Below are 144,179 nucleotides of genomic sequence, written 5' to 3' on the forward strand. Positions count from 1 at the left end.
TTACAACGCATACCACTACATCGCATGTCATTACATCGCATGTCATTACATCGCATGTCATTACATCGCATGTCATTACAACGCATGTCATTACAACGCATGTCATTACAACGCATGTCATTACAACACATGTCATTACAACGCATACCTACACTATCCAACACTTACCCTACTGTTGCACCCCCTGGAGTTAGAATAGTAATTTTTACCCCTACATTATCCAACACTTATCCTACTGTTGCACCCCCCTGGAGTTAGAATAGTAATTTTTACCCCTACACTATCCAACACTTACCGTACTGTTGCACCCCCCTGGAGTTAGAATAGTAATTTTTACACCTACACTATCCAATACTTACCATACATGCTATGTAATGGTATGCGTTGTAATGGTATGCGTTGTAAATGTAGTATGCGTTGTAATGGTAGTATGCGTTGTAGTGGAATGCGTTGTAAAAGTAGTTTCAAAGAATTCGTTGTAATGGCATGCGTTGTAATGGAATGCGTTGTAATGGATGTTGCGGTGTAAAAAATGCGTTGTAAAGGTATGCGTTGTAAAAGTATGCATTGTAACAACATACATCCCTCTGTGTGTGGGACTCTGTGTGTTGGGGGGGGGCTCTGTGTGTGGGGGGGGGGCTCTGTGTGTGTGTGTGTGGCTCTGTGTGTGGGGGGGGGCTCTGTGTGTGTGTGTGTGGCTCTGTGTGTGTGTGGGGGGGCTGTGTGTGTGGGGGGGGCTGTGTGTGTGGGGGGGCTGTGTGTGGGGGGGCTGTGTGTGTGTGGGGCTGTGTGTGTGTGTGGAGCTGTGTGTGTATGTGGGGCTCTGTGTGTGGGGGCTGTGTGTGTGGGGGCTCTGTGTGTGTGGGGCTCTGTGTGTGTGTGTGGGGGGGCTCTGTGTGTGTGTGGGGGGGCTCTCTGTGTGTGTGGGGCTCTGTGTGTGTGGGGGGGGCTCTGTGTGTGTGGGTGCAAATGCAATAGGTCTCGGATATGCAAGCGATTAAGCTATTGGCAATATAAAAAAATAGAAATATCATGAGCAATGCCAATAGCTCTACCTTTAATAATGCAGAGACCATTGCATTGTAAATGCTTGTTTATTAATTGACTTAAACGTGAGTTTAATTATTGATGTGGAACGTGTGTTTGGAAAAAGAATACACAAATACAATTAAAAAGAAAATTTTGATGCCCCTAGTGCCTCTTATAGTTCTGGGCCACACAAAGAAAATACAAACTATCAATCCCACAAATAAAACCTTCATAGTGAATGTGAACCAAGGCGATTAAAAGGTGAGAAATAATAGCAGAGGGAAGACTTCTGAGCTGCGAGGGTGTGGGGGGGGGGGGGTATCAAACATGCCAGGGGCACATCAGGCAGCGAGAAGATTGTAAGCTTGGTATGTACAGTTCTTAGCAAAAAAATCATAAACAGAAAACTAACTTTACACTTGAAGAGTACAGTACCGAGAATGCATCTCTGCGCAAAGACTAAGCATATAGGCGGATAGCTGAGTGCACAGGAACGCATGGCTGGGGGGGTCGGATAGGGGCTAATAAAAGGCAGTCAAAAACATGGTAAACGAGACCAGGGAAGTGGGCGAAACCGGGGTAATAAGGGCTGACCTGTGAAGTGAGATCGCAGAGTGCATGCAGGGAGGTAGGAGCGCCTGTGTGCTAGTGTTGGAATGCAAAGAAATACACAAATTTCCAAAATAAGCAAGAATGGCATTCATCTGTAGCAAACTTAAGTGACTGGGCGTCGGATGGCACCAGTGTGGAAGTTAGTTGCTTTTCTGGGAACAGGAGCTCGAAGAGTGGCTCGAATACACAGCAGCAGGGAGAGAGAGGATCACAGCACTGGCAGCCTGGAAAGGCTGCAAGCAGGAGGCGCAAGAACACACACAGAGGCGAGGGACTCTCCCTCCCAACCGGGCTTCACAAGGACAGGCTCCCATCTGGTGTTAGAAACCGAGCGCAGCGGCGGTCCTGGGAGGCATGGCACAGGCTTGCAAAGCAAACACGGGGCGGAATAAACACAGACTGACAGGGCGCCGAGCTGCAGGGACAGGTGTGAAGCCAGCAGGCCGGCTGCCTGTCAGAGGTGAGGGCCTCTTGAGATGAGGAGGACTGGGGGGGAAATACCCCTCGTAAAGAAACAGAACAAGGGAACATTCTCTTTTAATTGCGAGGTGGAATGACAAAGGGCTCGCGTGCAACGCTCATCCTAGATGTCTCGGAGTGCGGGCTGTGGTGAGGAAAGGGAGTTGAAGCGAGCAAAACAGACCGGCAGAGCGAGGTGCGCGTGGGAGAACGAGAGGAAAGCCAGATGGCTCCTCTGCTCGTAAGCCCATGCGCGTAACCGCAAGCTCTAGGCTGGCCATGGTAGCATTTTCTGAGCCCACTTACTAAAGGTCTCGCCAGAGCAGTACCTGTGCTGGCTCAGGTGAGACCTAAAAAAACATAAGTTAAAAAAAGGTGTTTCACGTACGTTCATAAAAAGTCTGATCCCAAAGTTGTTTTAAAGATGCATTCATTGTGAGCCTCTGCCCTGGTCTAGTACCTGCAATGGCGAGGTGGTTTTGCAGATTTTACTTGCACATTAAATGCGGTCTAAAATAAAAAACTGTCTGAAACTCAGCTTTATTGAGGACTACATTTAATCATTGATATAAATCAGCATTTAAAACTTTCTCTAAAAAAATAGAATCCATCTCAGAAGTTCTACTGTTTACAAAGGAAGCTATGGGATGATACGTACCTGCCTAGACAGAAGAGCCACATGGAGAACTGGAAACCTTCCCATTGGCCCCGGGGGCCTAGAGCATCTGCGACTGTTGAAATAGTATTTTTTCACAAACTCAGTTAAGCTTGCACTTGATTAGGCCATGTATTATGTTAAAAAATATGTATTCTACATAAAGAAAAATCCTTTTCCCCTCCACAAAGAAAACATAGTAGAGAATAAAGCCCTTAATTTATCAAATGAGTCCATTGTTTCAATCTGAACCAGGATAAGACATTTTAAAACTGAAAGAAAAAAAAAGTGAGCGCGGTGAAGGAGAAATAATTGAGTCTCTTTTTTGAAAGCTAGCAACTGCACATCTAAGCTAGACTTCAATAAATAACATTTGGTAAGGAATATATGTTGAGATTTTTTTGCTGTGTGTGAACAAGACAACAAAAGGTCATAAGCGTGTATCCTGCAGTAGCTTGTAACACTTTCCAGGATGGCTACCAAGCAAGACAAGATTTTGCTACCAAGCAAGACAAGATTTTGATCTGCAGCTGTCTGTAGCTTCAAAAGAGGGAGAGTAGCCCCTTTAGTTCAAACAAAAGTATGGGCTCTGAAGGAATTAGGCTTACAGTCAACGAAACTGGGCGTGGGTCTCAAAAATGCGCAAATTGCTTGGCCTTCAGTAGCTCATGATGATTTTCACTGATTAGAAGTAGCTCACTACAGAAAAGGTTGAAGACCCCTGAACTAAAACGTCCCTGAAACAAGTGGGTTTTTTCAGTGACTTTTTAAGGTTTTTTTAAATGCTAATTTCTAATTATGCTTACATAGATAGGACATGTATAGAAGAAGGAAGAAAGGTGCAGCAAGATGAAAGAGAAGTGCAGAAAGAGGAAGAAAGGGGCAGGAAGAAGAGAAGTGTAGAAAGAAGCAAGAAGTGTAGAAAGAAGCAACAGAGGAGCAGAAAGAGGCCTACTTAGTCTCTATCTTCCCAAAGACTCATACTAAGCAGTTTAATCACTAATCCTTCTCCCAAGATGTCAAACCTCAGTTTTCTCCTGATGTTTTACTATTCGACTACTCTGAATGTTAGGCCTACCAAATGTATAACAGAAATCCTAATCATATCACTATTGCAAGTCTCACCAAGTTTGTGATGGTATGCATGAGTCTCTGCTTTTACCTAGTGACATTACATACAAATTAAACATACAAATACTTGGATACCTATGTTTCAAACAGCATACTCTATAAATTTGGTTACAAAAAGGTGTATGCTTGTTCTTTCCGCTCACAATACTGGGCACATGGTTATTCAATAGTATATTTGAGGGGCTCTATAACACCTACATACATAAGACATGTCTGCCTGTGCAACCGAATGACAGAGCAGATTTGAGATGATTTGACCACCTAGAGAAGCTACCCACTTTTTAAGCTACCATCTTCAGATGCATAACACATGTGAGAAATTAAATACATGTACAAGTAGACATATACCTCCATCACAAGAGCACAAATACCTTTAAACTTGACAGCGTGTACTTTCCATTTAAGTACAGAAAGAAGCAAGAACGGTGCAGAAAGATCCAGCAGGGGTGCAGAAAGATCCAACAGGGGTGCAGGAAGATCCAACAGGGGTGCAGGAAGATCCAACAGGGGTGCAGGAAGATCCAACAGGGGTGCAGAAAGATCCAACAGGGGTGCAGAAAGATCCAACAGGGGTGCAGAAAGATCCAACAGGGGTGCAGAAAGAAGCAAGAGAAATGCAGAAAGAAGCAAGAGAAATGCAGAAAGAGGCAAGAGGCACAGAAAGAAGAGTGGTTTGTGCACCATTTATACCAATTTAGCACCCACATTTAGCAATAACAGGTGACCATTCCAGGTTTGCAAAGGGTCTGCCACCACGCTGTAACACCTGTTGCTGCATTTTTGGTGCAGATTGAGCTAGAAACAAGGTTTTTTGTTGTTGTTCAAATCTGCAGATTATGAAGCAGAGGATATATTATGTGGTAAATGCAGAAAATGTATAATTATTCGAAAATCGGTGCTGCCGAACAGTCGCAGAAGTCCAGTGCCCCTGCTCATACCTCAGACTAGGTCCAGAAGAACAAGTTACTTACCTTCGGTAACGCTTTTTCTGGTAGATACAGTATCTGCCTGTGGATTCCTCACCTTTTGAAAATCACCTTGCGTCAGCAACATTCGGAAATTCTTTTCGTAGCTTTGCGCCGACGTGGACTTGGACGTCAGAGACACAGCATCGCACGCAACTCCGCTGACGTCACCTACGCCCATAATAGGCCCACGCCGGCGTGATGATATCAGTTCCGCCCTTTTTTCCGTGCCTTCGAGGCACACGGACGGACCAATGACAGTATATATATATACATAGCATACACAATACACGATAGTCAAGATAACACACAGTGTGAAGCAAATGTAAGAAAACATTTGAAATAACACATTTTCTGTGACCATAAAACAAATACAATACAGTTACTATGGTATAGAAGAGTGGACCACGGGGAGGCGGGTGGGTCAGTGAGGAATTCACAGGCAGATACTTTAACTACCAGAAAAAAGCATTACCGAAGGTAAGTAACTTGTTCTTCTGATAGATACATCTGCCAGTGGATTCCTCACCTTGTGAATAGAGTCCCACAGCAGTCCCCACTCCCGGTGGAGGGTGTCCACACTCCTATACCAGAAAATCCTGGAGGACAGAACGCGCAAAGTGGCCGTTTTGAAAAGTGGCAAGTGTGTTCTCCACAGAAATTAACATCAATTTTGCATGATTAATATCCATTCTTTCCAGATCGTGATACGGAGGACAGAGACATTTTAGTTGCAGTGAAGTTTCTTTATTTTTATTCATAGGACAAGGACAGCCGACACGTGTTTCGCCCCCTCTTGGCGATTTGCGCCGGGGCTTTCTCAAGGCTAATTTAACTTATTGACGTAAATGGTTGTAGTTTCCATATAGTTACAGTGTCCCAGTTGTGAAAATATAATTCTTCAAAGATAAAACAATTATTTTTTAGGCTGATGCCCCTGCTCCTAAAGTCCTTCCGGCATGGTGGTTCTTGGGTTGAATCCCAGCGGATACATCTGCCAGTGGATTCCTCACCTTGTGAATAGAGTCCCACAGCAGTCCCCACTCCCGGTGGAGGGTGTCCACACTCCTATACCAGAAAATCCTGGAGGACAGAACGCGCAAAGTGGCCGTCCCTCACCTCGGTATCCAAGCAGTAATGCTTTGCGAAAGTATGGAGGGAGGACCAAGTTGCGGCCCTACAAATATCCTCTACAGGAACACCTCTAGACAAAGCTGAGTTTGACGACTTAGCTCTTGTAGAATGAGCCCTTATACCCTCTGGTGGTTCCTTACCGGCCAAAGAGTAGCAGATCTTTATACAGAGGATGATCCATCTTGAAAGTTATTTTATGAACCGCTCTTCCTTTTTTGCAGCCAGCAAACCCAATGAAGAGCTGGTCATCCACTCGACAGTCTTTAGTTCTGTCCAGGTAAAAGCTCACCGCCCTCCTAGGGTCCAGACGGTGTAACCTCTCCTCCCCCTTGGAAGGGTGTGGTGGAGGATAAAAGGTAGGGAGGGTAATGGATTGTCCTAGGTGGAAAGGAGTCACCACCTTAGGGAGAAAAGCAGCCCTGGTCCTAAGAACCATTCGTTCAGCATGAATGGTCAAGAATAGGGAATTAAGAGCTTGAAGCTCACTTACCCTCCTTGCCGAGGTAATTGCAACCAGGAAGACTGTCTTAAAAGTCAAAAGCCTCATAGGACACTTGTGTAAGGGCTCAAAGGGAGCACCCATCAAGTATGTTAAGACCAGATTTAAGCCCCATTGAAGCACAATAAAGGGAGTAGGAGGGAATTTATTAGTGAGACCTTTCAAAAATCTTAATACAGGAGATTTGAAAAGAGACAGCTGGTCCGGCAAACATAGAAATGCGGACAAAGCCGAGAGATACCCCTTGCCTGTGGCAACAGCAAGCCCTTGCTGAGCCAAAGAGCAAACTGGAGAATATCAGATAAATGGGCTTTCACAGGGTCTAAAGATCTCTCCACACCAAGTGACAAATCTAGACCATCTATATGAATAGATAGACTTAGTGGAGTCACGTCTAGCTGAAAGAATAACATCCACCACATCGTGTGGGAGAGAAAAGGAATTCAGGTTGCCCCATTCAATCTCTAGGCATGAAGGTGTAATGTCTGGAGGTGGGGGTGTAGAACCTGTCCCTCCATCTGAGAGAGGAGGTCTGCCCTGAGAGGGAGACGGAGCAGCGGGTGAGAGGAGAGGTGGAGAACATCTGTGTACCACACCCTTCTTGGCCAATCCGGGGCGACCAATATGACTTGGGCCCGGTCTTGGCGAATCTTCCTCAGAACCCGAGGAATCAAAGGTATGGGGGAAACGCGTAAAAGAGTTGTCTTCCCCAACTCAACTGAAACGCGTCCCCCAAGGCTCCTTGCATCGGATACTGGAGACTGCAAAAAGACAGGCAGTGAGCATTCAAGAGTGGCGAACAGGTCCACCAGAGGAGTTCCCCACCTCTGAAAGAGGTCGTGAACTACCTCTGGATGGAGCCTCCACTCGTGGTCGGCCGAGAACTGCCGACAGAGTGTCTGCACGAACGTGCAGAACTCCGGCCAGATTTGCCATCAGACAAATCAGGACCAGAGACGCAGAGCCTCCCTGCTGAGACACAGACCCCACTCCTCCCTGCTTGTTAAAATACCACATCGCGGTCGTGTTGTCTGTCAGGACTTGGACTGAGCGACCACGAAGGGAAGGGAGGAAGGCCTTGAGCGCCAAACGTATCGCCCGCAATTCCAGAAGGTTAATATGAAGCAACCTTTCTTCTGGAGACCAAAGACCTTTGATCTCCAGGTCCCCCAGATGAGCACCCCACCCTAGAGTGGATGCATCCGTTATTACTGTAGCCACCGGAGGAGGCAGTTGAAAAGGCTTCCCCTGAGACAGGTTGCCTTCCACGCCCCACCAAGTCAGATCTGCTGCAGCTTCTCTGGAGATCCTCACTGACTCCCTGAGATCTCCGTTGTGCTGATACCACTGCCTGCGGAGGCACCACTGGAGTTCCCTTATGTGCCAGCGTGCATGGTTGACCAACAGAATGCATGAAGCCATCAGACCGAGCAGGCGAAGGACCTTCAAGACTGGAACGACCGCTCCATTGTAAAATAAAGGAATCATTTCCTGAATGTCGCGAATCCTTTGAGGAGGGAATGCACGACATACAGTTGTGTCCAGTACAGCACCTATGAACAGGATGCGCGGGGAGGGCACCAGGTGAGACTTGGGTACATTTATTGAAAAACCCAACCTGTACAACAACTGGGTTGTCTCTTGCAGATGTTGGAGCACTCTCTGACGACTCTGCTTTGATCAGCCAGTCGTCCAAATAGGGGAATACTGGAATCCCCCACCTTCTGAGATGTGCTGCCACCACGGCCATCACCTTGGTAAAGACTTGAGGCGCAGTAGTAATTCCAAAAGGAAGGCCTGCAAACTGATAGTGTTGCGACCCCACCGTAAAACGGAGATACTTTCTGTGCGACTTCAGGATTGGGATGTGAAAATACGCATCCTGCAAGTCGAGCGACACCATCCAGTCTTCTTCCAGCAGCGCTTCAAGAACCTGAGCAAGAGTGAGCATCTTGAATTTCTTTTGTTTCAGAAAGATTAAAGATCCTGAGATCCAGGATTGGACAAAGTCTGCCATCCTTCTTGGGCATCCCTGACCCCTTTCCTGCTCTGGGACCATCTCTATCGCACCCTTTCTTAATAGAGTCTGCACTTCCTCCTGTAGAAGCAACAGATGTTCCCCCGTGCAAAAACCTTGGCAAGGAGAGTAATTGGGAGGGAATTCCCGAAAGGGAAGGGCATACTCATTTTCTACGAGATTGAGAACCCAAAGATCTGATGTAACCGATTCCCAATCCCGTAGAAAGTGGGTAAGCCGACCCCCCACCGGACCCGCATGATCCTGAATGGAGGATCTAGGGCTGCTTTTCTGTGGCTGGGGGGTTGGAGGAGGTGGAGGAGGAAGAGGCCTGACGTCCACGAGGACTAGCTCTTTGCTTTCCCCTATAAGATCTGTACATGGGATTCTGCTGCTGCTGTGGTTGCTGCTGCTGCTGACCTTGTTGGTAATTCCGAAAGGAAGAGCGTCCAAAACCTCTGAATCTCCTGGCTGAAGAACCTCTGATCTGGAGACCTAAAGATTTAGCAGTTGCTCTACTGTCTTTAAATCTCTCCAAGGCCGCATCAGCCTTCTTGCCAAAGAGACCAGATCCATCAAACAGCAGATCCAGCAAAGCCGCCTGAACATCTGCCGAAAAGTCTGAAGATTTCAGCCAAGCCGATCTCCTAGTGGTAACAGCAGTGCCCATGATACATGCCATCGAGTCTGCAGTGTCCAGACCACTCTGTATCACTTGGCGTGCCGCAGCCTCTGCATCTGATAACACCTCCTCAAAATCCCTCCTGTTGACATCAGGAATCTTAGGAGCTAAAGTACGCATAGTATCCATAAGGGCATGCACATACCTCCCCATAAGGCAAGTGGCATTTGTTGACTTCAACACCATACTTACAGAGGAGAAGGTCTTTTTAGCCACCTGATCTTGTTTCTTTACCTCTTTATCACCGGGAACCTGAGGAAAGGCACTCACATTCTTCTTGGAACAGGCTGCTTGAATGACTAGACTCAGGTGATGGATGAGACGTCAGAAAAGCAGGGTCTTCAGGTGCAACCCTCTACCTTCGCTACACTCTTGGACACTGCAGGAGCTGACAGTGGTTTTTTGCCACACCTCCATAATAGGTTCCGTTAAGGCTTCATTAAACAGAAGAAATGGTTCCACCACAGAGCTAGGTGAATGAAAAACTTATGTAAGAAGTTTGGACTTAAACTCCACCGTTGGTAAAGTCAATTGCAGAAGTTCCGCCGCCTTCCTCATCACCACATGATAAGGCTGTGCGTCCTTTGAAGGTGCATCAGAGCCAGATGGCAACTCTCACTCTCGTGAGAAATCCAGGCTACCAGCGTCAGCCAGATCCTCAAAACAGTCCTCCTCCAGTTCACCTTCCTCCATATCAGGATGAGACTATATACCTTTGCTCTTCCAAAAGGCGTTATGCTTCCCTTCTGGACCTTTCCTTCACACACTTCGCAGTCGGATCCACCAACGGCTCCGACGGAGTCGGGATAGACGCCGGTATCGAATCCGATGGCCCAGTGGGATGCTCTTGAGGTCGATCTGGAGCGGGCAACGCCGCAACCTGCGTCGTCGACCTCGGCCGAGCCGGGTATTGCCATGGCGGCGTCGGAGCCGGCATGAATGGAGCAGGAGGATAGGAGTGAGGGACTCCTAAATTGAAGGCCAGAGGACCCATGGGACCCGAAGGTGCACCAGAGGGGTATCACGCCCTTGCAAAGACGTCATACGTAGTGTTTAAAAACGCTGATGGGTCCTGGCCTGGGGCTGGGAAGGGTGGCTGAAAACCCTCAGGCTAATCTTGGAGTGTTCGGAGTCAGCTCTTCGACAGGCGCAGAATCCACATCCACATGAACTTCCTCATCTTGGACCGGGGACGGCACCGGAGACGGATTCTAAGCTGGAGCCGGCGACTGAACCTGCGACTCCAAAGGCGAGGCCTCACCTTCATGATCCGAGACATCAAGCGTGACCACCTTGGAATGTACCTTTTTGGGTGACCTTGAGCCCAACTCCTTACTGGAATGACGTCGGGACTCATGCTTATGTCTCCTTCTCGACTTGGAAGCATGGTCTGAAGGGGACTTCGAAGTTGACTCCTCTCGAGACTTTGATCTTGATCTCGATCACGACCTCACCCTTCGAGAGCGAGACCTCCAAGATTTTCCCTTGCCAGCCTTCAGCTTCGCTACCAGGAGTTTGGTCTCCCTCTCTCAGGGCCTTCGGATTCATCTTACGACAAGATGAACATCCATCCACATCGTGATAAGAGCTCAAACACCAAGTGCAGTCCTCGTGCGGGTCAGTAATGGTCATCATTTTCCCGCATTCCCTGCAGGGCTTGAAGCCGGTCTTTGTCGACATCGTGAAGAAACAAGAAACAAAGAAGCAGAAAGCGAATAATAAGGTAACGAATATGCTACTTACCAGTATGCATCTGTTCTTGGCATGTAGGGCTGCTGACAGTCATATCTGTGCATAGATCGCCGCCTAGTGTTGGGTCCGGATGATTGCACATTGTTGTCCTGGAAGAGTCTTCGGAGTATCACGAGATGGGTGGCTCCTCCCCTGGACTACAGTGCGCATGGGCATCATCTCCATCCTCCGATTGTTTTTCGCCATTGTGGCAGAGATGGAGTGTAATACAGTGAGTGATGTCCATGCTACATAGTAATTCTGAATGCTACAGCTGCTACAGGCGCCGGGGAGGAGGGTGGGCGATATGAATGTCAGCAGCCCTACATGCCAAGAACAGATGCATACTGGTAAGTAGCATATTCGGTTCGAGGCATGTGGGCTGCTGAATTCATATCTGTGCATAGATTATATAGCAGTCCCTCCTGTTAGCAGCGGCTGCCCGTGCCAGCTGCAGCAGTCTGAAAAAGAGTTTTGAGAACAGCCTGTCCTACAGCTGCCTGCGGTCTTGAAAGCACATCTAAGCAGTAGTGTTTTGTAAATGTATGTGTAGTGGACCATGTGGCTGCTTTACATATCTCTTCTAAAGGAATATTCCCCAGGAAAGCCATGGATGCTCCTAACTTACGTGTGGAGTGTGCTCTTGGAGGAATGGTTAGTGTGCGTTTAGCCTTTGCGTAGCAAATCTGTATACACTTAACGATCCATCTGGCTATTCCTGCTTTGGAAATGGGTTGCCTTTGTGCGGTGGAGAAAAGGAAACAAACAGTTGCTGAAATCCTTTGTTCTGTCTATATAGTACATGAGAGCTCTTTTGACGTCTAATGTGTGTAGAGATCTCTGCGACGTTTTCTGGATTAGGATAGAAAACAGGCAGTTCTATGGTTTGGTTCATGTGGAACTGCGAAATCACCTTAGGAATGAATGTAGTGTTGGTGCGTAGTACAACTCTATTTGCGTGGACCTGTATGAATGGCTCTTGAATGGTTAGTGCCTGGAGTTCACTAACTCTTCTTAGTGAGGTAATGGCTACTAGGAAAGCAACTTTCCAGGTAAGAAATTGAATCTCACACGAGTGTAGAGGTTCAAAAGGTGGTCCCATCAGTCTGGTGAGGACCACATTCAGGTTCCATACAGGTGAAGGTGGGTGTCTGGGAGGGATCACTCTTGAGTCCCTCGAGAAAAGCTTTAATGGCAGGCTCACTGAATAGTGAGAGGTGCTGCCTGTTTTGAAGATAAGCTGCTATTGCGGATAAATGTATACGAATGGAACTGTACGCCAGATTACATCTGTATAAGTGCAACAAATAACAGATAATGTTTTGAATAGATGCATCCAGTGGGTTAATGTCATTATTGTTACAATATATGACAAACCTCTTCCATTTAGCCGCATAACATGCTCTGGTTGTGGGTCTTGCCTCCTTGATGATGTTCATACATTCTGGTGGCAAGTTGAGGTAGCCAAATTCTAAGACCTCAAGAGCCAGATCGCCAGGTTGAGCTGTTGCGGATCTGGGTGCTGAATTTCGCCATGGCTCTGCGTTAAAAGTCTGGGTGTGAGCCGCAGTCTTTGATGCGGTACCACGGAAAGTTCTACTAGCGTGGTGTACCATGGCTGGCGTGCCCACGTCGGAGCAAGTGTTGCTTCAGCTTGCGTGCCACCAGCGGTATTAGAGGCGCTGGGGGAAAAGCGTACGCAAACCTGCCTGACCAGTTCATCCATATCGCATTGCCCTGTGACTGCGGATGTGGGAACCTGGCAGCGAAGCTTTGGCATTTTGCGTTTTCCCTTGTGGCGAATAGGTCTATCTCTGGATGACCATACTGATGGAAGTACGGCTGGAGTAGTGATAGATGTATCTGCCACTCGTGCATCTGGTGTCTGTGTCTGCTGAGCAGATCCGCCATCTAGTTGTCTTTGCCCGGGAGGTGTTCCGCCATGAGTAAGATGTTACTCTGAATGGCCCACTTCCACATGCTCTGAGCCAGATGAGACAACTGTGGAGAGTGTGCTCCTCCCTGCTTCTGTATGTAGTACATGGCAGTCATGTTGTTCGTCCGGGTCAACACGACCTTCTTGCACAAGTGTACTTTGAAAGCCTTCATTGCCATGAAGATTGCCATCAATTCCAGAAGGTTGATGTGCATCTTTTGCTGTGCTGCCCATAGTCCCTGCACTGTGTAGTGGAGTACATGAGCTCCCCATCCCTGGAGAGAGGCGTCTGTCGTCAGTATGATCTGTGGCACAGGCTCCTGGAACGGTCGGCCCTTGCAAAGGTTTTGTGGGTTTCCACCAATGCAGAGAGTTGTATGCTCGACCGCTCACCAACACTAGGTCTTTCAGTTGTCCTTGAGCCCGATTCCACTGACGGGCTGAGCACTCTTGAAGCGGACGCATATGTAGCCTCGCGTGCGGGACTATGAAGATGCAGGAGGCCATCATGCCTATCAACTGCATGAACACTTTTGCTGGAAGCGAGTGTTGAGGTCTGAATTTTTGCTGAATCAGCAATTGCATGCTGTTTATCCTCACTGAATTTGGCTGAGCTTTGGCTGCCAGAGTATCTATTGTTGCGCCCACATACTGCCGTACGTGGCCGGGCTGAAGGTGGGACTTTGGATAATTCAGTGAGAATCCCAGATTGTGAAGAAGATGAATGGTGTGGGACATGTGGCTGGCACACTGTTGGGCCGTCTTTGCTTGAATAAGCCAGTCGTCCAGATAAGGGTAGACATGTATGTGCTGTCTCCTTAGGTGTGCTGCTACTGTCGCCAGGCACTTTGTGAACACCCTGGGTGCCGTTGTTACTCCGAAAGGGAGGACTTTGAACTGATAATGTTGATTTTGAATAGTGAACCGGAGATACTGTCTGTGTGATGGGTATATGGAAATACACATCTTTTAGATCCAGTGTTGCGAAGAAGTCTCACTGACTGAGTAATGGCAGAACCTGCTGTAAGGTGAGCATATGAAAATGCTCTGACAGAATTTATCTGTTTAAAGGCCTGAGAGACCCATCCTTTTTGGGTATTAAGAAATACAGAGAGTACACCCCTGAGCCTTGGTCTTCTACAGGCATGAGCTCTATGGCTCCTTTTTGCAGCATGCTGACGACCTCCTGCTGCAATAAGTGGAAGTGCTCTGCGGACATAGGACGGTGTCTTGGTGGTATGTTGGGTGGAGTGGATGTTAATTCCAGACAATACCTTTATTGGACAATGTCTCTCACCCACCTGTCTGTGGTGATGGATTTCCAGACCGGCAGGAACTGTTGTAGTCCCCCCCCCCCCCCCCCCCTTCCCCTCCTCCCCCTCCCGACAGGTGGTATATGGTCGGGTGGCAGTGACAGGGCATCACTGTTTGTTATTGGCAGAGGATCTGGAATTGTTGTTTCTACGATATTCACCCCTGTTTTTATTGTAGGTGGATTATGTACCTCCTTTATTGTAATGTCTGTTGTGTGGATTGGCCTCTTGAAGGTCCTCTAGTATTGGAGCAACGAAAGGAGCCACTCCGAAACTGCTGTGACTGCAGAGCCCCCATAGACTTTGCAGTCTGTGTTTATTTTAATTTTTTCAAGGGTTGTGTCAACCTCAGGTCCAAATAAGTAGTCCGGGTTAACTGGCTGATTGAGGATAGAAGTTTGTATTTCAGTTTTGAATCCCGAGATTCTTAACCAGGCATGTCTCCTTAACATGATGCTAGTATTAATGGCCCTGGCTGCAGTGTCAGCTGCGTCTAGCGCGCACTTGATGGAAGCATTGGTTATAAGCTTTCCTTCTTGGATTAGTAGTTCCGCACCCTCCTTTTACTGATCTGGTAGGTGTTGCAACACTGTCTCAAGGGTATCATAATGGGACCCGTCATATCTGGCTAAGAGTGCCTGAGTGTTGGCAATGCGCCAGATGTTAGCTGCCTGCGCTGCCACCCTTTTTCCTGAAGTTTCCAGTACTTTCGACTCCTTGTCGGGAGGGGGAGCATCACCTGTAGTCTGAGTTTCCTCGCTTACGTGCATTAGAAACAACTAATGAGTCCAATGGCAACTGTCCCCTTATATAAGTAGGGTCCACAGGTGCCGGTCTATATTTTTTTTCAATTCTTGGGTTTAATACCCTGGCCCTGGTGGTTTCCTTAAAAATGTCACCAGCATGCTTAAGGACCCCTTTGAGCATGTGAGCATGGGCAGGGTCTTGACTGTTCTTTCCGAAGTGGAAAAGGTGTCGACCAGAAAGTCTTCCTCCACAGTGTCAGCATGTAGTTGCACGTCATGGTTACTTGCCGCTCTTTCAATAAGGGCGTTAAAGGCATTAGTGTCCTCAGTAGGAGATGTTTTTACACTGTATACATGTGTGTCAGGGGCAGTCTGCGAATCCCTTGGGTCAGCTGGGTCTGCCCATGGTTGGTTTTGATCATCGGGATCAGTGTCCACATGATAAATGTCATCCTCATTTTCGTCATCCCCTGCATCCACATCTGAGTATGTGGGTGAAAAAGTCGGAGGTTCTTGTCCATAGGATTGGAGAGGTTCCACAAGAACTGGCTAGGATGTTGAATCCCTCTACCTTCTTTAAGGGAATCTTATATGACTCCATGGGTGTTTCTGGTATTATTTTCCTTTTAAATATGGACAGTCTACCAGTTTCCGAGTCGATGAACTGCCTCGACTCCTGTTCTTCAGGCTCCTCTGTAGCCTCCACTTCCATCGACACTTTTTTAATGGCTCAGATACCTTTTTTTGGTTCGAACATCTTCGGACGCACTGTTGGTGGCAACCCGAATTTGATTGGTGTCGATGCGGTCTGAACGTTTCCGACCAGCTTTGGTGTTGGGGCCTTCTTCGGCCCGACCGCTGTAGCCTTATCTTTGATGCGTTGGAGTGACTCCGACACCTCTTTGGCTATGAATGGGCTTGGCTGCGTCGATAGGGTCCTTGGAGCCTGGTTTGTCTTGTCAGCAGGCCTTGACAGAGGATCGACCCCTTCTTTTGGTTCGAGCCTTTTTTGTGTGTCGACTCCCTTCGATGTCGGCTTAGTCGGTTCGACAGCCTTGACTTTGGTCTTCGGTGCCCCAACCTTCGGCTCAATGGCCTTTTTGAGCTTCTCGGTATCGACGGCCTTTTTCTGTTTCTTCGGCTCCGAGTGGTTTGAGGCCTTGGAACCGACCAGAGTCAGCTGCACCTTTGGTTTCGGTTTTGGCAGTGATGCTTTCGGTTTCTTTGGATCGACTGATGGCGGTTTCAATACCGATGGCTCTTTATATATGTTCGAAGCCGGGTCTTTATGCGGGGCTGTAGAATGAGTCTGTAGATCTCGGGTAAGGCCTTGTGGCGATCCCTCGACCTGAGCCTTATCGAGTGCATCATCGGCCCCCGTATAGCCGGTTTGGCCTAGCTCCTCCCCTGAGCTATCTTCTACGTCCCCAAGGGCCCCTGCGTCGTCTCCTACTTCCTCGACAACGTTTTTGTCTTCTTCGAATACTTCTTCATCTTCTGCGTCATGCTCGGAGTCATGGCCCGAAACCGGATCGGAGTGTTCTTCCAGATCCTCCAGATCAACGACCTCTTAGTCTACGGTCCCAAAGAGGTTTTCTGGAATAGGCGCTGATCTCTGCGACTCCAATCGAGCCGCGCGTCGAATCCGAAGAGTTTTCTTCGACCTGAACTGGGCACAGGCCATACAGTTGGCTTCGTTGTGATCCGGGGACAGGCACTTGTTGCACACCGGGTGGACATTGTTGTGCAGGTATTTTGCATTACAAAGTGGACACCTTTTGAATGGGCTTCTTTCCATCGAAGATCGGGTCGAATGTGGAAAAAATACAGTCGGATTCCTTGATGTCCTCTCGAAGCAAAGTTATCGGTACCAAACGAAACAATACAGACGCTGTTGAAAGCCTTTTGGCTTTGTAGAAAGTTTTCCTAACTAGAGCTAAGATAGTAACATCCGAAACCAATGGCGGAAAAAAAACAATCTGAGGATGCCCATGCGCACTGTAGTCCAGGGGAGGAGCCACCCATCTCGTGATACTTCGAAGACTCTTCCAGGACAACAATGTGCAATCATCCGGACCCAACACTAGGCGGCGATCTATGCACAGATATGAATTCAGCAGCCCATATGCCTCGAACCAAAGTCACCAGTTGGCTACCGAGATTCCCGAAACCGTTGGCGCGGAAAAAAGGGAACTATTATGGGAGTCAGTGACGTCAGCGGAGTCGCGTGCGATGCCGTGTCTCTATGACGTCCAAGTCCACATCGGCGCGAAGCTATGAAAAGAAATTCCGAATGTTGCGGACGCAAGGGGATATTCACAAGGTGAGGAATCCACTGGCAGATGTATCTATCAGAAGTGCTCCTCAGTGGTTCCATCTTTTTTGTCTCATGGAGTTTATAGATAAGCTTCTATGGAAACTAGAAAGACTAAACTTGAGGTTACCACTCCACAACAAAGACTACCATACCACATAATTACTCTCCATAACACAATCCCACTACATAATTCCTATACACCAAATACCACATACTTTCTATCCACATAATTTCACTGCACAATATACCACATAATTCCACTACACACAATGTACATCCACTAACAAAAAATAGTATAAAGCTCTTACATATACAACGCCAATAGCTCTAACTCTTGCAAATGCGAGACCCATTACATTGCCAATGCTTCTTTAACTAGTAGTCGAGTTTGGAGAGTGGTGGAGAAAGGGGGCTGGGCCGCCAACCAGCGCCCAGGAATTCCGCTGCGTAGGACTTACAGGAGGTACCAGGAGGGCTTCTTGGCCTCCAAAGTCCCTCAGGAGTAAAGTGAACTTTATCCCTCAACAAGTAGTGGGCCAGTAGGCACGTTTGCAGAGTGGTGTAAAAAGAGGGCGTGGCCTCGAACCACTCAGAAATCCAGCTGTGTGGGGTTCACTAGAGGTAACAGGAGGGCTAGCTGGCTCCCAGGGACCCTCAGGAGGCAAGCGTACTTCATCCTCCAACCAAGAGCGCGCCAGGAGGTGCGTTTGCAGTTTGGTGGAGAAAGGTGGCGTGGCCTATGTCCACCTCTCAGCAATCCCACTGTGTGGGACTTACTGGAGGTAACAGGAAGAGTATATGCAGCATGTCACATTTGGTGTTCAACCAACAAACACAGTTCCCTCCTGTACCAATCATTTTTGCTTTAGCATTAGCACTTCTATCACAAGAATGGAGGGGTGTCAGGCCCCCATCATAAAGCAGATTACGGCCCCGGGGAGCCCATATCCCGGAGCAAGGACTTTGTTTTTTTTCTTTTAAAGGGGAGGGGCCATGCGGCCCCCTTCCCCAAGCAGATTTAAGCCCTGGGGACCCCATCCCCAGGGCATGGCCCCTTCTATTTTTTTCAAACATTTTTATTCTAAATGAGGGTGGCCGCGTGGCCCCCCTTTCCCAGGCAGATTTCAGCCCCATTGCCAGGGGCTTTGCCTCACTATGGAGACCACACAGAGCCCCAATGCCCCAGCGGTCACAGACAGCTCCCAGCCTTCTGCTGGAACAGGCTTTGCTTTTGGACGAAGGGAGCTGCAAACATGCGGCTCTCTTTGCCAAAAAGCAAATCTGCTTCGCTTCATGGAAGCAAGATCAGTTTTCCTGCTCTCGCTTCCATGAAGCGATGCAGAAGTTTGCTATGGCAGGGTAGGAGCAGTACTCCCGCCCTGCCATAGCAAACTGCAATGTTCTGGGGTTGGGGATCCCAGGACATTGCTGGAGCCAGCCTGGTGGGTGGAGGGGGGGGGGCGGGGTGGGAGGAAGAAGAGGCAGGGAGGAGGGGTGGCGGTCCACAGGGCCATTGAGGGCCGCACACCCACCTCCATCAAATTTAAAGCCCTGGGTAGGTGGTGATCCCTAGGGGTCTGCAACAGACCCTTGCATGTACATAATGTGTGCCCCAAGGAGGTGGTGGTGGTCCTCGGGGCAGTGTGGGGGAGCATGTGACCTGCCCACTTTTAGCTAAAAAAAACTTTTAAAAAACAGCATTTGCAATGCAATAGGTCTCGCATTAGGAACGTTTCAGCTATTGGTATTGTAAATGACAAATTTTCTCTTTATGTGTTGGTTTTGAAAAAAGCGAAATAGCTTTGTCATTTACAATGCCAATAGTTATAACTTTTGCAAATGTGACACCTATAGCATTTGTAATGCAATATGTATTGTATTTACGTGACTTAGATGTATTGATATTACAATTAACAATGGCTTTTATTTTTTTAAATAATTAAATAAAAGTTATTGTAATTTATAATTGCAATAACTTAAAGTTTTGTAAATAACTTGTGAAGATTATGTTCAGTGTACTTTATTGTGACGAAAATCCAAGGACAGAAGTTAAACATCTTTTTGTGACATTTGTAATAAAGCTTGAAACATTGAGAGCACATATTTGAACCAGTTTTTGAATGGTTGCACAGATTGATGCCGTGGTGGATACAAGTGATGCTATGGCATTCAGTGATGGTGGTGTGCTCCAGAGTGATGCTGTTGTGGTGGTGGTGTGCTCCCGAGTGATGTTGCTGTGGTGGTGTGCTCTTGGGTGATGCTGTGGTGGTGTGCTCCTGGGTGATGCTGTGGTGGTGTGCTCCTGGGTGATGCTGTGGTGGTGTGCTCCTGGGTGATGCTGCTCCTGAGTGATGCTATGGCGATAGCTAGATAGAGTGAGGGAGGGCGATAGTGTAATTATGTGGCACTGAGTGGTATTTGGAGTGTATGTTGCATTGAGTGCAGTGTAATTATGTGGCCTGTAACTATGTGACACTGAGTGGTATTTGGAGTGCATGATGCATTGAGCGCAGTGTAATTATGTAGCAAATAATTATGTGGCACTGAGTGGTATTGTTGCATTGAGCGCAGTGTAATTATGTAGCATATAATTATGTGGCACTGAGTGGTATTGTGTGGAGTGTGTTGCATTCAGTAGAGTAATTATGTGGTGTGTAATTATGTGGTACTGAGTGGTATTTGGACTGTATGTTGCATTGAGTGCAGTGTTATGTGGCGTGTAATTATGTGGCACTGGAGTGTATGTTGCGTTGAGCGCAGTGTAAATATGTAGCATATAATTATGTGGCACTGAGTGATATTTGGAGCGTATGTTGCATTGAGTGCAGTGTAATTCTGTGGTACAGAGTGGAAATTGGAGTGTGTTGCGTTGAGCGCAGTGTAATTATGTGGCGTGTAATTATGTGGCACGGAGTGGTATTTGGAGTGTATGTTGCATTGAGCGCAGTGTAATTATGTAGCATATAATTATGTGGCACTGAGTGGTATTGTTTTGAGTGTATGTTGCATTGTAATTATGTAGCATAGAATTATGTAGCACTGAGCAGTATTGTGTGGAGTGTGTGTTGCATTTAGTAGTGTAATTATGTGGTGTGTAACTATGTGGCACTGAGTGGTATTTGGAGCGTATGTTGCGTTGAGCGCAGTGTAAATATGTAGCATATAATTATGTGGTGTGTAATTATGTGGCACTGAGTGATATTGTTTGGAGTGTATGTTGCATTGAGTGCAATGTAATTATGTAGCATATAAATGTGGCACTGAGTGTGAGGGCGCAGAGGGTGTGTGAGGGCGCAGAGGGTGTGTGAGGGCGCAGAGGGTGTGTGAGGGCGCAGAGGGTGTGTGAGGGCGCAGAGGGTGTGTGAGGGCGCAGAGGGTGTGTGAGGGCGCAGAGTGTCAGTATGATGTACGTGGTGCTCATGTAAATCACTCCAGTGCCTTCAGGTACACGAGTGAGGGCACAGGACAAGTCCTTCAGCTTCTATTAAAAGCAAATAGCCCTGGAGTTCATATAAGTTTTAAAACAATGTTATGATTGTGGCTTATACGGTCTAACCGTGTGCTTTTGTATGGGTAAGGTAAGAAATTATAATGGCTATCAAACAAAAAATGGGTGTGTATCAGACAACACAACTGGTCTCTCAACTAAGTGTGCTTTCTAAAAGCAGCAGACCCTCCATTGAGTCAGTCACGCCAGACCATGCATGCATGCATGCATGCATGGATGAGGATAAACAATGCGCCAGTAACATCCTCCAGGAGCCGCCCGCCCAGGTACTGTTGAAACCACTGTCCGAGCCTGGCTGCAACCAGAAACTAAAGGCGAAACTACAGAACAGATAAGCAGCCACCAGTGATGTATCCAGGTTCATGCATTACTAGGCATGGGAGCACACAAGACATGATGCTTTGCTGGCCGTTCTGGCTTTATTAAATTGCTGTCTTACAGTCGTCTGTTAACCGCGGCAGTAATTCTGCCGCGGTGCGGGCATTTCCGTGCATGGGTGGGGCCGTGTCGGCCATTGGCCGACTGCAGCACTGGGGAGGTAGTGCTGCCGTCGGCCAATGGCAGACGGCAGCAAGGAAAGGGTTAAGGACAATCTGTTTCACATGTAAAGAGTGAATTCAAGAGACATCGCAGCACACGGAATCCTCAAAACCAGGTAGTGAAAAAACCGAACTCCATAGTGCTCAAAGGCCATACAAAAGATAATACAGCACTATATAAACCAGTTCACATAAAATTATACAAAAACAAACAAAATGGCACAAAAGCACTTTAAGAAATTCATAAAAACAAAATGAAAAGTATGCAGCAGGGTGATCCTGCAAAGTCTGAACAATTCCATTGGGGTCGCATTGAAGCGGGGAGTAAATGCAGAGGTTGGGATAATACAGGGCTCTTAAGTGGAATGAAAACAAGCTCTCTCCATTGCGTGGCGAGGGGGGGTGGGGTGGGGGGGGGGGTGGAGTGGATTCCTTTGAAGTCTGATGCCACGGCTCACAAGCTGACAAATGGTGTGCGATGTGCATGCACCAGGCTCACATGCACTGTAGGCAATCCGCCTTTGGGTGCACTTTTGAAAGTCCTTACTTTAATCTCACCAAAGCATCCCTAACAGGATGGCTTCAACGGGACCTAAAAAGCCCTGGTGAGGTGGCGGTCCCTAGGGTGGGGGAGAGGGGGGAGTGGGGTACCCCCGCATATTTGCCACACATCCTATTTTGGCATTGCCCCCTGGGACTTGGCCCACCGGGGAGCTTAATTAATCGAAGCATGGGAGACCGTGCTTTGTGGACTATGCGATTCCCACAATTTTTTATTTTTTGAATGCTTTTTTTGAGCCCTTGTAGGATCCCGGAGCCGGTTGTCTGGGTGTTTCTACCCAGCCCACTTTCCTTGGTTTTTTTTGTGACTAGGTTCAATCGAGTCACAAAATGGCTCCCAACACTACCTGGTTGCAACTGTTGGCAGCCAGAGTCAAGCTAGAGATCGGGATGGTTCACGGATCCACTGCAGTCACCAGATATTAATATTTCTAAATATATAAATTTCTCAGCAACCACTGAAGGGATTTACACCTAATTTTTTTTTTTTTTAAAGTTGCTTTCTGAACCAAGAGCTACATTTTTTGCCAAATTTGGTGTAATTCCGTTCGGCAGTTCGGGCTGTAGCCTGGTCTTAAGTTTCCTATGGAAATTAACATGGAGAAAATGTGTTTTGGGGCCCCCCACCCCTTTTCCCCTCAGCCTCTGCTTAACGAATCACCCCAAAACGTTCAAGAAAGGAGCAGACCAGAGCAACCCATTAGTTTTGAAAATTTCACTAAGATTCTTCAAACGGCGCCCAAGATAATGCCATATCAAAAAACACTTTTCCTATGAAAACTAGGTAGAGAGATATGCGCACATACTTTTTTATAATCCTACTGCACATGCGTACTTTGGAGGTTTAGGATTCTATGTCAGGACCGGAGGCTTCAGATTATGCTAGATCTTCCTTCGCTTTATTAACATAAAGACTCCACAGCAGCTTAGGAAAAGATATAATAACAAAAAATGCTTTAAACATAAAGCATTGACGGAATGTTCAACAAATCAAACAACAACTCCCAAGAGTCTTTGTATAATGATAGTCCATAGTCCTTCCCCTCTGTCCATCACCACTATAAAACCGGACTTCTCATCTTCTTCCCCCTCTTTCTTCGCTGCTCCCGCAGCCAGATAAGTGCTTTTCATGTTTTTTCCGTTTTCGATGTTACTGATTGTATTGTGTACGATCGTTGGGGGACTCATTGCATGGTTTATTCCCTTACAGAGTCCCCGGTCGCGGGAACGTTCTTCGTTCCTACGCGATCTTATTTCCCAATTGTGTGCGGTGCGTACATAGACCGCCAGGGGGCGGCCTGTCGTCTCGCCGACCCTTCGGCGCGCCTCCGCAGTGCCAGGAGCCGCGCCGTGGAGTCTGCTTGCGCAGGAGCCAGCCCTCGCGTACCCCTCTGACACCTGGTGCCCCGGGTCTGTAATTCCTGCTTTTGACGCCCCGTTGGGGTCTGTATTGCGGCTCTGACCGCGTGAACCACCTTCGGGTGTCCTCTGTGCACCTCTTTATTCAAAGTGTGGCTTAGCGCGCTTGAGGGGTGCGAAGACCCGGTCCCGGCGAGGAGGGTCTGCGCGCTTGGGGGTTGGTGCAGCCCACCTGCCACGTCAGTTGGCCAAAAACGTGATCGCAGCCGGTTGGCCTGCCCATATTCGAGATCTATCTCGGCTGCCGCCCTTCAGGGTGCCCCGCATTTGCCCTTGGTTCCAAGATGGAAGGGGAATACGAGGAAGAACCCTACCCCTATCTGCAGGACGACGAGTTCTACCAGGCGGTGGACAATTCCATCTACCGCTGCGTGACGGAGGTGGTAGGCCCCATGGAAGACCGCCTTTCCGCCCGCATCGTGGAAGAGTGCGCGAAGCTGGCATCGGCGCATGTGCCTTCGACCCCCGATCTCCCGGGGACGTCCGGCGGGTTGCCACCCGCCCCGAAGAGGCCTTGTAAGGAAGGGCCGTCATCGGAGGCCCAAGGTGTGGACAGGGGCGCTTTTGAGCGTCTTCGAGACGCCTTCCTGGCTAAGGCGACGGCGGTGCCCCCTGCGCCCTTGGTGGACCCTAGTGCTTCGGGGGACGTGTCTACGGCCCCCGCCTCTCCAGTGTACGACTCTTCGGACACGGATGACGACGGGGAGTCGACCCGATCTTGGCTTCCGGCGTCCTCTGCCAAGGAGATGCCCCGAGATTCGGGCATGCTGGATCCGGACGAGATCGTCCACCCAAGCTCCGCGGCCTGGACACCGGGGGAGACGGTGGCGAAATTTGTCGCGGGCAGGCTGCGCAAGCCCCTGGAAAAGGAAGCAAGGGGTTGCCTGCGTGGGGAGTGCCCTCGGCCAACTTTGGAGGGGAAAGTGGCCATGACCCCGGAATTGGATCCCAAGATGGCCACCTTCCTGGCGAAATTTATGAAGGACCCCAGGAAAGGGATTGATCGGTCCTCGCGGGCCTGCCAGGACAAATTGTTAGATGCGGTTGGGCCCGCCACGAAGATCCTCGACATGGCGGAGGAGGCTAAGGCAAATGGCACCGCCATTTCCCCGGAGGTGCTCTCGAATTGGGCCCAGAGGGTGACTGTATTCTTGGGCAACGCCAACTGTGCCCTGTCTACGGAGAGGCGGCGTTCGCTCCTAATCAAGTTGGACCCAAAGTTGGGGGACTTGGCCTCGTCGGAGGCGGGTGCTGTGGCCGCGGGAGGCCTCTTCGGCAAACCCTTCATCAGGGAACTGGGCAAGTTCGTGAACACGTTCACGTCGCTGGATAAGGCCCAGTCCAGCATTAAGAGGGTGTTTCACCAACGTTTCTCCGGAGGGGCCGGTCGCGGTAGGGGCCGCACGATCGGCCGTGGCCAGCAGACCAATAAAGGACAAGGCTCCGGGAGAGGTCAATACCAGACCTCTGCCAACTATACCAACTTCTACCCCACCAGGGGGCAGCGCTTCGGTGGCAGAGGGTTCAAGAAGAACTCCGGACAAGGAAATGCCCCCGGTAAGTGTACTTTGTTTGGATCAAGTTCCTATTGGGGGGCGGCTGACAAGCTTTTACGAGGAGTGGGAATTGCTCACTGCCGACGCTTGGGTTTTACAAACTGTATGAGGTTTGCATATAGAATTTTACGACCAGCCCACGCAAGCGAGGCCCCCACGCCCGATGGTCTTTTCAGAGTCCGACGCGCGATTGATAGACGGGGAGATCTCGGACTTGCTGCGCAAGGGAGCCATCCGTCTATAAACGCGCCACCCGCACGGGTTCCTCAGCAACGTCTTTTTAGTGGACAAGACGGATGGGGGCAAGAGACCTGTGATCAATCTCAAGGAATTCAATGGGTGGTTGGTCTATCGTCATTTCAAAATGGAGGGTATCCACCTCCTTCGACACGTACTCCTCCCTCGGGATTGGATAGTGGGACTGGATCTCAAGGACGCTGTTGGACCCGGGCCCTTATGGCTGGTTCACCCCTGAACTTTTTGCTGGTGATGGCAACCTGGCGTTCATGATTTCTGGCTTGGCGCACTTTTTCCCTGGGTCCCAGAGTGAAAGTGCGTGCGTGTAGTATGGCTGGCCTGCCCTCCCATAGGAATGCATGGGGAATGCGTGTGTCCCTGGTAGTTCCTGATGCGTGGGGAGTGCAGGCTCGAGTTTGGTATGCCTAAACTCGTGAGAGTGAATGCTGCGAGATGGTGTCTGCGGCATGTGTGTGTCTAGTTGGGAAGTGCTACTTCTGGACATTGAGATATGTGTGTAGTGAGGGTACTGGAGCGTGATTGGCTGGAGCTGGCTGGCATGCCAGGCTCCAGGAAGTCTGGATGGGTCTGCCCGGTGGTGAGTGGGAGATTAGCATGAGTGATGTGTGGGAGGAGTGTACCTGTGACCTGGATGGGCTGGGTTTTCCCCACACAATGCTGGCTCCACCCCCCTGTGGTGTGTCTAACGACCCTAGCCTCCCCAGTGAATGAAATGGGTGGTTGGGCCATCAAGAGTGCTCCAGAACCAGTTGTGACTGGTTTTCCCCCCACCCTGCACATTGTGACAAAGGATTTCAGTGTATAAAAATGGGGCTGTGTCCCCACTGAAATTGTTCTCTTCTAGGATCTTGAGGGGGCTGCTGCTGCTGCTGGGGCCAGGAGGAACCGCCACTTGGACTGCCTCCCTGCCTGGAGGGCCAGTGAGCTGGCCCCTGGCCCAGCCTTGCCCCCCTGCCTACCTAAGGACCTTTGCTGGAACTCTGCCCTGCTGAGGGCAGCTGGGAGCGCTGTGCCTGTGTTTCCAGCGCCTGGGAGCGCTTTGGACTTTCCCTAGTGCCTGGAAGCGCTTCGTTTGCCTTTGGCGCTTGAGAGCGCTTTATTGTCGGTCCTAGCGCTGGGGAGCGCTCTTGTGCACAGCCGGTGCCCACCCGGCATTTGGCCGCCTGATCTGCCGATTCGCGGCGCGTAGCGAGTGCCACCTCGCTTCATTGTTAATTTATCGAGCCGGTGCCCACCCGGCGTTGCCCCGTACTTTACTACTGTAAATACCTCGAGGGAGCCCACTCCTCGGGTACTGTGAGCCCGCCTGCCTACCTGGAACGGGCCGCCGCGCTGCCCGCGACCACCCGGAAGTATCTGGCCGACCGGCCAATCGCAGCGCGGCCCCCGAGAGGCCGACCGGAAGTCCCGCCTGCAACCAGGCAAGCGAGGAGAGAGAGGCGCCGCCGGCGGGGCTCCGAGGAAGAGGAGCCCCGCGCTGCAAGCGAGGAGAGCCGGCAGTGTTCCTGCCCCCGCAGCACCAGCGAAGTACCGGTGAGTGCGGGGACAGGGTCCTTTGTTCCTCGAGCGGCCCCGATTGGCAGAGGGCCGCTCCAACGCTGCTCCATTCGTGTGTGGAGCCCTGAGAGGGCTCCGGGGGCATTTCCGCATTAGAGTCTCCCGAGGAGAGACTCCCACGAACGGCCGCATTTTGTGCTTTAGAGCCCCAGAAAGGCTCAGGGGCATTGCGTGTTTCGAGCCCAGCGAGGCTCCAACAACGGCCAGGCTTGTGTAGAGCCCTGAGAGGGCTCAGGGGGCATTTCTTCAGTGCGAGAGCCGCGAAGGCTCCCCGAGGGGACAACCAGCTGTCCAGAGCCTGCGAGGCTCCCCCATTGCCTTTGGTCCCATTGTTAATCCTGAGCCTGCGAGGCTCCAAAGTGGTGCATCATATTTACAACTGTCCAGCACTTTAGTGGACAGTTGCTATGTTTAGGCTGGGTGTACTTTTTGGCTTATTACAGCCTGCCCTGACTTTGGGACACAGGGACTGCCACAGGTTGTGGCTCATGGGAAGTTTTGCGCAATTGCTTGTGCTCGCACCGCTGAATGTGTTCTGAACCATCATGTGTCTTTCCTTGCATACACCGCTGAATGTAGGTACTGCATCATGTGTTGTCTTGTGCTCGCACCTCTGAATGTGTTTGGATCCATCATGTGTCTTCCTTCCCTACACCGCTGAATGTTAATGCATCATGTGTAATGTTCCTATGCTTATACCCCTAGATGTTGGTGATTCCTAGGTGTTTGCTTTCCTCCTAGTACAGGTGTTGCTAGTTGAGGTCTTTTGTTCCCTGCGCAATAGTTTCCTAAGGTGGTTAGGGTTGCGTAGGAGGTTCTTATGCTCTACCAGTAATTACTGGTTGTGTGTTAATTTGTGATACACGTTTATTTTGGTTCTAAAAGTATTCTATGTGCTAATTACTATTCCTAAAAAGTGATGATTCCTGACAGTGGTCCAGGTGGCCCTGTCTTGTAAATATCCCCCTTGTAAATTCTGCCCGTGCCTGTTGGCACAGTGTAACCAAGTGTATGTTTTATCTAATGTGTTTTTGATATAATACAAAGGCTATTTTTGTATAACCTTGTGTGGAGTTTCCTTTGTGGTGGGCCTTGGGTGTTGTTACTGGGTGCGCGCGCAAACACTTAACCTACATAGCCTCCAAGTTTAGCCTTGACTGCTCGCGCCACGTTACCTAGAGGGCGAGAGAGGGGTTATCTTGGTGTGCGACTCCCTTGCCCTGACACTTAGAAATGGCGATCCCTGACTGACCTCGACGCGAGTCTTGGCCGGCCAGGGTCCCGTTTCTAACAGACGCCTACTTGGTCGTCCCCATCCACCCCCCTCATCGTCGTTTCCTACAATTCCTGTGGGACGACAAGGTGTTCGAATTCACCGCTCTGCCGTTCGGTCTTTCTTCGGCCCCGTGGTGCTTCACGAAGGTTCTCCACCCGGTAGTGGAGTTTCTCAGAAGTCAGGGGGTCCGTATGCTAGTATACTTGGATGACATCCTCCTCATGGGGCAGTGCCCGGAGGTGTTGGCGGGCCAGCTGCGACAAGCCGTCGGCCTGCTCCAGAGACTGGGGTTTGTGATCAACGGCTCCAAGTCGGTTTTGGTTCCCACTCAGCAGATCACCTTTTTAGGTTTCGTGGTGGACTCGGTGCAGGCGGTCTTGAGCCTGCCGGGTCGGAAGGTCGCAAAAATACGACACCTGCTTCGGCAGACGATCGCGAGGGATCGTACGTCCCTGCGCCATATCGCCACGGTGGTGGGTCTTCTCTCGTCCTCCATCCAGGCGATTTTCCCAGGCCCATTGCACTACAGGGCTCTCCAACACCTGAAGGCGCAGCATCTGCGCCGTGGGATGAGTTCCGATCAGTGGGTCCCCCTCACGGACGAAGTGAAGGAGGAAATGTCATGGTGGCTGTCTCACATGGAGGCGTGGAATGGTCGGGCGATCTTCGGTTCGGCTCCGGACCTGATCATAGAGTCAGACGCCAGCAGGTCGGGCTGGGGCGCCCGGTGCGGGGATTTTTCCACCGGCGGCGCCTGGTCTTCAGAAGAACAACGATTGCATATCAATTGTTTGGAGCTTCTGGCCGGCTCCTTCGCAGTTCGTTGTTGGACCAAAGATTCGGTCAAGGCCTGTGTCCTGTTACGGATGGACAATATTTCGGCGGTTCGTTATGTGAACCATCTAGGAGGTCCTCGTTCCCGCGCCTTGGCGGACTTGGCGAAGGACTTCAGAGATTATTGCCTGTCTCGTCACATTGCGGTGACGGCGGAGTATCTGCCGGGTCAGTGCAATCAAGTGGCGGATTGGCACTCCAGACATCTCAGGGACGCCAGCCAGTGGAAACTGGATCCGGAGGTTTTCCGGTGGCTGCACACCCTCTGGGGTCCCTTCTCGGTGGACCTCTTTGCGTCCCGTCTCGACCACCAGCTGCCGCGTTTTTTCAGCTGGAGGCCGGACCCTCTAGCGGAGGCCACGGACGCGTTTTTGCAGGACTGGAGTCGGGAACAACCGTTTGAGTTTCCCCCGTTCTCCATGATAATGCGAGCGGCGGCCCAAATACGCCGCCCGGGAGCGGAGCTGGTGTTGGTTACACCACTCTGGAGGTCTCAAGTGTGGTTTCCGGTTCTTCTGGAACTTTCTTGGGATTTTCCAATCCTACTCCCCCCGTTTCCTCTGCTCCTGACAAATCCGGATCAGGAACCTCATCCCCTCGTCACGCAGAACTCTCCGCCTCGTGGCGTGGAGGCTCTCAGGAGACGATGGTCGCTCCCAGGCCTTTCGGGGTCGGCTGAGCACTTGCTCTCTAAGGCATGGGCCGATAGTACGACGAAGCGTTACAGATCCGCTTGGCTTAAGTGGATGCGTTGGTGTTTACGAAGGGATTTGGATCCTTGGTCGCAGGCCTCGTTCCCGTGCTGAATTTCCTGGCGCATTTAGCCGACAAGGGCCTGGCATATAGAACGATCAATGCTATTCGATCGGCGATTTCGGCAGGCCACGACAACATCGATGGCCATCCAGTAGGGGAACATCCTTTTGTTTGCCGGCTTTTGCGGGCTATCCGCCTCGCGCTACCTCCGGAACCCAGGTACTCCGTCCTTTGGGACGTCAATTTGGTTCTGAATTTGATCTTGTCTTGGCCGGCCAATTCCTATCTGTCTCTTAAAGAGCTGTCGGCGAAGTTAGCCATGTTGTTATGTTTGGTTTCTTGTAGACGCGTCTCTGACGTGCGCGCGCTGGATGTCTCTGCACGCATTTTTTCCCCGGATGGGGTTACTTTTACCATGGGCCGACGCACTAAAACGTCGTCGCGGTCCATTTCATATCCAGCTTTTCTTGACACTCCTAAGTTGTGTGTTGTGCAATGCCTCAAAGCATATGAGGACCTGACCTTGGATTTGCGCCCTCCGGGCGAGCGTCAGTTGTTGATTGCCCTGCGGAAGCCACACAAAGCTGTCTCCTCTCCCACTATTGCTCGGTGGGTGCGGTGGGTCATGCAAGAAGCAGGCATCAATACTTCTCTCTTTGGAGCACACTCCGCCAGGGGGGCCATGGCCTCTAAGGCATTCTCGGTGGGTGTTCGTTTGGAGGACCTAATGCGAGCGGCGGATTGGTCCTCAGATTCCACCATTAAGAGGTTTTATTTTAAGCCGGTGGTGGATTTGGCCCAGTTGGTGGTAAGTAAGCTTTGAACTAGCATAATCTGAAGCCTCCGGTCCTGACATAGAATCGAAATTTGCCTAGCTTACGTAACGGTAAGTTTCAATTCTATTAAGGACACGGAGGCGAGGATTATCCCACCTAGGCTACAGTGGTGTCTCTACCCACCCGTATGGCAGTAAGTAAAGGGTTTTCCTTTACATTGTCAGTACTGTATTAGTCACTGTATGCTCCTCGCCTTATTGTCGCATTCCTGGACCACCTCGCTGATGCTGTTCCTTTTTCGACAGGCAACGACGGTGCTAAACAGGACCAATGAGGCTCAAGCGTGATCTGCGCGAAGAAAGAGGAGGAAGAAGATGAGAAGTCCGGTTTTATAGTGGTGATGGACAGAGGGGGAAGGACTATGGACTATCATTATACAAAGACTCTTGGGAGTTGTTGTTTGATTTGTTGAACATTCCGTCAATGCTTTATGTTTAAAGCATTTTTTGTTATTATCTCTTTTCCTAAGCTGCTGTGGAGTCTTTATGTTAATAAAGCGAAGGAAGATATAGCATAATCCTCGCCTCCGTGTCCTTAATAGAATTGAAACTTACCGTTACGTAAGCTAGGCAAATTTCGATTCTTCAACATTGCATAACCCTCAACCCAGATTACATGCCACTTCACTTCCTAAAATTAGGTTAAACATTCCTGCTAAGCACACCCAGTTAACTGCATACACAGCATATCTGCTACCCACATTACTATGTGACTCTAGAGCGAAGGGGCAGCCCAGGGAGAATGACATTTGTTTCTAGAAGAGTGTCACACGCGATTAAGACCGAAGTTAGATTTCCAGGACTATTCACTCGTTTATCACTAAACTCTAGCCCCAGAGAGCCCCCACCCGCTTTACCTACAGGAGCTCAGATAGCAACCTCTAGCAGAGAGCGCAAACGATTATTGGCACAAGGAAAAAAAACAATGTTGCACATGTTATTGAAAAAACAGAAGTCTTTATTTCTCATTGAACAGAATTAGTAGAAAATCCACACAAAAAACAAGCAAAAGACAATTTCAACTACGAAAGAAAAAAAAAATAACACAAGTACGTCAAATTACAATAAATTAAAAAGGAGCGTATATTTCACTCTACTGCAGAAGTTGAGTCATCAAAACAATCCCACCCCTCCCCCCCAAAAATCCCTAAAGTGTACAGCAGTATAGGGGACATGCCCCCGATCACAGTAAAAGCCTTCCTTTCATTTCACTGAGGAGGGCTACAGCTTATGTGAAATGTAGAGGCACATTTGGTTGCAAAGTTATAGTACTACCCCTCTACTCTCCACAACCCCGCCTAACACTACCCCTCCCCAACCCCATGGGTATACCTAGTCGGAAAAAAAGCTTTCTCAGTCATCCCAAAAACCTTAGGGGTGGTAGGGGGGAGAAATCAACATGGTATATGAGAGACTTACGCCAGTGACAATTTAAATGCTGTTTGGTACACAGCAGTTTGAAACAAACCGGCACACTTTGTTAACCCAACCTGCAAAAAGGGCCTTTCATACTTTAGTAATGTCAACAAAGCCACATGTGGCAAGCCAAAGGTTTAAGACGACCGGAGCCACATGCAGCACAGATCAGGTCTTTGCACACCTCATGTAATGGCTGCAATGTCAGCCATGACTTTGAAGGAGTACTAATTTCTGCTCCAAGACGGATAAACAATTGCTTTTAACTTGGGCATTGCACATGGGGGGGGGGGGGGGGGGGGGAAAGGCCATCTTTGGAGCACGTAAGATACCAACTAAAGGTATATGGTCAAAAAGAATCACAAGGAGACACCGACTGGTTAAAGTACCAATTCTTACAGGTAAGCAATGTAGCGAGGACAGGGAGAAGATACTGTTGACTACACATCAGTATACGTCCTAAGACTAAAAACATACCAAAGCAGCCAGAGTCATACCAACACCACATGATGCATACACGAGAACCAGAGCGTGAAACAGACTACAGTACCCATAGGCACTCGGGCAAATACCTGAAAGAAAGTATTCTAAACAAAGCCCCAGCCCCCCCCCCCCCCCCCAATAAAAAGCAGCTCTTTGGTCCTCGGTACCTAGTTTGTGTTCCCCCCCCGCCACCCCAATCAGGCACTCACTGAAATTTAGAGAAACTACCTGAATACCAAGCCACAGTGCAGACTGTATGAACACTCCCCTGTTGAAAGTGATCTCCGGTGCCGAATGACTCCAAGCTGAAAATCCCAATCCTACCATTCTACAACCAAATATGAATACAAAGGATATAAACTGATGAATTATTGGGGACAAAAGGAAAACATTGGCTTAAAATATGTGCAAACATGCCTAATCTAACCCATGCCCCACTCTCCACGGAGTGTGCTTGTAGCCCACAAATACCTGCTTCTCCAATTTACGCTATGGCACAAGGGTGAAAGACCGATCTAAGACTTAACCCTTCTCTTTAAAAGTCCCTAGTGCAAGAAACCCATTTGAAGGAAGCAGTCCTTTGGGGAAATGAACCCCCAATACAGCACTCTGCCTACTACCACCCCCCCTCCCAGTTACCACCCTCCCATCAGTGCAAACTTTTGAATAGCGTTAAACTGCTGCAGCAAGAGACATTTGCACCAATTGTGGATGTTACTAAAGCCTGGTGTTCAAAGCGCGTACACGTCCCTCTTCTCCACTGCCCCAGTTTCACATTAGTAAACTAACTCTCGATGCCTAGGGAAAACAGATATTCTGCCTTCCCACAGCAACCCTGAGGGGTACACACGTGGTCCGCGGGGACGTCTCACTAGTCCCAGGTGGCCTCTTTGTGGACGAGTGATGCTGGAGATCTTTGGTGAAAATATTGTTTTTATTCAGAAAAAGTGCAAGGGGCATCTGCATCAGAATCACTTTGGTCCCAGCTGACCACAGCCCCGACCGGCTGTAGAAGTTCCACACTTTCAGTGGTGTGCCAGTATAATGCACTGAACACATGAAGAGGGATGTACAGCTCCTGGTCGAAAACTAGCGTTGGAGAGCAGAAGCGATCCACAATGGGCACATCATTCAAGTACGAGTCAGGGGTCCAGCCCCCATACATTTTGACCAGGTGAACTTTAATACTGGTTGTGACGATGAATCAGTGCAGCCTTGAGCAATCAGTGCATGAGCTGAGCATCCTCCAGTGTCACAGCATACTCCTCCAGAAAGAAAATCTTTACTGATGGTTTGCAACTCCAAATATATATAAGGGGTGGAACTGTGCAGAAGGTGCTGTCAGGAAGAAGGGCACCAAGGAGCAGCTCATGTCATGTATCGAGTGATGGCTCTTAAAGCATAGAGGAGTGCAGCCTGCATTCGAGCTTCCAGGAGCAGCAGGTTCACATGGACCTGCAATGAAAAGTGAAGAATGGGTTAAACAAAAAGTAAAAAGAAATCTAGTCCTTAGAAACACCAAGTACCCCAAAGCCATGGGAATGGTATCCCTCAAATTATCAAAGTCTACTCAGAACTAGTACAAACTTTCAGACATTCACCAATTCCTCAATGTTATAGTTAGTCAGAGTTTACAAAAGGAAGAGTTTTTTTTTTGTTTGGCTAACAACTCTGGCACTGTATGACGAATCGACATAGCACTTTACAAAACAAACTTCACTGACCTCTGCTCCTTCATGGAAGTTTCACCCCAATCCATCAATAAGGGGCCCGAAAAAATGTGTGTGTGTGGGGGGGAGGGGGGAAGAGTATGCTCCAAAACATTGATTTCCCTTAATTCCCATAGGAAAATTCTCTCCGATACAGAAAAACAGCTATGTAGAATTACACCACATTTGGAAAAAGTTAGCACTTTACTCAGAAAGTGTGCTTTAGTGTATGCGTTACATTTAAGAATTTTGTTCCTTGAGAGTTTCAGTCCCATAATACCAAAAATGATCAAATTCAATAAAAATAGGGCCCTCATATCGGTCAACAGAGCTTTCTTTCCCATCAACCATTTCGGTACCATGGGACTGGTCCCAGACGATAAGATGGGCTGGCTGCAACTCAGATGAAGATGTTGCGGTAGCCATGAGAGGACTCGGTCCTGGTGTCCAAAAAAGGTTATATGGGGGCAAGGTACGCAAGGGGTTCCAAAGTGTAGTTAATAGAGAGAAGGGTATGAACATTTTTTTTTTTTTTTTTTTAAAGTGTTTGTTACTCTAGCAGGAGCCACCGCTCAAGAGGGTTTAAAGATTCAGTATAAGTACTGGGAATGGAAGGGGAGGGACAGCGCAAAAGTTTTGAACCAATAAAGACTTTAATGGAGGGGCTGAATATGGGGGTGGGAGATTTAGAGCAGACTGGCGTTTGTGGGCCTGGTACAAATCCTCTTCCGCCTCTTGCGCAGTTAATTGTCTGCGCAGTAGGGCTCTGGCTGCCTCACAAAATTGCTCTTTAAAACGACAAGGACCAACGGATACAAATCAAAGACATTAAGCATGTCTAGTTATAGTATTCGAAGTTTAATCTCTAAACTAGAATGGTGTCCATTTTACTAACTATGGGTAACAGTAGCAAGGATGACCGTCTCATTCCCAACATTTGGGGTGGAAAATGTTGGGACAGACTTACCCATTTGTCCAATTACCAAGTTAACCTATTGGGTCACATTCTCGTTTAAAATATAAATTTCATCGAAGGTAGCCTGAATAAAAAAGTATGACAACTGTAAAAGGAAAAAAGACGAATGTGCACACACAAAAGGTGCTTACGTTAAAGATAAAACTTCAGGGAAACCTTGAGCTCAGATCAGCATAAAAAGCTAGCCACATTGGCTTAGATCACAGGTACTCATAGTACGGCCTGCGGGCCGGCAACGGCCCGGCAAGCCTTCCGTGGCGGCCCGCGGACCTCGAGACATCATACCAGTGTTTTCAAAGAGTGTCTGCAAACACTCTGCTGCTCTGTGGGGGCCGGGAGATTCATTCCAGCGAGGCCAGAGCTGCAAGGGCACTAAGAAGGTGAAATACAGCAAAGCCCCATTCACATGCAAATGGTCCTTTTAAAGACCTGTAAAGTGCTCGGGTAGGGGGGGGGGGGGGGGGGGGGAGGGAGGGTGGTGTCTGAGCGCGCTGGGAAAGCGGTCTCAGCCCGGTGACACTGGCCAGGTGGGGTGACAGAGGGAGGTAGGAGGGTGACACAGACAGAGGGAGGGAGGAAGATGGGGAATAGACAGAACACAAAACAAGAAGTCATGCCTATGCAGTATGCTATAATAAAGAGAAGTGTTCTTAGGAAGGTTACTGTATGGCAGCCACAAACCTACAACTCTATGCTCCCGTCACAGAAGCGGATTTCATAAGACCTGGGTGAATCAGTGACGTTCTAAACTGTGCACCATTCGTAAATGGGATGACTCCAACAAACCCCTGACTGGATTGAGAAAACATGGGATACTGTGTTGTTGGGCCGGGCCAAGCAGGGCCAGTTGGATCACATGAATTCAAACAAAATTGAGAAGCTTTTGACAGCACTCCTGTGGGCCAGTGATTATAACAATTAGGGCATAAGTTAAAGGCCCCTAATGAATCAGACTCTAATAATTATAGAGTAAGCAAAAAAAACACTTGACAAGGTGACATTCAATGGCAATTATTCAGATATAGAGTTCCAAGATATAGTCCACTTGTTATTTGTTTTCTTCAATCTTTATTCTTATAATTCCAAAACACAGGTATTCCCAGCAAAATTAGACATCACCAACACGTGTTTCGTCCTGCACAAGGACTTTTTCAAGGCATAAAGAAGGCGAACTGGAGTGTAAGATGGGCATCAAATGTAGGCAAAGTAGACCGATATTGTAGAAAGGACTAATTTGTCCGATGTGTGAGTAACACGGTGAGAAGTAAGGGTAGTAATGTAACGTGAGAGAATCTTCCGGTCCAAAGTATCAATCGCAATGGTCAAATGTGACCCAGCTCGTACGCTACCTACACAATTATGTCATCATTGGCAGCATGTTATGTAAATGTCAGGTTCTAGTAAACGAACACTCGAGGGCAGACCGGAGTTGTAGCAGAAGTAAAATTAACAACCATGATAAGTTGATAAGCACAAGTCGGGCTATCACATATCCTCAACCGAACGGTCTCTGCAGCGCTGCAGGAATTTTGCTGGGAATACCTGTGTTTTGGAATTATAAGAATAAAGATTGAAGAAAACAAATAACAAGTGGACTATATCTTGGAACTCTATATCTGAATAATTGCCATTGAATGTCACCTCTTCAAGTGTTTTTTGCTTACTCTATAATTATTAGAGTCTGATTCATTAGGGGCCTTTAACTTATGCCCTAATTGTTATAATCACTGGCCCACAGGAGTGCTGTCAAAAGCTTCTCAATTTTGTTTGAATTCATGTGACACACTTTCAGTGTGTACAAACGGCATCTTTAGGTGGTAGGTGCCCTGAGTTTCTATAGCACCCTATTGATTACCTTTTTCCTTATGATGTGTACTTAATTTAGAAATAAGTGTTCTGTGTAGAGTGTGTGCGGACGTTTCCCTTTGGGAACACTACCACCTTTCTTCTTTTTTTGCCAGTTGGATCACATATCGGTCTCACTGGTGTGGGAGCTGCAGTGTTCAATGCTTGCATAACATGAGATTGAAGACACATGAGCAGAGGCAGACAGTAAGTCTGAGGTTGTACCTTCTCAGAATGCCGGAAGTGTCTCCAGAAGCCGGTGTACATTCGCTTGTTGGTCTTCTCTGGGTAACAGGCCACTGTTTTTATATAGACTTTCAGGCTGCGCTCCAGCAACTGATTCACTTCCCCGTAATCGTAATCATCATACCTGCAAACAAAGCAATAAAACCAGTTACTCCTCACTCATGCCAGCACCCAGGGATTAGGAGTCTCCAAACATAACAGGAAGGACAACTTCCTTAAGAGGCTTGGATTAGAAGAGGACTGACAAGAGAACACACCGGATGCCAAAGACGCAATGAATGTAGTTCCAGATCGCCCGGCGCAGCATGGAGGTGTCCACGCCACTGTGCATGGCCATGGTATGGTAGGTGAGGTTGTAAACAATCTGGAACTTCTCATCCAGGAGCTGGCCCACTTCTGGCAGAAGGCGATTGATTAACGAGTAGCCATGGTCCTCCCAGGTGTAGTCCTGTATTTAAGAAAAAAAATAATATGATAAACCAAGACTGTTTAAAAGTCATATCAGACAAATTGCATTTTTTTATAGGGGCATCACAATGTAAACACTGCTCTTGTTCACTTTATCACTAAAGGCTCCCTTCAATCTAACCAATCAGACAGATGCTTTAAAACCTAGCATGGGTTCAAGGGCAACACAGTTGACACTAGTCTTTAGAGGCCTCCACTCTGGCAATGTGAAGTTTAAGTTCAAAAGGAGGAGGGCTTAAAAAAAAAAAAAAAAAAAAAAAAAAGAATTTGAGGCAAACCTGTGCTCGAAATGTGGGTGGCGTCTGCTCTCCTCGGCGGGTGAAGTCCTGGTAACCGAACTCTGGATCTTCCACAAAGCAGAGGACACTGGGAGGGAGAGTGCGATCTGCCAAATCTAGAGACAAATTGGACAGGCAATGAGGTTAGAGGATCATGGTATTCTAACTTTTGCTAGTGTCACAAGATGAACACCTAAGTGCAAACAAGAGGGAGTTTGGAAGAAGACTCGAGTAAGATGGGCTGGGGGAAAAGAGAACAGACTGTTAGGCTGTTCTATTACTTGTCTACAGGCCGAGAATAAACTAGCTCCTTTTCTTTACACCCTAGGCAAGCTTTCGCCCCTAAATAGGTTCAGTCAGTTAAGATCTGTGTAAGCAGCAGCAGCTCCTCCGCTAAGGCGGGGAGCGTCGCCCCACAGGAAAAATAAAATGATACCACCATCTTATTATGCCAAACTGGCTCTGTTTAGGTGAGGGCGGAGCTGGGCTGTCCGCAGAGCAGGGGAGGAGTGGTGGACACTTTCTAAGTGTGCATGACCGTTGTGCCGGCCGTCTTGTGCCGGCCATACAGTCATGCGCCCATAGCATGTTCTTCACACAGCTGAATTGCACAGCCTGGGTGAACATGCGGAGACTCCCAGTCCCTGTGTGAGCGCCGACCAATCATGACACTGCTGTCATTCTGGTGACAGCAGCATTGATTGGCTAGGAGAGTGTGTGCTTCCAGTTTCCTACGTCGGACTGAGTGGAGTAAGTGGATTGCTCTTTTTCTTAAATCGCCCCCCTCCTTGCCCCACCACTACAGCCCCATAGCAGCTATAAGTGTGTAGGTTTAAGAAATCCTCGAGTTCTTCATTCCTGTTCTTAATCAGTAAACGCTAACTATACAGCTCCTCTACTCTTTACCTGCATAGCTCGCTTCACCCAACAAAAACTGCTCCTCTCACGCCACACCGTCCCCAACCACAAATCTAATGTAAAGAAAGTTTGCCAGATCGGAAGGCTAGAGTGTGAACATTCATTTAGTTTGTTACCGTGGAGCAGAGAAAGAAATAGCAAGAAAGGTCACGGATGAAAACCGTGAAACCTTGGCAGGTAAACCGTGACAGGACCAGAATTAAATAGTTGGATGCAGAATCCCTCAGCCCTCCAGGTCCCCCGGTTTATACATCGTATTATGCCTACCTGCGGGTGTTACAAATGAACTCTCAGTCTTTTCCTTCTCGAAGCGAGTTTCCATCTCCTCCTGGCTGGCCGCCTCCTCCTCCAGCTGGCATTTGTGGAGTAGCTTCATCCGCTCCATCAGGGCCTCCACCTCCTGCATGGCGTCCCGGCCCTGAGACAAGAGGTTTAAGAAGTCAGTTGGGGCCACTTATTTACCCAGTTTGCTAATGCTTTACTCAACCTTTAGAGCGCACACAATATGGCGATGCTTTTATATCAAAACCTAAACCTCACCCCTTTTCATTTCCAATGTGTACATATACCTCAACCCCAAACCCTATACCAAACCTGTGCTGCCCCCTTCTTTAAAATGCTTTAGAACACAGTTTTTTTCTCACCAGATCATTCGCGCCCCCCCCCCCCCTCCAATCTACCCCCACAAACCAAATCTTTGGTAAGTTTTCGATCTGCATGGGGGCCTTAGCAGGTTGCTGATTTTGCTCATAAGAGCAGCCACTTTCATCATATTACTACAGAACTGTCACCACTTCATCAAATCTCTAGTTTTCCTCTGGCTTGTTTCTTCACTACAGCACATTTCCTGCACTCGCTCACAGTTGTGCTCAGTTTCATCTACGATGAAATACCCATCAACACAGCAACTTTTTAAAGAAATAAGCAGGAAAAGCCTGCTCTTCAAGCAAGGGTGACATGTATGCTTTTGCTACTCCTCTACGTGTCCCCTCCAGTTTTTCATAAAGCCTATAGGGTTGCAGAAGGCCTGGTGGAAGGTGCTTGGGATGGGTTTTGAACATCTAGCTATCCCAAGTAAGCACACAAACAAGAGTGGTAATGTCCAGGACATCTGCACCAACCAGTCAGAGGACCATCTGAATTCTGCTCACTTACACCACTGCCATTCATCATGTCCTCCTGGTTGGTGCTTTCACAGTTCCGAGGAGAGGGCGGTCGCCCCCCTTCTTGATCACTCTCTGGGTTGATGCCACAGCCAAATACAAAAGATGCGAGCGAGTGGTAGTGCGTGAGTAGTACAAGGGCGTGGATGAGCTCCGCCAAAGACCAACTGCTCTGCTCAGTCTTCAGGAGAGTCTGTGTGAAATAAAAGAAGATGGTTGGTTAACAGAAGAGCCCAGTCAGCTGCAGAGATCTAACCTTCCATTATAGGAGCATCACAATGTAAAGCCAAGAACAAGAGATACTCCAAAACTAAGGAAGAACCAAGCAAGTGAAGAAAAACTCACTGAAAGTACGTCCTTGATCCCACCCCAAATCTGCCCACAATCAGTTCAAGCCTTCTTTCTCACTAAACCAAGAGCACTACTGGGCATTTCCATGCCTTCCTATCCACAACATCGCTGTGCAGAATACAGACAATCCATCAACGATCATTGATTAATAAGATCCAAGATACCAAACCCCCATTTCATGCCTTTGTCCTGACCTCTATGTGATCTTTGGTGATGAGCCAGGGACGGTGCGCCAGAATCTTGTTAATCTCGTTCAGGTTTCGCAGTTTCCGAGGGGCGCACTGCAAACCATGCAGCCATTCTGGATTCCCACCAACCTGCAGGAACTCTGCCATGTGTAAGTTCACAAGGTACGAGCACTGGTGCCGTGCTGCTGCCTGCCGTAGAGGGAAGGAAGAAAGAAAAGTATGACAAACCCACCATGAACCTCAAGCACTCGCGACAATATACTGTTGCACAAACTGAAAAGCAGAACTCCAAATACACCGGTAAACCATGGGCCTATGCTTTCCTAATACAGTGAGAGGGCTAACATGGGACCCTCTCAAAGTGCGAGACTTAAGTAGTCATTTCTTAGGGGTCCGAACTCATCACTACAAAACTAATACCATGCCTAAGCACTACCCTTCACCCTCAATCCCCACCCTCACCCCAAAACACATGCAGCGTCAGCTACCAACAAATCACTGTACTAGGCTTATTTTAAATGTCATCGTCCACAAACCCCGACTCTTAGCTTACCATGATGGCCACATAGTGCCTTTCTGGGAAGGGAAGAGGCCCATCCATGTGTAGCAGGTGGTACTGTGTCTTCCAGAAGCGGGCAAGGTACTCCGGGTGCAACCCCATCACCATGGTTGTATGGTCCACGCGGCCAGTGGAAACAAAAGCTTCAAGAAAGAGATGCCGCCCGTCCTTCTGCGAACCCTCCTGGACAATCTGCAAAAGATACTGGAGTGTCAGCGTTAAAGAAATACAAGTCCCCTGACTACACCACCGATCACAATGTGCGAGACTCAACAACCCTCTTTTATTGCTTTATGTAGTGTCAGCCCAAACACAAAGATTCCCTGTATAAAAGGCCCAGTGTTTCAGCCCACAGATTGGGCAAGTGGCCAAAAATTAGTGACAGTGGCACATCTAAGTTCACCTGAGAACCAAGGCCTTTATATCCAACCGGAAGAACTTAGTAAGTCGTAATTTACAGAGCTGCTAAACCAAAAGTAAAACTTGCATGACTACAGATGTCCCCAATACACTATCTCTACAACAAAGCATTAATTCGTTTTACAAAACATTAATAGCTACCCCCATCATACAATGCCAGCTACGAAAAGAGTGGGCTGGAGAGGTATGGGAATGAGGAGCAGATATTATTTAAAGTCTAAACCAAATGTTGTACGAGCAAAATACCGTGTAAATTGTGGATTTATGGCTAGTCATTCATCTAATAAACTTCGGGTTCTGAAACTATTTTTCAGTTCTTGTAATGTTGGAAAAGGACTTCACATCAATGTCACTGTGCTAAATGTGGATTTAAAACCATTGCTGAACATGGAGGCAGGCACAACCAGAGTCCAGCAGGGAGACATTTTCTGCTATGTACCAAGGCTAGGGTGACCAGGCATCCGAGTTGCCGGGACAGTCCCTGGATTTCAACAGCAGTCTCGGCATATTTGGCTCATGTCCCAGTTTTTAAAGAGGGTCAACTGAAAACAGTGAAAGGTACTTTTTTAGGCGTTCCAAAACAGAGCTAGTTAGCAGCTGTTATAAGTAAGCACTTTTATTAACAGGTAAGATGGTTTTACAATTACATTTTATGTATTTGCTTAGTCCTTCTGAGTTTGTTGAAGAGGGCTGTTTTTCTTTCCTACATCGTTAACGTAAAATTGTAGTCCTTACTCTATTTTTGCAAGATGTACTTTGGGCCACAAGATCTGGTCACCCTAACCAAGGTTAGCAGATCTTACTAGGTTGTCGACATTAATCACAGAACTGCTTTCATGGTCCCACTAACAACTTCGATGATATGTTATGGCAGACAACCAGAAAAGTCTTTTTAAAATAATTAAAAAAAAAAAACAAAAGAAAAACAAACAAAAATGTGAGGAGCGGAGTACTACTAACCACTTTTTGCGCATTCAACTAAAGGTAGTCCATGACTGGAGAATATCAAGATGAGTTGACAATAGGTATTCAAGTAAGAGAATCTAAAATATCAAGGGATACAGGAGAAGGTTGCTGAAGCATGAGCACTAAAAGTGGTTTAATGGCATATTATAATTAGGGCTCCCGGTTTTATGGTATTTTTTATTTTAACATTTGTCTGCATTTATCCATATTTTTTTTCTGGCCATCTTACTGGTATTTTTCCATATTTATTGTGTTTTGAGTGTAAATGGAGCCGGAAAATGGTAGGTTTCCACGTTTATTCAATTCTTAGGTGTGTGCTCATACATGGATGCCTGTCAAGTTTTAGCAAAATCGGCAGGTACATGTTAGTGTCATACTACAAATATAAGTTAACATAGGCCTGTATTTAAGGAAATCTCATTCTGTTTCCTGGCTGTCCGTTTGCTCAGCTATTGTCTGTAATTCATTAAAGCTCGCATGGGGAGTCTCATAAGAACCATTTTCAGTATTTTTCTGCGACAGAAAACAATGAGTTTCCTGTATTTATTTTTAAAAGCAGAAAAATACTGAAAATGGTGCTTGTTGTGAGACTTTCAACTGGGTCTTTCATCAAATCCAGGCAACAGCCAGGTAGATAGACAGCATGGAGAGTTAAAAAATAGAATGCCATTTCCTTTAATACAGGTATATGTTAACATACATTTGTAGTATAACACCAATATGTACCTGTGAGCGTAGTTTTTTTTACGGAGTTATATAGCGCTAACTTGACCCGGTAACTGGTATCAGAGGGCCTTACATAGCACTAGTTGTGTTACATGACACATTCATCATTTTTGTTAGGCACTGGGAGATTAAGTGATTTTCCCAGAATCACGGGATGTTCAGCGTCATTGTCTAGACTCGAACCCGGTTCCCCAGATTAGAGGTCGACCGCCCTAGCTGTTAGGACAAAATGTGGCTCCTTTATTTGCAAAATCGTGACAGGTATCCAGGTCTGAGAGAAAGTTCAAAAGTTAAATAAAAATTGAAACATACCATTTGCGGCTCCATTTATTCTCAAAACACTAAATGAAAATATTACAATTTCCCCAGGCGCCCAAATTGAACTTCCTTCTACTAGGGTATCTCTTCTTAGGAGATAGTCTAAATTAAGCACTTAAAGAGTATATGCAGTACTTCAGCCGCTTTGTTGCTCAATTAAAATTACCCTTAGGAACTAGTAACAGAGGAGGCGTTGTTGCCATAAATACTTGTAGCAAGCAGTTGCGACAGCCTCTCATCGGTGGACGAGCAGACGCTCCTCCGACTGCAGAGTAAGAGAAAGGAGACATGGAAACCAGTCTAAAAATCTGCTCAATCCCCTATCCCCTTCCACTCTCAACTAACAGCGTACAAGTATTGCTACAAAGCAACTTACACACCCACCATAGCCGTTGTTCGGACCTCCTAACAGATATTTTCACCCAGACTATGCTGCAGTGCTGCAGTACAAGGTGTTGGAAATTTGATGAATCGACTAAACGGCTGTACAGTCAGCAAAGCCTAGTACATTAAATACTTTGCTTCCAGTGTACTTGGAGGTGCCTGCGAGCTGATATGAATAATCAGCCATATACAAGCCAAAAATATCCACAGTTTCCGGTAGGATTAGTCACTGCTACCTTACGTAAGCAGCGCAGACCTAGCTCTGGTTCAGCGAACGCCCGAGGCTGTTGGTGATGTGTGAAGGACAGAACTGGTCGGGTGACCGCTGGCGCGGGCAGATTTATGCTCCGCCTGCACAGGCAGTCATAGGCTGCCTCTTAACCTACAGTAGGACAGGTATTACATTTAAGGGCATCTATCACGCTTTTTAGAGGGTTTGGGGGTCTGGAGTTGGTGGTAATGATGGCTGTCGTACCTAAAGAAAATAATCCCAAACCCCAGCAGCAGATAGCAGGGCTAGCTCGTACTGCAAAAGTCCTATTCAGCCACCACGGGTTGGAAACCAGTAATTCTAGACCTGCCAAATATCCTTACAAGATTATCATCACTTAAACACAGCTCCACAGATGCCTAAACCGCACCTGAAGACCATGGCAAACGCTACAAAATAACACATGCAGACTGACAGTCGCAGCTTTATTCTTTACAGTCTCAAGAAAGATCAGAAAACAATGAAACTTCATCTTTACCATACTGACTCACCATATCAAAAGCCAACTCTGAGCAGTGCAATGTTTCCCACCCATAACCGTTCTGTAACACAAAAGCTCAAACTGACTGGACACGTTCTCTCTGGGATGCTCTTTCGCCCTGGTGAGACTCCCTGTCCCAGGGTGCACTGGACCCTGCACAATCTCCAGGGTGCACTGGACCCTGCACCAACTCTCTGCAGTTGCTCATAGGTGGATGATTCACCATCACACTTACAGGGCTGCCCCACCCTCTTTCCTCTGAAGGAGTACAACCATGTCCCTCTAAAAGAGTCTTCCCCTTGAACATAGCTTGCCTAGGACTATTTAACGCCTGATGGTGTTATCCCATTAGAGGAATGGTCTGGTTTGCCGAACAGGCGTGATCATGGTCAAAAGAAAGATACAGGAGGAGCCCACCCACAAAACATGGTGATTGACTGCATGTTCGAAAGAGCCCTAGGGGTGGTTAATATCGAAACTGAGCGGTCAGAGAAAAGGCTCTATCAGGGACTTGGTGCGACCCCAGTTGGTGCTTCGCCATACAAACTCCATAAGCACCACAGATCAGCATTCAATAATTATGTCCTGGATCGTTTAAAATCTAATCAATCCTCATTGTTCAGTTTAAACACCATAAAGTCAGCCCATATAATATGCTTGCAGGAAACATGGAAGATTTCCATTTATATGGCTACGTCTATACAGACCCCAGCTATATACCTTGGCCCATGGGCGACCCAAAGGTGGTATGGAGATTTTAATTTCAAACCCATCACCTACAGTTATTAAGAAAACCTCGAACACATTTCCCCATCACCAGCAGGTGTATTTAGTGCCCGCATGAGGCGCATCGACAGTGCGCCATTTAAAAGGTGGTGCACTGACAATGTGCCCCCCCTGATAGCAGCCCTCTGCAAGGGGTAAAGGGGGTCCCATGGACCCCTCAGACATCCCCATGCAGGCAGGGCCAGTCATTGACTGCACCCGCCTGCACTGTGAAAACAGAGAAAGCCGTTCCTTTGTTTTCACATGAATGTGCTGCCCCCCAAGGGAGCGCATTCACCATAATGGGGCTCCATTGGCATTGTTGGCGCACCTTTCCAAAGGTGCGTTGGGTGCAATCAATGCCAAAACGTAATACGGCCCCATGCGCACTCTTTCTGAAAGAGCAGAATGCAGTCACTCAAAGTCAAGTTAGTCAAAGGCTGAAGTGAGCTTGGTCAAAGGAAAAATATGAGACTCGTGCATAGAGAGGGCTGTCTGGTGCTATGTAAATATAAAAACGTTGTTTAAATCAAAAGGTATTGCCTTGTGTCAGGTGTAAGAACCATCGTTTCTATTATTAAAAACAGCGGTCTACAGTTTTACAAAAAAAAAAACACCAACTCCCTCAGAGCAGTAAGGGGTAGTTAAGTAGGCACACTCACCAGCTCCAAGTTCTGTCCCCAACCGCACAGTGTCACCGTGACCCACAACACAGACTTACAAGGGAAAAATGAGAACAGCACAAAACATTCTCTGCAGACAGAACAGTGTCCCCCAAATCCAACGATAGATGTGACGGTGATAAAGACATGGATTAGAAAACCGTCAAATCCCTCGGGGCTTTCCGTGAAAGCCACATCTGCCCAGAACCGAAGCATATTTGCTCTTACCTGGCCAACGGGGATGAAGGAACTTGGACCCCGCATCAGCTGCTGCGCGATGTTCACCCTCCGCTCCTGTGAACGACAAGAGGGTAAACCATGAGTACTGGCAACCTGAACACAGGAACAATAAGGCATCCACAAGCGTCAAATCATTCACTCACCAGCTCCCTCTTGGTCCTGCCACCGAGTCAGACACAAACAGAAACGCGACTGGACTCACCGGAAGTGGCAGAGGTACCTGCCCAGCTGCCAAATCCGATGGTTCGGTGCCAGGACACACATGGCAATAGAATCCAGCTCTGGGATGTGCCCAGGACAGGTGAGCCAACTTCCCACCCACGCTCACAAAGACAAGCAGGCCGACTGCCTGGAGCTACAACTGACGCATGCTATGAGCTGAGGAAAAGGGCTGCTGGGCTGTCAGGGGCCTTGCACGCCGCACAGCCAGCCGAGGCGGGTAAAAACATTTTTTTCAGATTGTAGTTTGATAGCTTATACCGGACCCTCAAAACAGTGCAGTGCCAATATATAAAAGTTACAATTCATAATTTACCATTGTAAAACAAATTAAGACTATTGAAAGGAGGTCTAGACACAGGAATAAGCGTGCTGAATAATCCAAAGCAAATATAGGATGCATCCATTTAGAGTACACTCGTGTTTGGCATGGACTACATGCTATGGGAAAGCGGCGACATTAAGGGGAAGCCGAGATGCTCATGTATTTGAAAAACATAACAGGATTTTAGGGCTGCGAAATAGCTAACAGATTCACCCTCTTCTTCCATTCACAATAAAAGCCTGAAGTTTTATTGTAAATGGAAGAAGAGTGAATGTGTTCTGATTGGCCCAGGCATCGCCTGTCTTTGGTGCCTGTCCGGAGAAAGAGCATAGATTGGAACAATTGGAGATCTCGGATGTAAAACAATGTTAATTCATAAAGTACCACATTTAAAACCAGAGACTTTTACGTAAGCGCAGAGTGCCACTATATAGGCACCTGTCCTCTCAGATATGTAGCCCTATTTAAGATTGGGTGATCATAACTACCAGGATTGCTCCACCCGGTATGATAAAAACACAATTACTCATGCAGAGAATAAGGACAGCCTCGGCCAGGTAATACGCCAGTGGTAGAATTAGAATTGGTACTTTATTTGATTAAAAAATAATCATAAAAGTAGAACACGCATACAATACATATTCAAAATTGAGTTGTTAAGACCAAAATGTAATAAGACTACTACATTTAAGAACTATATTGTCTTTCGGCATGTCGAGGCAGATTTTAAAAAGAACTTACAGCAAAACAAACATCCCACTTTAGTAAAGTTACAAAGCAAAGAACTGTTCTATACTGAACTAAGTTGTATCTTTTCCATGTGAGAATTAAAAAGCATTTAATAAACAGTACAATTTGCTGAGCGATTCAAAATTTAAAAATGCCTGGACAGAGACACCATCACAGTGACAGACACGTAGAGTGGTGATACCAACCCAATGGAAGACAGATTTGGAAAGGAGTAATACCGGTCCGACAACAAGAAAGGAGTGTCCTGTTCACACACCAAAGAGCTGTTCTATGCTGAACAAAGAATTCTCTTTTCCATATAGGAAATAAAAAGCATTTTGAATAAATACAGTACAATTTGCTGAGAGATTCAAAATGTAAAAATGCCTGGACAGAGACCCCATCACAGTGACAGACATGCGGAGTGGTGATACCAACCCAATGGGAAACCGATTTAGAAAAGTGTAATACTGAACTGACAACGAGTAGCGAGTGTCCTATTCATACACCCAGCCACCTTCGATGAATCCCTGATAGCAGGTTGATTAAAAGTGACAAGAACATTGGATCAAACTGGGATTGATTGAAGGTAAGAAGATTGGACCGAATTAAGAGCCTGGGTGATAATTGGGCTTATTTAGTGAAATCTTTGATTAAGGAAAACCAAGCTCCTCATGGCATATAGAAGTGGAAGACAACACAAAATTATTATCTTCGAAATGTTTTGTGTTTGATGTGACGTTTCTTCGAATGCAAAATAGCCATCACTTACATAAACCACGTGGCAGCATAAAATCGTTAAAAAAAACTTAACATAAAAAGAATACAATTTCTGCTAAAAACTACAGATAAGACTAAGTTGTAAAGTGTCCCAAAGAATAGATAGTTTGATGTCTCAGCTGTCAATTGTCGGTGGTCCATATCAGGTCATCAGGGTCACATTCCAGATTATTGCTGCGGCCGAGTACACACATTTTGCTGGAATAGTGCTTCATGGATGTGCCGTTGTTTTAATCACTTTGCACGTTCCTTGAGGTTGGTACAGGGCCTGGAATTTGCTGGTCGAGACCGAGAATAAAGATTGTGAAGCTTATATTTAGAGTAGTGTTCTCTGGGTTCAATGCCACGATGATTGCCTGCCTACAAGACGGAACTCCCAATCTGTTCCACTCTGGCCTCAGTTTTAGTCTGCGCCGAGTCAGCAATGCTGGGCCGAGGCATACAACGTGCTCCAAAGACTCCACCAAGTCCCCACAGCCCCTGCACTGTAGCTCGTCTGATGGGCAACGCAAAAGTGGGAAATGTTTCAGGAAATGCCATTATCCCAATCTAAGTGCCATAAACCGCAACTTTAGGGTACAGGGGATATGTGCAGGGCAGGTATGGTGAAAGAGAAGCCAACTGGTAGAAGTTTATTACTGCCCATGCATGCTTGCATTTGGCGAAGAGTACTTTATCGGTGGTATGAGACCACATACGGATGCGCTTCTTGATACTGGTTTTAAAAGCTGTATTACTAGGGTTAAAGTTCCAGAGATCGCTTGCTGATAATTGCTGAAAGCATTTGTGAAAAAAACGACTGTAGGACCCACCAGGATTACTAAAGCTAATATCAGACCATAACAGTGACTCGAGAGAACCAACTCCGGCTTGCCTTAACTTATGGCAGTTTTATATAGGCAGTTAGCATTTCGTAATTTAGAAGGCCCAATTCTAGTCGGATCTGTGCAGCAGATGCCGATTTTGGCATATGAAAGACTTTTGTAGAAAAGATCGGCGATGAACAAGGTAAAATGGAATTGAGCTAGCACACATCCCGGTTAGACTCCCCTTGTCATCTTGATTTTTCGAGACAGATGTGAGCCAGTGCCAATCTTAACTTGTTTTCAGGTGTTATTATGTAGATGGACTATGGCCTCAAAAGTTTGACAGGGTTGCCCCATTTTGTTAACTTCTGCCAAAGTGCAGCCCCAGGGACCCGGTCAAAAGCAGCTTTTAAGTCAACAAAACAAAACACCATAGATGAAATTAGTGCTTTATCGAGGCGTACTGATAATGCCAATAAGTTGGACATGGTGCCAGAGTTTGCAATGAAACCGGTTTGATTTTTTGGGATCAGACCTTTCAGGTCAGCCCAAGAGCTCAGTTCTTAGAGTAAGATACTTGCAAAGTACTTTGCCTCATTGTCCAGTAAGGCTATCAACCTATAATTGTTTGGGGACGAGTGGGAGCCTGACTTGTAGATTGGGTGGATTATTGCACCTTGCTATGAGTCAGGTATGATTGAGCTCCTCAGTGTAAAATGTAAGAGTTATTTGTTTTGACTATAAAGGAATATTTGATTTAAACGCCTGTGGCAGGCCATTTGGACCTCGACCTCCATCTGGTCTTGCTTTTGAAAGTGTTTTAGCTAGCCTTACTTGGGTGATGGAATTTTTTTCGCATTGATATTGCATTGACTCATATGAACAGTCCAGGCTCTCCATAGGGCTATCTTTAGTCAGTGTGGAATTGTTAATTGCCGTTGGTTCCACTCCTCCATTGGCCCTAAAGTGGCAAGTCAGAAAAAAATTTGACCCATTTGCACTCCCCTGGCTGGTTGTTCTGTTGATTTGTCTATTCATTAGCACCCAGAATTTTCTTGAGTTCTGGTTTTTGCTTTCCCAGAGAAGCTTACACCAGAATTGTAAAAGTGGGATTGTTTGTCCTTTTGGTAGGCCTGTCTGTAGTTTTGTGAGATTTTGTAGCCTTAGAGACAAGGTGCTTCCTAATTGCCCGCAGGGAGGGGTTTCTGATCTTCTTTAGCACCGTATTTTGCTGTGAAATAGGGAACTGAGTGCTGCGAAAATCCGTATGGGAGTGCAAATGTGATGGAAAGAGGTTTAAAAAATGAGAACAGAAGTTTGACCAATCAGCGATGGGAGAGGCTGTTGAAGGGAAACCCCCAAATGTAAGTAAAAGGCATTCCTTCACGATGTGAATACTGAGGTCATGATTTCATCTTAAAACGTTTCAAGTTTTTGGAGTGGACTCCCTTGGTAGTAGTTGAAGGATCGTGGTGAGCTGGGTTTAAGGTGACGACTTGTGGGCCGTGGTCGCTCTCGGATCGCTCTATAATGCTATCGTTTTCCAGGTATGAGAACAAGGCGGTGTTACAGATGGTGTAGTCTAGGTAGGAGTACTTTCAACCATTAGTCCATGTCCAATTACAGGGAATGTCCTGTGCGGACCTACCATTTATTATGATGAAACCAGCGCTATTAAGTTGCAACACACAGCGCTCCCCTAAACCACAATGTGGTTGAGTTTGGGGTTTAAACTGGTCCTTCAATGCCGGCGGAAGGAGTTATAGAAGAACTCCAAATTACACTGGGTTTCCCTGGAAAAGGTTAGTGTGTAAGTCCCCAGTGAGCAAGCCATCGGCGTGAGGAAAATCCCCAGCCAGATCACAGTTTAGAGCCGAATGTTTAGGTGAGCCTTTTTGTTCGTGCACTTGGATGGACATAAACATTAAGCAGCAGGGATTGCTGTGGTCTCCACGAATTCATTTTAACTCCAAGCAGCCAGTTGCTCATTGAAGTTTAATGACTAAATTGAACCCTTTAGACAGCATGAAATATAAATGGACAGACCCCCTTGGGACGTCCATAGTTACAATCCCTTCCAGCTGGTTTCCAATATTAGATGAATACGAAAAAAGGACAGTTATGAGTAGCCCATGTTTCCTGAAGGGCATTTAAGTTGTGTCTAAAGATGACATTTCAGGTCTCGAATGAGGTCATTTTGTCATGACCACTAATATTTCACGAACACAGAGATAAGCGAGGCTGCTGCGGGGGATTGGTGAGGTTTATAGGTTGAAGCGGAGGATCGGTAGGTTTAATAGCCTCCCATAAACATTGGGATTTAGACAGCAGATACACTACCAAAACAAACTATGACATAAACAATGCAAAACTGCTTCTACCAGTGGATCTCCTTGCCCCCACTGTGACAAGCTCTGGCCTTCAGTACCAAGGATGGTCCACGTGATAACGTATTAAAATAAAGACCCCAAAAGTCTACTACTAGGTTCTCATCAATCTAATAGGTAACACCCTAGAATTCCCACAGTCCCACCCAAACAAGGAAGACTGGAGCCGTCCCTGAACATCGAACCAGCCCGAAAGCAGTAGTGCTATACTCCAGGTGTATGTGCAACAAGATGCAAGATGGTAAACTCCAAAGGCCACTTGCACTGCACAATACCCACTGCGAACAGGAACGCAGAAAACACACAATATCAGACACAAAGTTTTCACTGACTGGAAACAGCAACTGCCTTGCAGGTCAAAACAGGAAAACAGAGGGGGCAAAAATCAGGTAAAACGGAGCTTGGAGAAATGGAAATTGAAATATATACTGACTGCATACAGACATTAGGAACATTAAACAAGCACTGGTGTTGCCAATAGGTCTCGCAGTAGGAAAGTTGGAGCTATTACAATTGCAAATAACAATGCCTTTTTTTTTGTTTTCATTTTAAAAACATAAAGGGCTTTGTCATTTACAAAACCAATAGCTCCAACTTTCCTAGTCATAGGAAGCGTACAACTTCTGTATAGTCAAGGGATATTAGTTATGAAGCTAGTTGCAAAAGTTAAAAACCATGCCCATCTAGTCAAAGGAAGCGTACAACTTCTGTATAAGCAAGGGATATTCATTATTAGCAATCATTTAGCCCCTTGCGATTTTAAACCAAGTATAATAATATTGAAATCAACACTACAAGTCCCATAATGCAACCTATTGCTGCTAAAAAGCCATCAGTCTGAACGTGTTGCATATATCATGGACTCTCTTATCACTTACAGATGGGTGCCCCTAGCTGGTGGAGAGTTTGGAGGTGAAGGGGGCTCAGAAAGGTGAGCTCACTCCCCAACTGCAGTATCCTCCGGAACATGACTGCAGAATGCTAGCTTCAACTCGAAAGCACCAGTTATCAGCAGGACTCAGCCTCGGCTCCTCCAACCAGCAGCACGCGCACACACACACCCCACTTAGGTGCAGCTAAGCGCCTATTCAAGTGACAGGGAGTCACAGACGTGCAGGCGAACACAGAACTCCTCAGAGTCACATGCTCACATTCTTTCAAGGCGGGTCTTTCCATAAGTTCAAAGATCCAAGTGAAAGAAGCTAAAGAAGAAGAAAGTATATCATGGTGTTTCCAGTAGTCGATTGTGCAACTAAAATAATCCCGTGAATTTGAGATAAAGTGATGACACCGAAAAAATGTAAGTGGCAGAAAAAATTATCCGGAAACGAGACGTACAATGTGTGTAAAAAATACAAACCCAAATGTGGTAGCGATTTTGCGCTAGTGAAACGATATTGTAACTAACATTGCCCAAAAGTAATAACAAATCGTAGTATTGTGAAAAGGAGTTTTAATGAACTGCTTTGCCAAAAAGTGATACCAAATCATGGTAATGTGAAACAAGTAAACTTAAATGTCTACAGAATATGCATTAAAACGCTGGGCTATTTAAAAGAGGAGAGGATAGATATGCCCGCTCTTTAGTTGCAACTTTACTTTATATTGCCAAGAAGGGTCTGTTGTAATTTGAAAGTTAAAGGCTACACAAGAAAAAAAGCTGATGTGAAATAACATAGAATTTTAAAAACTAAATTCTCAGAGACGGGGAAGGAGCGGCCAGGTAAGGCACAAACACAGATGCAATAGCACCTACTAGCAGTGAGAGGGGACATTGGAGGAAGAACGGATGAAGAGAATGGAGGAGAGGACAGGAGAGTAGCGAGGGGTGAGATAGCAAAGAGGGAAAAGTCTGGAAAAGAAGAGAACTGATAGAGGCGAGAGTAGGAAAGAAAATAACAGAAGGGTGAGGTAGTGGTGAATGAAGGAGGGGTAAGAATAGAATGACTGAGTGAAAGGAGGAGGGAGGAGTAGGGGGACAGATGGTGAATGAAAGAGAGCGAGGGATGGGGTGGGGCGAGACATAATAAAGTAGGGAGAGTAAGAGAGGCAGAAAGTGAAGGCACAGGACGGCGCGAGGAAGGCTGTGTCAGACAGTGAAGTGAAAAGGAGACACATGGAATGGCGGCGAATGGGAAGGGAGAGGAGACAGTAAATGGCAAAGGAAAGACGAATCGGGGACTGTAAGGAGTGGTGGGGGAAAACCACGAGGGAGACGCACGCACGGAGACAAAGTGAAACACGTACCTGATAATGCAGAGCGGCCGGGAAACTGAAAGTACGGCCGGCCTGAGGCCGGCCATGAATAATTAGGAGACAAAGTGAAACAAAAACGTACCTGATAATGCAGAGCGGCCGGGAAACAAAGTACGGCCGGCCATGAATAATTAGGGGAGGAGAAGCCGCACAGCGCACGCTGGGAGAAGCCCTTTGATGTGCTGTGCGGCCGTGAATGCGGGTGCTTGTTTGGTCACGTGATTCACATGAACTTAATGAAAACCGCAGCGCAAGAAGCCCTTGGTTTGACGAGGATTGAGCACTTGAATTCTCGCTCCGCTCAATGCGCGCATTGATAGGTCGCGAGACCTAAAAATGTCTGCCTGGAAACCCTAACCACGGAGGCAAGTCAATCAACTGCCCCGAGAGGCAGAAACAATGAAAAGTAAGGTAATGAATCACAAGAAATGTAATAAAAAAACACTTGGGGAGTACAGGAGACAGTTTCGAGTCTGCAAAGACCAGCACTAAAATCACATTTAAGGAGTTCTAATATGTGCCATCATAACATAATGCTGCCACTGCAGTAGTTACAGCACGACTACACCCAGTGCTAGGCGCATCAGTGCGCTTACTGAGCATCTGAATTATAGCGAGAGTAAAGAATCGTGAGAAGAAAAAAAAAATGTGACAGCAGTGGCCATGATCTATTCTACACAAACAAAACAGCGCATGCATGCTCATTTAAAGACTAACATATTCAAGGATAGCTCAAAAACAAAAAACAGAATGTATATGGCTAGCACTGCAGAGCAAAGAAAATACACAACACAGGAATGATCAACACGCATAAAGATGATCTAGTTTAGTTAGATAATGACATGCCTAGATAGGTGTATATGGTAGAATCATGGGAAAGGTGCAGAACAGCCATTTACATAGGCAGAGAAATGTTCCTTTGGACAGAATGCGGATTTTTAAAAAATATATATTTTTATTGAAAAAATGACAGATCATTTACCGTTGTGCAAATTATCCCACAGTACAGGCATACGTAACATTACATTGACCAATAGATTCAAGCAACATATACATTTCCATTTCCATTTCCTGCTCCCCATCCCTGTTCCTTCGCAACAGAATGCGCATTTTAAAGAATTAACAAGTTACATACTTGTGTCCAACAGCCTCGTCTACCTCAAGATTAACATTCAGGCTTAAACTGAAAACCCAACTTGTATCAACCGATATTACCCAGAATTAAATACATGAACGCACAAGGAGGCAATAAGGCCTCAAAAGGGTGCCTGGCATAACACCCTCTTCCCCTATTTCCACCCCTAAAAAGATTCCGCAGACCACAAACCCATTACTGGCGTGCCAAATTCTAACCCAGTATAAGTATACCCTACGTGGTTTTCAAACAGTTGGTGTGCAGGGGTATAGAAGCTGAAATTAAGAACAGAAGAGGACTGGGATGGATAAGCAAGGTCGGAGGTCAAACATGCCATCTCAAATTCTTTGTGTCGGCCTGTGTCAAAGCAGCAGCCAGCTGGGAGATGAGCACGTGCCTTTTGGGGGGTGGGCTGTTGCAGAGAGTGCTCACGTGACCTTCCTCAACACAAACAATGCGCATTCAAACCCTCAAGGGGAGGGGGCGGGGAGGAGATGAACAATAAACCTCGGCCCTAAATGTGCAGCCGTGCTCCAAAGCATTCATTGGTTTTAATGAGGTAGAGCCACACAAAGACTTCACAGGACACCATCACTGAGAAGGAGTTCAAAACTCGGGTACACGTAAGGAAGAAAAAGTCTAATTAGTGAAGGGGTTAATCAAGTTTAAAAAAAATTTAAGAAAAGCATACAAATGAACTCTGGAACACAAAAAAAACAATTTTTCTAGTCAGCAGAACTGCCAACTGCCAAAAACAAAAGACATATCGCTCTCTAAACATCCAGCATCAAGGAACCAGGCGGACCAAGAACAGTAGGTTGGTTTCGCAAGGGGGTATGAAAATGGCTACATTAACGCGCAGACAGGACCGCTCGAGAAGCCAAGGCAGGTGACAGTCTAGCGGTGTATGCTGCCTCTCCGTGACCCGTGACACCTACAGTCACAACATGCTTCGCAGGACAGTCAGCCGCCCACTGCCACTGATCTGTGCCCTGGCAACGTCGGCTATCACAGCTCCAGGCAGAAGAGCTACATAAAACAAGCAAAGCCAACCAACAGGTCTCAACTTGTGCTTGGCCGGTGCTTTTTGTGGACGATATAAGACCCATAATACTACGGCGCCCCTGAGTAAAAAAAACAGTGTACATATTGGGACTGTGGGCGAGACCTAAAAAAGCATTAGGAGGTAACTGCATGGGATATAACTGGTTTTGTGGACTTCGATGTTGAGCCCGTCAGAAAACATCCAAAATATATACATATAAAAAGAAAGCACTGGCAGAGGGGAAGCTTGTGCCATGTCATTTTTTTATTGCAATCATACACTACCAGAAACAAATGTTAACTATAAGCTGGCAATAAACACGTTAATTTAAAAATAAAGCAAGATCTGCATAGGAGTTTAGCATAACACCACGGGTGCTTCCTAGCAGACACGGTACTCGGAAAAGATAACCCCTTTCTAGTTTTAATTTGCAGAGGACAACATGATACTCATTGGCACAGATAAAAAAGGTACTTATTGTAACCCGTAAAGATCGTTTAAACCCCCAAAAATATTAAAAAATTGAAGAAAACTATATTGTCCCTGCAGCACTGGCAGTGAAGCACACTTGAGGCAGATGACGTGAGGAGACAAAATGGTTAAGAGAATACGAGCCGATTTGCTCAAGTACGGTGACTCACTGCCCCATATTGTATGATTTAGTGAGATTGACAGTTCAAAAGATCAATGGACGACAATTACTGACTCTGAGACCCTCTAATTATGCGCACATGCATGCATTATTTTGATTACAAGCGAGGATGAGGAAGGATTGCTTCAAGTGGCCGCTGCCAGCCACAACAACTAATCTTAAAGCAGAAAGCTATACACGACCCCTCTTAGCCACATAAGAATCTTGCCTTTAACGTCCCCACTAAATCACACTAGGCATCTGAAGAGACCAAACCCCCATCATCAAGCAGACTTCAATATCAGATCAGTGACCCTAACACCGATCACCCTCCCCCCTAATACATCCAGTTTAGGGAAGTTAAAGTAGCACCTGTTTTAAAGGTTAAAAAAAAAAAAAACATGCTCTTCAGGGATAGCGACTAATAACCACATACAAGTTGTCTCATGTAAGAAAACAGCTGTCTTACTTATAATAAAATATCCATAACATCAAGTTGAAGGAGAAAGAGCCCTGGCAACTGCAGCACTTGGGGCAACCTCCCCTCTCTGTGCTTACCCCCTCCCACAACAGCCCTGTTATCTGGATAAGCCATAAAAATAAATACATTTAACAAATGGCCGGATTTTCATCTTTTACGCTCAACCCTATGCTGCGCCCATCACCTGGGAATGATAATCTTCAGATTTTCCAAAAATCACGCTAGCATTTAATTTTAAATTATATTATACAGTAAGGAGGGCGCATGCGAGGGGCTTAAGGAACTGCGGAAAGGGAGAGGAATGTAGATCGGTAGGGTTACCAAGTAAGAGAAAGCCAACATTTTTAAAAACTTTCAAAACAGCGAGAGGGAAAGTGTGCACGCGCTTTTGTTTGTGTATATGTAAAGATCTCGGGTGAAATTCGACAGACCCATCACCATACCCGACTGAGAACACACGTACCCAACCATTTATTAGAAAATATATTTAGGGGCTGGTGTCAACACCCCAAACACGCCCCTGAAGCTACGCCCCGGCTGCTAGGGTACAAAGAACTTTCCACTCCATGGTAGGCACTGTCACTGGCACTACTTGAAGCTGAATTCAGTCAGCAGGGCCTTGCTTTGAGTGTGCCGTCGGGTAGCACCTCTCCTCTGCAGGGCAATACAGCTTCAGTCTTCTAGTAAGACTTCTCCAGATCCTAAACTAGTTCATGGGACTTGCTTTACACCTGGTGGTTCATCTTCAACTCAATCAATAAATCAAAACACTTGTATAGCGCGCTACTCACCCGGAAGGGTCTCAAGGCGCTTGGGAGAAGGGGACCGCTACTGCTCGAACAGCCAGGTCTTGAGTGGTCTCCTGAAGGCGAAGTGGTCCTGGGTCAGCCGAAGGTGGATGGGGAGGGAGTTCCATGTCTTGGCCGCCAGGTAGGAGAAGGATCTGCCTCCGGCGGTGGCTCTTCTGATGCGTGGTACGGCGACGAGGCTAGCGGATCGTAGCTGGCGGGTGGGTGTGTGGAAGGTCAGGCGGTCATTGAGGTACTTGGGGCCCAGGTTGTGGAGAGACTTGTGTGCGTGGGTGAGGAGTCTGAACGTGATCCTCTTGTTGACGGGAGCCAGTGCAGGTTCCTCAGGTGGCTGGAGATGTGGCTGCATCGAGGGATGTCCAGGATGAGTCGGGCGGAGGCGTTCTGGATTTGTTGTAGTCTTTTTTTGTAGCTTGGCTGTGGTTCCGGCGTAGAGGGTGTTTCCGTAGTCCAACCGGCTGCCAACTGTTAGCTAAGTAAGCCTCTTCTCCCAGCAGTGCACATCAACTCCCTTTGTTCACTTCCAGTCATCAACGAACCACTCTGGCACACCGAAGAATCCCAACTTAGCATCCTCTTATAATCAAGCTTTAAAAAAAAAAAACAACTCAAAAACACAAGTGTTTTTAAAGAAATCCCAGTTAAATCTATTGCTCAACTGGACAAGTATTAGGAAGAGGAGACCGCAAACATGCAGCTTGTGATGGAAACCTAAAAGCCACTGAAAATACAGACTCAACAATTCTTGTTGAAAAAGCAACAGCGGAACCTGACTGAAGAAAGACTTACAGACCATCGCATTCACGCCTGAACCGGTCCCATGATGCTGGTTTCTGGTCCAGGGAGGACCTAGCTTAGGAGTTCGGTCTGGACTGTTCCCATGAGGTACAGGGTCAAGACTGATTTGCATGTGGCTGGGTCTAAACTGGGGTGGCATGGTGAGCAAAAGAACGATGGATTTAACCCAGATCTCTTGACTGGGGGATCTCTTGACTGGGGGTGTGTTGGAAAGTGGGTTATTGGTAGGGGCAAATGCAAGTCTGCCACTGGCAATAAGGCCACTCACATGATAGTACTCAGCATAGGTTTTAGAAAAGTATTCTTTGCTCAACCCTTGGTAACGTGGCTGCGAGCAGACAGGCTTAACTTCAAAGACAGGTATGTAAAGCATTTAAAAACACATTTTCAGTAAATAATTAAGACACAACACAAAATAAAAATCCAACACCAATTTATAAAAATAGGTAACATTGCCATATTTTAAATGACACCAAAACGAACACAATCCACTGTAGGGAACCAGAGATATGAATTTTTAAAGATTATTCAATTTCTAGTGCTTTGAAACCAACAGTGCCCCTTAAGTCACTTCATTTTCTCTGTCGGGGACACCTTTATAAATGGTTATGAAGAATTCTCACCACTGTAGTGGGCTGCCTTCTTCAGCAAGCGGGGTCCAGTTAGAACACCTTCCTGGCGTTCTGCTTGCAGGTCCCAAAGTATCCAACACACAATCCAAGGTTCTGGAATCTCCAAGAGGGTCCTTGAAAGTGTGGAACTTCAATTCCGCAATCCACTTGAACAAAACCCTTACAAATCCACTGGTACTTCAGGCTTTGAATTCTTTGTGGGGCTGTCCAAGTGAGCTCTGTTAACCTGTAGCTTGCTGGGAGTTCCACTCTTGAGTCCTTTGGCAGCAAGGTAATCCACAGGGCTGCAGTTTCACTTGGTGCAGTCTCCAGAGGTCAGGCCTTAAGAGTTCCTTGCACAGCCAAAATCATCAGCAGGGCACTTCTTGCTTCATTCAGTTTCAAGCAGCAGATCTGAAGGGCTCTGCCCCTCCCAGATACTTATTCAAAATTCTCTGGGTCAAGGACCAGGTCACTGCTGACCAATGAGAGCAGGGCAACTCCTCATAGTTATGACCACATCCTGTGGATTGTGGCATTAGTTTGTCCCAGAGTGCATCATTCTTCCAAATCCATCATGGCTGATTTTCCAGCAAGGAGGTAAGAGCTGGCTAAACACACCCCCCTACCATCTGCACATACCTTCCTTAAGCCTAGCCCTGACTCTGGGTCAAGACTGTCATAGTGGACTGAAACCCAGGCCTCCCCTCTGCCTTTGAACAGCATAGTTTACGGCGCCACCTCCTGGCCTGGGATTCCTATAGAACAGCACACTGCCCTACCAGCAACCTGGCTAATCCACTTAACTCTGACCAATCAGGGCAGACCACTGAAAGGCTGAATTTGGACTTTCTTGTAAGTCTTATAACTTATTGTATGTACATTTTAGGAGAAATTCAACCATATAATATTGTTGGATTTACTGCTACCATTCTGGGAAGTCTTTGAATGGTCTGGCTAGTCCTCTATCAATATTTATTAAGCAATTACTTCCTACCATGTTAACCTATGAGCCATGGGGTTTGCAATGGGGAATATAAACCGGGCCACTTCAAGAACCAGGGCTTATAAAACCATATTTAACAAGTATTTCCCTAATTTCTACAGGACCCCCACCCCTGTGCAACTAGGGGAGACTTCAGGGGTTCTGAATCTGCAGAAATATTGCAGATCCTGAACCAATACTTCTAGCATCAAAGTCAAATTTGAGCAGCTCTTAATACAATGTGGGGAGTGAAATGTAAAATTTCACTTAACCCAGGCATATAAAAACTCATTTTATAAGGGTGCTCCTTATAGATAACTGTCCCCCCACCCCTGGGATACCTAGGGGTGACCCCGGGGGTCCCTAATATGCAAGAACATGGTTGTTTTTTCATTTTTAAGGGCCCCCACCCCCAAAGTAGAGTTTGGGCACAATTTATGGTTTAAAAGCGGTCCTGGCCACCAGGGATGCTTTTAAACTGGCCTCAGGCTTCAGCACTGCACACATGCTGGTGCAAAAAATCTGCTGGCCTCTAACCTGCCAGGCCCCAGGATACTGGAGACTTCTAGGTAGTTTCAATCCCCTGCCTATTACATACTAAGGGGTTATGGGGTAGGTCATGCCAATTACAGGGGTACCCCACTAAAGTGTACCCTAGTGTATGTTGGGTGTCTTAACTGTATCCTAATGTGTTCCTTTTAGCTTGGCACTGGCACTGGTTAACCACATCATTGCTATGCTATATTCCCGCTGTGTGCTGCAATTTTCAAAATCCCAGAGTTTGTGACAAGGTCAACTCGTCATAAGCACAGGGCAGGTAAAATCCATGACGAGTTGACCTGGTCACAAGCATCGAAGGGGTTAAACAGAGCCCAGTTCCAGTCAGCAAGAAGTTGGGGGGGGGGGGGGGGGGGGGGAGGGGGGTGCCCAGGGCAAAGGATGACTTTGCAACAGGGGGAATGTATGATGTATTCAGCATTCCGTCCATTTGTTTGCGTAGCAATGAACCCAAACCCAGGTACTAAAAAGTAATTGCTGGGATAGCTTTGCAGGTACTGCAGCAGAGGGCTGGAATGAACAAGTATCAACAGCTACCACAATTACCTTTGGATAGAGAGAGAATGTAGTACACCATAGAGATTCTGCCAAAATACATTTGCTTTCAAGTTTTACAAAATGTTTTGCACCACAAAGTGAAATTATGCAGCATAAAAAGCCCTATCCTCAGACCATTTCTAGTAACCCTGCACCCTATTATTTCCACTAACTCTTACTCCACGTCCCCAACTCACTACAATACCTGATTAACAATAAGTTAAAGTTGCATTGATTTATAAGTCACACACTAGTTAAGCTGGGCTATGGCTGGGGTGCATTTTTAGTTATAAAGAGCAGATTTACCGTAAACCAAAAATAGAACCACCCAGGACAGGTAAAAAAAAAAAAAAAAAAGCCTGACTATTTAGAGAAGTTAATTCCAGATTCCGGGCTCTGCTGTTGCTCGAAAGGACCTGCTCACATTATCTATTTTGTTACTCTGAGGCACTGTACTCAATAGTATGTGCTTGATCAGATCTCACATGACTGAGGAGTAAAATCGGATTAGAAGTTTTTTGTTGTTGTTTTTTTTAAGGGTCACACCTGAGAGAGCATGCGCTAGCGCACACGTCTCTCTTGCAAGACACTATTGTTGACAAAATGAAGCCTGTCCATTGCTTACCAAGTTGTCTGCAGTGTCCCACTTCTTTGTAGCCTCCTTAATTTGCTTGTAATTACCAAACATCAGTTCCAACCCTTTCAGTGAAGCAGGAACCAGTGCCTGTCCGCTGCTCGTGGTGCGATTCAGGTACTATTTCTTCCCCCTCACATGGCCTGCAGCTCCTTCCTAGAGCGTTTTAGGTAGAGCCTGGGCAGCGCATGTGCTGCTCTGCAAGGCATGCAGTATTAGAGTATGGACTTGAAGCCCAGCCCACTCGCCGCCCATATTGGTCATTGGCTTGTGTAAATGCCCTTCGTGAATGCTGGCTTCTGATTCGTTAATGGGCCGGTTAGTCCTTCCTTAGTACAGCCTGGTCTTCATTTGTAACCTCCCAAGAGGACTGGCCCTTTTACTTTGATTGTTACTCAGTATAAGCACCATGTTCTTTAATAAGTTTTCTACTGCAGGCAGACAGGCTTACCTGCAACATTCAGCGGGCCATGCGGGCTTTCACTTTCCGAGCAGCCGGGACAATGATGGCCCCTTCTTTGAATAGTTCTCACATTTACAAGAGTTTGAGCTATTGGCATTGTGAATGACAATGCATTTTATTTAGGTTATCAAAACAGATAAATATAAAGGCATTGTCATTCACAATGCCAATAGCTTAAAATCTCGCAAATGCAAGACCTATTGCATTGCAAATGCTGGTATTTTAAGCTTACAGTCTCCTCTTTCATACACAGTAACTTTTGTTATGCAGGTCTGATTTTTTGCTGCAGCCCATTATTATCTGCATGTCTCGCCTTCTCCAACGCTCTTATTTTATATCAAGGGGACAGGTTGGCGCTGGAAAGAGTCTCATGGCCCTTTCTCCTGTGGTTGTCTTTCAGGCTCTGCTTCCCTCGGATTTCATTTACTCAAACAAATATCCTCTCTTTTCAATGTTAAGTGTTTAAGACGGTTATTTAAATGTAAACAGTGCTATATGCTGACACTAACCCTTTTCTAAGGCACAATATTTCTTTAGTTCGCAGGGCAGGTGCTCAGTAGTACGCAGAGCTCACATAGGCTTTACTTGCACAAGTAGGGACCAGGGCTGCTGTCTGCTCACATGCATTATGTGGCATTACACATGGATCGCTAAGGTGTGTGAGCGACATACAGGAGACGTGTGCCTGGTCACAGGAATATACTGAAGCAATGCACTGCGTATGCGATACTTACTCATCATACAGCAGATATACTGCATGACTTCTGGTGAGGTTCTGGTGCTTGTCAGCAGCACTGCACTTGATGCTTCGGTAGAGCGGCTCTTTAACCAGAAGTCCTGTTCAACAGTTCAGATTTGGGGGTCTTTATCCAGCTATTCAATATATAATATATAAGTAACACATTCGGCACTGAAGTGAAGGTAGCAGACCAGAAGATATGTTGAATAAGGTGAATTTATTGAGATAAATATAATAACAGGTGAGAGCCAGGGAAGCGACGTCCTTCTCCAACCAGCTCGGTAACATCAATGTTCCACATGGAACTTATCATACAACACTCCATATTCTATGCACGAGCATTAAAGAAATAAGAACACAACACATCCCCCCCCCATACATTAAAGGCAAACCGGGGAAGGCCAAACAAAAGAAAGAGGAAAGATAGGGAGCAAGGGAAAAAAATGGAAACAGGAGGTACAATATTACAAAGCATAGTCTTTCAGCCATCTGGGCATAACTCTTGTTCTTTTATCAAGTAACACATTGGTCTTATTCTGTGTAGCACTTGCGTCCAAACTTGTAGAATCATTGACATCAGTTTGAACTTCATGCTCATGACTACAACCTTCACCCACTCCCCCCTCAAAACACAAGGGATGGTAGGATTGCCTGAGTTCACCAGAAATGGCCGTCAAATCCTTACCCAGTTGAGACTGGACTTGGCTATTTTCAAAATGATCTTCTACCCAATCAAAATTGTTGATACATGAATCAGGAAGTACTTCTACACAATTTTGATCAGGGTTAAAGGCAATATTTTTAAGATTCCATACTCTACCATCATCCAGTCTTACGGAATTCCTTAAAACCTCAGCAATCTTACAAGGTGGTTCGAAACGGCTCATACCCGTGGGAACCTTAAAAGGCTTTTTCACCCTCACCCAATCTCCAACCTTGATAGAAACATCTTTAGTATTATGGTGAGAGTCATAAAATTCTCTGCTCTTCTCGTGACTGGACATTAATTTGTCCTTGACATCTGCAGGAGACCAACATGCTACTTTTCCATCAACCAGCCATCCAGGATTAAACTTACATCTAGCCGTTCTGCCTCTCATCATGGTAAACGGGGACATACCAGTGCTGTTCTGTACAGTAACTCTATATGACCAAACCGCTTTCTGTACCTGTACCTTCCAATCAAGTCCACTGTGCACAGAGGCTTGAATGATACCCTTGATTACTCTGTTAAACCTTTCGACAGTGCCGTTGCCACTAGGGTTATATAAAGCGGTGGTTTTGTGTTTAACACCACATCTGTCGAAATACTCTTTAGCTAGTCTAGACGTGAATTGGACACCATTGTCCGATAGTACACAAGCCGGTAAACCTTCCACCATGAAAATTTTGTCCAAAAATTTTAGTACTGTCTGAGTGTCAACCCTTTCCACAATTTTGACAATGGGCCACTTGGAAAAAAGGTCAATTGCCACCAACCCATATTCTCTAGAATCTCCTACAGGTCCAAAAATATCCACTGCGATGGTGTCCCACGGAAAGTCGGGAATTAAACCATCACTCATCTTGGGCTTAAAGGTCCTAAGAGTTTTGTCAGCAGACATGCAAACTGTACACTTTCTAACAAACTCCTCAACCTCCCCGTCAACTCCAGGCCACCAGAACATACCTTTGACAATAGACTTGGTTCTCATAATCCCAAAATGTCCCTCATGGCACAATTGCAGAATTTTCTTCCTTAAAGACACAGGTGGGACGATCCTATCACCTCTAAACAACATATCGTTTTCAGATGACAACTCTGTACGGATTTGCCAAAAAGCATCCAAACCAGGAATATTCCTCACTTTGGGCCAGCCCTTACAAATATACTCTAAAACACTTTTCACTGCAGAATCTTTCCCCTGTTCAGTTAACCACTCTGTTTTACTTATCGCAGGCTCACCACAATCGTGTATCAAAGCCACACAGTATTCGCTCCAGGGATCATCTTCACATTCTTCCAAAGGAGGTGGAAGTCTTGACAAACAATCAGCAATGCGGTTGTCCCTACCCGGTAGATAAACCATATTATAGATATATTCCTTCATCCGCATTGATAATCTAGCTAACCTTGCGGATGCACCTGAGATGCCATCACATGATAAAATGCGGATCAATGGTTTATGGTCTGTACGAATGGTCACTGGTTTGCCCCAAACAAATGCTCGGAAATGCTCCAGCGCCCACGCACACGCTAGGGCCTCCCTCTCGATGATAGGGTACCTACTTTCAGCAGGGGAAAGAGCCCTAGAGGCAAAAAGAATCACCTTTTCTTTACCACAGTCGTCATACTGTGATAACACAGCGCCCAAACCCTTATCACTTGCGTCAGTTGTGAGCAAACAGTTGGCATTAGGGTCAAAACTGGCAAGAGCATTTACTTTTTGTAACTCCTTCTTGATCAAATTAAACTCTTCCTCACACAAATCACTCCAAAAGAACTTAGAGTTCTTCTTCAACAGTGCACGCATATTGTGAACTTTTGCTGCGAAATTTTTTATGAACTTGGCACAGTATTCAGCCATGCCGAGGAACGCTCTCACTTCATCTTTCGAAACAGGCGCCGAGAACTTAACAATATTTTCCACCAAGGTAGGCTTGGGTTGAACACCTTCCTCACTTATGACATGCCCCAAATATGAAACACTTCTTTGGCTGAATTTGCACTTTGACAACTCTACAGTCAGGCCAGCTGACTGCAAGGTTTCCAAAACTTGTTTCAATTTGGAATCATGACTTTCCTTGTCTTTAGCTGCAACCAGAATATCATCTTGAAAAAATGAGACATTCTCCATGTCTCCAAACAGTCTATGCATCAGCCGCTGAAACACAGCAGCGGCTGAGGCCAACCCAAAGGGCATACGCCTGAACTGATAACAACCAAACGGTGTTATAAACGCCGTGAGGTTCTTAGAGTTTGGATCCAACATCACCTGGTGGTAGGCGGCAGAAAGATCCACCGTGGAGAACCATGTAGCACCTTTAAGGGAAGAAACCATTTCATTTATTTTAGGAAGGGGAAACTTTTCCACCACGATGTTATTGTTCAAGTGGCGCAAATCGATGCATAGACGGATTTTTCCGTTGGGTTTCCGGGCGACCACAATCGGAGAAATCCACTCTGATGTTTCCACTTCTTCTATAATGCCCTTGGCAAGCAGACCCTGGATTTCCTTTTTCACTTCCTCCCTTATAAGAATAGGTATTGGTCTCACTTTATGAACCTTTGGTTGTGCGTCAGCCTTTAAAATTATCTTATGTTCAAACCCCTTCAGAACACCCAACTCCTTATTGAAAACTTTTGGAAAATTTTCCGATAACTTTTCCTCCATTCTACTACAGTCATCCAAAATCAAAACTTTGTCCTTAGAATTAGGATCTAGGATAATGTGTAACTTCTTCTGATCGAACCATCCTAATACAGATGGCCCAACCTTTGCCACATACAACTTTGCTCTTGTGGACCTGCCTTTAAATACAAAGGTAAGCCACCTAAAACCAATCATACCTATCCTGTTACCTGTAAAACTGATTGGGCAGACGTCAGATGGGTATAGTTGCTCACCAATCTTATTTACAAACTTCTTTTGCCAAACCTCCTCATTTATAATCGTGTATGGGGAACCAGAGTCCGCATACACACTAATGGTTACCCCACCCAGGGATATATCACAAATAGGTTTTCCCTTCAATGAGTCTTCTGAAATGTTGATCACGTAGTTCCCTCTAATACTTTTTATGCAACATTCTTCCTCAGTTTCTAATTCATCCACACTCTCACATTCATCCTCATACACATATTTTACGTTTGTGCGCCTACGACACATCTTGCTAAAGTGACCTAACAGTCCACAAATGCCACATTTCTTTTTTAACGCAGGACATAGTCTACTAAATGCCAGATGTTCTTTACTGTCACATCTATAGCATCTCCTATCCTCCATGTTTTTATTCTGGACTTTTGCAGGTTGACCAGCCCATCTCCCTTGCTGTTGTTGTTGACGAAAATTCCTATTTGAAGCTTGAATCTTACACACAGTTCCTGAGATTCTGGAAACATCTTTCTCTGTCTCTTTCACCACCGTTGCACACCTCCCTGACATCTCTGACTTTCTCATAATGGCAACAACATCGTCAAGAGGTGCGTCACCGTTAACCCAAAGACGATCTTGTAAGGCAGAGTTGTTATTATGCATTACCAACTGATCACGAATGAGATCGTCATGTAGATTGTCAAATTTACAATCTATGGCTAATTTCTTGAGATCTATCCACTCATCTACGGTTTCCTCTTTGGTTTGTTTTCTCTGGAAGAACTTGTGTCTTATGACCCCAATGCACACCTTAGGAGCAAAGTATTTGTCCATATTTTTTATCGCATTCTCGAATTCATCTAAGTTGGCGTCATCGGACTTACTCATCCTTGAGAATGTCTTTAAACCTATGGGACCAAGAGAATGTAATAAAAGTCTCTTCTTTTGCTCAGCTTTCATTTTCTTGGTTTCATCAACAGCTTCCAAATAATTAATGAAGTATTCCTTCCATTCTATCCACTTTATAATGGGTTGGGTACCTTTAACCCAAAATGGTTCAGGAGGACTAATCGTAAAATTCTGTTGTGCCATGTCTCTGTCTCTAACTATAGTGCTTACACTGGAATCTCCTTCTTCCATGCACAAAGAAGTACAATTTAATTCAGAAACGACCTTCTCCCGACTTTCTCACCTGTTACAGAATGTTCCACACCACAAAAAAATAATAAGCTCTTTTTCCTTATTTTATTTAAATTTCCATTTCACCTACTTTGCTGTTTGGAATGCGTACCTCGGAGATGTAGAAATCGCCATGCGCCACACGACCCTGATGCTTAAACTCGATGTTTGATGATTAACTCGATCGAGATGTCAACTGCTTCCGACCGATGTAAACAAAGGAAGCAAAATGGCTGCCACGTTGGGGTCACGCTGCGTGACCTGCGTCTGACGTCAGTCGATGAGGGGATTGTGGAAGACGCGCTGACAGTGACGCGCGCAGTCCCCTTGACCGTCAGCGCATGCAGTGGAACAGCGAGCGCTCTTGAAAAATGCAGGTAGGCGCTAACGGTTACTCCGTTAATGTCGCTGAGTATTAAGCTTGTAACCGATGGTTATTAAAAAGGTGCTGTCGTAGGCGGCGATCCCCATGCGAAGGGAGAGGAAATTAAAAAAAAATAACTCACAAGTTTCCGTTTTGGTACGCTTTCCTTCTTTTCTCCTTGTTCGTAAAACGGGAAGTTCTCCTCATGAACTCCTCAGCAATAGTCTTTAAATATAAACGCCAGTTTCCCTCGTCGCCAATTGAAGTGAAGGTAGCAGACCAGAAGATATGTTGAATAAGGTGAATTTATTGAGATAAATATAATAACAGGTGAGAGCCAGGGAAGCGACGTCCTTCTCCAACCAGCTCGGTAACATCAATGTTCCACATGGAACTTATCATACAACACTCCATATTCTATGCACGAGCATTAAAGAAATAAGAACACAACAGGCACCATCACTCACAGTGGACCACATCATATTGCAACAGATTTTATCTGCTTTTATTGTAACAGGTGCTATCAGCTTCCAAATGTATTACTACATGGGCACAAATTATTTCTTTATGAGACAGGAATGTTTTTGCCATGTGTCACGTTTCTAGTTCACTCATGGGAAGATTAATAGATTTGCTCAGAATCAGAGGCGATTTGCCAAAACCTAAAAAAGCATTAGCAAAGTCAAATCGGTTTCACCCTTAAGACTAACGGCTCCGTCATTGCCTTTTGTTCATGCTGTACAACATAGAAATAGCTGTCTTTTACAATGATGTGTAGGCATGCTGAATGGCAGCGTGTCTGCTGTGCAGGGCAGCTAAAAATAATTTTAAAAAAAGAACTACTATCATCCATCCATTGCTAATGCACTTTGCAACAAACAAAAATCAATTGTTTTGGCCCTGGCAGCCCAAGCAATCTGTGCTGCTGTACAGCATGGCAACATAACATCGCCTAAGTCAAAAGCTCTCATATGCGAGACCTATTGGCTTTGCCTGTGCTTGGTTTTAAAGGTCTCCCCTACTAGACTGCGCATTTGCTGTCTGTTGCAAGACCTATTGCTAGCTTACAGTGGCCTTACAGCCCACCAATTGCTTACCATTGGTTGGTTGTCACTTATTTGCTTGTTTCTAATTTGCTGGATTGTATGGCATTTCCTTCCTGTGTTCATCCCTCCTCTGCGGCACCAACACATTACTTGTATTCTTCCACTGCTTATTTTCAGGCACAACTTTATTCTTTTTGTTTAAGCACATTACAGAGCATGTGTGCTTACCAGTTCTCTCCCTTGAAAAACGTATCCCCACACACTGAGTGTTCCTCTGTGGTGCGCTTCTCCCCCCTCCAAATTGGTTTCTCGCCTGTGGGTTTCTCTGCCTGCTCCACATTGTTCTTTCACAGCTGCTTGCTCCACCCATCCATTACTTCGTCCCCACTAGTGTTCCCAGTTTTGTTTTTTGCTTTCGTCCCACCCCTGTGTAGCTTCCAACTGCCCCAGCATCCCAGGGTTGCTTTCAACCTACCCCCATCAAACAAAAGTATGTGGGTTTCTTTTTAGATAACTAACCAACAGATTGGTAACTAAAAGGGAGGCAAAGAAAAAAAAAGTCAAATGTTTCTCCCCAATGCTGTGCAGCATGACGGAAAACCATTGGCAAAGCCAGTAATTCCAAAGACAAAACCTATTGACTTTGCTAATGTGTTTCATAAAAGAACCTGTTGGCCAGCTAGGCTGTTACACATACTTTTTCCCCCCCTATGGGCACCCAGACCCTTTTTCTTTAGCTACTGAGACATGCTCATATTTATTTTATCTCCTAACAGTTCTGCCAGGCAAATTTTGAAGACATTGACGTTTTCCTAAAGCATAATTAGGCAACCCTATAAACATTTGTGCTCTACCATGGTATCAGGATGGAAGCGGCCCCCCAATTCCGGAGGCTCAGGCAACCAACGTTCAGCATCCCCACTGACTACTAACATCTCAATCTTGTTCTCGTTCAGCTTTAGAAAGTTACTGGTCACCCATGTCTGAAAGCACCATCTTGAAGATGGGATTAGTTGACCCTTGATAAAATTTACGAAGCAGTGATTGCCATTAACATAGGATAATCAACCCATATGATCTACTTAGGTTGGTCAAAGGATGCCGGGGATTAAGCAAGCCTTGGAGCCCTCTATAGGTCAGTATGATCTCTAGTGAGCCAATTATTAACTTTGCAAGACTGGGATGTGTTCTTCAGGGAAGAGAGAAAGCAGGCTAAATTCTGGCATTTGATTACCACAAGATGATCGAACAATCCATGACTGACCATGCCAAAGGCTGCAGAAATATCTAAAAGTAGAACCCCTCTGCACTGCTTCTTTCTTCCACAGACCTTTTATTAGTCAAGAACTGCTACCAACAATACCTCTGAGCAGAGTTTAAACCAAAAACCTGTTTGATACCTGTTTATGATCATTTTGTTCTCCAAGAAATTTGCCAACCAGGACACCAAATGTTTGTCCAGCATTTTGGGACATGAAAGGTATCGGGTGAAAAGTTGGAAGTTTAGGGTCATTAGTCCCAGTTTTGTTTTCAACAAAGGTTTTACCACCCCTTTCTTAAAGTGATCAGGGAGTAAACAAGACCATAATAATATGTAGATAGCAGGTGAAAAATGTTCATTGACAGGGAACATTTCTTTAAAGATACTGATGAGACAATAGCAGTAGTCTGGAAACTCCGACATAAGTGAGACTAAGATGTCTTAACAGAACTCAGAGGCAGCTCATTGAGAGCTGCACATGCCACAGATCAGAGAATTATCTTAAAGGGTTTGAGCTGGAGAAACCGGTCAGCAATTTAGAAGGATGGTCAGAATTTATTAACAATTGTTAATACATCGCTGGGCTCACGGACTAATTTTTTTTGCCTATTCTAATATTAAACATGCTTTGCTACCTTCGAAGGGTCTCGCATCAGACTGTCTAAAATGCTTCTTGAATTGGATTGCATGCTTTCATCCATCTGCTGAGACAAACTCCCGCCCCCACCCCCTCAACTCTACAGGGAACTATGAGGAGTTGCTGGTTAAACCCTCTTCCCCATTAATCAAAAGGTTCCTCAGACATCCATTTGAGATTGGAATAGAAATAGCATCCACTAAAAGGGATATAGCATGCCACATAAAACATGCAGTTGTTTGTAGAGAGCGTGGGCAACCTCCATGTTAGTTTTACTCCACTCTAGTCAGACCAAGCAATCACCATATTCTATTCCTGCTTTCATTAAAGAGTTATAGAAAATGGAAAATGTAATCAACAGGTGTCTGAGACGATGTCTGCCCTACCTAGGACGTTGGTAGGCTTGCAAAACCATTAAAAACAAGCACTGACAAAGCCAATAGGTTTCATCCAAGCCAAAGCTATTATCTATCCAAATGTGTTTTAGCAATATTGTGCATCGGGATGGCTGTTGTCCAGCACGACTAAAAGTTACTGGTGTGCAGTAGGGTGTGGTAGAGTGGAGTCGCACAGAGTGGCATACAGTTGAGAGCCATAGAGTGGACTGTGTCGAATGTTGCAGAGTATTGTGGTGTAGAGCGAAGAGGCGTACAATACAGTGGCATGGATTAGTGTTGCTCAGTAGAGTGCAGTGTAGGCTACAGTGCTGCAGAGTGCATTGGCAAAGAATGCAGTGTTGCAAAGAGGTGTAGACTGCAGCAACCGATTAGAGTGGTGCATAGTAGAGTGCAGTAATGTAGCGTAGAGTTCAGTGACACAAAGCAGATTGTGTCAGAGTAGAGTAAAATGGTGTAGAGTAAAGTGGTGCAAAGTCAAGTGGCATACAGTGGTGCAGGGTAAAATAAAGTGGAGTTGTGTAGACAAGTGCAGAGTGAGTGGTGTGCAGTGCTTTAGTGTGGCGTAGAGTGCAGTATGGTGTAGACTAGATTTGGGGAGTGAAGTGAAATGACGGAGTGGCACAGGGTAGAGTAGAGCGGAGTAGATTAGAGTGGCATAATATTAAGGTGCAGAGTGCAGTAGCATAGAGTGGTGTAAAGTAGAGTGGTGCAGAGGCATGGAGTGGCTTATTCTTGGTGTGGTAGGACACTGCAATTAAAGACCGCACATTTTCAATTGAAAAGACTTACTTTTGCACAGACAGTTTTACTAATAAAACTATAGCGCCCAAACGATATGTGGAAATGGCATCATCTAGTGTATGGATTTGATCATAAAGTATTTGTTTCCAACACACTTCAGAATTCACAAAAAAAGTGTTTCCGTTTGTGCTTTCCTAATTCTGAAATACTTAACACAGTCCATTTAAATGTTGTGTGGAAGGAAAAAGAAAAAACCTTTCTTACTCCCAGTATCCAGCAAGATAGTTACAAATCTTCTCACTTCGAAGTCAGGGAAAGAAAAGTAAACACCAAGATCCCTCAGAAGATGGACCATGACATTTTACCTCGGTCTCTGAATGCACAACAAATGTGGCAAGATAAGAACAAGATTTACAGAACTGGTTACTGAAAGGAGAAATTGTGGGAGAATACAAGGAGAGGTGGAAAAGGCTTCGCTCCTTGGGAGGGACAAACTGAAGCTGAACAGTCTAAAACAAATTGATCCAGCAAATAGAAAGTCAGTAAATGTGAGTTATAAACCACAAACGGTAAACAAGGGGCAAAACGCATTCCCAGGGAACCTCCCTGAATGTCTCCAAGATGTATTTAGCAAAGTATGCTGTGACCTAAAAAAAAAAAAAAAAAAAAAAAAAAAAAAAAAAAAAAAAAAAGCACAGATCAAAAGTACGCCCATGCTTTCTGTACAAACTTTCCCTTTGTCTCAGACCGAGCTCTTCCAACTCGGACTAGAATATAATGCCCAAGGGAGGTCAAGCAGCATAATCCTACAAACGTCTACTCCAAGCAAAGAGGAAAATAAACCATATCAAAGAAAAAAAAAGTAGATTTCAAACGCAAACTAGATACTAGCATTTCGGACAGGACTCCAGTACATTCTCTATTTACCTCTAAAACAAATAATAGCTACTGAACCACTTCTTCCTATTCTGTCACGCCAAAGAATCTTGAACCTTCATGGAATGGTTGGATTAAAATCAAGACTAGAGCATTCTTGTAACAAGGTCTCACAGAGAAAAATACTATCCAGCCGAGGCACCTTATCCCGTGGGTGCTTGGGGAAGGATCTAATCTTTAACACCTTGGCTGCTGTGACTTTTCCCCTCCTGTGCTGAACTTGCTTGAATACTATAGTTTCATGACGAGCTGAGCTTGTCATAAGCACAGCTCAACCGTGCCTCATGACTAGCTAAGCTCGTCATGAGCATCGAAAGGGTTAAAAGAAGGCAAAGGGAATCACCAGAGGGGGCATCAGTACAAATCCCCAAGGTCTCTTGACTTCGGCCCATCTGAGGGCAGCAAATACAGAGTATTGTAATTGCATTTATATAGCGCTTACTACCCCCGACGAGGCGTCAAATCGCTTTTTCGGCGAGTAGCACCCTACTCCGGGACCCATAGAGGATTAGTGTTGAATTAGTATAGGAAAACAGCGTTTAACAAGTTGGACTGCTGATAACAACATTATGTCAAATTCCCAATACGGCTTCTGTGAAGGCCGTTCTACTATAACAGTGCCTTAACCTGTTTCTCATACTGAGTAAATATACTGTTGTACAGAAGGGAGCCATCCGCCTCGCCTTCATGGATCTGTCTTCGGCCTTCGACTGTTAACAGGGGAAGGCTGTGGCAGACCATGAGGGAGAAAGGTGTATACAGAGGGATTGTGGATTTTTTGGTGGATTTGCACAGTGATACCAGAGCTAATGTAAGGTTCTCGTCCAATGGGGAAACCACTGGAAATTTTAACATTAAAAAAGGGAGTGCGTCAGGGTTGCATCCTGGCCCCATTTCTTTTTAATTTTTACATTAATGATTTAGATGCTGTACTACAGGAGGTAAAATCAGATTGGCCTGGAGTCGGCAGGCAGGGTATTCCTGTACTTTTATACGCAGATGATGCAGTTTTAATTTCAAGAACGGAAAAGGGTCTCCAGGCACTTTTGAATGCTTTCAATGACTTTAGAACTAATAGGGATCTTCTGGTCAACAACTCCAAATCTTATATAATGCATGTTGGCCGTCAATCAAAAAAGAATTATATTTTTAAACTAGATGTCCTGATCCCTATCACTCATACATTTTCATATCTTGGTGTTTTATTTGACACAAAGCTCAGTTGGGCCCCACATGTGGCAAGAAAGAAGGGGGAAATGACAAGAGTAAATGCCTCTATCTTCAATTTTGCTACCAAACTGGGGAAAAAGCCAAACACTGCCATGATGAAACTCTATAACGCTAAAATCGATAGCTACCGCAGTCTATGGCAGTGATATATGGGGCTATGTTAGTGGCGAACAGTTACAGGTTACTGAAAATAACTTTTTAAAGCGTCTGCTCTGTGTCCCAACTAGTACACCGAATCTGGCAGTACACCAAGAGCTGGGATGTCAGTACCTATCCGATATAGCTGGGTTAAGACCACTGACATGTTGGGTAAAATTATGGTTAAATCAAGACATTCCGTTAACCCACTCGATAGTGAAAGACCTTGTATCTCAAGATAACGCAATGTGTGTGCCCTGGCTTAAATATTTGAAGTCTCATTTCCTGAAGCTTGGACGCTTGAATTTGTTTGAAAACCTGAGTGAGATAGTAAAGGGTGATGTGGCAGCAATTCAGTGGGCTTTTTATATGGACAGAAGGGCCCAAAGAGAAGAAGTTGAGCTCTTGAAACCTAATGTTAGGAAATATGTCATGTTAAGAACTTGTGATACTATGGAATTATACCCAACATGCTCCTTTACTTCTCATGAAAAATTTCTGCTGACGAGGTTCAGGTTTAATATCTTTCATCACCTTTTAAATCAGACCAAAGTCGGACATTTTTAAGGAAATTGCTGCTCCCTGTGGCTGCGACGGGAAGTCTCCACAGGATATGCTGCATTTTATATTTTTATGTAGGTTTTATGAATACCCTCGAAAACGCTATCTTGTTACCCTTTTAAAGAAATTAAATTTTAATCAAATAAGATCTGCACTCATGTATTTACAGCTTTTGCACAGTGATAGTGTTCTTCAGGTGATAGAATTTTTAAAATTAACTGTGAAAATAAGAAAGTGCCTAGATGAGTGACTATACATCTCTGATTGATCTCGCACTAACGCACTTTGTTGTAATTTAGGTACTACCTGCACTTTAATTCTTATTTTGCCTACTTACTCAATGAAATTTGTATTATTTGTTTTTAATGAAATATGTACTATTTGTCCTCAAGAAACTGATTTTAACTATGAAATGTTTATGGAACTTGTGCTTTTATGGATTGAAATATATCCGAAATAAAGTCTTATTGAATTGAATAGGAAAACAAACAAAATTGAGACTTTTGACAGCACTCCTGTAGGCTAGTATTTATAACAAAGAGGGCGTAAGTTATGAACCCTCAGTATATCCGACTCTACTAATTATAGAGTGAAAGAGAAACACATGACAAGGTAGCATTCAATAAGAATTGTCCAAAAATTTGTAGTTCTTCAATCTTTATTCTTTTCATTCCAAAAAACAGATATTCCCAGCAGATATTAGCAATGGTGATTGCTAATATCTGCTGGGAATATCTGTTTTTTGGAATGAAAAGAATAAAGATTGAAGAACTACAAATTTTTGGACAATTCTTATTGAATGCTACCTTGTCATGTGTTTCTCTTTCACTCTATAATTAGTAGAGTCGGATATACTGAGGGTTCATAACTTACGCCCTCTTTGTTATAAATACTAGCCTACAGGAGTGCTGTCAAAAGTCTCTCAATTTTGTTTAAATTTATGTGACACATTCTCTAGTGTGTACCAACGGCACCTCTAGGTGGTAGGTGCCCTGAGTTTCTATAGCACCCTACTGACTATTACTTTCTTGGAAGAAATAAGACTATTTTTTGATGTGTACTAAATTTAGAAATAACAAATTTGCTTTGTAAAGAAATAACAAATTTGCTTTGTAAAGTGTGTGCGGACGTTTCCCTTTGGGAACACTACCACCCATCTCTTTTTGAATAGGAAAACATGCAAGTACATTTTAAGTGGTGGATAGGTTAGTCGGTTATGGGATTTGGAATTATAGCAGAAGGATAGAGAATCACAGTGGCTAAGAATAAACTGTCAAGTAGATGGCGATGGACCCGCACATGACAACCAGTCCACGGTCTTAACTGCTCACAGGTAAATAACTGCTGGCAATGAGAGTTGAACAAACGTACCCAAGAATACGAGTACTGGCTGCGCACGCGCTGATGGCAAGCACTTGCCTACTGAAGAGTAATCTCAAAACACTGAACTGCATCTACCAGAATGCAATGGATAATTGCTACATACTTGCTGGCAGTGCCCTCCGTCCCCTCCGAGTCATGTGGTTGACATGCGATGGGATGCTCCTATTTTCGCTTGCTGTTTCACATTTAGAGACACAGTTAACACCACAAACCTACCAGCTACTTTCTGCTTAAGATGGACAATAACACACATCAAGAAACGCAAGCTCTGGATGCGCCTGTGACGTAACAGCGCCCAAACGGACAGCAACCACTTTTGTACTTGTGAATACTTCAAACACATCATGAACTGCACTGCATCTACCATAAGGCAACAGAAGTGTTAGCGGCTTGATGGCCGCTTGCACCGCCTTCTTCGTACTACCGTGCAGGGATGAAATGTGCAACTGTTTCGGGACTTTCATGCTGCTTTGGACTTAAACTCTTCAGAAAGATTTCCACACACAAGACATGGGGGGCTGGGAGATTGTCTTATGCAACAGGATGAAGGCACGGAGGCATTCACGGAGCTTTCCAACTTATGACAGACCACCCGCTTCCCCATTCTCAGACCTTCCTTGATGCACCTTCCTTCCTGTCTGACCTTTTGTCCATCCTCCAACAACCCTGGCTGCCAAGATAAGGGCCGAGGCTGCTGAGTCGGCACCCTGGCCAGCCGCCGCCTCATCGCTGACATCTGGCAGCAGGGCAAGCCGCTGACTTGGCAACCCGGCAAAAAGGGCCCAGGATTGGCACAGGGCGCACAAGTGCGAACAGCCGACGCTCCTCCAGCCAATGATCACCAAGCTCGCCCATGGGCTGAATCAACTAGACAGGCATGCGCAGTCTGCCGTGAGGTTACCTTGGTTCAAATGCCCGATTCCATTCCCGGGGCCATAGAGCAAAGAGGGACGTGTGGACCTACTGCCACCATTCCAAGCACGAAAAACTGAATTGTTGGTCCCGGCAGGATTTAAGCCTGCAGTTTACATTAGTCACGGCTGTGAGCAACAAGCATCAACGATGAAGAGGAATCGTGTGGGCATTACAACAGAACTATAAAGTTTGTGAGGGGGCAATGGAACAAGAAAAGACTTCCATATAGAAGACGCAGAACTGCACAGGGGGCTGAGTCAGGCCGCGCCAAGTCCTTGGAACTTTATGCTTCTACAGTTAGTTGCTAAAGGACAACACGGGTGCTTTCACGTGCCCCCGGGTGACTCGGAAGCAGAACCGGCCCAGCCACCTCCCGATCACATTTCCAAGTCAGTGTTCACAAGCAGGTCCACAGCGCATGCACCTGGCATGGCGCCCACATTAGTCACCAGTTAGAGACAAGCTGGACACTATGCACCCTTGAACCAAGGCCAGAAGCTTATCAACGACCAGCCCTGGTCAAGGATAAACTAGTGCCGGAAAGATCAGCCTCTTGAGAGCAGGCAGTCCTTGTAGAGTCAGTGCCCAAGATATTTTCACCTCGTGAACCACTCGTACCGACTGCCCCACGAAGCCCCTTGATCTACACTGGACAGAGTTTGTGACCAGCACGGGTCATTGTTACGGAAAACTGGCCTGCTAAGTTCTCCATTAAGGGCAAGCAATTCAAGAACCCCTTATTGCAGCATGAATGCCATCGAAACAGAATCGACCACTGCACTGGCAAAAGAAGAAAAAACTTCAACATATGCCCAAGCCGAACCAAGAACGTGTTTACCTGGGTCCCATTACTACGAGCAAGCAACAAAACAGGGAACCACTAGAAACATAATCCCAATGGCGTTCTAGGGGCGGGGACTGTAAAGTAAGTAGGCAATGAGGATGAAGCAGTATAAACCATTAAACAATAGTTTAATTGTAAGTTGAACAGCAGATCACAGGAGCGCAGCTTGCCAGGAACGGATCCGCGGAGAAACTGACTCAGGTACGGTTAATACACAACAGTGTCCAGCATGACACGAGGGACGCACTTTTGAAGAGAAACATTCTCTTCAGAAGTGCGTGCAGCATGTTGGAATACAAGAGAAATGATGATGTGACATAAACACAAAAGAATGCATGAGCGCGCCGCAGCGTGCCATGCAACTTATTTAAATGATACACTTACATGTACTTTACATCTTCTCCCTATTTACATAAAATAAAAGATAAAAGAAAAGTGAAAACTTAAGTAAGAAAATAATCCTTAAAACGAGAAGGAAGAGAACAATTTCTGTGAGACCTGTCAGTGGAAACATGAGAAGGGGTTGCAATAGCATGAGAGTTAACAGTATCACTATACATTGTTTCATTGACATTAGAACCTTCAACAAAATTTGGGTTTGGTGATGAAATTCGAGAACAAGGAGAAGTGTCAGGTGAAAGTTCATAATGTTCATCAGAAGTGGTACCTAAAGGGAAAAAAGAAGATGAGGAAGATTCATTTACATATTTACTTGAGGTGATTTTCCTTGCCTGTTCGGGAGTAAGTCTGACAATGACACGCTTACTCCACCACCCCCTTCCATCAAGGAAGAGAGAACCTTTGGAAACTTTGAGGACCTGTGTAGGTAAAGAAAAGGTAGATAAACCTTTTTTAACCTTGCTACTAAATTTAACCATAACCCAGTCTCCTACATTGAAAGGTTGAATAGAAGAAAGCAATTTTGAGTTAAAGTTTTTCTGTTGAATTAGTTGTTTTGAAGCAACATTTACTTTGACAATCTCCTTGTCGTTGCAAGCTAAGCAGACGTTGTCCTTAACTTTCAAGTCTTTTATCCAGGATGGGCAAATATTCCCATTTGGATTTCTTTTTCTTAGAAGTCTGAAAGGGGAAACGCCAGTTGTACTATGAGGGGTAACTAAGTAAGACCATAATTTGCCCCTAAGGAATTTTTCTACATCCAAACTAGAAGAGACAGCGGTCTGTATTCCCTCCTTGAAAAACCTATTCATCCTCTCAATTAGTCCATTAGATGAAGGAGAGTATAGTGCCACTTTAAGATGTTTGATATCATAAGACTTGAGGAATGACTCAAACGAGGATGAACAAAAATGAGAGCCATTGTCACTGACCAGCTCTCTAGGAGGACCCTCGGAGAGAAAAACTTTACTGAGAAAATCAATGGCAGCAACAGAAGTGGGAGAGTCTGAGAAGTCAAAAGCGCACCACTTAGAATGATAGTCAACTAGTGACACAATAAAACGTTTATTACTAGGTAAAACCTCCCAAGGACCAGAGAAATCAATAGCTAGCTTTTGCCAAGCTTCAGCAGGAAAAGGAACTGTATGCAACGGTAAAAGGGGTGTCTTCCAGTGCTTGTCCGAAACCAGACAAGTAGAACAAGACCCAATCCAGTTAGCAACATCACCATCTAAACCAGGCCACCAAAAGTGTTCCTTCAATTTCCTCGAGGTGCTGCCAACACCAAGGTGTCCCTGATGAGCAACGTCAAAAAGTTTCTTCCTAATACCCAAAGGAGGAACGCATAAATCACCTCTAAAAATGACATCATTAGCAATGGACAGTTCACCAGACACTTGAGCAAAGACTTTCAAGGACGCAGGGAGAGAGCGAATTCTTGGCCACCCAGAAACAATTAGATTTTTAACATTGAGAAGAACTGAATCCTCAGAGCAACTATGCTTCCATTCAGTCTCTGATATACAAAAAGGTGAAAGGACCAACTCTTCTATGGATGCTACCACACACTCAACGTCATCAACAGAATCATCATCAACATCATTTTCAAGTAAAGTAAGTCTTGAAAGGGCATCAGCTCGTAAATTATTGCCACCTGAAATGTGTCTAATTGTGAAATTGTACTCATGTAGCTTAGACAAAATGCGAACTAATCTAGAAGAAGCCTTGCCTGTACCATTACCATTGAGGAGATGAAGTAAGGGCTTGTGATCACTGAGGAGAATGAAGTGAGAGCCCCAAATAAATGTTTTAAATTTCTCAATTGCCCAAGAACAGGCAAGGGCTTCTCTTTCAATAGTGCTATAGTGAGACTCAGCTACATTTAAGGCTCTTGACGCAAAACCTATAGTATTCTCCCTACAAGAGTCTCTTTGAGTCAACACTGCACCTAAACCCCTTTGACTGGCGTCAACAGCAATGGTACATTCTAAACTTGGATTGAATGATGATAGTGCAGGTGCTTCAACAATAACCTTTTTAACAGTATCAAAAGCCTTGTTAGCTTCTTCAGACCAAATGAATTTAATATCTTTCTTGAGTAAGGTGCGAAGAGGTTGGACAAACTGAGAATAATTTTGGATGAAGCGTGAATAGTACTCAGCAAGTCCAAGAAATGACCTTAGGGCATCCTTATCTTTAGGGACAGCAACATTGGAAATAGCTTTGGTCAAACAAATCTTTGGTTTAATACCATATGCAGAAATACTATGGCCCAAGTAGTCAAGTTCTTTTACCATAAATATGCATTTCTTAACACCCAGAGTTATGCCCACTTCTTGAAAGCGAGACAAAACTCTCCTTAACACTTTAAGATGCTCTGATCTATTTTTTGAATGAATCAGGACATCATCCTGATAGGCTTGTACATTTGGGATGTCATGCAAAATTGTGTCCATAAATTTTTGGAAGACACTGGCGGCGGAAGCCAAACCAAAAGGGAGTCTGAGATATTTGAATGCCCCGAAAGGGGTTATGAAGGTTGTTAACTCAGAGGAGGACCTCGAGAGGGGAATCTGATGGTACGCACTCTTGAGGTCCAAAAGTGAGAAAATTTTGGATTCCGAAATGCCTGTCAACAATTCTTGAATTTTAGGTAAGGGATGGCAATCCACAATGATGTTTTGATTAAGGGAGCGCAAATCCGCACATAAACGAATAGAGGAATCCTTTTTCTTAACGACAACAATGGGACTAACCCATAAAGAAGAATTGGTAGGGACAATAATGCCTTCTGAAACCAAGTTGTCTAGGACTTTTTTAAGCTCATCTCTTACATTCAAAGGAACATTCCTCAGTTTATGGCAGACGGGAATGGCATTGGGTTTCAATCTGATCAGATGCTCAAAATCTTTGATGTAGCCCACGGAATCTTTGAAAACCTCCGGAAATTCAGATATTAAATTCTGAATCTCCAAGTCTTCTTCATGAATTACATTAAAAATTGAGGTTTCATTGATTTGGACTGGTGTGTCAGAACCAGGAACCAATTTCAAACCCATTCTAGCCAAATCTTGCCATCCAACAATAAGTTTTCCATCAATGGCAATATATACTTTCGTATTAGTAAACCTACCTAAACATTCAATTCTTGAAATAAAATATCCTAACATGTCAATACGTTTCTTGTTATAGGCTTTGGGAATGATGTCAAGAGGAGATAAAGATACACTCTTGCTCCAGATTTCATCAAATAAGGTATTAGAGATGATGGTAACAGGTGCCCCTGAATCTGCCATCATGTCTAATTTTACACCATCAACAATTACACAGCAAGTGGGGTCTTTGACAAGTGTAGTGTCTAGATCAAGCTCAACTAAATCAATGGAGAGAATTTTCCTTTCAGGAATAGACAGGTTAGAATCAACATTTTGAATAGAGTTAATGTGAAGATCATCAAATGGAGATTGCAAGAAAGACATTTCAACATTGGAAACATTTACATTAGGATCTTCAACAGAAGAAAGATTATTGATTCGAACACCTTTCCTGTTTCTGCAAACAATATTAAAGTGGCCAATTTTGCTACAAAAAGTACATTTTTTACCCAACGCAGGACATGTGGGGCTGTTACTAAGGTGACTTTTTGACCCACATCTAAAGCAATAAGAATTAAATTTCTTTTGAAAAGGTTTAAATGATGAGTTTTTTTGAAGAACAGCATTAATTTGTATATCTTTTTCATGTTGAAGAAGATTTCCATCGGTGATGCATCTCGAAGAGACAATCGACCTTTCTACGCTTTTGGCCATGTCCAACACTTCATTTAATGTGGGATCACGACAACTTAAAATCCTCTCCTGAATCTTTTTGTGATAGCAGTTGTAGACGAACTGGTCTCTTAAAACAGTGTCTAGATATGTTCCAAAATTGCATTCTGCAGCCAAATTTCTCAAAACAGAGATGAAGTCCTCTACAGACTCATCTTGATGTTGTTTCCTTTTCATGAAGTTGAAACGTTCCATCATAACACTGGGCTGATCAATAAACTTTTTATTCAATCTTAAGACTGCATCGGTAAAAACATTCCATCCTTCTCCATCTCCTGATGGAGGTACAGACAAAGGAAGGTTGTTGAAAATTTCTTTTCCAGCAGTTCCCAAATGGCTATATAAAATAGCTAGCTTCCTTTTTGCAGAGTATTCATCTGCACCAATTGCCACTAGGTAATTCTCAAAACCAATGAACCACAATTTCCATGACTCTTTTGGCTTGCCAGGATTAGGTAAAAAATGGTTCAAGTATACAATTTGTTGATTAGTGGCCATAATGTAAATAGAAAGCTTTGTAAAAGGTCTTTTCTTTTTTTTTTTAAAAAAAAAAAATTCTTAGTACAGTATATAAAGTGAAAGAAGTAACTGTATTGAAGTCTTAAGTTTTTTTTTAAATAAATACCTTTTTATTCGATGCGCTTGCTGTTGAAAAGTGAAGAAACAGACTCGAAAATCACTCGGTAAATGTTGTCATGGAAACGAGTGAAACAAAATGGCCCCCAGAGCGTGAGCGTGATGACGTAGGTAAATGATGTCATCCGCGTTGGAAAGCGCTCGAGGAATCAACCAGTAGGCTGTCAGGAGTGAACAAAAATGAATAAATTTCTCAAAACTCACTGCAGCGTAGTGTGATGACGAGGTTTCCGGTATCAGAGAAGGAAAGCGAAGGTTTTGAAGCGAAGCGCATATGCAGATGCAGGTATTTTTCAGGAGAATGCGCAAAAATGGTGAAATGCTGTTAGAAATGCCGGGATCGTAGAGGTCCTTGTCGCCAATATGTAAAGTAAGTAGGCAATGAGGATGAAGCAGTATAAACCATTAAACAATAGTTTAATTGTAAGTTGAACAGCAGATCACAGGAGCGCAGCTTGCCAGGAACGGATCCGCGGAGAAACTGACTCAGGTACGGTTAATACACAACAGTGTCCAGCATGACACGAGGGACGCACTTTTGAAGAGAAACATTCTCTTCAGAAGTGCGTGCAGCATGTTGGAATACAAGAGAAATGATGATGTGACATAAACACAAAAGAATGCATGAGCGCGCCGCAGCGTGCCATGCAACTTATTTAAATGATACACTTACATGTACTTTACAGGGACCTCACGATAGTCCAATACCCTAACTGCAAAGTACATGAATTTACTTCTTACATTGCTCCAACCTACCCTCCACTTCATGCTCCTTTAACCATCAGGACTAGCATCAAAAATCAGTGCTCATAATAAACTACCAGACTCCCTCCCGTAACAAGCAGCAGTGGAAGGGGCGTGGTTGGAAGCTGATGCAACAGATTCACCCAGCTTCCTGGCACACAGCAGCCCAGCCAAATACGCCTCCAATTCCACTTATTAATTGTACAATTTAATGGATTACATTTAGCCTCTGGCTCCAGTGCTCAAGATTCACGTGCACACGCACGAGGTTGAACAAGTTCTTCCTCACAAATGCTCAATTTACTGGAAACCGATACCAACACGAAAACAAAAACTCGGTGAGGGGGTGAATGCACCCTTCTACTACCAACACTTTAGGAATGCAGCTAAACTGTGACGATCGAGGTCCTAGGCGTGGAGCAGAGTCAAGAAGTGGTAAATTGGTTTATAAAAATGAAGTACTACATATATTTTTCGACTATTTCCGTCAAAACACTACGTTGGGATCACTGCAGCTCGAAAGTTTACCTTGAAATACAGCATACATATTCTATTCTACTAACTACCCCAAACGCCAACACTGACACAATATTTACACACTTGATGTATTTATTGTCGGACACCCGAGATTGAATAGAGACAATGCACTCGTCACGAACCCGACGGTTGTGGGAGAATAGAGCTCTGGTAGGGACAAGTCCGTTAGAGACCAGCTATATTTGAATATCCATCGTATTATCATTCCCCTATCGCGATCTTCCAGCTTAGGACTCGGAGCACCTAGTGAAAAGCTGCCTGGGGCAATCACATTTCAGTCACTAGCGCTCAGACACTGGCAAACTCTACTTAACGAGCATACAAAACAGTGGAACATACGCTGAGCATTACAGCATTTGACGAGAACTCCCTCCGAAGTGAAGTTAAGCAACACAACCAACACTATGCGATGCTTACGTTACCCACATCACCAACGGTTCGAATTTAAGGGGGGCACGGATAAATGTCCGCTTCTATATTCAAAGCCATTAACTGTTAGAGAATGGTGATGGAACCTGAACGTTAAATGTCAATAGACCGTTGCTATGGGCGCCGACCTGGCTCGCCAGCATGCCGGCCTAGACCAGAAGGTCCACAGTGCCTGTTAAGTGGCAGCCTCGGGTCTCGTCTGTACACGACATGCCCTCCTTATTGCTGGCCTGACAGGCTGCCTTGCATCAGAAACCGGTTTCTGATGTAAGACGGCCATTGGATTTCACTCTGCAGAGATCGCGGGGGCAGCCAGTGACTTATAAATAGGAGCGGGGGCTCGGCGGGAGGCGAAGGACGGGCTGGGAGAGGGCCATGACGTCACTCCTGCGACGGGGCCAGCGATGCAATCTCTCCCGCTGTTGATGCAAGCGCGCCGGTCGCCTCTTACCCCAGACTAGCAAACATACCAGACCCGGTTCAGACAGGAGACTCACGATTTTTCAAGTCTAAAATGGCTGAAGCATGGTTTCATTCTAGCTGTTCACTTAAAATTGCCTCTGCTTCATTAGAAGTCAAAGGGAAAAAGACATTACCCCGATTTGCTTTTAAAACCGCCCACTTTCCTGTTCGAAATAATTGGCAGGTATCTATGGACTGGCTCTAAAAACACGCAGTCAAAACAACTTATTCTGGTATTTACATAGGAGTACAGACATAACCACAGCATCTCTATGTATCGCAAGCGATTTTTCCCCACACCGTCATCTATGGAAAAGCCGGCATCACATGACACAGCGAAAACGGGGTGAGCTGAAAAACCCATGCAGTGTCGCGCCAATTCAGGCATACCAGTCGAAGTAAAGACCGAGGGAGTTCAGTTCAGAGTTGTCATTGTGTGAAGTACAGGGCTATAGCACCGTAAAATATTTAGGTCAAATAGCGTAAGAAGTAACTGTGGGAAGGGTTCTGATACCAAAAGGAGACGTGCGCAGGTCGGTATCCATTTAAGTGTGATAACCATTCTTTTAACAGCACTGTGGGAGAAAGAGTCGGCTTCAGGCCTGTGTATCCCGCAGGCCTGAACCAGACATGTATGTCTAAGTCTTTCACCAATCAGTGTTCAGTAAAGATAAGTACATTGCATCAGGGAGCACTGTGTTGAGTGGGGAGGAGGGGGGCGGGGGTCGGGGGAAGCCTTACAAGAGGTTAAGAATTTAGTATGGTCACCATTGTGCCATGCCTAGCCTTATACCGCGTAACAAGATTAGTAACAATATATTGGCAATCACAGCTGCATCCAAGCTATATACATGACATTTTCAAAGTTCACCTGTCACAAAATCCCAGATGAATGAGGTTAAATGAAATCTGTGAATTGTAGTGTCTCGGGCGGTTAGGCCAGCTTTTCCAGTGTAAAGTATTACACACAATATTTTTATCATATCAGTTTGATTCTACTGTCATAACATGGAAAACAAGTTTGCAGTGTAGTACTGTGTGTGAATGTGCATTTATTAGTATAGTTGCTCTAAATAACGAGGACTGGTCTGTTTGAAAAGGGTAAGCAGCACCATGCAGACGTGAGTTACTGTTCATTTCTTTTTTGCTGGCTGGGGACGAAGCCCGATACAAAGTGGAGCTTGCAGGTTAGCCCATCCCTTAACTAGGGTACTGACTTGTAGATTTACTACACAATCCGTCATCTGCTGTTTAATTTGCAGATTTTAATCCATTTTTTTGTTTCTGGTTCAAACCGTCCAGAAGTTAATAAAAACAGTGATGCGCATTGCTGTGCAGTGGAAGGCCCTTTGCAAAGCTTAACTGGGAACCTGTTGCTTATTGCTATTTTTTTTTATCTCAATATAGTTTTTTTTTTTTTTAAATACCCTAATTATCAACGCTTTGTCGTTACAGGGTTGCAGCCCACATTGGCTGTGTTAATGGTTAAATGTTAAACTAGTACCAGTTAAGTGCAACCAATGTCTAGACAGTGTTAAGAAGTGTAAAAGTGACAAAATAATTAAGTAATACTATCACAAAATGTTCTGCATTGCCTAACATAGGTGGTCTTTTCTAGAAGCAGAATTTACTCAACTCTACAACACAAGGTGGCCCTCCCAAGCCACATAATAACAACACTAATGTAAAAGCATGAAATAGACATCTTGGGACTATCCCCAGCTTAACCGTTGACCTGCAACTCCGAATTAAACACACCACGTATCTTGAAATGTTCCAAAAGAATAATATCGTAAATGAAAAGTAGGGTGATTTAAACAAAGGAAGGGGAAACACTTAAATGTTAAGAGCCCAAAGACAGACAAACATATTTAGGAACCCCGAATATTAAATACTACTATGCGTGTTGACGTCTGTTGCCTAGGTTTTATAGTGAAACTTATCACCAGGCCGATATAAATCATAACGGTTTAATGAGAGACGTTTCATGTTCCTGGCGGTCACTTCCTTATACCCCAGACTATCACCAGCAGAGAGGGCATTCACTGGTTGTGTTCGTCCAACACAAAAGCCACTCCCATGACACAAAGAGACCAGTACTGCTCTTCGGCTGCCGCCTTCTGTCCTGTAGTCACCTTTCCAGCCACGAATGGGCGGGGTCATAACAGCGTCTGCGCCCCCACAAGCCAGGCTCCCTTGGTGCCTAGGGGCTGCCTGGGCATGTCCTTGCGGGTCAGGGAAACTGAAGAAGTTTCTGGAATACCCACCAACAAAAAAAACACACACACACGACCTAGGAAGACTTGGACGCACAAAAGTAAAGGCATATATTCAGCTGAGAAATTATGTCTCTGATGATGCTAGGTATATCTGTACATAAATACTGTTCCCTCAGTTATACCGATATATGATGCACTCACTGCATGCCTCCAGTGTACCGGCTTAATTAACACTTCACAGATTAGCCAATGCACCGTGGTCCGCAAATCTATCACGCCCATTTTATGGCCCCCATTCACAGGGCAGCCCCAAGAACATAATGTCCAATGGCAAACCCAAATGCTCAAAGTTACTGAGAGCGTAACAATGATGTTCACAATCCGTCTCCGCTCAAAACACCTCTATACATCACCGCCAGTTTTGGGGTACACCCGATTCGTTTTATTTCAAGGGTAACATGGGGTCTCACCTATAAACCTGGGGCTAATGTTATGGCCACTTATTGATATGCAGGTGATAGGTGCCCTAAGGGTCCGGATCACTGGAGATCGATGAGGGTTGCGGGGGAGCAATTGTAAACGGGAGCAAAGAAAGGGAGTCAAATGTGTTGCTTCTGAGATTATGCAGAGCTGGGCTGCTAAAACGTAGGATTGGGCTAACTAGAGTACAGTATGTGGCTCAGAAAGGCTTCGAGGTTGTGTGTCTAAATCAAGGGGGGGGGGTAGTCTTGTTCCCCCACCGACGGAAGGTAATTAGCCCTGGGCCTTACTCTACAGGGGGGAGGGGTGTTACTAGCCATTCACGCTTTTCAAGATGCGGAAATTGTTAACCCTGATGGTGGCGGAGAGGGGTGCAGTCCAGACCTTGAGGGACTTGGCTTGGGTGCTGTTCCAGTTAAATTGACGGGGGGGGGGGGGTGGTCGCTCTATGCTTATAGTCCAGGACTCTCCCCAGGGATTTACTTTTGGGCGCAGCTCGGGTGTGGGTCTGGGACGGTGCTGATCCTCAGTTAAACTTGTCAAAGCGACACCCCCTCTCCCCCCACCCCACCCCACCCACTCACTCACCCCCGTCAGTTTAACTCGCATAAGCAAAACCCCTTCGGGATCTTACCTGCTCCCTAGCCCTGAAATACTGGTCTCCCCCAGACTCTCTGCACAGCAGACTGGGCGTACTGCCGCACTCGGCGGACTGAAGGGGTAACAAGGGGCCTACGCGTCTGGGAAGCAGCTCCATGTCTCCGGCTCCACTCTCTACTTCAGATGGCGACACTCTCCGAAAAATTGGGCAGCAACAGCTGCTTATACGTCTGCGAAGGGATTGTGACGTGTCTGGATCTTTCACCAATCAAAAATAGAGAAGCAAGCTTGCTTCGCCAATCAGATGCTGTGACAACGGAAGCCACCGCCTTGAACCTCCCTCCTAGTCTCTGACGTCTCCGCTTGCCAATCAAAGCACCAAAGAATTATGGGGTATGTAGTTTCATTGCTTATTTCAAACGATTACCGCAGTGACCGCTGTCACACCGTAGTCTTTTTTTATTAAAACATTTTATGTGGTTTAGATGGCAACGGAACTTTACAACAACGGAGACTTTGACTTCTCTGGACTGCATTGAATTACTATTAGAAACCGGGATTCGGTCTAAGCAATCACTGCTGTTGGAAGCTTGAAACAATATATCAAACATCCGGAACACTTATACGTCAAGCACATACACAAACTTTAAATTACTGTTCTTAATCCACTAACAACCTGAATATACAAAAATAGAGATGTGAATGGAAATTCAGAGCTTTCCGAAATGTGTTTTTAATTTCTTATGGGAAAACTATTTGTAGTGTCATATGTGTTTGAAATAGTGGCACCCTTGGAGCTACTGATGGAGTCCATAGAACTGTAACGTAAGCATCATCGGAGAGTAGTGCAGTGAATGCATGTTTAGAATTTTGAGTTTGCGGTTACCCATAGAAGACTATAGTCTTGTTATGCTAATCTCTGTGTGTGAGGTACTCATTGATGAATTCCCAGGCTGGGGAGGACGCTACAGCAATATGCTAGACTCTAGCATATAACTTTAGCTTTTTACTTCCAAATGCGTTTACTTTTGTCTGCATAAACTGATGCCATTGTTAGTGGTTTTCTTAGTGACAAGTTCTGAGACTATAAAGAGCTTCTCTTCATGGACCGGAAGCAGTGTAAATTCCCTAATGATTTTGGTGCTCCACATCTGAGCCTGATTAACAAATCAATACATTTGATGGAGCAAGGATTCGCACGAAAAGTGACTTGCTTGGCTGAGACCCGCAACGATGATCCCCAGATTCTCAACGTTAATATCCTGCCAATAGGGAATATACCCGATTCCCCAGCGGGTGAAGCACTATTACTAGGCCAGCAATTACCAGATCAATTAATTAAGGACTTAAGATGGGAAGGATCTTTAGCCCAAGAGAAATTTAATGGTGGGAGTATACTCACAAGTTTGCGGGAGACAATACAAACCCAAAAGGAGGTAGAACATAGTGTAGAGGGCATTGAGATGTTAACTCCTCAGACGCTGACGGCAGAAGCCAGCTCACATAAATCCAATTTAAAAATAACTTCCTGGAATATTGCAGGGCTAAATAAAAAATCAAGGGACCAGTTATTTTTAACCTTTATGGAAAAGCAGGACATAATTTGCTTACAGGAGTGCTGGGATCAGGAGGAGACCCATATTGAGGGCTTTAGCACCTTCTATATTCCGTCGATACAGGGAAATCGAGGCAGAGGCTCTGGGGGTCTGTGTATTTTTGTCTCTAATCTGTGTAATACAAAACTGACCACACATGAGGCGAGTGGATACAAAGTAGGTGTAGGTAGATCACTACAAGGACTTATGATCAAAGTAAATGGGCGGTCCCTTTTTCTGATTAACATGTATATTAACATGCCAAAAGCAGATCTCAAAGCCTTAATAGTTGAGCTCACTACAATGCTTAAGAGAGGCGGGCAGGACGCAGATTGTACCCTCATAGCAGGAGATCTTAATTGTCATCTATGTCCTTATAGTGCCACAAAAAATTGTGGCATTTATAATCTAAGAGGGGATCCCACCACACATTTTGAACATTCTACCCTGGGTAACATGTTAAACCAACTTATGCATGATTGGGATTTGGGTTTTGCTAACAAACTCTGTGAGCCACCTGTAGCATTTCAGACAACCTTTTTTGGTCGAGGGTCAGGCACTGTAATCGACTATATCTTAGTGTTAAATAGGAACCAGGGCTGTTTGGAGGAGTTTAATACGGAAGATCTGGCATTAAGTGATCATTTTCCGATTAGCGCCAGTATCTCTGTAGGAAAGCCCGGGAGCCTTACAACAAGTACATCTAGTATCCTTCACGGTCACTCGGTGTCGCTGGCAAGGAAAAATGGATACGTCATAAAATGGGCGAAAATTGACTCCACAAATTTCTTGAAGGACTTAGTCCAGAAAGAATTGAAACAATTCTCGACCTGCTTAGAATTTAATACTAATCCCCAGCTAATTATAGTGGCTTATGATAGGATAATTGCCACTATAAATGACAAGCTAACTAAAAAACAAAAGATAGGGGTAGAAAGGAGAGTATGCGGCTGGTTTAATTCCGCCTGTACCAAAGCCCATAAAGATCTGCTACAGGCATTAAAGACTGTCCCAAAAGACAGTAGCTTGGTTAAGGATGCCAGGCGAGCCTATAAGCAGACCCTTCGAAGTAGACAGGACGAACTGAAAAATCAAGCCTGGGAAGCCCTGATAAAGGCAAGTGCCTTACGGGATAACATCTCTTTCTGGAAAGAAATTAATGCCCCCTTCTTCGCCGATAGCAAGGCTGACTCTATGGAGATAGCCATAACGGAAGATGTCTGGGTTAATTACTTCACCTCCCTATATAAGAAAGATTTAATAGTAACGACCCCACAAGATGATTTGAATATCAGGCAGGTGGAACATGCACTGACGCAAGGTAGTTTCCCATTAAATGTAGTTATTACCCCTCTAGAGGTTGAGCAAGCAATTACCCAGAGTGCTAATTTAAAGGCCCCTGGCCCAGATGGAGTTCCCATTGATTTATTTAAAGAAAATGTAGATCTTTGGGCTCCTCTACTAGCAAATGTAATAAATGCGTATAGTAAAATAGGTTTTCCCGACACATGGCACGAAGCTATAGTAATCCCAATATTTAAAAAAGGGGACAGGCAGGACCCAAAATGCTATCGCCCTATTTCCTTGCTAGACACCTTGATGAAAGTCGCAGGTAGAGTGTTGTTAACTAAGTTACAAACCTGGTCCAAGAGCAAGGGGATTCTTTCGAAATTCCAATATGGCTTTAAAACTGGTGTAGGCACTGTAGAGCAGGGTTTAAACCTGGCCCTATTAATGAACAAATATATTGGAGTAAAAAAAGGGAATTTGTTCCTAACATTCGTCGATTTAACCTCGGCTTTTGATTGTTTAGACCATAGTGTGCTATGGAAAACCTTGGTTAAATTGGGGATAGATAAAAACATTCTATATTTTATACAGGAATTGTACAAAGATGCAGGTGCCACGGTCAGATATGGCAAAAACGGAGAGCGAACTAGAAAATTCCCAATAGAAAAGGGTGTTCGACAGGGCTGCATCCTTGCGCCATTCCTTTTTAATTTATACATTAATGAGGTAGCAGTCTTTTTAAATGATCTTGTAGTGGATTACCCTAAAATAAATGGCATTTCAGTACCACTACTATTATACGCTGATGATGCGGTGATCATGGCTCGCACACAGCTGGGTCTCCAGAAGGCCCTAACGGGATTCTCAACTTTTATGAGCATTAGAGGTCTAAAAATAAACGTGGGAAAAACATTCACAATGTCATGTACTATGAGGAAAAACATACCAGACTGTAAAACCTTTGTCAATAATACAAAGATAGCCACGACTAAAACATTTTCTTATCTAGGTATCATTTTCAATAATAGGGGCACATGGTCATCAGCAATAACCTCCCGGAACCTGGCCTTTTCTCGCACGATAGGTGTTGTTAAACAATTTGCTAAAAGACTGGGCGGGAAACCTGTAGATATATTACTCAAGATCTACGCAGCTAAATGTGTGTCCACTGCTGTATATGGGGCTGGCATCTGGAGACTGGCAGATTGCACACAAATACAAACAGTGGAAAATGCTTTCCTGAGGCACCTCTTATCAGTCCCTCGTTCTACATCTACCACCATATGCCATAACGAACTTGATAGAGTTCATATCACCGATTTGATAAAGATAGCGCCAGTTATGCTGTGGTTTAAGATCTGGACATGTGAAGATACAGGTTTCAATAGGGAAGTAATTCAAGACTGTTTAAACCAATCCGCTTCTAGTAAACAGCCATGGTTAGCCTATGTTAAAAAGTTCTTGAACTCTATTGGTAAACCAGACCTCTATCTAAATCCCACATCATGCTCACGAATATCAAAAAAAGCTTTAAAAGTGGCATGCCTTGACTTACTGGAGGAAAGGAGATGGTATCTAGATGGGAATAAGTCCACCATTGTAGCCCACCGTAGCATCCTTCATGGTTTGGGCCTTCATCCATATCTGGCGCCAACCTATTCGTGCTACCATAGAATGCTTTTGACACGAATGAGGACTGAGTCTTTTTATAGGTTAATAACATTCCCTGCTCCAAATGATTGGTCTGTTAACCTGATAAAATGCCCGTGCGACGATCTATCTAACCAGTCAAACATGTCAGGTCCAATGGTCCTCAGAATCTCACGATGCTCTATGGGGTCCACCTCTCGACAGCCCCTGGGTCTGAATGTGAACAGACACACAGGAATGATCGAGCGAGGGATAATCAGGAAGGTAAGGGAGGGAGCAGCGGGGAAGGGAAGCTGAAACGAGAACAAGGCACCATGAGACAAGCACAGACTTATATACAATGCACTTAGTAGAAACCTGTATCCCCACCCTCGTGTGAAGTGAATGATGTATACCTGGAAAGGAATAAGTGGAAGGCTTTGCCTGGCAATCAAAAAGGTTGAACTTGATGATAATTCTAGAACACAAGAACCCTATGGTCAGTTTCTTCACTCAGCAAGGTTTCTAGAACATTAAACACAACAGTATAAGTACATACCAACATGAATGTCAAATTTGGGCTTCAACAGGGGTCAGTATGGAAGTTAGCCTGCCAGGCGAAGCTCATAAGCCCCTGTTGTCAGAAGTAAAGAAAAAGAGACAATAGTTATTGTCTTAAATCCCGTATTTGCATTGCCCGGTTACTTCACCTGACAACACACAATACTGCACACAAGGAGCACAATAAAAGTCCTGGATCCTGAAGTGATAGATACACAGAAGCCAAGCAAGACTAATAATGTCTTAAGTTTGTCAATATTCCCCAAAGTTAAATAGCACCTTTGGAATACAAGGTCTCTAAGCAGGTAAGTCCGATATTCCCCCTTTGAACAAGGTGTAGGCAAGGAGGATAAAATAAAGAACAATCGCACTGGGCGTCTGGAAGCCAGGTAAACCCCAGAGCAAAGAATGGCAGTTCACGGAGTCAGTGTTCACTCGAAAATCCAAACAACAGCAAACACTGTAAAAGCTGCCAGTAAACCGGCGACTCACATGAAGGTGAAAAGCAAGAGCCTCAGCCGAGGACTCCACAGGTATGGGAAGCGCCAGCCGACGCCACCCCCAGATAGAAGCTGAACGCTTCTAAAGTACTCACCAGCCGGCTCAGGGGACAATCTCAAAAAGGATACGCTGGAAACTCTCGTGGTCTTACCGCAATGAGCATCAGAACCAGAATCAACGGCGGGCGCTTCTGTTCCTTCGCCGGTAATGTTCTCTGCGCGTGTGACGTCATCACACGGGCGTCGCGCGCGCAGACCCTGGAAACATGGGAAATGTAGTTTTTTAGATTCAGATCGCGTCTCAAGGCAGGGTTCGCGACTAGCCTCCGCCGTGAGACCTGACAGTACATCCCTCTCCCGAAGAACACTGACAGAGACATGGTTTGTTCGGGAAGCGTTGATGGAACAACTTCACAAACTTGGGTGCATGGACATTGGATGCAGGTTCCCAGGAATTTTCTTCATTACCATAACCCTTCCAAGCCACCAAATACCACAATCTGGTGCGGTAAATCTTAGAGTCCACAATTCCTCTCACCTCATAATCTTCTTCGTTATCTACGACAACCTCAGCAGGCACCAGTTTTCTGTGCATTCGCGTGGGTTTCACCAAAGACACATGAAAGGCAGGATGAATGCGTAAGGAAGATGGCAGAGCCAGTTTAACCACCACAGGATTAATGAGCTTGATAATCTTGTACGGGCCTATATATTTGGGGTTGAACACACTATAACGCTTAAAGCGTATGTTTTTGGTGGACAACCAGACGTAATCACCCACCTTGTATACGGGCCCTGCTTGTCTGTGCTTGTCCTCATAGTTCTTGTACCTCGCCTTGGTCTGCCGTAACTGGCTCTTGACATGCTGCCATGTCTTACGAATAATCTGTAGTCTTTCCTGTACTTCAGGGACAGGGGTGGCTGATGCAGGATGGTGAAATGGCAAGAAATTAGGATGGAAACCATAGGTGCAATAAAACGGAGCGGTCTTGGTGGAACCATGTACTGCACTGTTATAGGCTATTTCAGCTAGCCATAATCTATCTACCCAATCTTCCTTAGTGACCTCAACATAGCATCTCAGGTACTGCTTCAGCGTTTGATTGACCCTTTCAGTCTGCCCATCGGTCTGAGGATGGAAACTTGTGGAGGTACTGGATGTTATTCCTAAAGCTTTACACCATGTCTTCCAAAACCTTGCTGTGAACTGGCTGCCTCTATCTGATATTATCACTCGGGGTAACCCATGTAGCCTTACTATGTTGGTGAGAATAAGTCCGGCTAACAAGCTAGCGGAAGGAACCTGTTTACATGCGATGAAATGAGCCATTTTGGTTAAATAGTCAACCACCACCAGAACTGCAGTGCACCCCTGATCTTTCGGCATGCCCACCACAAAATCCATGGAAATTTTTTCCCAAGGCAACTCAGGAGTGGGAAGTGGTTGTAGCAATCCCGCCTGTCTAGAGTGTTGTACCTTCATTTGACTACAGATAGGACACTCAGCCACCCACTCAGTCACGTCCTTCCTAATGTTAGGCCACCAAAACTGTCTTAGAATTCTCTCCAGGGTTTTACTGATTCCATTATGGCCCGCACACGGCGCACTGTGGCACCACTGGAACACTTGCTTTCTTAAGGTTTGGAGGGGCAACAACAGCTGTCTCTGTCTCATCGGAAGACCCTGAACCATCTTCCACTCGTTGTGTTCACTCAACCATTTCTTCCATGCATCATTCTAGATGTTTCTAATTACACTTCTGAGGAACATCTGGGTACATGTGACACCGATCACCTTCTTTGGGTCGATTATGGACTCCTCCCTTGCGTCGATCTGTTCTGTCTTGGTGAATTGCCTTGATAAAGCGTCCGCCTTTCTGTTATCCTTTCCAGGTCGGAATGTGACAATGAAGTCGAAGTCTGCAAAATGCATCATCCAACGCATTTGTCTAGGTGTTAAATGGCGTGCAGCAGTCATGTATTGCAGATTACGGTGGTCGGTAAACACAGTTACTACATGTCTTGCTCCCATTAAGTGATGTCTCCATTCCAGAAAAGCGGTTCTTATTGCCAACAGCTCCTTTTCAGCAATCACATAATTCTGCTCCGCCGAATTCAGGGTGCGAGAGAGGTAAGCTACAGGATGTAACTGGCCGGTATCAGAGTGACGTTGGGACAATACTGCTCCTACCGCAGAGTCAGAAGCATCCGCTTCTACGATAAACGGTTTACTGGGATCCGCGTGCACCAGCACCGGAGCAGAAACAAAAGCCTTCTTGAGGTCATCGAAACCTTTCTGTGCATCATCCGTCCATTCGAAGGGCACCTTCTTTCTCAATAACCTTGTCATTGGGGAGGCCATTGCTGAGAAGTTTTCAATGAACCGACGATAGAAGTTCGCAAACCCGATAAAACATTGAATGTCCCTTACGGACTTGGGTATGGGCCAGTTCTTTACTGCTAGGACCTTTCTTTCAGACATTTCCTGACCATGAGGAGTGAGCACCACCCCTAGAAACTCCACCGATGTAGAATTAAATTCACACTTGCTGAGTTTGCAGTAGAGATGGTGTTCTAGTAATGTTCTCAATACAGTCTTCACATGTTCCACATGTTGTTCTGTGCTGTTGGAATAAATCAGGATTTCGTCAATGTAAACAACAACGAAACGATTTAAATATCTTTTGAGTACATCATCTAGGAAAAACTAGAAGGCAGCTGGCGCATTACAGAGCCCGAAGGGCATCACCATGTACTCGTAAAGTCCAAAACGGGTCTTGATGGCCGTCTTCCATTCATCACCTGAACGCATCCGAACCAGGTGATATGCCCCCTTGAGATCCAGTCTCGTAAAAACAACGGCATCTTTAACTTGTTCCAACAACACGTTGATGAGCGGAAGGGGATATTTATTCTTGACTGTAATGGCGTTTAGAGCCCTATAGTCTGCACAAGCGCGGAGTTCTCCATTAGCTTTCGGGATGAAGAACAACGGGGAGGCTGCTGGGGATTTGGATTCTCTGATAAAACCGATCTTCAAGAGCTTGTCTAAGTAGTCACGGAGATGTAGGGTTTCCGGCTCAGTAAGTGCATACACTCGCCCCGCTGGGATCTTAGCACCTGGAATCAGATCTATTTGACAGTCGTACGACCGGTGTGGTGGTAATGTTTCCGCCTTCCTTTCGCTGAATACCTCCGCCAATTCACGATACTCAAACGGAAGTTCTACATCCTGTTCAGCCGCGGTAGCGATGTGATGTATACCAGCTAGACCAGACGCAGGTCCTGATTTCACAGGGTAACAGTTTTGCTGACAGTAATCCGACGTGAAGTGTAAGGTTTGGTTTTCCCAATCTATGGTGGGGTTGTGTCTACGCAACCATGGAAGACCCAGAATCATCCCATACTGAGGTGCATGAATGATATTAAAATACAATCTTTCCTGATGTTCAGCAACCATTGTCATACCAAGCTCCCTGGTTTGCAGTCGAATGGGACCTGAATCCAACTTTCTGCCATCCACTGCATACACTGCCTCGGGAATCTCTTTTTCTACTAGAGCTAGACCTAACCCGATGGCCTTGGCATGATCCATAAAACACCCGGTTGCTCCCGAATCCAACATTGCTTTTATCGTTATTATTTTCTTTTGTACTTCCAGCCTAACATCCACAAAAAAATGTAGACCGTCTCGTCTCTCAACTCCGTCCAATGAAGGGATGATGAACGTACTTGAAGGACTCCCTTCCTCCACCTTCAAGCTTTCTCGTTTCCCGACTCCTGTTCAGCTGCCACCACAGACACCTTTTTGTAAACTGTTCTTGTTTTGTTCCTGTTAGGGCATTCCCGAATGAAGTGTCCCTTCCGACCACAATACAGACACAAGCCTTTCTTTCGTCTATACTCCCTTTCTTCCGTAGTTAACGGAGACCTCACGGCTCCTATTTCCATGGGTTCAGGTGTAGATTGGCTTGCCCCCTCCGACCCTCTGGGATTCTCGTATCTTGGGGGTAAACCGGTCCTTTCTTCGATTGTCACCCTTACGATCACTCAGGCGATGATCTAATCTCAGGACTAGGCTGATCATGTCCTCACAGGTACTGGGCTGAGGATCAATCTGGGCAAGTACATCCTTCATTTCCTCGGTGAGGCCATTATAGAAAATGGCATGTCTTTTTTCTTCCGGCCAATCCGTTTCTGCGATAAGCCTTCTAAAATCGTTGAGATAGGTTATCAAATCTCTATTACCCTGTTTCAGTCCTAGCAACTCCCTGTCTGCTGTTAGTGTAGCTGACCTGCGATTGAAAGTCTTCTCAAAATCAGCCCTAAAAGCCTCCCAGTCCCTTAACAAAGGATCATCTCTTTTCACTAATGGTACTGCCCATTGTGCAGCATCTCCTGCTAGATACGAGATGAGAAAAGCTACCCTGGCGTGATTGGTATTAAATACCTTGGGCTTGCATGAAAAATGCAATAACACCTGTGTAAGAAACACCTGCACTTTGCCGCTGTCCCCATGGAAACGTTCTGGAGGGGCTAGGGGGATCGGGGCGGGAACTTCCACTACGACAGAAGAGGCCTGCTGAGTACCAGCACTGAAAGGGTTACGACTCAACCTATCCACTTGAGCCTGCAGTGCAGCAGTCTCTGTCCTAGATGCTTGCAACTCAGTTTGGACCAGCGCCAGGGCTGCTAATATATCATCCATAGTGGACATTGTATCGTGAAATCGGGAGGACTGAATGTCTTGGGCCGTTGATTCTGTCAGGTCCAATGGTCCTCAGAATCTCACGATGCTCTATGGGGTCCACCTCTCGACAGCCCCAGGGTCTGAATGTGAACAGACACACAGGAATGATCGAGCGAGGGATAATCAGGAAGGTAAGGGAGGGAGCAGCGGGGAAGGGAAGCTGAAACGAGAACAAGGCACCATGAGACAAGCACAGACTTATATACAATGCACTTAGTAGAAACCTGTATCCCCACCCTCGTGTGAAGTGAATGATGTATACCTGGAAAGGAATAAGTGGAAGGCTTTGCCTGGCAATCAAAAAGGTTGAACTTGATGATAATTCTAGAACACAAGAACCCTATGGTCAGTTTCTTCACTCAGCAAGGTTTCTAGAACATTAAACACAACAGTATAAGTACATACCAACATGAATGTCAAATTTGGGCTTCAACAGGGGTCAGTATGGAAGTTAGCCTGCCAGGCGAAGCTCATAAGCCCCTGTTGTCAGAAGTAAAGAAAAGGAGACAATAGTTATTGTCTTAAATCCCGTATTTGCATTGCCCGGTTACTTCACCTGACAACACACAATACTGCACACAAGGAGCACAATAAAAGTCCTGGATCCTGAAGTGATAGATACACAGAAGCCAAGCAAGACTAATAATGTCTTAAGTTTGCCAATATTCCCCAAAGTTAAATAGCACCTTTGGAATACAAGGTCTCTAAGCAGGTAAGTCCGATATTCCCCCTTTGAACAAGGTGTAGGCAAGGAGGATAAAATAAAGAACAATCGCACTGGGCGTCTGGAAGCCAGGTAAACCCCAGAGCAAAGAATGGCAGTTCACGGAGTCAGTGCTCACTCGAAAATCCAAACAACAGCAAACACTGTAAAAGCTGCCAGTAAACCGGCGACTCACATGAAGGTGAAAAGCAAGAGCCTCAGCCGAGGACTCCACAGGTATGGGAAGCGCCAGCCGACGCCACCCCCAGATAGAAGCTGAACGCTTCTAAAGTACTCACCAGCCGGCTCAGGGGACAATCTCAAAAAGGATACGCTGGAAACTCTCGTGGTCTTACCGCAATGAGCATCAGAACCAGAATCAACGGCGGGCGCTTCTGTTCCTTCGCCGGTAATGTTCTCTGCGCGTGTGACGTCATCACACGGGCGTCGCGCGCGCAGACCCTGGAAACATGGGAAATGTAGTTTTTTAGATTCAGATCGCGTCTCAAGGCAGGGTTCGCGACTAGCCTCCGCCGTGAGACCTGACAAAACATACGCTGCATTTTTTTCTGCAAGTATTATCAGTGGGGGAGAAAAAGATACCTGTTACCACTGCTAAAGACATGGGGGTTGAGAAATTGCAAAACTGCACTCATCAGACTGTATATGTTGCAAGATGAACTTACCGTTGTGACAGCGATAAAATTCTTGACCTTCGCCGTAAAATGTAGAGGGACCATGTGTAATGATTAGGACCTTGTGGATAAAAATGTATTATATTGTGCCTAATTACATCAAATAATACATAATAATGAAAATGAAACATGTATCCCAGGAGATCGTATGAATTTTATGAACTTTTTAATGAATTTTAGAACTCTTTTATGCAACTTAAGAATTTCATCTGCTTTGTTTATATGATGTGTTTTTCTGTAATAAGTTTTTAATGAGAAAGTCACTTAGTCTGCCCACGTTTGTATTTTGTATTTATGTCTGCTTTTATGGTTTTTTTGACAAAATACCGAATAAAGCTATCTTTGAATTTGAATTTGACTTGCTTGTATCATGAACCTCGAATAACCCAAACTATATAATCAACATGTTTGTTTTACTAATTCTCCTTCTTTTCCCTTCAACATCGGGTATCCGAGTGAAGCTTGCTTATGTGTTTTCTAATACTAATATGCTTGCATCTAAAATTGCTGATGCTACGCGGGAATTTCTACTGCGCATGCGTTTGTCATACCCACGTGATATGACGTACTCGCAGTTTTGGAGGGAAGTCTGTCACATCTACGCACTAGTGTTAATATGGCTGCTCTGTGTTCTCACATGTGAGAGGCTTGCACTGCTGATTCTGCTAAGCTGTTCGTTCTGCCTAATCCTAATGCTATATTTTATTATAAATAGGGCTCCCGGTTTTATGGTATTTATTTTTTTGCCATTTCCGTCTGTATTTATCCATATTTATTTTTTGCCTATTTTTTCTGTATTTATCCACATTTATTTTTGCCACAATAAAAGACGACGCTGCAGCTAGTATTTTTCCACATTTATTTAAATTGCCAATGCAGACATGGCACCCCTGACCATGAAAACCCAGGATTGGTTCAACATATAGAAGCACTTGAGACACAGTTTAACTCCTTTCTTGACACCCAAAACGTCACGGACTATGGCAGGAGCACCAAAACACATCATACCATCCATGACACCTGCCAGAACTCAGACACTGCATGATCTGTAAATCATATGAAGCAAATGTATCGCCTTACCGAATAAGTGCTATAATAATTGGCCTCATAACTCCTGGTTTCCTTTGCAGTGTTGTATTTTAGCTGCCTTGTCTGCTACTATTGCCATACCAGACTATTAATTTAAATGACATCACATATAAATGTATTGTCACTATGTGTTATGTGAGGCTCCTGTGGGTGAGTCCACAACATACAATTACCTCCAGAGGTGGCCTTCTCGCCTAGTACGCACATGGAGAGTAAGAAGTACAAAAGTAGCGTCTGGTGAAACGAACTGCCGTACAACAGCACCCGTGTAGTAACACACAAGTAAAGGGCAGTATCCAGCACCGATACCAGCTAGAAGCCAATGACTTCCTGAGAGCGCACCCACGGCCCTAGTGCTCGCGTCAGGTGCAGTCATTGGCCATGATGATGTTGGCACTGCACTCCCTCACTGGCCTACATGCACCAGGACAGCTCTGCAGGAAGCCACTTAAGGAAATGTATTTAAAAACACCGACTCAGTTCGCCAGCTTCCAGGCAAACAATAATGCAAAGCGCAAGTTTGCATTAATGAATTCGACGTAGTTACCTGAGACACCCGCGATTTGTTTGCAAGACGCTGAACATCGGGCGCAGTCGAACCAACGAGGAAACCCAGGAAAGAAACTGCCCCCTCCGCTCAATTCTCTCGGCTTGTCTTGTAACGTACGGTGTGGGGTGTACGGGAGCACGTGCAGGTGTGCAATTGTAAGTCCACATCCCCTGCACGTATCCTAATGCTGGAAAGAAATGCACTGTCCCTTGGGCTGGTGGAATAGACCACCCCTTGGCTGGGTACTAACTGAACTGCCCATGTGGTGGCCATGTGCCAGTGGGTCCTTAGAGTGCCATATCCACTCCCGTAGGACACACAGAAGTGAGCTAACGTCCGTCGCACTGGAACATTTTCACCAAACCCCTGGCTGTGTGTGTTGGCCATGTGCCTGAATCCGCGTCCTGGAGGGTCCGTCCCCCGTGCAGTGCAAAGGTGCTCTAAACCTTTTATCTCTGTTTTAGTGCAGGGAGTAACCACCGGGTTGTAAAAGTGCTAAGCCCGCAATCGTTCAGTGAATATTGCAGTAATGGTTCATTATTGCATTAATCACACTGATCACAATTAGAAAAATAACAAAAGGATACATTTAAAATTGTGCGTAAAATTAGATTGCATCCTAAGACTCGTAAAATGTGCAAACAATGAGTACTTTAAAGTACTTATAAATCTCGTAGCGGTCTGTAACAGCTAATGCCACATTTCAGAAAAGCTTTTCCTATTTCACTCTGGTTAACTTTTAGAAGTCCTTAACCTGCAGGTTAAATTAGATGGCCACACACACGAACAAATGTTACAGAGCTTTATCCAGGAGAGGGCTGCAAGAACAGGCAATGAAGGCATGGAAACAGACGCCTAGAAGGTACACTTAACAGTGACACAAAAGGGGGCTGCCAAAAACATCGCCTTTCGACATCAACTGTTTTTTATTGAAATTACATTAATGCAGGGGGCTACGAAAAATTTCGGGAGGGGGGGTGGCTGATTCTCCCAGCAATATGCAGAGCGGAGCTGCAGGGACGCATCACGCTAAGAAGGGGTGAGAAAAAACAACAGGGCCTCATTGGCATAATAAAGGTATTTTAAAGACCTGTGAAGTAGTGGTTGTGTGTGCCATCGAAGCTGTCTCTGCCGGGCTGACACACACAATGGGGGGAGGTGGGGGTGGGGAGGTGGTGGCGTCTGAAGCTCTTTGAGCACAATGGCGTTGCGTGCCATTAATCTGTCCCCTGAGGCCACAGAAATACTTTTTCAGAACAGATGCCGAATTCAAAACAAGGGCTGGGGACGCTGCAAAAGGATCAGGAGCGTGGCAACTCTGGGCAGAAGCACAGCAGCCTGGCAACATTTACTAGTATTTTGCCGTTTTTACATATAAATACAGACAAAGGAAAAATTGATTTCCGTCTGTATTTATATGTAAAAATCTGTTTAAACGGAAAACCGGGAGCCCTAATTATAAAGTAATGGGTATAGGGTAGAAATTCATGGTATACAGTGTAATCATTTATTCTGTGTTCTAAAACTGTTTCTTTTCCATTTCATGTTGCACTTTGAAACTTGGCCCGTCTCGTAACGCTGTACTCCATTTTGGTTGGAACTGAGGCTGCGCGAGATTCTCCAGTCTCAAGAACAAGTGACCTTTGGACTATTGCCAAGGAGCTGACTGCCTAGAAGATGCTCCTGGGAAAGTTGTCTAATGAACTCTAAATTGAATACATTGTAATCGTCAATAGAACAACCATTGTTAGGAAGAAGAAATCGGCATGAGAACCTGAATTTGATGGGCGTGAACATAAATTTGAATAGGGAGACAGAGACAGTCTAAAATTTGGGTGGTGTGATGACCTGTCCTCCTCCTTTGTCCAATCAAAATTGGGAATCCTTACACTTGCAACATTGGGGGTTGGTATGATGGAGGAAGGATTCGCACGTAAAGCGCCTTGCTCACATTCAAGAACCTCGTTTAACCTGTAATAGTATTAACCAATCCTGTTTGTCATTAAAATCGCACTTTTTCAGTACACGCGGGTGTCCCAGAGATGCTTGCCTATGTGTCTATTAATCCTAATGAGGCTTGCATACTACAAAATGGCTGCTTCGCAGAAATCCAGTCTGCGCATGCGTCGGTCATACCCATGTGATGTGACGCACTCGCAGTTTTGGAGGGATGTTTTCGCTCATGCGCATTACTGCTAAAATGGCCGCTTTGTCTTTAACATGCTCTCGCTTGCTAATGCTGCTTTTGCACATCTATCTATTTTTGCCTAAAACCCTAATGCTATAGATATTATAAAGTAAGGGGTGCAGTGTAACTTATTATGGTGTACAGTGTATTGATTTTTTTTGTGTTTCTAATTTGTTTTCGCTTACTTTTCATGTCCTGCTTATCTGTGGGCCTGGGAGTGGGGAGCCTCTCCATCTTAGAAGTCTGACAGGGACTCACCACGTGACATGAGGAAGGAAGTCTTACAGCAGTGGAACTCAGCCAGCTGGCTGCCGAAGCTAAGATGCTCCTGGGAACCTGTCATTTTGCCTGGGAGAAGACTTAGACTTGTACCTAAATTGTATCTAGTTGTATGATAATGTTAGTGAGCTCCATTGTCTTTTCTACACGTATACATGGGAACTGGAATGTAAGGGGTGGGTACGGAAAATTAAATATTCATCATGGGAACACAGAATTTTAGGTGGTGACAATGACCTAACCACCTCCTCTGACCAATCCTAAGTTGGGGATCCTGTCACTTGCAACATTTGTGGGTGGTCTGGGGACCCGTAAAGGGTATAACTAGCCTAGTTTTAGCTAGAGAAATTGTCCGACTTGTCCGAGTAGCTGACCTGTCACCGACCCTACGAAATCTATAGGTGATTGATACAGAGAGCTGCGGAGCACTCTGCCCGAAATTTCCACAAACTCCAAGGGGTGGAAATAGTCTTAAGTGCTGGCGAAGCACTTTGCTGGGAGATTCGAGAACCCAATCAGGGTTATTGACGGATTCCGTGCAGAGATGGAGTAGCGCAGGCGTTGCATCCGAAGCTGTAGGTGTTGGTCGTGCCCTTTGGTGAGCCCAGTCCTGACCCAAATCCTGAGGGGTATCCTGTCCTGATTGTCCGTGAGCTGTACCTGCTTACATACTGGCATCCTAAGTCCTTGAGGGTCCTTGTCCTCGCCTTTTCTCAAACTGACCCATGGCCAGGGTTAGTCCTCATTCCTGTCCTAGGTAAATATAGATTGGGTGACCGTCTATCTATCCACTTCTTTTCCTCTTTAATAAAGCACTCTTGCCCGTATTATTTTCCTCTGCTTTCCAAAATTTACATGTTATTTGTTCATTAGTTATGTTCCATTTTTCCCCTACCTGTAGGACATTATTGAAACTGATTTACTTAATTAACGTGACCTAAAATTCACTTGTGTTTAGAATCTAGGTTTGAATTAGCAGTTAGACTAAGATCAGTTTTTATCACTCATAGGTCTTTAGAAACTCACTGACTAATGTGTTTTAAATTTACCTACCCTAGTACAAGCCTGAAACTGAATAGCATGTTCCCTGTTACCCTTACTCAGTAGAGTCTCACTCGCACTCAATCGTGCTTGCCCTAATTCATAGCTATATTATAGTTGTAATCTTGATTATTGATGTTTTGATCTGTATCAGTCTTATACTCCTGTCACTCTGAATTTTACTTACTATATAAAATCCTTAAAACCCTTCAGGTGTCTGTGGTCATTTTAAAATTATCATAATATTGTTGAATATATGAAGTATTTTAGGATTATCTTATCTATTGTCCACTGCTAGCTCCTGATTCATCAGGAAAATAGGTGCCTGTGGTAAGTCAGGTACATAAGTAGTAGTGTTAAAGAAAACACATAGAATTACTGATAGTGGTGTGTAAACTCGCCCGACTCGCAAAAATACTGTCATTAAACACGTCATGGGCAGCCGGGCTGAAGACGGCTGGAATGCCAGAAACCGGTCCTCCGAAGCTTATTTCCGGTCCAGGGAAGACATGGCTTGGCAGTTCGGGCTGGACTATTCCCATGAGGCACAGGGTCAGACTGATTTGCATATAGCCATGTCTTAACTGGGGTGGCAGAGTGGGCTAAAGAACGGTGATGGATTAAACCCAGATCTTTTGACTGGGTGTGAGTGTTTGATTGATTCAGACGCTCCGTCCATTACCACCCCCTTTTGTACCGCTTTTGGCCGCCATAAGTGTGGCAGGGTATGCTCAGACGTGAGTCCCTTGCTCACTTTGCCACTGGATTCAAGCAAGCCGGGCTGAAGACGGCTGGAATGCCAGAAAACGGTCCCCGGAAGCTTGTTTCCGGTCCAGGGAAGACATGGCTTGGCAGTTCGGGCTGGACTGTTCCCATGAGGCACAGGGTCAGACTGATTTGCATATAGCCATGTTTGAACTGGGGTGGCAGAGTGGGCTAAAGAACGGTGATGGATTAAACCCAGATCTTTTGACTGGGTGTGAGTGTTTGATTGATTCAGATGCTCCGTCCATCACCACCCCCTTTTGTACCGCATACTGAGTGGGGGCCGGGGGCCTGAGTAGAAGTGGCTAACTTGTTTTTACCACTGTAAACTACCACGTGCATTTTTTTTTACCCCCTGAAAAGTTTTTTTATCAGATTACGCCAAGCAGTGATTTGAGAAGCGATTATGCAAATGTGGGCCGATTTTTTTTTTGCGTGCCCGAGCCGATTTTCAATTCCAATCCAACCCTGCCTTTTAGGCTATTTTGATCCTTCTACTAGACAATTGATTGTCCAGGCAGCCATTTTGTCTAGGCTGGATTGCGCCAACTCCCTCTTTGTGGGTGCAAATAAAGCCGAGATCATGCAACTACAGAGGGTCCAAAATGCTGCGGCTAGAGCCCTGCTAGAACTTCCGAGAAGACGCCCTACCTCAGGCGCAATTCAGCATCTACATTGGCTGCCTGTAGCCAGGCGTATATAATTTAAAGCTCTCTGCCTGGCTTTTAAAATCCTGAAATTCTCCTCCCCGAGTATTTTGTCCAGCGTATTGGTACCATATATACCTACTCGCCACTTGCGCTCCCTGGGGTCCGGTCTCGCTGTTGTTTCGCGGGTAAAAAGTATGCGTGCTGGGGGACGTTCTTACCTACCCTTGCACATCTGCAGCCTGGAGAATTATTTGACATTTAGGAAGGCTACAAAAACGCATCTTTTTCCTGTGGTTTAGGCTCTAGTGTTTGGTCTGCCTGTAGTAAGCGCTGGGACGCCTCTTTGCTGAGGCAGTTGTTGCGCTATACAAGTTGTTCTAACATAACATAGCATAACATAAGCAGGGACGACTTCTAAACACACCACTTCGTAGCTTGATGAAAATACAAGACACGCTTAGCTTACCCACTGGGTTCTTTTCGCCAGCTCCACTCCCCGCTTGTCAATATTTACATACTGCAATCAGCGGTGATGAATTTCCTTGATGTTGGGCCACCCTGGAAGCTTCTTGCCAAGGATTCCGCCACCCGATGGCCAATGTAATCTTTCTGAGTTCACGGGGGGGACTTCTCCGTTTGTGCTGCGCACACTTGTTCCACTTTTTGCCGAAATACACAGAGATACACCAGCAGTTACAGCTTAACACAAACACCATTTCCGAATTCCGCATAAAAATCGGACACCGACACAGGGGTAGCGTTGCCATTCAGTCTTGTCTTTAATCAATTTCTTCGCTATGACGCGTTTCAGCACACCTGCCCTGGTCTGCCATTGGCAGAATGCATTTTAAACAAGCATTAGAAATGCATAGGTCTAGCATTTTTTTGAGTTAGAGCTATTGGTGTTGTAAATGGCAATGTCTTTGACACTTGTGTTATGGAGTGGATGCATGTGGTTTGAGTGAAATTATGTGGGCGGGATTGGAATTGTTAGTTGTGTAATTGTGTGGCATGGAATTGCGTGGAGTGGATTTGTGTAGTGTAAATATGTGGTATGGTGTGCAGTGGAATTATGTGTACATTAAGTGATGTAGAGCACTGTGGTGTAGATAAAAGTTGTGTAGAGTATAGTGGCATAGAGTGGCTGCTTATTTTGCAGTTGAGTGGAGGAGAGTGGTGTAGATTGTAAAAGAGTGGCTTAGAGTGGTGTAGTATGAAGTGTAGTAGCATATAGTAGATTGTTTTAAAGTAGAGTGAAGTGGTATATAGTGGAGTGATAAAGAGTAGAGTGGATTGGCGTAGAATGCAGTGCCATGGAGTGCAGTTTTGCAGAGTAGAATAGGTGTCCCCAGTACTTCAGTATTCCCTGGCCTTTGTCTCTATATACAAACATGCACAGACAATAGAGGGTAACGCATGTACACACTACTAACACTACTTCATGCACACACGACAGGAGCGCCTACATCGGCGGTACTCAAAGTACGGCCCGCAGGCCAGTTGCTGCCCGCCAGGTCACTCCATGCGGCACCCATGAAAAACAGAAGGCACGGACTCAACCTCGCCCTCACCTGCCTCGCTGACGTCACTTGCTCACCCGCCTTTGATGGCTTCCTGCTCACACAGCCGCACCGTACCCAAGCACTTCACAGGTCTTTAAAGACCCTTTGTTTGTTAATGAGGCTTTGATGCCCCCCCCTGATTAAAGCCCCTGCAGCTCCACTCTGCCTTTTTCTTGAAGAACGAGCTCCTCGCCCCCCAACCCCGAAAATATTTCTTATCTACCCTGAAATTTGACTCTAGTTGTGCCTCTGTGCCTGTGCATGTTGCTCACAGTGTGTCCTCTTTAATGTCTCAATTGATGTTGATAAATCAGCTGTCTCTGTAATTAAATTTATGTTTTTACGGCCCGAGTTATGGTTTCAGCCAAGCCCGGCCTTTCCTTGCTCAGGCTTTCAATGCCTGCACTTGGTGTAAACAAAATAAATAAAACGAGGATCCAGCAATGTCCTAATGTTGATCTGTGGGCTGCGCCTAGCCTTTTGTTTCATGGTATGGCTTTCCATGAGATACATACAGGCTCACTGTTGACAACAGTGGTGCTAGGAAAAGCTTGCAGGTGGAATCGGGATAGGGGGATGCAGTTTATAAACAACGTTATATGCCTCGGAAGGTATGCAGTCTAAATATCGAGTTTTTTATATCTAGTGGACATAATATCGAGTCAGGAATATCGAGTTTGCAATAATATCGAGGCAAGTAATATCGAGGTATGTAATATCAATTTTTATAGTAAAAAAAATATCGAAGGTAGTAATATCGAGTGCGTTAAATATCGATTATGTTTATAAGTAATAATTATCGAAAGTAAAAATTTGGGGCTCCATTAGGATGGCGGGCGGTGGCACCACCGCGGTGGTGGCGGGGCGGAAAAACACCTTTTTCCGCCCGCGACCTGCGGAACACACGTTCGCAACATTAGGATAGGTAAACACAGGTCATTTCCCGTCCGCCGCGGCACGCCGCGCACCGCCATCAAACAGCGCCCGCCAGCGTGGCAGCGGGAGCCAATCGAAAGTCTCCACCACGCCCGATGACGTCCGGGCCGTCCGACAAATTAGGATGGGCCAAACAAACAGACGCACCGCAGCGGGGACACCGCACAGCTGAAGCAGGCGGAAAGTCGACAGCGGACCACGAACGCCAAGCCCCGGCATGAACCCCATGGACCCAGCCCTCCACATGCATCCGGTCATGTACCTGCTGCAACACTATCGCCAGATGGGCCAACGCGGACGCCGCCGCAGGTACGCCACTACACATATGCACAGCACAACGCACATGCTGCCACAGTGCCCCAGCACCACACTGGCATCCTGTTAGGGGACACAACACATCCACATGGGCACCCACATATCACCTACCTCACTACAAGGCATTCCACACCATCCGTAACACAGAACGTCCGCCAACCAGCAGGAACGCCCCGGTGACGGTCACGTCACCGCCGCGGTCGACACATGCGCACAATGTTGAAGGCAGGGCCACACCAAGGCATGGGCAGGTCACCTACATCACACACACACGCCACCCCAGAACACACTGCACACCACCCGAGATAGCCACAGGCCAGGTACTAATCCTGTGCACCCCCATGCACACCAACAAGCACAGCAACAAGAACTACAATACACAAACACTGCAACACACAACACACAACCAGGGACACAGGCACTGCAGGAGTGGCTGAGAATGAACACACAACACCAGTGCACTCCCCATAGCCCACACAATTGCAAACAAGCATCCATACAGGGCAAGACAAAACCAAAAACAGGCATACAACTCCTGGCACACCCAACACCACACATGCCATGTAAGCCATGCCACCTGGACTAAGGGCCAACACAAGATGACCATACACATACACGCCTCGGCACACAGAAAGGAAAACACACAGATACCCCATGACATCCCAGACAGCTACAAAACCACTGAACAGCTGCACACCCTGTGCTGCCAGTGTCCTCCCAAGGTGACCTGTGAACAGTGTATGCAGCAATAGCAAATCCCCAGCAGGAAATTAGCATTGTCTGTGAAATAGCCATTACAGAGTACAACATCAGCTGGGCCAGAATGGACTGAAGAGTCCGTCACCCCTGTATAAAAATAAGATGGCCACAAAGAGGCTAGCAATGTACAACTGAAAAATAGAGCATGGTGAACTGTCAAGCAAATGCAAACAAGAAAAGGATTAAAATCAGCAACAAGACTGATAAAAGACACACCAGAAGTCTCAGATTTATTCATAGATTGCACAGATGTAGCAAGACAACATTAGTAGACAACAGCAAGCCACACAACCATGTACAAATGGCAGCGACTATGCGGAGGTCATACATTAACAGGGACGGCAGAGTCCATGGCAGGGGAGACAGCAAGTACATGAGAGGCTGCACAGGGGAGAGCACAGCACATCAGAGCAACAGGCCCAGAGTCCTTGGCAGGTGAGAGGACAGCACATCAGAGCAACAGGCCCAGAGTCCTTGGCAGGGGAGAGGACAGCACATCCGAACAACAGGCCCAGAGTCCTTTGCAGGGGAGAGCACAGCACATCCGCCAAACTATCCGCCACATGTTTTGGCCTACTCAGGACATTAAGAAAAGTCCTCCCGCTTCTACCTATGGAAGCCAAACAAGTGGCAGTACAGGGCCTGATTCAGTCCCGGCTGGACTCGAACAATGCCCTGTATGTTGGAGCCCCCGAGTGTACCCTACGCAAGCTACAGGTGGTGCAGAACTGCGCAGCCTGCACCCTGCTACAAATTCCACGGACTCAGTCAGCAAAACCTACACTGGCTTCCAGTCCGACAGAGAGTGGCATTCAAGGCGTTATGTATTGCCCACCGGGCCTTCTGGAAGTCTGGTCCAGCTATCATCGCACAGCTAGTCAACCAATACCACCCAAAGAGAAACCTTCGTTCCACGGAGGCCTTCCTGGCCACGGTACCCAGAGTAAAAAGAGCTAGGTCTGGAGGAAGGATGTTCTCCCTAAACGCCTCTAAGATGTGGAACTCACTTCCTTTGCATCTCCGAACTAATCCAAACCTACTCTCCTTCCGCAAGCAATTGAAAACCTACTTGTTTGCCAAATCCATCGAATCATAAACCCTCCGTCACTCCCAGTTCTGTCTTCTGAGTTTTGTCTTCACACTTCAGTGCTTGGACGCCCATTGGGCAGCAACCGCGCTATATAAATAACAATACAATACAATACAATACAATCCGAGCAACAGGCCCAGAGTCCTTGGCAGGGGAGAGGACAGCACATCAGAGCAACAGGCCCAGAGTCCTTGGCAGGGGAGAGGACAGCACATCAGAGCAACAGGCCCAGAGTCCTTGGCAGGGGAGACAGCAAGTACATGAGAAGCTGCACAGGGGAGAGCACAGCACATCAGAGCAACAGGCCCAGAGTCCTTGGCAGGGGAGAGGACAGCACATCAGAGCAACAGGGTTAGCAACACACCCAGGCTGCAAGCAATGGTCCTGAGTAGCACACCTGTGTGTGGCACAAGCGTATGAGGGTGTTGTCAACTCACTCCAGGCTGTCATGCGGACTGTGACCTGGCTGCGTGTCATGGACAGCAGGACTACTTGACTGGTGTGCCAGAGGGCCATGTGATGTGGCAATAACAGAGGGCCTGCAAGGTGGAGGGCTGTGTGGACCAGGTGGCACCGTGGCACATGGAGGTGGAGTCATGCACACCCTTGACACAGTGTGCATGGGAGAGGTTGGAGGGTGCCCTTCCACTTTTTTGGTACATGAAATGGCTTGCCTGTCTTGGGGTTGATGGGAAGTGGAGATGGCAGAATAGGCACACACACCAACTGTGCCACATCAGGGGCACACACTGGCACTCCCTCAGGTGATGTGCTTGATCCTGCATCACGCTTTGGCTGGCTACGCCTCCGGACCACCCTACCCTCTCTGGAAGGTGTACCCCTCACAGTGACCACCTTACCACTATCCCCAGGGGTGCTGTCCACAGTGCCCTCCTGTCCCTCCTTGCCAGGGCTGGTCACAACACTGGGATTCCCTGCCTTTACTATTGGGCTGGTCACAACAGGGCTCTCCTCTGCCCCAATGATTGGGCTGGTCCCAACAGATCCCTCCTCCACCTGCCGCGGTTAACTTTTATTTGGTGTTGATGTGGTGGGTGGTTGTGTCCATGACATGCCACACATCCTCTGTGGTCAACGCTGAATCATAATCTGGTGATGCCTCTGCAGCATGTGAGCTTGATGTTGTGGACAATGATCTTGTGGCCTTACTTTTCTGTGACTTCGCCTTGTCCGTGCATATTGGGGGGCACTGCTCTTATTATGGGATGGAGTCTGTGGACGGGATTGTTTGCTTTGTGTCTGACCTGTGCTCCTAGTGTTGTACCGTTTAGTAGACGTAGGTCCCAAGTGGACAATGTCATCTGATGTGTCCCCTGAATGGGTGGACGTCACTGGCACCTGAGCTGCAATGGGACCATGTGCCTGTTGTAGGCCAGTTGTGACTGTGGCTGACAATGACTGGACTGTGCGGTGAAGCCCACCCACGTCAGAGTGTATGCCCTCCATGAAATCTAGAACCTGGCCTAATTTGTTATCGTGGGCACTGAAGGCATTGAGCAGGGTGGAGTTGGCGCAGGAGCTCTACGCACTCTGCACTGAGGGCAGCAGGGGGGACAGGTGCAGGGGCAGCGGTGCCATGTGTGAATGTCACACCTCCCCTCTTAGTAACACGGATACGGGCAGCACCAGAGGAAGTGGATGGGAGGCTGGGCACTGGCCGCTGGGTGTTAGATGCTGTGGCACACTCCACATCCCCTGTGGCTGCAAACAGGGATGCATCCCCGCCGTCATCAGATGAAGTGGTACTTTGGGTCTCAGCTACAGATTCCTCATGCATACTCCTGTCACCCTCAGGAGCGCTGCCGCTGTCGTGCTGGTCTCGCCAACACTTGTCTCAGGATCATGTACCGCTGTGTTGTCTTGCGTATCTGCATTTGTGAGACAAACAGGTTTGTGTAAGTGTCACCATCTGTACACACCACAGCTGATCAATACTTCACAGTAGAGTCCTAGAGCTACATCAGAACCAACACACCCTGCAAGCATGTACACACGATATAGTCCACTACAGTGCCTGTCATGCAGACAACCTTCCTGGATTGAGGCATGTCGATGCCACACAGCACAACATCCTGCCCATGGATGGTCTTCCCCCAGCCCACATTGATCATCCCCACGGACATGATGTAGCCACAACACACATCACCACTTACACCCCTACAGGGAATCAGAGGCGATCACACACACCTGTAGTCACCACACATGCCACAGTGCCAAGTAGGCCATAGCAAACACCATGTGCCAATCAGGCTACACAATATCGTCGGATGAGTGGGCCTCAAACATCATGGATGCATGCAAAGTACACAGACATGGTGTGACAATCATCAAATGGACACAGCAGTTCGGCACAATATGGACTCCCCACACCATCACAGAGCAGAGAGACAATGTGGACGCATGAAATCTGTCAAGGACTGAGAACTGCATGCATGGGCAGTACAGTAAGGCCATGGTGGCGAAATGCCTCATACAGGCACACATCACAGTCGCCACACACATCACATGACACAGCATGGCAACACACGCACATCACATGTGTCACGGCTGGCACCGGCCCTGCACACATGCATCCACTCCCAGACAAACTCACCCTCCCCAGATACTCACCTTCTCTGTCTTGCTGCTGATGCACCTTCAGACGTGCATCCAGGTCTGGATTGGTCACTGCCAGTATGCGTGCCATCAGCGGAGTCATGGTGCGACGTTCCAAACGTCCTGTGCGTGGTACCATGCCCAAGGTCATCTCTGCCACTTGCTTAGCCAGTCTGCTGATGTCGTCCTACCTCTTGTGACAGTGTGTGTGCCGTCTGTTTGATACTCCCAGGGCCCGCACCTTTGCTGCAATGGCCCTCCACACGGCCTTACATTGGTGTACCTTGAGCTGCAGGCATGACAGTAAAGAAGAGCAAAAGAACAATTACACAATGTAAGATGTCAGCATCTATCATCGCAGCAGCCACACACAGACTCTGGACTTACAGTAACCTCCCTCCCTCCAGAACTGGGCGTACCCTCTGCATGCCATAAATATTAGTGTATGCATGCCCACATTATGGTCCCTAGTCTTCATGATATGCACACAAAGGCATAAAGCATCAACACAAATGCATCAACAGCAGTGTGGAAATCGGAAATTGCACAGGGCACCGATGGGGTATATCCACTAATGAGTGTGAAGCAACTGTAGCATGTAAGTTGGCTGATGTTCAAGGTTTGGCTATGCTGCCACTGAACCCACTCTGTGGCTCACACTGACTCTAACTACAGGGGCACCCTTAAATTTCAGCAAAAACGTTCACTGTGCTGGCATCTAAAAGGCTAGCAACTGTTGGTTCTGCATGGGCGCCAATGTCACACCCCCCCACTCACACATACGAGTACAGGCCTAGGAAAGACTCACATTACAACACACACACTACCTCGAGCAGGAAACAGCCTGTCTGTCAGTGTAAGTCATCACCCCACATCCCCAAGCATGTACTGCAGCATCACGACTACACGTCTGACACCACCCTGCCCTGCAGCTCCCTTCATGGCGACTTACCACAACATTGGGACCACCAAACAGCCGTGGGTACTGTGCCAGCACCCCGTCCACAAGGACATCCAGCTCCTCACTCGTGAATGGACTGGCACGGATCTTCTCTGTTCTCAACATCACTGTGTAAATGGCAGTCCTGTGGCGGTAGTGAGTTGTGAGGGGTCCCAGGCAGCAGGCTCATGGAGCAGCAGGACAGGGTCCAAGGCAGCAGGACAGGGTCTCAGGCAGCAGGACAGGGTCCCAGGCAGCAGGACAGGGTCTCAGGCAGCAGGACAGGGTCCCAGGCAGCAGGACAGGGTCCCAGGCAGCAGGACAGGGTCCCAGGCAGCAGGACAGGGTCTCAGGCAGCAGGACAGGGTCCCAGGCAGCAGGACAGGGTCTCGGGCAGCAGGACAGTGTCTCGGGCAGCAGGACAGGGTCCCAGGCAGCAGGACAGGGTCCAAGGCAGCAGGACAGGGTCCAAGGCAGCAGGACAGGGTCCCAGGCAGCAGGACAGGGTCCAAGGCAGCAGGACAGGGTCCCAGGCAGCAGGACAGGGTCCAAGGCAGCAGGACAGGGTCCCAGGCAGCAGGACAGGGTCCAAGGCAGCAGGACAGGGTCCAAGGCAGCAGGAGTGCAGGACAGTGTCTCAGGCAGCAGGACAGGGTCCCAGGCAGCAGGACAGGGTCCAAGGCAGCAGGACAGGGTCCCAGGCAACAGGACAGGGTCACAGGGGCCCAGGCAGCAGGACAGGGTCTCAGGCAGCAGGACAGGGTCCCAGGCAGCAGGACAGGGTCTCAGGCAGCAGGACAGGGTCTCAGGCAGCAGGAGATAGTCGCAGGCAGCAGGCTCTTGGAGCAGTGGGAATGTAAGGTCACTCCCACAGATTTATAGCCCCCTGTGGTCATTAGGTAGCTTGAAAGCTGCTTCAATTAGTAGTCCGGTGTGCCTCATTCAAAAGCATCCAATGACCGCCTCTGCGGTAGCGGAGCACACCTCCTGCGACTTTCAAATCTGCATCATGCCAACGTCATCATCGATGCCATTGGCTGGATGCAAAGCTCCACGGCGGTCACGCTCCGCGGGCGTCCGGAGTGCGCTTCCGCGATGGTGCATCATTCAAAAGCATCCAATGACCGCTTCCGCGGTAGCGGAGCACACCTCCTGCGACTTTCAAATCTGCATCATGCCAACGCCATCATCGATGCCATTGGCTGGATGCAAAGCTCCACGGCGGTCACGCTCCGCTGGCGTCCGGAGTTGGCTTCCGCAATGGGGCATCATTCAAAAGCATCCAATGACCGCTTCCGCGGTAGCGGAGCACACCTCCTGCGACTTTCAAATCTGCATCATGCCAACGCCATCATCGATGCCATTGGCTGGATGCAAAGCTCCACGGCAGTGATGCACCGCCGGGGCCCGGCGGTAGTTACCGCGAGTCATGCTGCGGAGCATGCCAGCTCCATGTTGACATGTCCATATGCCAATGGCTGACACACTCCTGAAGGGGGTGGTGCTGGGGTCACACCGCCGGGGACCGGCGGTAGTCACTGCCATGTTCGTACACATTGCTGTGTATTACAATCAGGGCCACTGTATCAGCACCCTGCATCAACATGGTGAAGGGCACATCATTGTACACACGATGCCACACAGCCATGTCATCCACAGGTGGAGGCACGTTCAGTGTGATACACTTTGGCCTGTTGTTCATCCATATTAGTGTGGAATTTGATGGCTGATGATGATTGACAGACTCCAGCTGCTGTGAATGTTGTAGTGACGTGTACTGTGTTGTGGCTCATTTCAGACCTTCACCTGGAAGTTGTCACTGCATTGTATGGGACAAGACTTCTGCTTTCACAACTGCTCATGCACACAACCAGATGTGTCCCTGCTACTGTGATCATTGTGTTGATGAATCTTTTAAAACCTCAGATGATGCTTTGAGGTGTGGCTGGTACACCAGATGGGTATGATAGACATGGCGAATCACTATAAATGTGCGGGTCTAGCTGCACCTTGTATGCACATGTGAATTGTTCTTCCATAATTTCCACTTCCGCTGTCCCAGATGTGTTTGTGGCACTTGTGTATTGTCACTGGAGAGGCGTGCCCTCTGTGTGTGGCTATTGGCCAGCCAAGTCTCCTGAAGTGCCATGCATCTCTCTGGTACTCCTTTGTTTCACATTACATCATTTATGCTCTGTGCCATGCTCATCACATGTTGCTTGTCACTGACATTTGCATTTCACTCCTTGACTAGGAGGAGGCCGAATCTACTCCGTCACCTGACAGTGCTGCAGGACATGGAGGATGAGGCAATCGTCAGAAAATTCAGGCTGGACAGAGATACACTGAAGATCCTGTGTGATCTATTGGAGCCCCACCTGCAGCCTCGCCGTCACTATCCTACGGTATTCACACCCACCTACAAGGTGATGGCGGCACTCCACTTTTTTTGCGACTGGTTCCTTCCAGGAGACTGTGGCCAACGCTGGGGGGATGTCGCAGCCCATGTTCAGCATGGTGCTGCGGGATGTGCTAGCGGCCATGATGATCTATCGCAATCGGTACATACATTTCCCCAGGGGACGTGAATTGGCTGCTGTGAAGGCGGACTTCTATGCCCTTGGGGCCATCCCACATGTAGTTGGTGCCATTGATTGCACACATATCGGTCTGTTGCCACCGCAGGCGACGGAGCACATTTATCGTAATCGCAAACACTACCACTCCATGAATGTGCAGGTGGTGTGCCTTGCAGACATGACAATTTCACATGTGTGTGCTAAGTTTCCCGGTTCGGCCCATGATTCTTACATCATGAGGAACAGCATGGTGCCACGGATGATGGAGAATATGCTTCCTGAACGTGCCTGAATTGTGGGTGAGTTTCACTACTGCAATGGCGTGCTGTGTGTCACTTGCTGCACTCTGGCTGTACAACATTGCAATGTGTGTTTTCCGTTCACAAGTGACTCAGCATATCCCAGTTGCCCATGGCTGTTGAGCCCACTACGGAATCCCCGGACACCAGCAGATATCCACTACAATGATGCCCATGGCAGGACCCGACGGGTGATCGAGCGGACTTTTGGACTGCTTAATTCAAGATTCCGGTGCCTTGACAGGACCGGTGGTGCACTGGCATATTCGCCTGGGAAGGTGTGCCAGATCTTCGTGGCATGCTGTATGCTGCACAACTTGACCATCCACAGGAGGGTCCCCCTGCTCCTGGATGATGGTGATGACCCAAGGCCACAACCTGCTCAGGGACCAGAATCCAGTGATGAGGACAGTGGAGAGGAGGAAGGAGTTGACCAGCGCCAGCAGCTCATCGAACGCTACTTCACTTGAAGGTGGGTGACTAGGTACAATGTGAACATTGTCTGATGTTGTTGTTCTTGTTATGAATGGCTATGCGTGGCATTGACCAATGGCCACATGTACTGTCACCCATGTGTGTAGTTTGTTAAATGGAATTTCAGTGCCGAGATGTGTATAGGACTTTATTTGTGCACATCTGCTAGACATTGTGTAATTTGGCTGTGAAGTTTAGGTAATTTTGTGTGCTGTGATCTGTGTGTTGGCACAATCACACCAGTGACTGTTGTTCTGTTGTGTCTCCCTAGGTGCTACAGAGGGTTCCTGGCCTGCATACTGTACATCATTGTTACACATCATGGACATCTGGAACTATGTAAATACTGCACTATAAAAATTACAACACAAAATCTTGTGCATCAGGTATTTTATTTTTGGAGTGTACATGTAATTGGTGCGGTGATATTTACAGGAAGGTGTGGAATGTGCACTGAGTTGACAGTCCAGTTCAATGAGTTGTACGAGTAGAGACCACATGGATTTGGTCACCCAGTCCAACGGTGAGGTGCCATTGCCGGGGCAATGTGGGGAAGGATAGTCCAAAGTGTGAATGCAGTTGGGAAGAGGGTTGTCTTTACGGCTGGCTGCGTGACTGGCGTGTGGTAGGTGCATTGCCTCCAGAGACTCCCAGGCTCTTCTTAGGACGCCCCCTGCTTCTTTTGGGGGTGGGGGCAGCTGATTGGCCAGCGACGTCAGGGGACTCGTCCCTCTCTGTTGGCGCAGAAGAGGATGGAGCACTGTCATCCGGCAGCACAACAGGAGGGGACGGAGGTGGTGGTTCGGACACAGGCCTGTCCCTCTGCAACGCCACTTGCTGGCCCAGGAGGTCCACCATCTGTCCCAGACGGTTATCGATGGACCTCATCAGCTGGATGAGCTCCCTCATGAATTCATCTGACCGGCCACTTTGTCCCTGGACCTCTTGGTAGGCCTCCACAACTCTTGTGAAGTGGTCCAGGGATGGTGTCCACTCCTCCCGAGGTCTGGTGGTGACCCTGGCCCTCCCACTTGTTCTGCCACCACGGACCTCTTCCCTCGCCACTGGGGGACCACGCACTCTCTCCCTGCCCTCCACAGCTGTTGGTGTGGGTTCTTCATCCCTGGGGACAGGGACGTTGCTGCAGGTGGTACTGGTGGTCCTGGTGGTGGTGGTGGTGGCAGTGGATTGGTGGCTGTGGTGGTTGCGGTGGTAGAGGCCGTGGCTGCAGGGGTCTGCTGTGTTGTAGTGGCAGCAGAGGTAGTGGTGGGGAGGATGGGGTCATGGGACCTCTAGGTCTGTTGCACACCTGATGGGCCGGGCAGGAACTCATCGTCCAAGCTGTCCTGGGATTCCTCTCCTGAGAGTCCATGGGCCGGGGGTGGAGAATGGCTCTGCTGGTCATTGGTGTTGTCCTCAGCAGTGAGTTCTTCATCACCTGTGGAGTAGATGGGGAGTGGTCAGTGTTAGTGTAATCTGCGTATCATCATCTGTCTGTACACTACTTACATGTGCATTCATCAGTTGTAGTCATAATGGCTACACCGTCTGACATTTAATAGTGTTGGGGGATGTTAGACCTGTCTGCTTCTGGGAAGACTCTAACCACCATGATTTATTTTTGTCCCCCTTAGCCTCCCAGAGTTTCTATTTTTATTTTTACATGTGTCCATCAGGAGTTTTTAATGCTGTCAGGGGGCTAGGTGTTCCTTGGCGATGACGCCATTTTTCCCTCATCACTTGTGAGGCCTAGTCACCCCCTTGAAACCTTAGGGATCTCCAGAGACCTAAAATGGTGTCCACCAACTGCCATAACGGACACTACTGGAGGACAGGTCCATAGGGTAACATTAGGGAACTTTCTGGAATCAACTAGAGACTTCTGCAGATCTCAGGCCACCCTATATAAGGCCAGTGACCAGCAGCCATTTTGTGCTGACCCCAGAGTAGAGGAGTGAGGCAGTGGTGAGAGGAGGTGGACACACTGAGAGCAGCTAGTTTGTCACTGAGGCTGACAGTTACTTCAGAAGATTGTTCCCCCTTCAGCCTTTGACCGATCCCTCTCCCAAAGACAACAACTACTGACACAGAAATCGAGCTACTTGAGGAAGCAGTCCCTCCTATCTTGGAGCTACATGAAAAATCCTCTCAGGATAACCTTATCTGAAGATATTCCTGGCTGCCCTATCCGGCGCTGTGCTTACCGGTGTTGTGGAGCAGCTGAAGTGTAGGCGAGTGTCTGTGACACCCTGGCGACCTGAGGAGCAAGGGCGCCGTGTGTGGACATCCTTCCTGTGAGGCCAAAGTGAGAAGTGTCTGGAGGGAAGCAGCGGCGCTGCTCTGATCGGCATCGGGACCCCGGGGGCACCGGCCGCGTCAAGTGAGGAGGTAGGCGCTTCCGCGCATGTCCAGCGTGTAAACGCTTCTGTGGAGGCAGGAGGGGCCTAGGTTCGAGCAGGCCCGGAGGAGGCAGAGCAGCGTCTGCGTGGCGAACGACGTCCTCCCTGGGAGCCAGCGCGCAGAAGCGGAAGGAGAGTGAGCGCGATCGCGCATGCCCAGCTGAGCAGTGCCGACTGAGGAGAGCCGATCGCGTCGGAGCACCGGTAGCCGTTTCCCCGTCCGGAGGAGGCAGACGCGCCACAGCGGACGTCACAGCAAGGAGCCTGGGGGCCAGGGAAGCCTTCCTCGACCTTCCTCGACCGCCGATTGCTGCCAGGTTTCAGCGCGAGTGGGGAGAGCCCTCGCATCACACCCAGAAGCCTACAAGTAAGCTGGGTAGTGTGGGGACGGGAGGCAGCAGCACCAGGGAAAGGAGACAAGACAGTGGGGCTACAACTGAGACTTAGACTGAACTGCACCAGGAAGCCTAATTGAAGAAAACGGGCTTGTGTCCAGCCTAATAATAACTGCAGTGTCCCAAAAGTAACTGGAGCAAAGAGGAGGAAGCGGTGTAGGGAATTACAGGGTTCCTGGGGGAGAAACCCTTGTAGTTTCTTGGTAAATTGGAGGAATAGATCTCCTTTTAGCAAATTGAGCCTTTAAATTAGAGTGAGAGGAACCTGGCTAATATTATTGTGTCTCCCCTTTTAGTCACATTGCGGGTTGGTTATGCAGTGAAGAACTACATCCAGGTCATTCTGTGAGTTGAGCAGTGCTTTAGAGCTGTGGGGTAATGTACCTGCTAATGAGTCTTTAAATATATATTGCACTGTCAGGCTGCATTTTCCTTTCTGTAAAGTTCTAGTGAAGTGTATTGTGTCCTGAATAACTCTAAACCTTAAATGTACCTTTGATTCTTAAATCCTGAACAGGAAAAATATTGAAGTGTGATTTGTATTTCATGTAAAAGGTGTAATTTGATTGTCTTTCATCCCTGACTAAAAAGCATAACAGAAAAACATATTATTTTTATAAAAGGTAACGGTATTTTTCCAAACAGAGGTGTTGTGTCTTTATTTTAGTGGTTCATCACTGTGTTACTGTGGGTAAGGCTTGTAAGTACTTAGCCAGCGCCTTGAGTTAGCTGTAGACCACTACTGTGCCAAGCTACCATATGTAGGCTTGGGTAATCTAGGTCCAACATAATTGGTGTTTCAGCGTTGGGATAGCGGATTTGTACTTACACTTACTTATTAGTAACGCAGTGCCAACCACGAGACCCCACCTGGAGTTTTCTCCCTGCGGCCCTCCTAATTTAAATTTTTGGTTTTTCTAAATTGACTTCTGGCGGTGGGTGGAGGTTGACCTCAGGTCACTCGGTGGAATTCTCCTGTGTAGCATTTTATACTTCAAATAGAAATGGAGATAAATGTGGAAGAGCTAGACAATTATACTGTGCCCCAATTGAAGGAATGGTGTCAGCAGCAGGGGGTGTTTTTCAAGAAAGGCGCCAGAAAAGTTGAGCTGCTGACCAGTATTCGGGCATGGGTAGAGGCTCATTCCGGGGAGGAGGTAGATCCTGAAGAGAGTGACAAGGACACTGTCCTGGAGACCGCAACACTGTACCAGGCGGGAGGGGAGAACCTTGTAACAGGTCCTAGAACACCTTCTAGAGTGGGCAGTAGTGTGTCAGAGAGGGGCCTGACCGACGCCGAGTTAGAAGACAGGAGGGAGGAGAGGAGGATGAGAATAGAACTAGCCAGGATGGACATGGTGAGGGAGGAAAAGAGGTTGGAGCATGAGCGGACCATCAAAGAGATGGATTTGCAAGCCCTGAATTTACGTACCCCCACACCAGAGAATGGTGGCAGCGATAACCAAACCAACACCAGAGAACCTAGACCGTACCTACCAAAAGACATTATGGCTTGTTATGTACCCAGTGACGACATTGCTAAATGGCTAGCCGCCTACGAGGTCTCGCTGAGGGCCCATGGGATTCTGGAAGTCCACTGGGGAGGTGGGTTATACAAATACATGCCCCCCACTGGCAGGGATACTTTGTTGGCCCTTGACCAGAGTGAACAGACCTACTATCCGGCTATGAAATCAGCGCTGCTCAAGAAGTTTGGGTTGACCCCTGAGAAATATAGACAAAAGTTCCGGGGCAGCTACAAGCTGGGCACACAAAACTGGGTAGATTTCTTGGACTACTCCAGGAAGGCCCTGGAGGGTTGGGTAAGAGGCAGCGAAGTAGGAGACTATGAGGGACTATATGACCTCATACTCAAGGAACACCTACTCGAGAAGTGTCTTTCCGAGCTAAGACAGCATCTGGTGGACAGCAAGCTGACCAGCCCCAGGAAGCTTGCTGAGGAGGCGGACATCTGGGTTAGTACCCGGGTGTCGACTAAGGGGACTGGAGGGAATTCCCAGAAACAAGGACAGGGCGCCCCCCAGAAGAAAGAGGGAGGGGAAACTAAGAGGGAGTTCTCAAAAGGGCCACAAAATACTTCGCAAGGAAGGGGCAGAGGATTCATCCCCAAGAGTAACCCCCCTCGCAACCCTACCCCTGGCCAAAGCCAGCAGCCAAGGGTTGTTCATTGTTTTGAGTGTGGTGGTGTGGGACACTATAAAGGAGATGTGAGATGCCCAAAAAGACCACCCCCTCCCACTGGAGGAAAAACCCCGGGAATCACTAGTGTAGTGCTCGGGGAGGAGATGCCTTTGGTTAATGGAGGGGAGCGGGCGGGTGTCACCTTAGTGTCCCTGGGAGATAAGGAGATGGTTCCCAAGACCCAGCTGCCCTCTAATACTACTAAGTATGAGCAGTGGGTCACCATCAATGGCCGTAGAGGGGAGGCTCTGAGAGACACAGGAGCCAGCATGACTATGGTAAGGAGTCAGCTGGTGTCTCCAGAGCAGGTCATCCCAGATGTACTCCATCCCGCCGTAATGGCTGACGGCAGATTGGGCCACTACCCTGTGGCTGAGGTTCCCTTTGAGTGGGGAGGGGTTGCAGGTCCACTTCGAGTTGCCGTAAGCCCTGCCGTGCCTGTTGACAGCCTGTTAGGGAATGATATGGAGCACAATGCTTGGAGGAGGGTGGAGTACCAGACTCACTCTGCGATGCTGGGACCCCCTGACTGGACTTGTGTCAGCACAAGGTCAGCGACTGCCCGAAGGGGAAGTTTGCTTCCGCTGGAGCCTGGAACAATGGCCCAGCCGGCTGCCAGAGAGGAGAAGGACAAGAGGCCGGAGGACCCTGCCTCGACATCTCCACCTCGTGAGACAGCTGGACCACCTGCGGAGGTGGATCTGGAGTCCACAGGGGAGAGTGTTGCTTCCCTGGAGAACCTATCCATCCCTATTGAATGGCATGTGGAGGGAGGTCCTTCCCGGGAAGAATTCTGTGAAGCTCAGAAAGAGTGTCCTACTCTCGAGGGGCTGCGGCAACAGGCCAACGCCCAGGCAGCGGGAAACATTGAAGGGAGCTACCGGATTTACTGGGAGGATGGACTCCTCTACAGTGAGCCCAAGGCACCTGGACATGGTTCAGCCAGAGCCTTGGTGGTCCCTCAATGCTTTAGAGCCTTTCTACTGGAACTGGCTCATGAGATACCATTGGCAGGGCATCTAGGGCAGGACAAGACCTTTGCCCGGCTTGTCCCCCACTTCTACTGGCCTCGAATGAAAGTGGCGTCTGATACATATTGTCGGACGTGTGTGTCCTGCCAAGCTAGTGGGAAAACAGGAGTGAAGCTTAAAGCTCCCCTGGAACCACTACCTGTCGTTAGCACCCCCTTTGAGAGGGTGGGCATCGACATTGTAGGGCCATTGGATCCACCAACGTCAGCTGGTCACCGGTTCATACTGGTTTTGGTGGATCATGCCACACGGTACCCAGAGGCCATACCTCTGAGGACCATCACTGCACCTGTGGTGGCAAGGGCCCTGATGGGGATCTTTACCCGAGTGGGTTTCCCCAAGGAGGTTGTGTCCGACAGGGGGACTAACTTCCTTTCAGCGTACATGCGGGCTATGTGGAAGGAGTGCGGAGTTACCTATCGGTTTACCACTCCTTATCACCCACAAACCAATGGTCTTGTGGAAAGGTTTAACAAAACCTTGAAAGGTATGATACGGAGTCTACCTGAGAGCCTGCGGAGGAAATGGGACATCCTCTTACCCTGTCTCTTGTTTTCTTACAGGGAAGTGCCACAAAAGGGAGTGGGCTTCAGCCCCTTCGAACTTTTGTACGGGCACCCTGTACGGGGACCTCTCAGCCTGGTGAAAGACGGATGGGAACGGACTCCCAGAAAGCTTCCCCAGGACGTGGTGAGCTACATGCTGGCCTTCCGGAGCCAAATGGCTAAGTTGTGGAAGCAAGCTTCAGACAACTTGGAGGCCAGCCAAGCAGTGATGAAAGAGTGGTATGACCACAACGCTCACCCAGTGGAACTGGAGCCTGGACAGAAGGTGTGGGTGATGGAACCTGGAGAGCTAAATGCCCTACAGGACCGTTGGACAGGCCCCTTTGAGGTGTTGGAGAAGAAGGGGAAGTCCACCTACTTGGTGGATCTTAAGGCCCCGAGGCAGCCCCACAGGGTGCTGCATGCCAATCGCCTCAAGCCACATCATGAGAGGCCCGCGGTTGTCTTGATGATGGTAACCGATGGAGCAGAGGAAGAAGAAAGCGAACCTCTCCCTGATCTTCTCTCGTCCCAAGAAAAGGATGGGTCGGTGGAGGGAGTAATTCTCTCGCCATCCCTAACTCCGGAACAGCAGAGTGATTGCCGCCAGATCCTGGAGCAATTTTCTTCTCTGTTCTCCCTTGTCCCGGGTAGGACCCACCTGTGTACCCATGACGTGGACACAGGGGACAGCCCACCTGTGAAGTCTAAAATCTACCGGCTGTCGGACAAGGTGAAGGCTAGCATCAAGAGCGAAGTCGCCAAGATGCTGGAGCTGGGAGTGATTGAACCTTCTGGAAGCCCTTGGTCTAGCCCGGTGGTTTTGGTACCAAAAGCTGCCCCACCAGGCACCACACCGGAATTGAGGTTCTGTATGGACTACCGAGGCTTGAACTCAGTGACCAAAACTGATGCACATCCTATCCCACGGGCGGATGAGCTTATTGACCGTCTGGGAGCTGCTCAATACTTAAGTACCTTTGACCTAACTTCAGGGTACTGGCAGATTTCCCTTACCGAGGAGGCGAAGGAAAGGTCAGCCTTCTCTACACCTGAGGGACACTACCAATTTCGTGTGATGCCCTTTGGGCTCAAGAATGCCCCTGCCACTTTTCAGCGGCTGGTGAACAGGGTCCTTTCTGGAATGGAAGCTTTTTCTGCTGCATACCTGGACGACATTGCTGTCTTCAGTAGCAGCTGGGAGGACCATTTGCAGCATCTGCAAGCTGTTCTTCATGCCCTGCAACAGGCTGGATTGACAATCAAGGCCAGCAAGTGTCAGATCGGACAGGGGTCGGTGGTGTACCTAGGTCACTTGGTGGGCAGAGGGACGGTGCAGCCCCTCCAGGCAAAGATTGAGGCTATCATCGCCTGGGAGCCCCCCAAGACTCAAACAGAGGTCCGAGCCTTCCTGGGCCTCACTGGATACTACCGTCGCTTCGTGAAGGGGTATGGCACTATCGTGGCCCCCCTCACTGAGCTTACTTCCAAGAAGCAACCCCGACGGGTAGTCTGGACGGAGGCTTGCCAGCGAGCCTTCATGACCTTGAAACAAGCATTGTGTTCCGCTCCCATTCTCAAGGCCCCTGATTTTACTAGAGAATTCATTGTCCAAACAGATGCGTCAGAACATGGCATTGGGGCAGTGTTATCGCAGCTAAATGATGAGGGCTTGGATCAACCTGTGGTCTTCCTGTCCAGGAGACTACTCCCCAGGGAAAGGAGGTGGAGTACAATTGAGAGAGAAGCCTTTGCGGTGGTCTGGGCTCTGAAGAAGCTGCGACCATACCTGTTTGGTTCGCACTTCCTAGTTCAGACTGACCATCGCCCCCTTCGTTGGCTGATGCAAATGAAGGGGGAGAATCCCAAGTTGCTAAGGTGGTCCATCTCCCTACAGGGAATGGACTTTAGGGTGGAACACCGACCTGGGGCAGACCATGCCAATGCAGACGGTCTATCCAGGTATTTCCGCCTTAGTGATGAGGACTCCCAAGGGGTTGGGTAGTTCTCCCCACTTTCAGCTGGGGGGGACGCGTGTTAGACCTGTCTGCTTCTGGGAAGACTCTAACCACCATGATTTATTTTTGTCCCCCTTAGCCTCCCAGAGTTTCTATTTTTATTTTTACATGTGTCCATCAGGAGTTTTTAATGCTGTCAGGGGGCTAGGTGTTCCTTGGCGATGACGCCATTTTTCCCTCATCACTTGTGAGGCCTAGTCACCCCCTTGAAACCTTAGGGATCTCCAGAGACCTAAAATGGTGTCCACCAACTGCCATAACGGACACTACTGGAGGACAGGTCCATAGGGTAACATTAGGGAACTTTCTGGAATCAACTAGAGACTTCTGCAGATCTCAGGCCACCCTATATAAGGCCAGTGACCAGCAGCCATTTTGTGCTGACCCCAGAGTAGAGGAGTGAGGCAGTGGTGAGAGGAGGTGGACACACTGAGAGCAGCTAGTTTATCACTGAGGCTGACAGTTACTTCAGAAGATTGTTCCCCCTTCAGCCTTTGACCGATCCCTCTCCCAAAGACAACAACTACTGACACAGAAATCGAGCTACTTGAGGAAGCAGTCCCTCCTATCTTGGAGCTACATGAAAAATCCTCTCAGGATAACCTTATCTGAAGATATTCCTGGCTGCCCTATCCGGCGCTGTGCTTACCGGTGTTGTGGAGCAGCTGAAGTGTAGGCGAGTGTCTGTGACACCCTGGCGACCTGAGGAGCAAGGGCGCCGTGTGTGGACATCCTTCCTGTGAGGCCAAAGTGAGAAGTGTCTGGAGGGAAGCAGCGGCGCTGCTCTGATCGGCATCGGGACCCCGGGGGCACCGGCCGCGTCAAGTGAGGAGGTAGGCGCTTCCGCGCATGTCCAGCGTGTAAACGCTTCTGTGGAGGCAGGAGGGGCCTAGGTTCGAGCAGGCCCGGAGGAGGCAGAGCAGCATCTGCGTGGCGAACGACGTCCTCCCTGGGAGCCAGCGCGCAGAAGCGGAAGGAGAGTGAGCGCGATCGCGCATGCCCAGCTGAGCAGTGCCGACTGAGGAGAGCCGATCGCGTCGGAGCACCGGTAGCCGTTTCCCCGTCCGGAGGAGGCAGACGCGCCACAGCGGACGTCACAGCAAGGAGCCTGGGGGCCAGGGAAGCCTTCCTCGACCTTCCTCGACCGCCGATTGCTGCCAGGTTTCAGCGCGAGTGGGGAGAGCCCTCGCATCACACCCAGAAGCCTACAAGTAAGCTGGGTAGTGTGGGGACGGGAGGCAGCAGCACCAGGGAAAGGAGACAAGACAGTGGGGCTACAACTGAGACTTAGACTGAACTGCACCAGGAAGCCTAAGTGAAGAAAACGGGCTTGTGTCCAGCCTAATAATAACTGCAGTGTCCCAAAAGTAACTGGAGCAAAGAGGAGGAAGCGGTGTAGGGAATTACAGGGTTCCTGGGGGAGAAACCCTTGTAGTTTCTTGGTAAATTGGAGGAATAGATCTCCTTTTAGCAAATTGAGCCTTTAAATTAGAGTGAGAGGAACCTGGCTAATATTATTGTGTCTCCCCTTTTAGTCACATTGCGGGTTGGTTATGCAGTGAAGAACTACATCCAGGTCATTCTGTGAGTTGAGCAGTGCTTTAGAGCTGTGGGGTAATGTACCTGCTAATGAGTCTTTAAATATATATTGCACTGTCAGGCTGCATTTTCCTTTCTGTAAAGTTCTAGTGAAGTGTATTGTGTCCTGAATAACTCTAAACCTTAAATGTACCTTTGATTCTTAAATCCTGAACAGGAAAAATATTGAAGTGTGATTTGTATTTCATGTAAAAGGTGTAATTTGATTGTCTTTCATCCCTGACTAAAAAGCATAACAGAAAAACATATTATTTTTATAAAAGGTAACGGTATTTTTCCAAACAGAGGTGTTGTGTCTTTATTTTAGTGGTTCATCACTGTGTTACTGTGGGTAAGGCTTGTAAGTACTTAGCCAGCGCCTTGAGTTAGCTGTAGACCACTACTGTGCCAAGCTACCATATGTAGGCTTGGGTAATCTAGGTCCAACAGGGGACATCATGGAGTCATACATATTGATTCTCAATGCTTTGGTTTTGATTGTCGTCGTTTTTCTGTATGCAGGTCACACACACACTTCATGTGGATTTACTGTAGATACGTACCTGTTAAGTAACTGTGCAGGAGGCAATGGCTGACACATGCTGCTGGGTGGGGGAGACCTCCATGATGCTGGGGTGTGGCACAGGGGGGATGGTGGGAGTAGTACTGCAGGCCTCACTCCCTTCCACACACTCCCAGTGAAGATGGCTACCAACCTGTAGGTCTGTTTGTCAAACAGTGCAATGGCTGAGACATGGTGCTGCGTGGGGGAGGCCTCCATGATGCTCAGCTTTGATACAGGGGGGGTGGTGGGAGTTGTTGAACAGACCTCCCTCCCTTCCACACACTCCCAGTGAAGATGGCTACCGACCTGTAAGTCTGTTTGTCAAACAGTGCAATGGCTGACACATGCTGCTGGGTGGGGGAGGCCTCCATGATGCTCAGCTTTGATACAGGGCGGAGGGTGGGAGTTGGTGTACAGACCTCCCTCCCTTCCACACACTCCCAGTGAAGATGGCTACCAACCTGTAAGTCTGTTTGTCAAACAGTGCAATGGCTGGCACATGCTGCTGGGTGGGGGAGGTCTCCATGATGCTCAAATTTGATACAGGGGGGGTGGTGGGAGTTGTTGTACAGACCTCCCTCCCTTCCACACACTCCCAGTGAAGATGGCTACCGACCTGTAAGTCTGTTTGTCAAACAGTGCAACGGCTGACACATGCTGCTGGGTGGGGGAGGCCTCCATGATGCTCAGCTTTGATACAGGGGGGATGGTGGGAGTTGTTGTACAGGCCTCCCTCCCTTCCACACACTCCCAGTGAAGATGGCTACCAACCTGTAAGTCTGTTTGTCAAACAGTGCAATGGCTGACACATGCTGCTGGGTGGGGGGGGGCCTCCATGATGCTCAGCTTTGATACAGGGGGGATGGTGGGAGTAGTGATACAACCCTCCCACCCGAAAACAGTGCTCCAATACAAGATGACTACCAACCTGTAAGTCTGTTTGTCAAACAGTGCAATGGCTGACACATGCTGCTGGGTGGGGGAGGCCTCCATGATGCTCAGCTTTGATACAGGGGGGATGGTGGGAGTAGTGATACAACCCTCCCACCCGAAAACAGTGCTCCAATACAAGATGGCTACCAACCTGTAAGTCTGTTTGTCAAACAGTGCAATGGCTGACACATGCTGCTGGGTGGGGGAGGCCTCCATGATGCTCAGCTTTGATACAGGGGGGATGGTGGGAGTAGTGATACAACCCTCCCACCCGAAAACAGTGCTCCAATACAAGATGGCTACCAACCTGTAAGTCTGTTTGTCAAACAGTGCAATGGCTGACACATGCTGCTGGGTGGGGGAGGCCTCCATGATGCTCAGCTTTGATACAGGGGGGATGGTGGGAGTTGTTGTACAGGCCTCCTTCCCTTCCACACACTCCCAGTGAAGATGGCTACCAACCTGTAGGTCTGTTTGTCAAACAGTGCAATGGCTGACACATGCTGCTGGGTGAGGAAGGCCTCCATGATGCTCAGCTTTGATACAGGGGGGATGGTGGGAGTTGTTGTACAGGCCTCCCTCCATTCCACACACTCCCAGTGAAGATGGCTACCAACCTGTAAGTCTGTTTGTCAAACAGTGCAATGGCTAACACATGCTGCTGGGTGGGGGAGGCCTCCATGATGCTCAGCTTTGATACAGGGGGGATGGTGGGAGTTGTTGTACAGACCTCCCTCGCCCATACTGGCCTCCTAAGCAGGGTGGCTGGCTACATGTTGGGCGGGGATGGACATTCAAATGGTGTTTGGGTATTGCAAGGAGCTAATTGTCATTGTGGTGTGGGACATTTGTGTGTACTTACCAGCCTCCGCTCCCCCGGCTACTCCTGTGAGACTCTCAGGTAGAAGGATGGCAAGCACCTTATCCTCCCATGGTGTGAATGTCTTTTGTGGGACGGGAGGGCCACTGCCAGTCACGTTTGCCAGCGTTCAGTTCTTGCTCCTCTTCTCCTTGACAACCCTCTTGAGATCATTCCACCGCTTCTGGATCTCCTTCTTTGATCTTTTGGCGGCCCCTACTGCATTCACCCTTTGGACTATCCTTTCCCACATTTTTGTCCTGGTGGCTAATGGGGTCTGTTGGACCAGGCTACCAAATAGTTGTGGATCTACTCTTACAATCTTGTTGACCATGACTGTCAACTCAGTGTTGGTGAATTTTGGCATTTTTTGTGCTGTCATGGTGTGTGGGGGTTGAGGTGTTTGTGGGTGCAAGGGTGTGTGGGTGCAGGGGTGTGGTGATGATGTGTGTGGGGTGTTGTGTAGTGGGGGGTTGTTTGTGATGGTGTGATGGTGGTGGTGGTTGGTGGATGGGTGTGCTGTGGTCTTTTGCCTCTCCTGTCAGATGTGGTGTATGGCCTTGTCTTCTGGAGTGATGCAAAGGATTGTGGTCAGTGCAGGGGGTGGCTTTATACTCAGCTGTGTGGGTGTGTCCAATGGGATTTAGGTGGTCAGGTGTGTTGTGGGAGTGGTTCTGTGTATTATTTTAGTTATTTATGTTTCTGTGTATGTGTATTGTATGTTTTGGGTGCAGGGCTATTTAGTTTGTGCAGTGTTAGGCATGACTGCGGTCTTTTCACATCGTCCGCCATGTTTATCATGTTCGTCCGTAGCGGTGGCTTTACTGCTGCTTGACCGCCATTTCTCCGATTCACTCCTGGGTGCGTCCGCTGCGGTCGGTGTGGGCGGTTCCGCCCGCAACACCCTCGGATATATCCTAATTTCCTGTGCGGTGTCTCCGATGGACCTGTGGACGGTTTTGTGTTATCCGCAGCTTTTCCGTCCGCCGCGGTCGGAGTTTTGCCATCACCGCACGCGTCGGGCGGTTTTATATAGGCAGCGACCGCTGCGGTCGTTTTTTCGTGGCGGGTGATCCTAATTCGCATGCCGGTTTTGCCGCGGTCATGGCGGGCGGTTTATTTCCGCCTCCATGGCAGTCGGGGTGGTTTTCTGCACGCTATCCTAATGGGCCCCTAGATTGTCAGAATATCGAAGGTAAAAATATAGTGTCAGAATATCGAAGGTAAAAATATAGTGTCAGAATATCGAATGTAAAAATATAGAGTGTTAGAATATCGAATGTAAAAATATAGAAAGTTAGAATATCGAAATTATTAATATAGAGTATAAGAATATTTATAATAGTATTTTAGATTGTAAAGTATGTTATTTAAGTTATAATTTTATATATTTTTTAATAAATATATATTTTTTTAAAATTATTTTAAAAAAATGTATAATAAAATTTAGGAGCGGGATGTGGGTTTTTAGGGGAATAGGGTGGGGAGTGTTTTAAAGAAGGTAATTTGAATTTAGATTTAAAAAAAAATGTCACTAATTGTTTTTTAATAAAAGTGTCATAAAAATTAGGAGCGGGATGTGGGTTTTCAGGGGAATAGGGTGGGGAGTGTTTAAAAAAAGTGTTTTTTATTAAAAAAAAAAATTGAATAAAAGTATAATAACATTTAGTAGCGGGATGTGGGTTTTTAGGGGAATAGGGTGGGGGGTGTTTTAAAAAATTGAAATTTGTTTTTTTATTTAGTTTTTTTAATATTTCAATAAAAGTATAATAAAATTTAGTAGCAGGATGTGGGTTTTTAGGGGAATAGGGTGGGGAGTGTTTTAAAAAATTGTCATTTTTTTATTTTTTTAATATTTTTAAAAAAAATGTATTTAAAAAATATTTCAATAAAAGTTTAAGAAAATGTATGAGCGGGATGTCGGTATTTAGGGGAATAGGGTGGGCATTGTTTTTAAAAAGTGAAAATTGAAATTTATTTAAAAAAATGTAAATAAAGGTTTAAATACATTTAGGAGCATTATGTGTGTTTTTAGGCAAATGTGTGGGGAGTGTTTTACAAATGAGTTTTGTAAAAAAAAGCATTTTTATAAAAAAATTTGATTTGAATTTTTTTTAAAATTTGAAATAAAATTTAGGAGTGGGTTTTGGGTTTTTATGGGGAATAGGGTGGGGATTTTTATAAAATTTGAAATTTGTAATAATAATTTTAAATAAAAAAAATAATAATAATATTTTTTAATTTTATACTAACATTTAGAATGGGATGTGGGTTTTTAGGGGAATCAGGTTGGGATTGTTTTAACAAATTAAATTGTTTACTTTTTTTTCAAAATTTAAAATTTAAAACATTTATTTGAAAAATGTAATAATTTATACTTAAATTTAGGAATGGTATGTGGATTTTTAAGGGAATAGGGTGGGGAGTGTTTCAAAACATTTTAATTTGAAAATTTGATTTAAAAAATGTTTTAAATACAAAATTTTAAAAAATTTATTAAATAAATAGTAAATTATATTAGTTTTGGGTATAGTACATTTTTTGTCTTTTAGTTGGTGGAGTGGAATTAGTTAATTATATTGTTTAATTGTCCATCACCTTCCCTGAGTTAGTACTTGGTGGAGTGGGAATACTAAATTATATGGGTTTAATGTCCAGCACCTGCCCTGAGTTTGTATTTGGTGGAGTTGGAATAGTAAATTATATGGGTTTAGTGTCCAGCACCTTCCCTGAATTTGTACTTGGTGGAGTGGGAATTGTAAATTATATGGGTTTTGTGTCCAACATCTTCCCTAAGTTAGTACTTGGTGGATTGGGAATAGTAAACTATATTGTTTGAGTGTGCAACACTTTATCTGAGTTTGTACTTGGTGGAGTTGGAATAGGAAATTATATGGGTTTAGTGTCCAGCACCTTCCCTGACTTTCTACTTGGTGGAGTGGGAATAGTAAATTATATGAGTTTATTGTCCAGCACCTTCCTTGAGTTTTTACTTTGTGGATTTGGAATAGTAAATTATATGGGTTTAGTGTCCAGCACCTTCTCTGAGTTTGTACTTGATGGAGTTGGAATAGTAAATTATATTGTTTTTGTGTCCAGCACCTTCCCTGACTTTTTACTTGGTGAAGTGGGAATAGTAGATTATATGGGTTTAGTGTCCAGCACCTTCCCTGAGTTTGTACTTGGTGGAGTTGGAATAGTAAATTATATGGGTTTAGTGTCCAGCACCTTCCATGAATTTGTACTTGGTGGAGTAGGAATAGTAAATTAAATTGGTTTTGTGTCCATCACCTTCCCTGAATTTGTACTTGGTGGAGTGGGAATAGTAAATTATATGGGTTTAGTGTCCAGCACCTACCCAGAGTTAGTACTTAGTGGAGTGGGAATAGTAAATTATATGGGTTTAGTGTCCAGCACCTTCCCTGACTTTCTACTTGGTGGAGTGGGAATAGTACATGATATGGGTTTAGTGTCCAGCACCTTCCCTGAGATTGTACTTGGTGGAGTTGGAATAGTAAAGTATATGGGTTTAGTGTCTAGCACCTTCCATGAGTTTGTACTTGGTGGAGTAGGAATAGTAAATTATACGGGTTTTGTGTCCAGCACCTTCTCTGAATTTGTACTTGGTGGAGTGGGAATAGTAAATTATATGGGTTTTGTGTCCAGATCCTTCCCTGAGTTAGTACTTGGTGGGTTGGGAATAGTAAATTATATTGTTTGAGTGTGCAACACTTTCTCTGAGTTTGTACTTGGTGGAGTTGGAATAGGAAATTATATGGGTTTAGTGTCCAGCACCTTCCCTGACTTCCTACCTGGTGGATTGGGAATAGTAAATTATATGGGTTTATTGCCCAGCACCTTCCTTGAGTTTGTACTTTGTGGAGTTGGAATAGTAAATTATATGGGTTTAGTGTCCAGCACCTTCCCTGAGTTTGTACTTGGTGGAGTTGGAATAGTAAATTATATGGGTTTTGTGTACAGCACCTTCCCTGACTTTTTACTTGGTGGAGTGGGAATAGTAAATTATATGGGTTTAGTGTCCAGCACCTTCCCTGAATTTGTACTTGGTGGAGTGGGAATAGTGAATTATATGGGTTTAGTGTCCAGCACCTTCCATTAGTTTGTACTTGGTGGAGTAGGAATAGTAAATTATATGGGTTTTGTGTCCAGCACCTTCCCTGAATTTGTACTTGGTGGAGTGGGAATAGTAAATTATATGGGTTTTGTGTCCAGCACCTTCCCTGAGTTAGTACTTGGTGGATTGGGAATAGTAAATTATATTGTTTGAGTGTGCAACACTTTCTCTGAGTTTGTCCTTGGTGGAGTTGGAATAGGAAATTATATGGGTTTAGTGTCCAGCACCTTCCCTGACTTTCTACTTGGTGGAGTGGGAATAGTAAATTATATGGGTTTAGTGTCCAGCACCCTTCTTGAGTTTGTACTTGGTGGAGTTAGAATAGTAAATTATATGGGTTTTGTGTCCAGCACCTTCCCTGACTTTCTACTTGGTGGAGTGGGAATAGTAAATTATATTGTTTGACTGTCCAGCACCTTCCCTGAGTTTATAGTTGGTGGAGTTGGAACAGTAAATTATATGGGTTTTGTGTCCAGCACCTTCCTTGAGTTTATACTTGGTGGAGTGGGAATAGTCATTTATTTGCGTTAAGGGTTTAGCACCTTCTCTGACTTTATACTTATGGAGTGGGAATGATAAATTATTTGAGTTGACTGATCAGCATTTTAGTAGAATATATAGTTGATGGAGTGGGAATAGTAAATTGTAATATGTGAATGTTTAGTATTTTGTGAGAGTATATGTAATGATATTGAGTATGTGTAACTCATGTTGTATGGTGAAATTAATATAATAATATTAATTAATTATTGTAATTGTTAGTAATTAAACATTAATTGATCAGAGTCACAACATGTTTTAAATATTTTAATATTTTCAAAAAGTAGGTAATAAAATAAGAAATCTGAAAATAATTTATTTGACATTTTGAAATGTTATCCGTACATTTTTATTTTCATGAAATATATTAAAAATATTGACCTTTTCATCACAGTTGTACATTTCTTTCAAAAAATTATTATTGCAAACAAAATTTAGAACAATTATTTTTAAGTAAAATAATATGTATTAAGTGTACATTATTTTGTTTATTTCACAGTTTTTAATGTAAAAATAAAGATTAATTAGACAAGTCATATACAACAATTATTTTTCAATTTTCTTTACACTGTGGTAGTATTTTTTAATAACAATTTGTAGTACACAAATTTATAAACATTAACAGAAAAAGGTAGGTTTTGTTTACATTAATATAATATTTACATTTTTGATTTTTGAAATAAGGTATTAATATTAATATATAAAATATTAATAATAATAATTTTTACAGATACATTGCTAATGTTGTTAGGTAAAATATAGGTTTATACAACCAGTAAATAATAGTAATTTTAATAACAGTATTGTATATTCATACAGTTAGGTAAGTAATTTTTAATATGGTAAATGTTTATTTATTTAATGTACAGTCATTGAAAATAACATATAGTACATTGGAATAATTTTTATAACAATGTAACATTTTTGTTTCATTAAAAAAAAAGTACAATAGTTACATAATGTATATTGTAACATGTGTAAAATAATTTTACAATGTTATTTAATGTTAATTTAAATGGAACTATTTGTTTGTTTGGAACTATTTTGTAACCGCGCCATGTTTTTTTGGGTCATTTCGACTTGGAAGAGCTCGGGTTGGAGGCTGCTTCGCGTGTGGAAGGGTAAGTTTAATTTTAAGTACTTTATTTAAGTTATATGTTTAGTTTGAGTGTTTGTGGAGTGTGTGTAGGTTTTTTATTGTTTGGTAGTTGTAGGATGTGTGTGTTTTAGGCGGTAGTTACGGTTATCGTTTTGGTTCCGGTTTACTAGTTTTGGGTTAGTTTGTTGATGAGGTAGGAATAGGATTAGAAATGTAATTTAAAGTTTTGTATTATGTTTAAAAATGTTTTATATTGTATGTTGGGGTGCATTGTGTGCGGGTGGGTATGTTTTTTTTCTATTTTACAGGTACTTCATGTGGATGTTGTTTTTGGGAGAAGATAGCTTTTTTCCCTAAGAAGGGTCTCTATTATTTTTTTATATATTTGAGACACACTTTTTAACATATTCCGGTTTTCCCTGGAGCGTTTTTTTATATTTTACACTATTTTCGGGTTTTTAATGGGTTATCGTTGGATCTATTATGGAGAAGAATCGTTATGGATGTGTTTTTTTTATTTTATGTACATTACATTTCCATGGAGTGTTTTTTCAGTTTTTGAGAACTATTTTCGGGTTCTTAAGGGTTTTCGAGTGAATTGTGTTGGAGATTAATTTTTTTGCATTTCGTGTTATTTTTGGATGATCTCGTTTGGATTGTTTGGGTGGATTACTTCTAAGGAATGATTTATTTTGTTACAAAGGCTTCTCTTACAAAGTGAGTAAGTATTTTTCAATTATTTTTTGGCTGGGATTGTCATTTTATTTTTTATGTAATTTTATGGTATATGTTAGAAATTATAAGAAAAATATTTTGATATATTTAAATAAATATATTAAATATATTCGAATAATTTATTTACAGTTTTTAACATGTGTTTAATATGTATATTTTATGTTTACTATTTCAATAGTGTATGTATGTGAGTTATGTTTAAAGAATTGTTTTAGCTATGGCAGATAGGTATGGTAGGTCTCTCGTAGTTGGGTATAGGGTTACTTGGCTTTGTAAGGTGTTGTACATTTTTTTAGTTTCTTTAGTAAGTTTAGGGCCTATTTGTGTTATAGATTGCTCCATTCGAAGTTCTTGGTAGCTTTGCTCCTTTTGTAATGCTTGAAGGAGTTTATGTAGGGTTAGGGAACCTCTGCCTGTACCTGCTTGAAAAGCATTGTGCCATTCATCAACAACGTTGTTGCTATTAGCTTGTTTATTTAGTGTGATTAGGTAGACGTTCCACCAGGGGATTTGGAATTTAAGTTGCCTTCTGTGTCCTTATCTGTGTAGTCTCCCTACCCATGTACCTTCGAAATAATCTAAGAGAGGGCTTAGTTTTGTTTCATTTTTTTTATAATAGGGGCTGTCTATTAGTAGGTTGTAATGTTCCGCTACGTCTGTAACTGAAACGTAGGCCAGTGCAATCATTTTTTTTACCTGGTAGGCAAAAGTCCTGTCAGTGCAGTATTGGGTGCTTAGGGCGGATTTGTGTATACGTTTCCATATACATTTGTTAAAGTGATAATAGCAACCTTGGATTGCTGCGTGAGGGTATGTCTTTAAAATTGCATTTATCATTGCTTTCTCGAAGTCAATGATAATTTTTTGGGGGAAGCAATTATTTGTTAGGTCTTTTATTTTATGTATTATCTCAGTATAGGTTGTTTGGTGTTTGTTGGGTAGTAGGGCATATATGAAGGTGATATTGCAGTTCTGATAGTGTCCATGGATGGTGTATAATTGGTAGAATGGTTTTGGGCACACTGAGAATGTGCCGTCCATCATCCTTGTTTCACATTGGTGTAATTTCACCATATTGTCTGCTGTAGCAAACATTATAATTTTTTTTTCTTTACATGCATTGTCATATATGATGAAAGATTCGTTATTATGGGCTATTGTTAGTTCTGAGGGAATTTGGACTTGCTCAAATGTTTTTGGGGCAGGTGGTGTAGCTGTAGTTATTCTTTTTTGCCTAGCTATTGTCCTTTTTAGAGAATCTATAGAAGGGAGTTGGCTAGCTGCATGTTGGGGGGAGTTCTAAGATGGTCTTTAAGAATAGTTGTAGATGGGCGGTCTGTGTTAGTGCTTGCTTCTTTTAGTGAGTCAAGCATTTGTCTAATTGCTATTTCTGTCACGTTGGGAGGGTGGTTATGTTCAGTTGTGTTAGTTATAGTTGTTTCATGAATTATAGCACAACCATAACATTTATTACTGTAATATTTGCTGCATTTCCAAAACACTTTCAATTGATGTTGTTTTTCTTGGGTATATGTATAGCCCATATAACAAAGACGCATTTTGCCTTTCTGTGAAGTTACAAATTTAGCCTCTTCTGTCATTGTTCTGGTTTCTTTCTACAGTAAATAAATGTTACATAAAGGTTTTATGTTTATCATTACATTTATCACAGTTTCACAGTATATTTGCCAGTTTTTCAGTTGTTTGGAGGGCTGTGCTTTGTTTTTTGATGCTATTCTTCTCTGTTTCTTTTGTTGATGGCTCTGTTTGATAAAAGTAAAATCATTTATTGTATACGTTTTGTGTACAATTATTGGATTCCTTTTCATTTCGAAGTTTTCTTTCTCAGTTTCGTTTTATAAGTTGTCTCTGTTATTTTAGTTTGTATACTTACTTTGCTTTTAGAGTTGATAAGTTTGTAAATGTTGGCGTTTTTTTCTTTAAATGTGGTATATCTAAAAAAAATGGTAAAATTGAAAGAAAATGATCAGTTTATTGTTTAATTTATTATTTGTAGCTTGTAGTGCTAAGCTTAGTAGTTAATGTTAGGTACTTACTTTTGTTTTCTTTATCATTTGTTTGATGGTAGCAGCTTTCTGTTCTGGTGAAAATTTGGCAGAGTTTCCCCTTCTTCACGTTTTGTAGCACCAAGTGGTATCTAATTGTGTGTTTTCTTTCTTTATATAGTGTTTGAATTATGTGTTGGTTGATTTGATTGGTCAATGTACTTGTTTGGTGTTTTTTATTGGTTGTTAGAGATATTTTGAATTTTTTTGATAGTTATGTGATTCGTTTTGTAGATGCTCGGTAATAGTTTTATATTGTGATGTATTTATTTTTCATTCTTTTTATTTAGTAATATTTTGTAATGTGAGCTGTATAATGTTTTTTTATGATTATGTAAAGTGAACCTATTGTATTGTAAAAATGTTTTATATGTTATAAATGTTGTTGTTTATTTCTTGTTTGTTTGTAGTATGTTATATTTTATATAAGTATGCTGATTTATGTTACGATTTATGGTGTTTTTATCAGATATATTTGTTTATTTATTATGCTTAGTGAAGTCAATAATTTGATTTAGCGATATTTTAGTGGTCTATATTTTTGTTTTCGATATTTTTGGTTTAGTCTTTATGTGGGTTGAAAGTCGATATATTTTGTTTGCGATATTTTTTAGGGTCGATAATGTTGTTTTCGATGTTTTTTATTTGCGATATTCTTTGGTCGATATTTGTGTATTTTTTCTTTTAGTATTGGGAGTCCATATTTTAGTATTCAATATAATTACGTCGATAATTATTGTACTTGATGTTCGGTCCATCGATATTGTTTCAGTGATCCGCCTCTGAAGCAGCCGGATAGTTATGTATAAATCACAGCTTCCCCACATTTCTTACAGGCTATTCAACTTGCTTTGTGCATTACTCAAGAAAGCGTTTTCATTTATAGTCATGGCACAGATGTATCATCAGGCCTTTTACACTGCAGAATTGAACAGCAAATAGTTATTGGTTTTGGCACTCATTAGGTAGAGTCAGAGCTGAGGGGACCGGGGCGCAGTGTGTACAAAGAGATGAATAGGCTAAGGCAGAATGAGATGGTAGAGGTAAGGGGAAGGAGTAGAGAAAGGAAAACGTAGGTACTGGCAGACTCTGTATGAGTAAAGCATTAAAGCAGAATGAGAAGCGCAGTGAGGAGGAATGAAAAGGTTAGGGGTTAAGAGAAGAGAGCAAGGGAGTAGGAGCAATGTGAAATATGAGCTCAGAATAAGGGTGTTGCCAGTTATGAGGAGTGTAAGTGGGCAGGAGCAGAGTAAGGACAGGCAGAATGGGCTGCTTTACACTTAAGGACTATACTGAGAGATATATACGCTAAGTCAGGGACATGGGCAAGGAAATAGTGAGGGGTACAACAACAATGGAACTAACAGCTATGAGCTAGCAGCAGAGTGAAGGGAAGCAGTGGAGTGATGGCGTAGAGCAGAACTGCAGGAATAACACAGGACTGTCTTGTCAATAGGGTGAACCTTCAGTAGAGTGAAGGTATACAGGCACAATGAGTGGGTAGGCACTGAGTGACGCACTAGGGCACAATGAGAGGGTAGGCGCAGAGTGGTGCATAAGTGTGCAATGCAAGGTTAGGCATAGGGTGAGGTGTTAGGGGCACACTTAGAGGGTAGGCAGTTTGATGGCTTACGAGGAGATTGAGAGAAATAATGCTGAAAAAAAGTAGACAAATGTGGCACCAAAAGGGTGTCACCAGACAGGGGTAGACTGTGATGGAGGGAGAGCAGGAGCAGCATTAAAACATCAAGGTGTGGAGAGAGAGTGCAGTTTAAGAACTTGGGGTCAGGGTAGGTGTGGAATGACAGGCTGTGAGCATAGTGAAATAGAAGGGCCAGGAAATGAGTAGAAGCAGAGTGAAGAGCGGTGTAATCATGAGGTGGAGAGTCAGACAGAGGAAGCTTATGAGCTTAGCAAAGAGGTACTGGGCGCAGATTGCGATGATGGTAATGGAAAGTGGGGGTGGGACAGTCTGAAGGGCATTTATTAGATAAGGAAATAACCATGGGTAAGAGGAGAGGCATAACAAGTGGTGTACATTGAGGTTTAAACAATAGAAGTGTAAAGTTATGACAGGACGGGTCAGGAAATTATTAAGGCCAAAGTGGTGGGATGAGGGGGAAGAGTAGAGGAATATGGCAAGCATGAAACAGTCATAAGGTGGGGTCAGAGTCAGAGTGCAGGGACAAAGTGAAAACCAAGGATCACAGCAGACCCTAAGAGCAGAGTAATTGAGTGTGGGGCTCAGGGAAGAATAGCAGTAGACGTGCTGCCTGATACATGCATTAATATTAAATGATATGCAGCTACCTCAGAAGATAGTCATTTTGTAGATGACACTACAATACCTCTGCTGTATTGTTGGGCAAGCTCATTGACTAGGAGAAGGCAACGTGAGACACTGCACGTCTCTCGCCCATTATGACGGACATTGTGCCATTTTAGATGTGCATTAAAGCCCAAGTACATGAATGCATGTATTGTGTGGGCCAAAGCATGCACTTTACAGCATGGTGCCATTTATGCATGTACCGTCTCGGTCCGTTAAGAATATGGCTGCCTGCTGTCACTGATGCTTGTATTGCCTGCGGTTACATTCATGATGTAAGTTTCATGAGCTGGGGTGTGCAAATCGGGCTGGACAGAGGACAGAATACCTCCCTCTATCAATGCACTTTGCTTTTACGCTTCTGAGTTTTGCTGAATGATCTTGGGTCTTGGTACTGCAAACACTCAACAGACCCATTGAGGGTTTGTTCGTAGCAACTTTAAGAGGCATAGGAGTATGAGTTGTGTCTTCTGAGAGACAAATGAAGGGTGTGTGCAAGTATCTGCGCAACTGAGGGCCAAAGAGCAGGGGCGACTGGTTTTTGTCAAAACAAGGCAAAGATAGAAAACTATGGTCAGACCCCAATAAAAAAAAAATATTTATAGCATTTATTCGGGTTAAATACACACATGTACCACATTTCGAAACACAGCACTGTCTAGTCATGTTTTGAAAAGGGGGTAATTTTATTTTCACCCCAGTAGCCCTGCCCCTGCTGACCCCGCATCTCCCACCGCCCCCGCCTCCATCACGCAGGCCCATCTGTGCGGCCCTCTGCCACAGGCCAAACTGTAATTTTGGTCCCCGAGAAAAAGTTTGTGAGTACCCATGGTCTACATGCATGCATGCATGAAAGGAGATGCAGACATGCATATATGAGGGGATGTGTTCTTGGAATGCAAATTGCTGCCTTTTGGTTCTGGAACCTCCGGTTTGAATCCCAGCCTCAGTGCTAGACTCAAAATCGTATGATTGTTGGCAAATCACGGCGTGGCTTGGACGCCGATCGGGATGGCGGCGTGAGCTCGCAGCTCCGCGCGGAATCCCGCTAATTCTCCTGTTTTCGACGACGCTCCTGCCCTCTGAAGTGTAAGGGGACAGCCGGGCACGATCGGTGAGCCGCTGGGGGACGACTGGCCCCGAGGAGACCGAGCCGAAAAGACGACCGAGGTGTTGCCGAGGGTGCGAAGAAAATGGCGGCGAGGAGGCCGGGCGGCCCCGTACTTTCGCTTTGAGCCGAGTTGTCGCCGGCTGGCAAGAGCTCCTGCAATCGGCTGTTCGAAGTACTGGAATCGGCGGTGCGGTGTCCAGAGACCAGGGGACGCTGACCTGCCTTGCCCGGACCTTGGGGAATCTCGCTGGCCGCCGTCCCGAGACTCATCCTTCCCCCCTCAGGCTACCGAGGGGGTCAGCTGAACGGAGTTCGTCGAACTGGTCATTGCTCCCGAGGGCATCGGTGGCGACATTGAACACTGCCCGGGACCAGGGGGCTGGCACTGAACTAAGAGAGCGAACGCCAAACGGGCTCCTGGACCTGTGACGCAGTACCCTGGCATGGCGGCGATCGGAGGGTCGATGGCCGAGGAGCGTGCTGAGGGGGACCCGGCGACATCAACCCGGCTGGGCGAGACTTCCTCCCCGGAGCTGGGCCAGGAACAGCGGCTGAACCGGCGTTTGGATGCCATACTCGAAGCGATCACCTCGACTAAGGAGGCGCTGCACCAAGACATCGCCCAAGTGGCCACGGGCCTGGGGCTGCTACGGGCGGACCATGCGAAGCTAGCGGACAGGGTCAAGGACCATGACCAACTGTTGCTGGACCTGAAGCCATCGGTGGTGACCGCGGAACACAGGATCACGGATATATTGGCCCGGTTGGACTCGTTGGAGCGACGGGCGGAGGATGCCGAAGGCCGCAATAGACGGAACAACGTGCGGGTCGTAGGCCTGCCGGAAAGGATTGAGGGGGAGGATGCGGTGGCCTATATGGAGAACTGGTTCCGCACTGTGGTAGCGCCGGAGGGGCTTACTCCTTTTTTCACTCTGGAGCGAGCTCACCGGGTACCTGCTCGCCCGCCGGGGCTTGGCCGCCCCCCCCGACCGATGGTGGTGCGGCTCCTCCACTACAAGGACCGGGATCTCCTCATCCAGCGGGCCAGGATATCGGGCCCATATGAGGTGGAGCACAGTAAGGTCACGATATTCCCGGACTACACCCAAGCGGTCCAGAAAAATAGGGCATCGTTCCTAGCGGTGAAGAAGGAGCTC

The 144,179-nt window shown here is 46.0% G+C and overlaps 1 protein-coding gene across 2 annotated transcripts; it reads right to left on the minus strand.

The window, feature by feature from the left end:
- Positions 1-31,262: 31,262 nt before the first annotated feature.
- On the minus strand, positions 31,263-88,839 carry SESN2 (sestrin 2). 2 transcript variants are annotated; one of them, XM_086957591.1, is made up of 11 exons: positions 88,662-88,825; positions 63,082-63,220; positions 46,147-46,212; positions 40,920-41,117; positions 40,373-40,555; positions 39,820-40,020; positions 38,932-39,082; positions 37,747-37,862; positions 37,258-37,448; positions 36,980-37,124; positions 31,263-33,679 (listed from the first exon to the last, which is right to left on the minus strand). In XM_086957591.1, exons 3-11 carry the CDS (start codon positions 46,180-46,182, stop codon positions 33,593-33,595), a joined length of 1,308 nt encoding a protein of 435 aa, XP_086813717.1. In that variant the 5' UTR covers positions 46,183-46,212; positions 63,082-63,220; positions 88,662-88,825; the 3' UTR covers positions 31,263-33,592. The 2 variants fall into 2 exon arrangements, with proteins under 2 accessions (XP_086813717.1, XP_086813716.1); XM_086957590.1 differs by lacking the exon at positions 63,082-63,220 and having other exon boundaries at positions 88,662-88,839.
- Positions 88,840-144,179: the final 55,340 nt, after the last annotated feature.

The sequence above is a fragment of the Lissotriton vulgaris genome, chromosome 2_1 (genome assembly GCF_964263255.1).
Source record: "Lissotriton vulgaris chromosome 2_1, aLisVul1.2, whole genome shotgun sequence".
NCBI lineage: Eukaryota > Metazoa > Chordata > Amphibia > Caudata > Salamandridae > Lissotriton > Lissotriton vulgaris.

What these genes read in the sequence shown, in the direction of transcription:
- SESN2 (XM_086957590.1), bottom strand. Translation starts at nt 88,784, where the DNA reads ATGGAGCTGCTTCCCAGACGCGTAGGCCCCTTGTTACCCCTTCAGTCC. An exon ending in TCACCAAAGATCACATAGAG is followed by an intron (nt 40,021 to 40,372) that starts GTCAGGACAAAG and finishes TATTTCACACAG; the next exon opens with ACTCTCCTGAAGACTGAGCA. An exon ending in CACCCACATTTCGAGCACAG is followed by an intron (nt 37,449 to 37,746) that starts GTTTGCCTCAAA and finishes TCTTAAATACAG; the next exon opens with GACTACACCTGGGAGGACCA.